The 128,445-nt window shown below is 49.5% G+C and overlaps 1 protein-coding gene across 1 annotated transcript; it reads left to right on the top strand.

Annotated features, from left to right (window-relative positions):
- Window positions 1-27,365: 27,365 nt before the first annotated feature.
- ELOVL4 (ELOVL fatty acid elongase 4) lies at window positions 27,366-80,941 on the top strand. Its single transcript, XM_054162549.1, has 6 exons — window positions 27,366-27,793; window positions 53,740-53,927; window positions 60,158-60,238; window positions 73,075-73,246; window positions 77,786-77,913; window positions 80,626-80,941. Exons 1-6 carry the CDS (start codon window positions 27,694-27,696, stop codon window positions 80,899-80,901), a joined length of 945 nt encoding a protein of 314 aa, XP_054018524.1. The 5' UTR covers window positions 27,366-27,693; the 3' UTR covers window positions 80,902-80,941.
- The last annotated feature ends 47,504 nt before the right edge of the window (window positions 80,942-128,445 follow it).

Raw genomic sequence — 128,445 nt, 5'->3', positions numbered from 1 at the left:
TGAGGATTTATTTGGCAGTCAATAGATGTACTCATCTTTGAGGATGTCAAATGGGAGCAATTGTTATTACGGTGTTTGCCTCTACAGTTTGGCACTGAGCGCAACAAACTTAGGTGGTTGCTCACCTGCAGACTGGATAATTAGTTATCTGCCATGGAGGGCTTTTGAACTGGAGCTCTCCTGTGTTTTGTGCTGTTATCTAGCCAGCACAATGCATGTGTGAGGCCATACAGGAAATCTGTGATGATAGGAGAGTTGTGGTACCTTCAGTAGGAGGATAATACCCTGCTGTACATCTGGATTTCATCAGAGCCAGCTGGTGCTGTTCAGCAGCTTGCTTCATAGATGGCCAAACTGAGTTCCAGATTGGTGTGGGCTGGAAATAACTAGAAAAGAACAAGAGTTGAGAAATTGTGTGAACAGTATGCTGTGCAGGTTCACATCTTCAGGTCATGCTGGAACCCTAGGTTGTGTTGCATGTCTGTGTAAAATGAATACAAGAAACTTACTTTGTGTGTGTGTGTATATATATAGTTTCATATGCAGCATCTATAAAGTGTTGGATGATAGGACTTGATGATCTTGAAGGTCTCTTCCAACCTGGTTTCTTCTATTCTATTCTATTCTATTCTATTCTATTCTATTCTATAAGCTTAGTAACAGAAAAGAAAAAAAACTCAATGAGTTGATTTTTCAGAATACAGAATTAACCAGGTTGGAAAAGATCTTCAAGATCATCAAGTCCAACCTATCACCCAACACCATCTCATCAACTAAACCATGGTACCAAGTGCCTCATCCACTCTCCTCTGAACACCTCCAGTTATGGTGACTCCACCACCTCCCTGGGCATCACATTCCAATGGCCAATCTTTCTGGGAAGAAACTTCTTCTCATCCAGCCTAAACTTCCTCTGGTACAGCTTGAGACTGTGTCCTCTTGTTCTGGTGCTGCTTGCCTGGGAGAAGAGACCAACCCCCACCAGGCTACAACCTCCCTTCAGGTAATCATAGTAGTCATAGATGGCTATAAGGTCTCCCTTGAGCCTCCTTTTCTCCAGGCTAAACACCCCCAGCTCCCTCAGCTGCTCCATGTGTTGCATCAATGATCTCAAAGGTCTTTTCCAACCTGGTTAACTATTCCATTCCATTCCATTCCATTCCATTCCATTCTATTCTATTCTATTCTATTCTATTCTATTCTATTCTATTCTATTCTATTCCATGCCATTCCATGCCATTTCCATATAAAATGAATAGAAGAAACTTATTTTGTGTGTATATCTGTATGTATTTTTTTCTTCATATGCAGCTTCTATAAGCTTAGCAACAGAAAAAAGGTTAAAAAAAATAATCACTGAGTTGATTTTTTCAGAAATCATCTGCTGAGAAAAGGAGTAGAGACAGAAAGGCTTGGAAGATGTTGGTATCCAAGAAGGCACAATCAAGGTCCAACAAGACTAAACAGGCTCAAGCCTTCAGACACGAAATGGAACAGATGGGAACACTTCAATACATTGAATTGCTTATGCACAGATCAGCTCCATTCTTGTTCTGGTTTACTGCAATGGTGTATTTAAAATAAACAGGAAATTCCTGAGCATTAGAAAATACTTAGTTGTTTGACTGTCAAAAATCAAGGCTGTTCTTCTGTCACATAAGCATAAGAAAGATAAAATTACAGAATACAGAATTAACCAGGTTGGAAAAGACCTTTGAGAGATCATCAAGTCCAACCTGTCCCCCAACACCATCTAATCAACTAAACCATGGTACTAAGTGCCCCTTCCAGTCTCTTTTTAAACACAGGGCCACGAGGATGAGCAGAGGGCTGGAGCACCTCTTCTATGAGGACAGACTGAAGGAGTTGGGGTTGTGCAGTCTGGAGAAGAGAAGGCTCTGAGGTGACCTAATTGTGGCCTTCCAGTATCTGAAGGGGGCCTACAAGAAGGCTGGGGAGGGACTTCTCAGGCTATCTGGCAGTGATAGGACTAGGGGGAATGGAATGAAGCTGGAGGTGGGGAGATTCAGGCTGGAGGTGAGGAGGAAGTTCTTCCCCATGAGAGTGGTGAAGCCCTGGAATGAGTTGTCCAGGGAGGTGGCTGGGGCCCTGTCCCTGGAGGTGTTTAAGCCCAGGCTGGATGAGGCTCTGGCCAGGCTGATGTAGTGTGGGGTGTCCCTGCCCATGGCAGGGGGGTTGGAACTAGATGATCCTTGTGGTCCCTTCCAACCCTGACTGATACTATGATACTTCCAGAGATGGTGACTCCACCACCTCCCTGGGCAGCACATTCCAATGGCCACTCTCTCTTCCTGGGAAGAATTTCTTCCTAACATCCAGCCTGAACCTCCACTAGTGAAAAGGAGTAGAGATAGAAAGGCCTGGAAGATGTTAACATCCAAGAAAGCACAATCAAGGTCCAACAAGTCTAGACAGGCTCAAGCTTTCAGACAACAGATGGGAACACTTCCCCTGCCCCTCAGGGGCAAGCAGGACCCCATACCTACACCACCTCTTACTTCCCAGCTACTTCTTTTCCCAGTATCCCTTTTCAACAGTTATATAAGCCCTGGGCTGATGACAAGCTCCCAGATCTGTGTTTCCATCACAAGACTTCCACTGTTTTCCTGACATTTAGCTAAAGCTTAGGGCTTTGTTGCCTTCTTCCTCACCTATGAAAAGTGATGATAATCATGGATTCATAATCACTGCAGTTCCTCAGTATGTACATGGAGTTCTTGTCATTATTGCATAAATAATAATACATTGGTACTGGAATGATGTGTCCCATTATGACTAGAAGAAGTAGGGTTCCCAATTTATTTAAGCAGCCAGTCATTAATACCCCACCCTCTGAATTGTCTGTACACCCCAGACAATGTATTATTATGCCACAGAGATTATTGGCACTTCTGACCCATCTTTATTAAGGACCTTGAGAAGGAAGTAAATAAATTGTTAGTGAAACTGATAAGTGAATGGGAGGAGTTGGCATAGAAGTGAGTAACATGGGACAGGCTTGGGAGAACACCCCAGAGAACCAGAGCACACACCAAAATTATAAAAAACCAACCCTGCAAGCATTCAGAAAAGACTGACTCAGTGGGCAGTCAGCAATGCTGCAAGGCAGCTGTGGAATCCTAGAATTGTTTCTGCTGGAAATTACCTCTAAGAAATTCGAGGTCTGTGGAGACAGGTTGGACTCAATGATCCTCGAGGTCTCTTCCAACCTTAGTTATACTGTGATACCCATTTCTAGTTTTGTTCCATTCATCCTAGGCCTGAATTGGCTGACTCTAATCACTTAGAATAGAATAGAATAAACCAGGTTGGAAGAGACCTTCAAGATCATCATGTCCAACCTATCAACCAATCCAGCACCACCTAAACAACTAACCCATGGCACCAAGCACCCCATCAAGTCTCCTCCTGAACACCTCCAATGATGGTGACTGAACCACCTCCCTGGGCAGCACATTCCAATGGGCAATCACTGTCTCTGTACAGAACTTCTTCCTAGCCTTCAGCCTAAACCTCCCCTGGCGCAGCCTGAGCCTGTGTCCTCTTGTTCTGGTGCTGGCTGCCTGGGAGAAGAGACCAACCTCTGCCTGTCTACAACCTCCCTTCAGGTAGTTGTAGAGAGCAATAAGGTCACCCCTGAGCCTCCTCTTCTCCAGGCTAAGCAACCCCAGCTCCCTCAGCCTCTCCTCACAGGGCTGTGTTCCAAACCCCTCACCAACTTCGTTGCCCTTCTCTGGACATGCTCCAGCAAGTCAACCTCCTTCCTAAACTGAGGGGCCCAGAACTGGACACAGTACTCGAGGTGTGGCCTAACCAGTGCAGTGTACAGGGGCAGAATGACCTCCCTGCTCCTGCTGGCCACACTGTTCCTGATGCAGGCCAGGATGCCATAATCCCATCAACACTCTCCACAGAATGCACAGGGTGTAGCAATGTTCTTCTTTCATTTGCTCTGCTATTAAAGTATTGCTCTCAATTTATTTTCTTCCAAACAGTCAGTAGTTGCCTTGAAGTTTGTGGTGTGATTTTTAATGTTTCAAGAAAATTAACACTTCTCCCCCCACCCCCTCTATTTTAAAAGTGTGATAGATATGAAATGAAAGCTTATTTTACAGCATCTTCACTTAACATAGCCAGCAGGCCAAGGGAGGTGATTATTCCCCTCTACTCCACTCTGCTGAGACTCCACCTGGAGCACTGTGTCCAGTTCTGGAGCCTTTATTACAGGAAGGATCCGGAGGCGCTGGAGAGTGTCCAGAGAAGGGCCACAAGGATGAGCAGAGGGCTGGAGCTGCTCTGATATGGAGACAGTCTGGGGGAGTTGAGGCTGATCAGTCTGGAGAAGAGAAGACTCTAAGGAGACCTTCTTGTGGCCTTCCAGTATCTGAAGGGGGCTACAAGAAAGCTGGGGTGGGACTTCTGAGGGTGTCAGGGAGTGATAGGACTGAGGGGAATGGAAACAAAATAGAAATGGGTAGATTCAGATTGGATGTTAGGAAGAAGTTCTTCCCCATGAGGGTGATGAGACACTGGCACAGGTTGCCCAGGGAGGTGGTGGAAGCCTCATCCCTGGAGGTTTTTGCAGCCAGGCTGGATGTGGCTGTGAGCAACCTGCTGTAGTGTGGTGTCCCTGGCCTTGGCAGGGGGGGTTGGAACTGTCTGATCCTTGAGGTCCCTTCCAACCCTAACAATTCTATGATACTTTGGTCAACTGAAGAATAAGCATTTAAAGGAACTGAATGCTTCTTTGGCTTTTTGTCTGCGATATCTCCCAGTAACTAGAAATAAAGAGGGGTTTCAGTTTGACCATGTAAACCAAGTGAAGCATGGTGTGAGGTGTCCCTGCCCATGGCAGGGGATTGGAACTAGATGATCCTTGAGGTCCCTTCCAACCTATGATTCTATGAAAGGCTGAGGGAGCTGGGGGTGTTCAGACTGGAGAAGAGGAGACACAGAGGGGACCTTACCACTCACTACAACTACCTAAAGGGAAGTTGTAGTCAGGTGGGGGTCAGGCTCTGCTCCCAGGCAACTTGTGACAAGACAAGAGGGCATGGCCTGAAGCTGCACCAGGGGAGGTTTAGGTTAGATATTAGGAAGCACTTCCTGACAGCAAGGCTGATTAGGCACTGGGATGGACTGCCAGGGAGGTGCTGGAGTCACCATCCCTGGAGGTGTTTAAGAAAAGCTTGGATGTGGCACTTGGTGGCCATGGTTTAGCTGATGTGATGGTGTTAGGTCATAGGCTGGACTTGATGATCTCAGAGGTCTTTTCCAGCCTCAATGACTCTGTGATCAGGGATTGTTACCACTGCTGGAATTAGAAAATGGCTTTTAAACTCCAGCAAAAGAGAAGCAAAGTGAAATAGATAGTCAGAAAATTGATTGAAAGGCTGTTTCTGTAAAGCATGAAGTTAGAACTGAAGCTGAAGGCAAAAAGTCTTGTCCCCAATGCTAAGTTATAAAAAGGGGCTCAAATAATGCTGCTGGATGATGTTTTCCCACAAACAGAGCTGACTTCTCCAACCAAAAAACCCCACTTTGATTCAAAATGACACAAAGAAGCAAAGCTAATGGAAGCTGTTTGTAGGCAGATTGCCCAGAACATAGCCTCAGGAGATATTCAGAAGAATAGATTGATCCAAGACTGCCAAACACGAGGTGCATTTGAAGATCTTATTACTAGGAATAAATATGTAACTGATTTTTATCACAGCTGTAAATAGCAGTAGGAGAACCAAAAGATCCACCTCAGGACATCCTCATTAGAGCTCTTAATTTTAGCTCATCTTCAGTCAGCTACCCTGGTTGTTGAGAGCAGTCCAAGGGCAGCACCAGAGAGAGCAATGTGAGCTTTCATGTGCATGTGCTGCTGAGAACTCTTGAGCTGAGAAGCTGTGCTCTGCCTTGCATTGTTCTCCCTCCTGTTACTATTACTTCTGGTACCAAAATGCATTTTTTAAGGAATTCTAATAAAATATGAGGGGATTGAGAGGACCCTCAGAAAGTTCTGATGATACAACACTGGGGGGTGGCTGACACCTCTCAGGCTGTGCTGGCATCCAACCAGAGCTGGACAGGCTGAGAACCGGGTGCTGGAAAACCTCATGGAGTTCAAAAAGGACAAGTGTAGGGTCCTGCATCCGGGGAGGAATAACAGCAGGCACCAGGAGAGGTTAGGGGCTGCCCTGCTGGAGAGCAGCTCCATGGAGAAAGACCTTGGAGTGGTGGTGTACAGCAAGCTCTGCATGGGACAGCAATGTGCCCTTGTGGCCAAGAGAGCCAAGGGGATCCTGGGGTGTGGCAAGAAAAGTGTGGCCAGCAGGGCTAGGGAGGTTCTGCTCCCCCTCTACTCTGCCCTAGGGAGACCACACCTGGAGTATTGAATCCAATTTGGGGCTCCCCAGTTCAAGAGAGACAGAGACCTGCTGGAGAGCATCTAAGGGAGAGCCAGGAGGATGCTTAGGGGACTTGAGCATCTCCCCTTTGAAGACAGACTGAGAGCCCTGGGGCTGTTCAGTCTGGAGAAGAGAAGGCTGAGAGGGGATCTGATCAATGTCTATCAATAGCTCAACGGTGGGTGAAGGGGGCCAAGCTCTTTTGGGTACTGCATAGCAATAAGACAAGGAACAACAGGTTCAAGCTTGGACATAGAATATGTCAGCTCAACATGAGGAGAAACTTCTTTCCAGTGAGGGTGCCAGAGCCTTGGAACAGGCTGCCCAGAGAGGTTGTGGAGTCTCCCTCTCTGGAGACTTTCCAACCCCACCTGGATGCATTCCTGTCCAGACTACCCTGGGTGATGCTGCTTTGGCAGGGGGGTTGGACTGGATGATCTCTGGAGGCCCCTTCCAGCCTCTAATGTGCTGTGCTACTGTGATAGCATGGTGCAGAATGCCACATGAATCTGACCCTAGCTTAAGAGACAACTGTGATTTTGTACAGAGCCAGTTCCTCTGTCCTGGCCTGGTGGGTTTGCAAGAAGGTTGATAATGGACAATCAGGATACTTCCTTGCATGCTGAGCTGCACACTTCTCCATGGGATATGAAAGCTGCACACTTCTTGATGGGATAAGAAAGCAACAGAAAATTAGGAAAGAGACCATGGCTTGGGCACCAAACTGTACTTGTGGCTCACCACAGCAACACCTCCTCCCAAGGTTTCTCAAGGAAGGAAGTTACTCAAAAAGGAACCCATAGATTAATGGCACAAAGGAACCAGTCACCAAGAGTGATTTAATCTGAAGCATGAGAGCTGAAATGAGCAATTAGCAAATGTCCAGACATATAATACTGATAAAAAAAGAGATTAGAAGACTTTGTCCACCCTGATTTCCAGTGGGTGTATGAGCAGCATGAATGTGTGCACAACTCAGCTTTCATCATAAAATCATGGAATTGTCAGGGTTGGAAGGGTCCTCAAGGATCAGCCAGTTCCAGCTCCCCTGCCATGGGCAGGGACATTTCACACTACAGCAGGTTGCTCACAGCCACATCCAGCCTGGCCTTCAAAACCTCCAGGGATGAGGCTTCCACCACCTCCCTGAGCAACCTGTCCCAGTGTTCCACTGTCCTCATAGTAAAGAACTTCTTCCTGATATCCAATCTCAATCTGCTCTTCTCTACTTTGAAGCCATTCCTCCTTGTCCTGTCCCTGCAGGCCTTTGCAAACAGTCTCTCTCCATCCCTCCTGTAGCCCCCTTCAGGTACTGGCAGGCTGCTATTAGATCTCCCCAGAGCCTCCCCTTCTCCAGGTTGAACACCCCCTGCTCCCTCAGCCTGTCCTCATAGCAGAGCTGCTCCAACCCCTGATCATTTTGGTGGCCCTTTTCTGGACCCTCTCCATCAGCTCCATGTCCTTCCTATATTGAGGGCTCCAGACCTGCACACAGTGCTCCAGGTGAGGTCTCAGCAGAGCAAAGTGGCAGAATCACCTCTCTGGCTCTAATGGCAATGCAAATTCAAGAACCTCTTCCTGTTCTGTTACAACTCATCCATGACAACAATAGAAAGGCTCAGTGGACCTTTTGCTGGCCATAGACCATTCTTTAGGACCTGTCCACAGCTTTTATTTAACCCTACACCTGTAGAATTCAGCAGAGCACCTTCCAGGCCAGAGGAGGGCAATGGAGCTGGGGAAGGGCTGGAGAACAAATCTCATGAAGCCTTCCAGTGCAGGCACTTCTAGAAGCTGGCCTTGAGGCCCATCATCATTGTGGTGTCTTCTTTTTCCTCTTTGCTATTAACCTGCAACCTCTCAGTCACTTTCACCACCATCCTCTAGGAAAAGGATGCCAACGCCTCTGTTCCAGGTTATGTCATAGCAGGTGATGGTGACTGAAGGAGCTGGTTGCTCACACCAGCAGTTAACCCAAACCATACCATAGCCCAGAGAGCAACATATAGGTGACTTTAGCATTTTATTGGCTGGCATAACTGCTGAAGTGGGTAGCAAATGGAGAGGGTCCCTCAATCCAAGAAAGATGATGAGTTGCTGGAATGTGTCCAGAGAAGGGCAATGAGGCTGGGGAGGGGTCTGGAGCACAGCCCTGTGAGGAGAGGCTGAGGGAGCTGGGGTTGATCAGCCTGGAGAAGAGGAGGCTCAGGGGAGACCTTCTGCCTCTCTACCTTCTGTCTCTTCTCCCAGGCAACCAGCACCAGGACAAGAGGACACAGTCTCAAGCTGTGCCAGGGGAAGTTTAGGCTGGAGGTGAGGAGAAAGTTCTTCCCAGCAAGAGAGATTGGCCATTGGAATGTGCTGCCCAGGGAGGTGGTGGAGTCACCATCCCTGGAAGTGTGTAAGAGGAGACTGGATGAGGCACTTAGTGCCATGGTCTAGTTGATTAGATAGGGTTGGGTGAACAGTTGGACTTGATGATCTCTGAGGTCTCTTCCAACCTGGCTGATTCTGTGATTCTGTGAAATGGAAAGTGAAGTACAGAATACATGCCAACACATACAGGAAGTCATCCAGGACATGGAGGAGTGACAAGAAAAAAGTAGGGAGAATAAAAACATGAAGGGAATTGTTTTAGTGTGTGTTGGATGAGTGGACAGTGAGGTGGATTGAGAACTGGCTGAATGGCACAACTCTGAGGGTTGTGGTCAGTGGCTCAGAGTTTAGCTGGAAGCCTGTTGCTGCCCAGAGGTCAGTAATAGGTCCAGCCCTGTTCAGCATGTTCATCCATGATCTGGATGAATGGATGGAGTGTACCCTCAGCAAATTTGCTGGTGACACAAAACTGGGAGGAGTGACTGACACACCAGAAGGCTGTGCTGCCATCCAGCATGTCCTGGACAGGATGGAGAGTTGGGCAGAAGGGTACCTCCTCAAGTTCAACAGGGGCAATTGTAGGGTTCTTATTTTGGCCTTCCAGTATCTGAAGGGGGCTACAAGAAAGCTGGGGAGGGACTTTAGGGTGTCAGGGAGTGATAGGACTGGGGAGGATGGAGCAAAACTAGAAATGGGTAGATTCAGATTGGATATTAGGAAGAAATTCTTCCCCATGAGGGTGGAATGGGTTGTCCAGGGAGGAGGTTGGGGCGCCGTCCCTGGAGGTGTTTAAGCCCAGGCTGGATGAGGCTCTAGCCAGGCTGATGTAGTGTGGGGTGTCCCTGCCCATGGCAGGGGGGTTGGAACTAGATGATCCCTGTGGTCCCTTCCAACCCTGACTGACACTATGATACTATGTATTTCTTGTGCTGAGGACTCCAGAACTGGACACAGTACTCCAGGTGGTCTCATCAGAGTGGAGTAGAGGAGCAGAATCACCTCCCTCGACCTGATGGCCATGCTGCTTTTGATGCAGGCCAGGATAGAGTTGGCTTTCTGGGCTGAAAGCACACAATGCTGGCTCATGTGCAACTTTTCATCCACCACTACCCTCAAAACCTTCTCCATGTGGCTGCTATGTGTTTGAGCTTCTTTGCTGAAAGGTTGGATTCAGCAGAATCCAAATATGTGAATCCTGCAGACACACAAATGTCTTCAGCGTCACAGAGATATTCATTCAGGTTGGAAGAGACCCTCAGGAGCACCAAGTCCAACCCAGAACCCTACTCTACAAGGCTCACCACTAAACCATAGCCCCAAGCACCACATCCAAACCACCTGGAAACACAGCCAGGCTTGGGGACTCAAGCACCTCCCTGGGCAGCACATTCCAAGCCCTGACCACTCCTGCTAGGAAAAAATTTCTCCTAATGTCCAGTCTAAACCTCCCCAGTGGCAGCTTGAGGCCATTCCCTCTTGTTTTATTAATAATCACCTGTGAGAAGAGACCAGCAGCAGCCTCTCCACAACCTCCTTTCAGGTAGTTGTAGACAGCAATGAGGTCTCCCCTCAGCCTCCTCTTCAAACTACCCATCCCCAGCTCCTTCAGTCTCTTTTCATCAGATTTATTCTCCAGGCCCTTCCCAGCTTCCTTGCCCTCTTCTGCACTGGCTCCAGCACCTCCACATCTCTCTTGTACTGAGGTGCCCAAAACTGAAGACTCAAGGTGTGGCCTCAGCAGAGCTGAGTCCCAGGGGGCAGTTCCCTCCCTGCTCCTGCTGGACACAGCATTTCAAATCCCAGCCAGGAAGCCTTGGGTTTAAATGCCAGCATGTGGGACAGGACAGGACCCTCCCCCCATCATTCTGCCCTCAGTCAGCCTGGCTGCATCTGTCCCAGGTTTAATGTATGACTGATGTGGCTCCAGCCCGGCGCACACCACACCTCAACCTATTTACTTTGAATAGGGTGGAAGAAAGCAGCATCTTACACTGTTTGTACTGATTTGGGAGCCACACCTTATGATTACCTTATCTTTGGGCTATGATTGTGAGGCATCCTCTGGCATTTACATTTCTGGCTCCAAGTTTTCTGTGCAAGCAGAGATTTCAGCAAGCTGCGGCTGCGTTTCTTCACCTCCGAATCGGGGGCAGTTCTTTCCCCAGGAGGCTGTTATCAAGCCACAGTAATTAATGTTTATAAACAGAGGATATCCTGTAATGAGACAGATACCTGAAAAGGATTCTTATTGTTCCTAATACAAGCACATTCTGCTTGTATGTACATAGAGAATGGACACACTCATGTGGAGGAGACACTGCAGAGGAGGGCAAGGAAGCTGAGGAAGGGCCTGGAGAATGAATCTGATGCAGAGCAACTGAAGGAGCTGGGGATGGTTAGTGTGAAAAAGGTGAGCCTGAGGGGACACCTCATTGCTGTCTACAGCTAACTGAAAGGATGCTGTGGAGAAGCTGGTGCTGGTCTGCTCTCACAGGTCATTAGTGATAGAACAAGAAGGAATGGCCTCAAGCTATGACTGGCTAGGTTTAGACTGGACAGCAGGACAATTTTTTTCCCAGCAAGAGTGGTCAGGCCTTGGAATGTGCTGCCCAGGGAGGTGGTGGAGTCCCCAAGCCTGGATGTGTTTCAGGGTGGTTTGGATGTGGTGCTTGGGGCTATGGTTTAGGGATGAGCCTTTGTAGAGTAGGGTTCTGGATTGGACTTGGTGATACTGGAAGTCTCCTCCAACCTGAATGTTTCTGTGATTCTGTGAATGTTAACAGTATGCAGCATTTCCAGGCAGAAAGGGACCTGGGGGTGCTGGTAGATGGTAGGCTGAACATGAGCCAGCAGTGTGCCAAGGCGGCCAGGAGAGCCAGTGGCATCCTGGCCTGTATCAGGAATAGTTTGGCCAGCAGGACAAGGGAGGTTATTCTTCACTGGTCAGGCCACACCTTGAGTACTGTGTCCAGTTCTGGGCTCCTCAATTCAAGAGAGATGTTGAGGTACCCCCAGCAAGAGTGGTCAGGCCTTGGAATGTGCTGCCCAGGGAGGTGGTTGAGCCCCCAAGCCTGGCTGTGTTTCAAGGTGGTTTAGATGTGGTGCTTGGGGCTATGGTTTAGGGGTGACCCTTGTAGAGTAGGGTTCTGGGTTGGACTTGGTGATCCTGAGGGTCTCCTCCAACCTGAATGTTTCTGTGATTCTGTGAATGTTAACAATTTGCAGCATTTCACATTCTCCTCACCCTTGGCATTAGTGTGAGACTCCAGTGACAGGAAGCATTCATCTGCTTATTTCAACAGGAGATTTTCATGTGCTAAGTGAACTGTGAGCATGCACCTACCACAGCCTGGTGATCCTGAGGGTGTCTGCCAACCTGAATCTTTCTGTCACTCTGTGTTACAGCACTCACACCCAGTGAGGTTTACCTAGACTGTATGAAAGGGGAGGCTCAGTTTCCTTTAGTCACCTGACACTTAGGTATCTCACATAGTTATTGTTCCAGGCTCCTTTTATTATTGATGCAGGCAGAACAGCAACCCCAGGCAGTGCTACAGGCTGGGGTCAGAGTGGCTGGAGAGCGGCCAGGCAGAGAGGGACCTAGGGGTGCTGGTTGATGGTAGGCTGAACATGAGCCTGCAGTGTGCCCAGGCAGCCAAGAGGGCCAATGGTATCCTGGCCTGCATCAGGAACAGTGAGGCCAGCAGGAGCAGGGAGGTCATTCTCCCCTTGTATGCTGCACTGGTTAGGCCACACCTCGAGTCCTGTGTCCAGTTCTGGGCCCCTCAGTTTAGGAAGGAGGTTGACTTGCTGGAGCGAGTCCAGAGAAGAGCAACAAAGTTGGTGAGGGGTTTGGAACACAGCCCTGTGAGGAGAGGCTGAGGGAGCTGGGGTTGCTTAGCCTGGAGAGGAGGAGACTCAGGGGTGACCTTATTGTTCTCTACAACTACCTGAAGGGAGGTTGTAGACAGGCAGAGGTTGGTCTCTTCTCCCAGGCAGCCAGCACCAGAACAAGAGGACACAGTCTCAGGCTGCACCAGGGGAGGCTGGATGTTAGGAAGAAGTTCTACACAGAGAGAGTGATTGCCCATTGGAATGGGCTGCCTGGGGAGGTGGTGGAGTCACCATCCCTGGAGGTGTTCAAGAGGAGATTGGATGTGGCACTTGGTGCCATGGTCTAGTCCTGAGGTCTGTGGTGACAAGTGGACTTGGTGATCCTCGAGGTCTCTTCCAACCTTAGTGATACTGTGAGACTGTGAACTCCGTCCAGCACAGACGCTCAGAGGGAGACTGAAAACAGGCTGAAAAAGCCAGACAGACAGACTGAACTGACTGAGATTCCAACTGAACTAAAACTTAAAGCTGCATTCTACCAATCTACCAATGAAATTCATTTGGCATATCTTGTTTTCATTATTTCACCAAAACATTCAGCCAGAGTGTTCCAGCAACTCTCCCTTTCTTAAAGGCACAGCCTAAAACGGTCTCCAGGCTGGTGACACATGGGTTTGATGGATGGACCACTAGATGGATACAGAACTGTCTTGATGGCTGCACCCAAAGAGTGGCTGTCCATGGGTCCATGTCCCAGTGGAGGCCAGGGACAAGCAGAGTCCCTCAGGGATCAGTCCTGGCACCAGGCTTGTTCAACATCTTTGTGGGTGCCATGGACAGTGGCATTGAGTGCACCCTCAGCAAGTTTGCTGATGACACCAAGCTGTGTGGTGCAGCAGACAGCTGGAGGGAAGGGATCCATCCAGAGGGACCTTGAGAGGCTGGAGAGGTGGGCACAAGCCAACTTCAGGAGGTTCAACAAGACCAAGGGCAGGGTCCTGCAGCTGGATCAAGGCAATCCCAGGCACAAATCCAGGCTGAGCAGTGACTGGCTGGAAAGCAGCCCTGAGGGGAGAGACTTGGGGGTGCTGGTGGAGGAGAAGCTCAGCAGGAGCTCTCAGTGTGCACTTGCAGCCCAGAGAGCCAAGCAGAGCCTGGGCTGTATCAGGAGAAGTGTGGCCAGCAGGTCAAGGGAGGTGATTCTCCCCCTCTGCTCAGCTCTGCTGAGACCCCACCTGGAGTACTGCCTCCAGTTCTGGAGCCCCTATTACAAGAGGGAGCTGGAGGTGCTGGAAGGTGTCCAGAGAAGGGCCATGAAGATGATCAGAGGGCTGGAGCTGCTCTGCTATGAGGACAGACTGAAGGGGTTGGGGCTGTTCAGTGTGGAGAAGAGAAGGCTCCGAGGTGACCTAATTGTGGCCTCCCAGTATCTGAAGGATGCTACAAGAAGGCTGGAGAGGGACTTCTCAGGCTATCAGGTAGTGATAGGACTAGGGGGAAGAGAATGAAGCTGGAGGTGGGGAGATTCAGGCTGGAGGTGGGGAGGAAGTTCTTCCCCTTGAGAGTGATGAAGCCCTGGAATAGGTTGTCCAGGGAGGTGGTTGGGGCCCCATCCCTGGAGGTGTTTAAGCCCAGGCTGGATGAGGCTCTGGCCAGGCTGATGTAGTGTGGGGTGTCCCTGCCCATGGCAGGGGGGTTGGAACTAGCTGATCCTTGTGGTCCCTTCCAACCCTGGCTGATATTATGATACTATGATACAACAAGGCACAATGACTTCCCTGCTCCTGCTGGCCACACTGTTCCTGATGCAGGCCAGGATGCCATTAGCCTTCTTGGCCACCTGGGCACACTGCTGTCTCATGTTCAACTGCTGTCACCCAGTACCCCCAGGTCCCTCTCTGCCTGGCTGCTCTGCAGCCACTCTGTCCCCAGGTTGTGGTGCTGCATAAGGTTGCTGTGGCCAATTCACCCAACTAGTCCCTAGAATGGAGATTAGGAAGAAATTCTTTCCAATGAGGGTGGTAAGATACTGGAACAGGTTGCCCAGAGTGCTTGTGGATGTCCCCCTGCCTGGAGGTGTTGAAGGCCAGGTTGGATGAGGCCTTGAGCAGCCTGGTCTAGTGCAAGGTGTCCCTGCCCATGGCAGGAGGGTTGGAAGTAGATGGTCCCTTCCAAGCCAAACCATTCAAGGAATGTGTGATTCTTTGATTCCTATGAATTTTGGGGAGCTAGTACAGTATTTGATTTGTCTTTGTCATCTGAAGGAACTTTAATTTGCCTCTAACAGATAGACCCTCATCCAGAGTCAGGCTTCCCAGCCTTTGGTTCTAAGCATCCTGCTCCATTATATAGGTAAGACCTCATCACAGAACCACAGAATGTTAGGAGCTGGAAGGGACCTGGAAAGCTCATCCAGTCCAAACCCCTGCCAGAGCAGGATCACCTACAGCAGATCACACAGGAACTCATCCAGGTGGGTTTTGAGTATCTCCAGAGAGAGAGACTTCACAACCCCCCTGGGCAGCCTCTTCCAGTGCTCTGCCACCCTCACAGGGAAAAATTCTTCCTCCTGTTTCCATGGAACTTCCTATGCCTCAGCTTCCACCATTGCCTCTTGTGCTGGCATTGGGCATATTTTGGGACAGGGCCTGAGGCAAAGCAAAGCTTTGTGGCTAGATGTGGCACTGATACAACGTGCACAGCAGCTAAAAGTGTGCATCTTTCCTGCACCTTCATTAGCTGCCTCTGAAAAAGCACAACAGTTTAGGGTGGCACCTTCCCTTCCATGTAGCTGCCATGTAGAGTTCTGACTCTTACCTTGGGCACAAGTGACTTCATTCCCACCAGAGCTTTGTAATCCTGGTAGAGTCTTCCTGAGTATTAACTGCCTCTTGCACTAAGAATGGATGGCTCACAGGCTAATACCAAGCCCAGCACCACAACACCCTACAAACCCCAGCAGGAAGCAGGGTGTGCCTGCACAGCAGCTCTGCCTGGAGATTTCCCTGCCTGTCCCCAGGCAGGAGAGATGGAAGTATGGCAACTTGGGCTCAGTGTGGACAGGACCTTGTAGAAAACACTTTTACTGGGGGGAGGGCTTTTTTCCTGGCTTCAACAGCTGAATATTCTTGTGGTATATTATCTTTTCCTGCTCTTGTTTCATTCTCTTAAAGAATGGAATGGAATGGAATGGGATGGGATGGGATGGGATGGGATGGGATGGGATGGGATGGGATGGGATGGGATGGGATGGGATGGGATAGAATAGAATAGAATAGAATAGAATAGAATAGAATAGAATAGAATAGAATAGAATAGAATAGAATAGAATAGAATTAACCAGGTTGGAAAAGACCTTCAAGATCATCAAGTCCAACCTATCACCCAACACCATCTAATCAACTAAACCATGGCACCAAGTGCCTCAGCCAGGCTCTTCTTAAACACTTCCAAGGATGGTGACTCCACCACCTCCCTGGGCAGCACATACCTGCTTATCTCCCTGTGGTGTTGTATGGCTAACCTGCTGTTTATGAAATGTGCAACCCTGTGGCAAATACTTCCACAAGACCTCCTGAGAATCACAGAATCACAGAACTGTCAGGGTTGGAAGGGACCTCAAGGATCCTCCAGTTCCAAACCCCCTGCCATGGGCAGGGACACCTCACACTGCAGCAGGTTGCTCACAGCCACATCCAGCCTGGCTGCAAAAACCTCCAGGGATGAGGCTTCCACCACCTCCCTGGGCAACCTGTGCCAGTCTCTCACCAGGATAAGAGAACCAGAACCTCTAATGAGGACTGGCACTGGGGCTGTCCATCAAGAGCAGGTCGATCTACAGCATATCCCCCTGGCAGGGCGAAAGGTGGAGCATGCACCGGGTCACACCAGTTCAGAAGCCCAGAGGCTGACACAGCCCTTTAAGAACCTCCTTTACCACAATTTTTGCCCTCCACACACCCCACAGAGGAAAGGGTATGCCCAGCCCCGTCGCTGCCACCCATGCCCACACAGTTACCAGCCGGAGCCAGCGTAAGAGCGCCTGGCCTTGCGTCACCCAGCCCCTTGCACCTAACTTGCATTGCCATGAGCAGCTTCTGCAGGGGACTGTGCCCTACATTTCAGGCCATTAGCTGTGCAGGAGCAAAGGTGCAAAATCACCCCTACAAAACAGCTCCACGCCTTGGGGAGGCCGCCACACCCAGCGGAGTGGGTGCAGCCGCAGTGACACACACCTCTGGAAGAGGCTGGCTTCGGCACTGAGCTGCAGATCTGACCATACATGTTGCTGTCGTTTCAACACAGGGCCCTCAAAACATCAGCTGATGGTTTGGCTTAGCCCTCCTCCCCAGCCTGTACACAATAGGGAGCCCTCGTTGCAAAAGCCTCCCCGCCACACCTCGCAAATGATAGATGCTGTGACAGATAGCACTGCAGATAAAAATCTCAGCTGAGCAGAAGCATGAGAAACCAGGGGAGAAAAGTCTCAGGGGAGCAGAACAAGAGAGTGTGTGTCCAAGGGGTTTATCGTGCTGGCACCTGTGGAACAGGGGAAGCTGCACACATGGACCGGCTGGGTGTGCAGCACGTCTCAGCCACAGCCTAGACACATTAGGATCATCACAGAACTGTCAGGGTTGGAAGGGACCTCAAGGACTACCCAGTTCCAACCCCCCTGCCGTGGACAGGGACACCTCACACTAGGTCATTGCTCAGAGCCCCACAGAGGAACTAATTATAAGTTAATCTCTCAGAACAGGGCTAGGAAACAGTGGGTTAATGGCTCCTCTTCTGGAGCAGCACAGAACAGCAGCTGGATGCAGCCCAGCACTGCAAGCCAGCACTTAGAATCATAGAATCACAGAAACGTCAGGGTTGGAAGGGACCTCAAGGATCAGCCAGTTCCAACCCCCCTGCCATGGGCAGGGACACCTCACACTACAGCAGGTTGCTCACAGCCACATCCAGCCTGGCTGCAAAAACCTCCAGGAATGAGGCTTCCACCACCTCCCTGGGCAACCTCACCACCCTCATGGGGAATAATTTCTTCCTAATATCCAATCTGAATCTACCCATTTCTAGTTTTATTCCATTCTCCCCAGTCCTTTTGCTCCCTGACACCCTAAGAAGTCCCTCCCCAGCATTCTTCCAGCCACTTGCCAGACTTGTAGTAAATGGGGTTAGTTCTGCAGTTTGAAAACTCCAGAGCTAATGTTCTGGAGTTAAACCAATGTTACATTTACTTGGGAATAAAACCTGATGTAGCATGGAGATGGCTTTCTACCACTTTTGAAAGTTTCCTTCATTCCTGTCTGGACTACCATAAGTGATGCTGCTTTGGCAGGGGGGTTGGGCTGGATGATCTCTGGAGGTCCCTTCCAACCTCTAATATACTGTGGTACTGTGATGCTTGCCTGGTTTTCATCTCTGAACCATGTTTAGAATAGAATAGAAGAATAGAGTAGAGTAGAGTAGAGTAGAGTAGAGTAGAGTAGAGTAGAGTAGAATAGAATAGAATAGAATAGAATAGAATAGAATAGAATAAAAAGGAATAGGAATAGGGATAGGAATAGGAATAGGAATAGGAATAGGAGTAGGAATAGGAGTAGGAATAGGAATAGGAATAGGAATAGGAATAGGAATAGGAATAGGAATAGGAATAGGAATAGGAATAGGAATAGAATAGAATAGAATTAACCAGGTTGGAAAAGACCTTTCAGATCATCAAGTCCAACCTATCCCCCAACACCACCTAATCAACTAAACCATGGCACCAAGCACCTCATCCAGTCTCTTCCTAAACACCTCCAGTGGTGGTGACTCCACCACCTCCCTGGGCAGCCCATTCCAATGTGGAATTTGGTAGAAAGATGGAGAAGAAACATCAATATGTCCTGTGGAGAAAAAAAGTTGTATCTCCTTGACTAGGAATTCTCTATGTTGGCTCTAGCCCTGGAGCATTTAGGCCAGGATATGAAACATGTTTTAATTCTGATGTTTCAGATAGAGCCACAACAACAACAACAATAAACAGGTTGTTGTTGTTCAAAACCCAAAGCTAGTACAGACCAGAAATCAAATTCAGTACTGGTGCTGGCAGATGCAGGTGAGGTCAAACCTAATGTGAGCTTACATCAAATGTGAGTTTTGGCCAAAGCCTGCACTGAGTATTAACATCTCTGGACACTTTCTGCTGCATTATTCCAATGTATCTGGTTTGGAGCAAGCCTGGTTTGATGCAGCTGAATGTATGCAAGGCTGGAAAAGAGGAGACTGAGAAGGGATTTAATATATGTTCATAAATATCTGAGGGCTGGGGGTCAGGAGGGAGGGGACAGGCTCTGCTCACTTGCTCCCTGGGATAGGACAAGGGGCAATGGATGTAAGCTGCAGCACAGGAGGTTCCACCTCAACATGGGGAGGAACTTCTTCACTGTGAGGGTGACAGAGCACTGGAACAGGCACCCCAGAGAGGTTGTGGAGTCTCCTTCTCCAGAGACTTTCAAGCCCTCTGTGGATGCATTCCTGTGTGACCTGTGCTGGATTCTATAGTCCTGCTCTGGCAGGGGGGGTTGGACTTGATGATCTCTTTGGGTCCCTTCCAACCACTGCCATCCTGTGAGCCTGTGATCCTGTGACAGATGGCATCTATCAGAAAACTGAGAAGACAAATGAACTGGATCTGGTTCACATCCTGTGGAAGGCTCCCTCTGCAAAAGCTGTGTAATCTCTGTGTGCCTTCAGTTACCTCACCTCAAATTATGGAGTTAAAAACATGTTATGTAATAAACAAACAACCCCCCCCAAAAAATTAATTAGTGCTGACAGACACAGTGTGGGCCTTAATGTCATTGGTTTAAAGAAATTATGGCTGGTTGGAAATGGCTGCTTTTAAGCATTTGCAATATAAAGCTGCCTCAAACCAGCCTCTGTGCTGAAGCAGCCAGGATTTGGACTATTGCACACGTGTGTACTTAAGCCTGCACTTGTTGATTCAAAGGCCAGGCACAGCTAGAGGTCTTAGTATCCTAGTATCATAGTATCAGTCGGGGTTGGAAGGGACCACAAGGATCATCCAGTTCCAACCCCCCTGCCATGGGCAGGAACACCCCACACTACATCAGCCTGGCCAGAGCCTCATCCAGCTTGGGCTTAAACACCTCCAGGGATGGGGCTGATACCACCTCCCTGGACAACCCATTCCAGGGCTTCACCACTCTCATGGGGAAGAACTTCCTCCTCACCTCCAGCCTGAATCTCCCCACCTCCAGCTTCATTCCATTCCCCCCTAGTCCTATCACTCCCTGAGAGCCTGAGAAGTCCCTCCCCAGCCTTCTTGTAGCCCCCTTCAGATACTGGAAGGCCACAATTACAGTCTCACAGTATCACCAAGGTTGGAAGAGACCTCGAGGATCATCGAGTCCAACCTGTCTCCACAGACCTCATGACTAGACCATGGCACCAAGTGCCACGTCCAATCCCCTCTTGAACCCCTCCAGGGACGGTGACTCCACCACCTCCCTGGGCAGCACATTCCAATGACGAATGACTCTCTCGGTGAAGAACTTTCTCCTCACCTCCAGCCTAAACCTCCCCTGGCACAGCTTGAGACTGTGTCATCTCAGAGCCTTCTCTTCTCCAGACTGAACAGCCCCAACTCCTTCAGTCTGTCCTCATAGCAGAGCAGCTCCAGCCCTGTGCTCATCCTTGTGGCCCTTCTCTGGACACGCTCCAGCACCTCCAGATCCCTCTAGTAATAGGGGCTCCAGAACTGGAGGCAGTACTCCAGGTGGGGTCTCAGCAGAGCTGAGCAGAAGGGGAGAATCACCTCCCTTGCCCTGCTCTTTGGAAGGCAAATCAGCTGAAAAGCTTCGATGCAAGGAGCAGGATGAATCTGACAGTCTGTGCAAGATTATCCCGTGCGTGGCAAGTGGAGGTGCTAATTTATTTCATCATTTTTCACCCCCTCAAAACCTTGATGGAACTGAATGAAAAATAATAAAAAAAACCCTCAAGTAAATGGAGATTTCTATAGTTAACCAAAACACATTTCTAAAGTTAAGGGGTTTCAAACTATTTTAATCTGGTCAGGCTTCATGCACATAATATTTCATGTGGCTTCATTTTAGCCTGTGAGGAGAGGCTGAGGGAGCTGGGGTTGCTTAGCCTGCAGAAGAGGAGGCTCAGGGGAGACCTTCTTGCTGTCTACAACTACCTGAAGGGAGGTTGTAGCCAGGTGGGGGTTGGTCTCTTCTCCCAGGCAACCAGTACCAGAACAAGGGGACACAGTCTCAGGCTGTGCCAGTGGATGTTCAGACTGGATGTTAGGAAGAAGTTCTACACAGAGAGAGTGATTGCCCATTGGAATGTGCTGCCCAGGGAGGTGGTGGAGTCACCATCATTGGGGGTGTTTAGGAGGAGACTGGATGGGGTGCTTGGTTGTGCAGTTTAGTTGATTAGGTGGTGTTGGATGATAGGTTGGATGCAATGATCTTGAAGGTCTCTTCCAACCTGGTTTATTCTACTCTATTCTATTCCTGGTAGGTGAATAGGTAGTCCCTTACTGCCTGGTGATAACATTCAGACCTTCTGTCAAATGCATCCATCAAGCACTTCCATGTTCTCTCACCGGGAAAGTTCCTGGGCTTGGTGGTTTTCTTTGTAGCAAGGCAAAGCTCTTTCAATGCTACTTTTGTCTCTTGGTGACCTGCCTGGAGGCGGGGGTGGCGGGGGGACCTATGGCAACATAAAAAACTCAGGCTCTTTTCATAGAATCATAGATCAATAAGGTTGGAAAAGACCTCAGATATCATCAAGTCCAACCTGTCACCCAACACCTCATGACTACTAAACCATGGCTCCAAGTGCCACATCCAATCCTTTCTTGAACACCTCCAGGGATGGTGACTCCACCACCTCCCTGGGCAGCACATTCCAATGGCTAACACCTCTCTCTGGGAAGAACTTTATCCTCACTTCCAGCCTAAACTTCCCCTGGAGCAGCTTGAGACTGTGTCCTCTTCTTCTAGAGGAAGGCTTTTCACCCTGTGAGTAAAGAAATACTTCTTAAAGTCCAGTCTGAAGGCCACGTCAGGCAGAAGGAAATGCTGCATTTACTAAGACAGAGCACTGCCAAAGTCATAGAATGGTCTGGGTTGGAAGACCTCTAAAGCTTATCTAGTCCAAACCCCATCTGCAGTCAGCAGGGACCCAAACCATCAAATTAAAAATCAAAATGCTGGACACCAAGAGGTTTTCTTCCTACTACACTTCATAAACATTATCCACCACGCCTGCATTTCATGTTCCCTGTGCAACAAACTCATTGCTAACCTGAAGTAAAATCTGAGTGGGAATAGAATACATAGAATACATAGAATAAACCAGGTTGGAAGAGACCTTCAAGATCATCGTGTCCAACCCATCAACCAATCCAACACCACCTAAACAACTAACCCATGGCACCAAGCACCCCATCAAGTCTCCTCCTGAAAACCTTCAATGATGGCAACTCCACCACCTCCCCAGGCAGCCCATTCCAATGGGCAATCACTCTCTCTGTGTAGAACTTCTGCCTAACATCCAGCCTAAACCTTCCCTGGCGCAGCCTGAGACTCACCCCTCACCAACTTCGTTGCTCTTCTCTGGACTCGTTCCAGCAAGTCAACCTCCTTCCTAAACTGAGGGGCCCAGAACTGGACACAGTACTCAAGGTGTGGCCTAACCAGTGCAGTGTACAGGGGCAGAATGACCTCCCTGCTCCTGCTGGCCACACTGTTCCTGATGCAGGCCAGGATGCCATTGGCCCTCCTGGCTGCCTGGGCACACTGCAGGCTCATGTTCAGCCTACTGTTGACCAGCACCCCCAGGTCCCTCTCAGCCTGACTGCTCTCCAGCCACTCTGACCCCAGCCTGTAGCTCTGCATGGGGTTGTTGTGGCCAATGTGCAGAACCCGGCACTTGGATGTGTTCAATCTCCTGCCCTTGGACTCTGCCCATCTGTCCAGCCTGTCGAGGTCCCTCTGCAGAGCCTCTCTACCCTCCAGCAGATCAACTCCTGCCCCCAGCTTGGTGTCGTCAGCAAATTTACTGATGATGGACTCGATGCCCTCGTCCAGATCATCAATAAAGATGTTAAAGAGCATGGGGCCCAGCACTGATCCCTGGGGCACACCACTGGTGACTGGCTGCCAGCTGGCTGTGGCACCATTCACCACCACTCTCTGGGCTCAGCCCTTCAGCCACTTCCTAACCCATCGCAGTGTGCTCCCATCCAAGCCACTACCAGCTAGTGCAGAAGCACCTGCTCACTCACCAAATATAACAGCAGAATGTGCTTGACTGAAATCAAGGAGTAAAGTGCTTCCCCCTCTGCATTGCTAAATGCATTGATCCTCTGGACTTTGTGTTGTTTCTGCTGATGTTTATTTACATCATTAAGGAGCAGGAAATGGCTTGAAATAGTTCTTAAATGAGATTTCCTATTGGGGCTTTGGTTTGGTTTGATTTGGATTGGTTTGGTTTGTTCTGTTTTGGTTTGGTTTGTTGTGGTTTGGTTTGTTGTGTTTTGGTTTGGTTTGTTGTGGTTTGGTTTGGTCTGGTCTTGGTTTGGTTTGGTTTGGTTTGTTGTGGTTTGGTTTGGTCTGGTCTTGGTTTGTTTTGGTTTGGTTTGGTTTGTTGTGGTTTGGTTTGGTCTGGTCTTGGTTTGGTTTGGTTTGGTTTGGTTTGGTTTGTTGTATTTTGGTTTGGTTTGTTGTGTTTTGGTTTGTTGTGTTTTGGTTTGGTCTGGTCTGGGTTTGTTTTGGTTCGGTTTGTTTTGGTCTGGTCTGGGTTTGTTTTGGTTTGTTCTGGGTTGGTTTGCTTTGGTTTGTGTTTTAGGAAAAGAGTCTGGAGGGAACACAAATGGTTTGCACCTCAAATGGGAACTGGGAGGAGACCTTCCTTGGGGCAGGCTGTCCCACAGCTTCCTGTCATCTTCTGCACCGTTCCTGGAGTACACAGACTTGCCTGCAGCCAGCACAAGCACCCTGGAGTACTGGACGAGGGGCTCGATCTCAGGTGGAAATCTATGTGTTCCTCTGAGGTCAAGTGCTACAGGCCTGCCTTTTCTGAGTGGAAATTTGCCTGCCTGAGATGTCCAGGTTTTAGGAACCTGTAGACTACCACAGAGAAGATGACAACACTGACTAATGAATGACATGTTAAAAATCATCATCTTCTTTTTCTCTTTTTGACTACCATGCTGCAGATTTCCTTGGAGGCTGCTTTGGGGCTATGCCTTTGGAAGCCTTTCCCCTTCTGCTCACCATAAGCAGAAGACCTGAGTCTCAGAACCACCAACAGGCTGCTGGATGCACCAACATCAGAAACTGGGATGTGCTTGGAAGCCCTCAGAGAAGCTAATTTTAAAAGCATGCCCATGTGCTTGCAGGCTTAAAGACAAACCAATGACAAGAGCTTGTCATATTTAGGAGGAGACTGGATGGGGTGCTTGGTGCCATGGTTTAGTTGATTAGGTGGTGTTGGGGGATAGGTTGGACTTGATGATCTCAAAGATCTTTTCCAACCTGGTTAATTCTATTCTATTCTATTCTATTCCTATTCCTATTCCTATTCTATTCTATTCTATTCTATTCTATTCTATTCTATTCTATTCTATTCTATTCTTCTAGTCTAGTCTAAACTTGGTTCTGAGATGAAAACCAGGGAAGCATCACAGTACATTAGAGGTTGGAAGGGACCTCCAGAGATCATCCAGCCCAACTCCCCTGCCAAAGCAGCATCACTTAGGGTAGTCCAGACAGGAAAGCATCCAGGTGGGTTTGGAAAGCCTCCAGTGAAGGAAACTTGCAACTTTCTTCCAACCTGGTCTATTCTATTCTATTCTATTCTATTCTATTCTATTCTATTCTATTCCATTCCATTCCATTCCATTCCATTCCATTCCATTCCATTCTATTCTATAAACATCATGGGTTTTGAAGCCAGTGTCAAGACACATAAGAAATTACTCTGGTTGGACTGTTCACCTTCTCCCTGCCTCTCCAAGCTCTGCAGCTCTGCTGTGGCTCTCCTCGAGGCTTAATTGCTCTGTAAAATTATCTGTGTACAATCATATTGCCAATATAGAGGAATTAATTGCAATCAAGAAAAGTTATCTCATCTGAAACAGATGAAAGAGAAAGCTAGCCCATGTAAATATTTTATAAACAGTGATTATTGGTGTTAATTGTGCAAAAAAAAGGAATAAACACTTCCACAGATCAAATAAATAAACATTTTAATAAGTAATCCTATCCAGGCTGTAACATAAATAATTCCTCTTATTAATATTTATTAACATTGCTAATATGTTGTGTGCCTTTTTGTTCTTTGGTAGACTGCAGATCTTTGCTCCTTGTGCTGGTGGAACTCTGCTTACTTGCCTTTGTTGCCTTCATTCATGCAGGAGCCCATTCCAAGTCGATCATGTGGCTGAGGCAAAGGGCCACACACAAGGATTACAACTCAGTTCTTCTGGTTTCCTTTTGGTTTACCTGACAGCACCAAAATAACTTCTGAAGCCATGCTTTACACCATGCTAACCACCTGGCAAGTTTATAAGCACCCAGCAACACACCACAGTGGTTTCACCTGAAGGAGGCACAGAAACCACAGCTAACGTTGCATTGTCTGCCTGCCGCTTGGGAAGCTGCAGGTTGGTGTCCAACCTGCCCTACCCAGTGACAGATCCATTTCAGAGCTCTCAGCAGCCCTTCTGCCGTGATCAGTGCCATCACAATTAAATGGTGTTTCAAGCCAGTGCAGTTCATGCAGAGTTTTGATTGCCTCTTCTCAGAGGGAAGGATCTGGAGGTGCTGCAACATGTCCAGAGAAGGTCCACAAGGATGAGCAGAGGGCTGGAGCTCCTCTCTTGTGAGGACCGACTGAGAGAGTTGGGGCTGTTCAGTCTGGAGAAGAGAAGGCTCCGAGGAGACCTCATTGTGGCCTTCCAGTATCTGAAGGGAGCTACAAGAAAGCTGGGGAGGGACTTTTTAGGGTATCAGGGAGTGATAGGAATGGGGGGGATGGAACAAAACTAGAAATGGGTAGATTCACATTGGATGTTGGGAAGAAATTCTTCCCCATGAGGGTGGTGAGACACTGGAACAGGTTGCTCAGGGAGGTGGTGGAAGCCTCATCCCTGGAGGTGTTTAAGGCTGGGCTGGATGTAGCTCTGAGCAACCTGCTGCAGTGTGAGGTGACCCTGCCCATGGCAGGGGGATTGGAACTGGATGATCCTTGAGGTCCCTTCCAACCCTAACAATTCTATGATTCCAAGCAGTAGCTGTCCATACATCAGCAGGTGGTAACCTTGCTTTGGCTCCGACATCCAGGCAGCATTGGGGTACGTTGTACTTCCCTGTCCATCCAGATCTCTAGGGGTTGACATAGCTCCTCTTCCTTTTCCCAGTGCAGGTGATCCCTATTCCTAAACACCAGCTGGTTTCTGAGCTCCAGGCACAGCAGCTCTGCTCGCAGTGATGGCAACCAGCGATGGCCAGCATGTCTCTCCCATCCATAAGATCCAGGGCAGTCCATGAGCTGAGCGGAGGTTAACTCTATCAGAAGGATGTATGAGCTGTGCTCACCCAAGCCAAGTGACAAGTGACACGGGTGCTGGTGCTGCGCTGGGGGAGGGAGAGGAAGATACCATCTGATCTGCTGTCTGCCAGGAGGAAAGCTCTCAACTTGGGTGGAGAAGCTCCCCTGCTGTCCCTCTGTGGGGAAACCATTCCTTAGAGTGTCATGCAGCCATGCACATAACATGGGGCATGGAAGAGGGAAGGCAAGACCCAAGCTGGCAGAAGGCAAGGGGCAAAGTGTGTGAGGAGCAGCTGGTGCAGCCACACAGGGCAGAGGGTTTGTTGGGGTTGAAGGTGTAGAATGGATGAACTGGGATTGCACCCACAGCCCTGCTTGCCTGTGCCATGGAGGCTCCTTCTGCAGCTTCTAGCCACAGCCCAGGCAGACAAACCTCTCTGTGCCATTAAGTGGCTGCATAAAGGCTTTGGTCCAGGAGCTGAAAGTGAAGACAGCGCGAGAGACATCTCGGTGGTGCCTTGAGGAGGCTGAGCAAGTTGTCGGTCAGGGAAATGGCACCAATCGGTGCCAGTGAGGCAGGGAGGTAGTGAGATCCCACTGCAGCTGCTGGTTTTATCAGTGCTGGGAGGGGATGGGCTTCTCTCAGAGGCTGAACAGCCAGCACCCTGCATAAGAGAACAGCCTGACGTGAAGTGACCACTGCTCATGTCGCTGACTTGGGCTGTCCATCAAGGGGAAGCGAGAGGGAAAGGAGAGAAGAAGAAAAATCCGAACGGCCTAAAAAAAAAAAAAAAAAAAAAGAGAGAGAGAGAGAGAGAGAGAGAAAATAAAAATAAAAAGAAGGGGAAAAAAAGGAGGCAAAGAAACAAAAGTCGAACGAAATACTTATTGCCCCTACCTATCTGAAAATAAAAGGCAAATCAAGACCTAAGCATCCCTTTTCCACCCCGCACCCCCACGGGGGGCGGAGGAGAAGGGGTCCCTAGAGCATGGCCACGGGCTGCCCGCACCTGTTCCCGCCGCAGTCCCCTCCGCCGGTAGCGGCAGGGCTGCGGCCGTGCGCCTGCGCGGCCGGAGCCAGGCCTCCGCGCACCCCGCGGGCAGCGGCCGGCGGCCACCGAGCGGGCGGCCACGTGACACCAGCGGAGCGGAGCGCCCCGCACCGCGCCGCGGACGGTGCTGCGGAGCCGCGGCCGCCGCGCCGGTTCCCGCTACCCAGCCCCCCCTTCCCCCGCTGCTTCTTCCCTCCTCGCTCCATCTCCGCCCGCCTCCGCCTCCTCGCCCTCCTCCTTGCCCGCGGGGTACGGGAGCCGGTGACGGGAGCGAGGCGGAGTCTGGAGGGAAGATACCGAGAGATAGAGATTTAAATCACATCCCCGGCTGTAGAAGGGCAGCAGCAGCAGCAGCCCCGGCGCAGAGGCACGGACGCGAGCGCCGAGATAAGGTCTTGCCGGCTCCGCCGCTGCTGCTGCTGCTCACCATGGGTGCCGCCGCCGCCGAGCCCCCCCGCGCCATGGGCCTGGTGTCCAGCGTGGTGAACGACACCCTCGAGTTCTACCGCTGGACCTGGAGCATCCGAGGTAAGGCGCCGCGGCGGCCCCGCCATCGCCGCTCGCCCGCTGTCACCGCGGCGGGTTCAAGATGGCTCCGTCTCCCGGGAGACGCCGCCGCGCTCCGCCGGGGGCTGGGGCGGCCGCCGGGCCCGGGCCTGCCATCGCGTCTCGGCGATGGGTGAGGGGCAAGACCCGTCCGCAGCCGCCTCTCCTCCTCGTCCTTCTGCGAGTTGCGTGGGTGCTCTGGTTGTTTATCTGTCCTAATCCCGTGTAACGGCCCGGGGTGCGCGGGGCATCCCTCCGGGGGAAGGTGAGGGTGTCCCCCGGGCGCCGGCGCTAGCAAGATCCGCTTCCCGGAGCCGTCGTTCCTCCGTTTCCTTCGCACACCGCAGCGTGCTTTGGGGGGTGGTCGTACGTACGGGAATCTGCTGCCGGAGGTAAGCGGAGGCTGCCGGTAAATCGGTGCCGGAGCTCAGGCCAGCCTTTGGCTTCTGCGGCAGGTGTGAGCCCTGAGTGACAGCATTGCGTGGAGTTCGGCAGGATCAATGAGGGGACGTTGTCCCTGCCAGTGCAGAAGCTTCTCATCTCCCGTTAAGCGCGTTTGGCTCAGTTCTGCCGTTTTCCGTTTCCAGAATGCTGCCCTCGTTTTTCTCTTGGGTTTTTTTTTTGAGTATGGGCATCCCATGACTGCAATTGTGGAAGATGCTGAAGGAAGAGAAAATATCTGGAACTATGGAGAAATGCGGGGGGCGGGGGGGGGGGGGAATAACTGAAAAATAAAGCAGCTTTCAGTGCTGGAGCAGCAGCAGATGGGATGGGAACTTGCTCCAATGACCTCTGGAAGCGTTGCTGAGCGTGAATGTCTCACTCTGGCTGATCAAACCAAGAGGAGCAGGGGGGGAGAAGAGTCGCAGCTTTCATAGTTGCTGTTGTGACTAGCCTTGGGCAGCCGGCAAGAAAATCGCTTCTCTGGATCTTCTTGTTGTTTATTTCTTTCCTCCCCCCGAGTTGGCCATGCAGTGATGAGGTCTAGGTTGGATTTATGTATTTTTCTTTAAACCTCCAAACGAATGGAGCCAAAAAAACCCCACCACACCCCCAAAGTCTGGAGTGAATGCAGCTAGGGATCTATTTTGTGGCAGTGTAAGTGAGAACTGTGAGGCCTTCATTACAGCCGGGAAGCTCACACTGCATCAGCAGTCTTCTCTTTTCCGCCCCCCTCCCTTCTGCCATCTGCCAGATAATAAATTAATCTTATGGTGTAGATGGAGAGAGTTCACTTTTTGTTGGTGTCCCCTTCCCTCCCCCTCCCTTCACTATTTGCTACCCTCAGGTTTTGCTGCCCTAGTTCATTAAGCCTGCGTGGATGTTGTTTTCTTCTGTGTTTAAAACCTGCCAGAATATAAGACCAAATAAAACTGCTTGCAGCAGCATTGCATTGTGATCTGCCAGTGTTTGCTCTCTGTCTCTGGTAACACACAATTGTTCCTAAACTGCCAGGTGATGCATGAAAGGAGATACTGGGCCAGTGGCCTTTACAGAGGGATATAAAGACAGATGTGGGGACAAAGGTTTTGGTCCTTATGGATTGCTTGATTCGTTTGGGAAAAAAGACATCCAAAGTTCTGATTGTATTTCCTGAACCTCAAGCATGTTATTGGAGTCTGTGTATGGACCATGCCTGTTGGAACCAAAAGTTCACAGGATCAGAGGATGCTGGAGGGGACCTGAAGAGATCATCGAGTCCAGCCCCCCTGCCAGAGCAGGACCATACAATCTAGCTCAGGTCACACAGGAACACATCCAGATGGGCCTTGAAAGCCTCCAGAGCAGGAGACTCCACAACCTCTCTGGGCAGCCTGTTCCAGTGCTCTGGGAACCTTAGAGTACAGAAGTTCCCCCTTGTGTTGAGGTGGAACCTCCTGTGCTGCAGCTTACATCCATTGCTCCCTGTCCTATCCCAGGGTGCAAGTGAGCAGAGCCTGTCCCCTCCCTCCTGACCCCCAGCCCTCAGATATTGTTAAACATTTATTAAATGCCTTCTAAGTCTTCTCTTTTCCAGACTAAAAAGCCCCAGGTCCCTCAGCCTCTGCTCATAAGGCAAGAGTTAAGGGTGGTGGTGGGGAAACCCCAGAGGGATGAAAAAGATGATATGTGAGCAATGTAAAGTTAAGTAGCATAAATTAATGCTAGGTGTAGAGCAAGCTTTATTTCTGGTTTTGAGGAGTGTTCAGCAGTAGTAGGATGATGCTGTGATGGCATTTAAAATATGCTGAAGTCATTCAGACTTTTGCAGTAGTGAGTTGGTAAATTTTTGCTCTAAGTTCAGCAGTGTTGCTGTTCACAGGCTCACAGGATGTCAGGGGTTGGAAAGGACCCAAAGAGATCATCGAGTCCAACCCCCCTGCCAGAGCAGGACCATACAATCCAGCACAGGTCACAGAGGAACACATCCAGATGGGCCTTGAAAATCTCCAGAGCAGGAGGCTCCACAACCTCTCTGGGCAGCCTGTTCCAGTGCTCTGGGACCCTTACAGGAAAGAAGTTCCCTCTTGTGTTGAGGTTCACACAGGAGTCCGCTGCAATGAAAAGTAATTGGTTGCATTTTGCCTAAGAGGTGGAGAGTGTCTTGTTCAGGTCGTGGGTTTCAGCAGATCCCTGTAAGGATAGCTTTGGGTAGAGCCAAAGTCACACCAGAAGTATGTTACTGTTCTTGTTTATTCCCAGTGTTATGTAAAACAAGGTCCACCTGCAGGATTTTAGAGTTGGGTATGGATATATGAAATACATAATATCATACAATCTAGTTACAAGGTAGCTCTGGGTAAGGAAGTATCATGTGCAAGGGGATGCTGCACTGCTCTTTCATGAAGTCATACCTGCTACAGCACAGGAGGTCCCACCTCAATGTGAGGAGGACCTTCTTCACTGCGAGGGTGACAGAACACTGGGCCAGGCTGCCCAGGGAGGTTGTGGAGCCTCCTTCTCTGGAGCCTTTCAAGCCCCATCTGGCTGTGTTCCTGTGTGACCTGTGCTGCATTCTACAGTCCAGCTCTGGCAGGGGGGGTTGGCCTCGATGATCTGCGGAGGTCCCTTCCAACCCCTAACATCTTAATGGCCTGAGTTCCACTTAACTAGCTACTCAGTTTGCTGCTTTTTGTGGGTGTGTGTTTCTTCACTCAGAAAAAACAAACCAACCCCAAACCCCAAGCAAGCACTTGTCTCCTTTTGCCATCTCTGAGCGGAGAGACGTTAAACCCGCGACTTCAGCGCCGGCGCGCGAGTCCGTGCAATCCGCCCTCGTGTCGAGAGCCGTGGCAGTGAGGTTGCACAAGAGAAAACACAAATTATGGTATGCCAGGCCGTTGCCTAATGTTCCAATATCATTAAATAAATAATAAAAAAAATCATAATAATGATATAAAAAAAAAAAAAAAGAGAGAGACACCAACCCTGTACCACGCAGCAAAGTTGCTCAACGAACCGTGCCACGCAATAGCGTTGCACAACGAATCGGGCTGGAACACTACTACACAGCACAATTACACAATGAAATGTGAAGAAACTGGATTCCCACTACTACTCCTACACACAAACCTCTCATTCATGTAAACCCAAATATACTTTTTTTCCCCCCTCCCTCCTCCCCACCTTTCCAGTTCTCACTTCCATTTTTGCTTTGCTTTGGTGTTTTTCCTAGTCTGCCTTTAGCCCCGTTCTCGGTCCTCAGCAGGATTGTCCTGCTGGCAGGTGTTTGCTAATGAGTCTCCTGTAGAACTGTGCCAGAACATCCCACAGAGTCTTTTCCTGCTGTATTTTTGTGCTGTGAAGATTGTGGCCTTTTTTCCTGATCCAGTGTGAGGTGTCCCTGGCCGTGGCAGGGGGGTTGGAACTCGATGATCCTTGAGGTCCCTTCCAACCCTGACAGTTCTGTGGTCCTTCCTAGCTACTCCACCAAGTATGATCTCTGTAATCAACCTTCTAATATTGAACTGCTCCTATGATTGCAAAACCCTCTTCAAAAGGTAGAGATCTAGTGTGAGGTGTCCCTGGCCATGGCAGGGGGGGTTGGAACTCAATGATCCTTGAGGTCCCTTCCAACCCTAACAATTCTATGATTCTGTGAACCTTCCTAGCTACTGCACCAAGTATGATCTCTGTAATCCACCTTATAGTATTGAACTGCTTCTAGGTTTGCAAAAACCTCTTCAAAAGGTAGAGATCTAGTGTGAGGTGTCCCTGGCCATGGCAGGGGGGTTGGAACTCAGTGATCCTTGAGGTCCCTTCCAACCCTAACAACTCTGTGGTTCCTCCCTTGCTTTATATTGTTTGAAAACACAGCCAACCTTTCCTGAGACCAGAAAGAACCCCAAAAGACTTAAGTATAGGATGAGCCTAACTGGGCTGTTGTTTGGGTTTTGTTAATGGTGTCACATTTTCATTTTCCTAGCATTCAGTGTGCTATCCCAAGCTAGGTTGGGGGTTTCTTTTGCTGGTGGTGTTTGGAAATAATAACAACCATATTCTGTGGCTTTTTCTTCTATATAATACCAGATACACGTTCAGACTTAGCTTGATGGTTTCGTTGGTTAATTTGTTGGAAAACTGCTTTTTCCCCCTTTTTTTAAAAGCATTTTCCTTTCCTTTCCTTTCTTTTTTTAAATTTTCCTTTATTTTAAAAAATATTCTTTTCCTTTCCCTTTTTCTTTCCCTTCCCCCTTCCCCTTTCCTTTCCTTCCCTTTCCTTTCCCTTTTTCTGTTCCTTCCCTTCCCCTTCCCCTTTTTCTGTTCTCTTCTGTCCCTTTCCCTTTTTCTCTTCTTTCCCTTCCCCCTTTTCTGTTCTCTTCTATCCCTTCCCCTTTTTCTTTCCCTTCCCCTTTCCCCTTTCCTTTCCTTTCCTTCCCTTTCCCCTTCCCTTTCCTTCCCTTTCCTTCCCTTTCCTTCCCTTTCCTTCCCTTTCCTTCCCTTTCCCTTTTTCTGTTCCTTCCCTTCCCCTTCCCCTTTTTCTGTTCTCTTCTGTCCCTTTCCCTTCTTCTCTTCTTTCCCTTCCCCCTTTTCTGTTCTCTTCTTTCCCTTCCCCTTTTTCTCTTCTTTCCCTTCCCCCTTTTCTCTTCTTTCCCTTCCCCTTTTTCTCTTCTTTCCCTTCCCCTTTTTCTCTTCTTGCCCTTCCCCCTTTTCTCTTCTTTCCCTTCCCCCTTTTCTCTTCTTTCCCTTCCCCTTTTTCTCTTCTTTCCCTTCCCCCTTTTCTCTTCTTTCCCTTCCCCCTTTTCTCTTCTTTCCCTTCCCCTTTTTCTCTTCTTTCCCTTCCCCCTTTTCTCTTCTTTCCCTTCCCCCTTTTCTCTTCTTTCCCTTCCCCTTTTTCTCTTCTTTCCCTTCCCCCTTTTCTCTTCTTTCCCTTCCCCCTTTTTCTACTCTCTTCTTTCCCTTCCCCTTTTTCTGTTCTCTCCTTTCCCTTTCCCTTCTTGTTTGTTTGTTTTTAATTTTCCTTCCTTGACTCTCCTTTCAGGCCTCTCTCATGAAAGCCTAAAATCCATATTCATGTAAAAAGGCTGAAGGAGATCATTTAGGAAGCCTTAAACATGAAGGAGGTAGAAAGGTGTTAGCAGTCATCAGGAGATGAAAAGAAAAGGTGGTCAGTGGAACAGTTACTATCAGGAAAGATGATCTAGGAATTGCATGCCATTATTTCTGTAAGGGCATGGAGCTGGTTCTGTGTAATAGGTAGGGCAGGGTTTCCTTCTTTCAGCTCAGGTAGCTGGTTGGGGTTAGATCTGTCAAGAGGGATTAAGGGTATGATTAGATGACTGAGCAAGTGACTTAAAGGGAGGTTCCAGCCTGAGTCCAGAGGAACTATTAAGATAAATAACTTGGGAAACAATCCAGGAGAGAAGAATGTGGAAATCTCAAAACATGGGTGAAGAGACCTTTGGCAGCTGGGGAGGGGGAACAGGAGATTTGTGGCTTGAAAAGCTTGCAAGGGAGATTTGTGATTTGTTTTGGAGGAGTGAGTTAATTTGAGTATCTTGAGCTAAAGAACAGAAGGCTTTGCTGACTGGGGGTGAGAATGATTTTCTTGGAGCTTGAAGTCAAAAGTGCTATCCCAGGCCACGTGGGACTGCTTTGGAACAGCAACTATTTACAGCTGTTGCAGTTAATAAGATTACAGACTTTTTCCATCAGGAGGAAAGGAGAGAGGAGAAAGATGCAAACTTTCACTTTAGTGGTAGGATAGGCTTCTAAGCAGCATCTTGTTCACAAGCAGTGTCAGTAGTACCTTGGGTCAATACAATCAACAATCATCTGGGTCAGAGGTATGAGGCAATGAGGATGGGAAACACAGGAAACTTGGAGCTGCTTGCATGCAAAGTGAACCAGTAGAGCAGCTTCCATGGGAACTCAAACCTTTGCCAGGAAGATCTTGGGATCAAGTCAAGAATGCTCAAGAATAGAATAGAATAGAATAGAATAGAATAGAATAGAATAGAATAGACCAGGGTGAAGCTCAGGTTCAGTTTCATTTTCAGCCCTGGGAAGAGAATTGGAATGAAATACTTTTCTCCATTCTTTTCCACATAAAGAAACCAAGCATGGCCAAAAAATCCTGAATGCTTTTGCTTGGGTAAAGTCCCTTGGGGTGGGTAGCAGAACAGTCTGAGCGCAAGCAGAGTGTTGTTGCCTTTGAGGATTTGTGCCAAGGCTAGAGGCAAGTAGATTCCTGATGGAAGCTCTTCAGAGGGTGATGATGGGGAGAGACAATGAAGTGTAAGATGAAGTTTCCTGAAGCTTGTCCAACAGACACTGCTGTTCACAGGCTCACAGGATGTCAGGGGTTGCAAGGGACCCAAAGACATCATTGAGTCCAACCCTCCTGCCAGAGCAGGATCATACAATCTAGCTCAGGTCACACAGGAACACATCCAGATGGGCCTTGAAAGTCTCCAGAGCAGGAGACTCCACAACCTCTCTGGGCAGCCTGCTCCAGTACCCTGGGACCCTTACAAGAAAGAAGTTCCCCCTTGTGTTGAGGTGGAACCTCCTGTGCTGCAGCTTACATCCATTGCCCCTTGTTCTGTCCTAGGGAGCAAGTGAGCAGAGCCTGTCCCCTCCCTCCTGACCCCCAGCCCTCAGATATTTGTAAACATTTATTAAATCCCCTCTAGTTCTTCTCCAGACTAAAAAGCCCCAGGTCCCTCAGTCTCCCCTCACAGGGCAGTGCTCCAGTCCCTTCAGCATCCTGCTGGACCATCTCCAGCAGATCCCTGTCCCTCTTAAACTGAATGCAGTACTCAAGGTGAGGTCTCAGCAGGGCAGAGTAGAGTGGGAGGAGAACCTCCCTGGATCTGCTGGACACACTCTTCTTAATGCACCCTAGGATCCCATTGGCCTTCTTGGCCACCAGAGCACATTGCTGTCTCTTGGATAACTTGTTATCCACCAGCACTCCCAGGTCCCTCTCCATGGGGCTGCTCTCCAGCAGATCACCTCCCTTAGGATGTGTTCCTAAGCTTTCAGAGGGCTGGCTGAGCATCACAGTTGGTGACTGGACACCACACTTGTTTGGCAGATACGATTTTCTTCTCCAGGGAACAGTTCTTTCAGTCTGTGTCTGGGTAAAACACAAGGACAGGGGAAATACCAACAGAAACTGCAGAAGCCAGCACAACTGAGTTTGGCTGTCCTGTGACAGGAACACAAAGGAAAAGCTGTGGCAGAAGCAACACTTGGAGAAACTGATGACAAAAGTAAAGAATGGTAAAGGCTAGGTTATGCAAATCTGCTGTCAGCCAAAGTGAACAATAGGAGTATCCCAGATGACTTGAAGCATTTCATTAAGCACCACATTTAACTGCCTGTCAGTGGAGGGAGGGACTTTTATTAGTGAAGAAGATAACAGCTCTTGGTATTGAAGACAATTTGCTGGGTGTTTGAGGGAAATTCCACCCACATTTCATTACCAGAAGATGCAATCGGGTTGCAGAACTCAAAAGAGAGATAAGCAGAACAAAACAGACACCAAGCACCTTTGGAAATCCAGAACAGGATAGTACTGAAATCATAGAATCACAGAATTGTCAGGGTTGGAAGGGCCCTCAAGGATCAGCCAGTTCCAACCCCCCTGCCATGGGCAGGGACACCTCACACTGAAGCAGGTTGCTCACAGCCACATCCAGCCTGGCTGCAAACACCTCCAGGGATGAGGCTTCCACCACCTCCCTGGGCAACCTGTGTCAGTGTTTTACCACCAAGCTTCAAGAACTTGATCCTGAGGGAGTCACTTGAAGCAAAGCTAATACTGTGGATGGGAGGCTGAGTTCTGAGGAGGAAGACTTCCCTTTCCTAAAGTAAAGGAGGAAGAGTTGTAGGTGAGCCACTGCAACTCTCAGCTCCAGTAAAGAGAAGAAATCTTTCCAAGAGCACCATCAGCACTGGTCAGGCCACACCTTGAGTCCTGTGTCCAGTTCTGGGCCCCTCAGCTAAAGAAAGATTTTGAGATGCTGGAAGGTGTCCAGAGAAAAGCAACAAAGCTGGGGAGGGGTCTGGAGCACAGCCCTGTGAGGAGAGGCTGAGGGAGCTGGGGTTGCTTAGCCTGGAGAAGAGGAGGCTCAGGGGAGACCTTCTTGCTCTCTCCAACTCCCTGAAGGGAGGTTGTAGCCAGGTGGGGGTTGGTCTCTTCTGCCAGGCACCCAGCACCAGAACAAGAGGACACAGTCTCAAGCTGCACCAAAGGAAGTTTAGGCTTGACATGAGAAGAAAGTTCTTCCCAGCAAGAGAGATTGGCCATTGGAATGTGCTGCCCAGGGAGGTGGTGGAGTCACCATCCCTGGAAGTGTTGAAGAAGAGCCTGGATGAGGCACTTGGTGCCATGGTTTAGTTGATCAGATGGTGTTGGGTGACAGGTTGGACTTGATGATCTCGAAGGTCTTTTCCAGCCTGGTTAACTCTGTATTCTGTATCAAACTTCTGCTTAAACACTCCTCAGCAGGCTGCAGGAACAAAACTAAATGTCTGGACAAATCAACCAAGAACATAACTGGCCTGCTGAAAATTCCCTTGAAAGCTCTGCAGCTGGCATATCTAAACCCTTGTAGGAAAGAAGAGATCTGTTAAAGCAGATCTGATGGAAAGTGTTTGGGAAACAGCTTTGCAGAGCTGGCTGCGTGGGCTCAGTACCTACTCCAGGTGCCTGGATGTTTAAAATTGCAGCACATCCTAAATTACTCCTGTGGAGCTGTTGGTAGATCGTGTTTCCCCAGCTGAGGCTGCGTGCCATTAGTGAGGTGCAAATCAGCACGTGGTCCTGGAGCCACAGACTGAAAGACAGAGTGAAGGATTCTTGAGCAGCTGTGAGGTATCAGTGGCATGAAGCAGATGCAGTCATCTTTGGTACTACTCTGGGTACCACAGTACATTAGAGGTTGAAGGGACCTCCAGGGATCATCCAGTCCAACCCCCCTGCCAGAGCAGCATCACCCAGGGGAGTCTGCACAGGAATGCATCCAGGTGGGGTTGGAAAGTCTCCAGAGAAGGAGACTCCACAACCTCTCTGGGCAGCCTGCTCCAGGGCTCTGGCACCCTCACTATAAAGAAGTTTCTCCTCATGTTGAGCTGAAATCTTCTGTGTTCAGGTTTGTACCTGTTGTTCCTTGTCTTACTACTGAGGACCACCCAAAAGAGCTTGGCCCCCTCCACTTGACACCCAGCCCTCAGATATTGATAGACATTGATCAGATCCCTTCTCGGTCTTCTCTTCTCCAGACTGTGTCAATTGGTGGAGCACAGTGGAAAGCTGGGTGCAGGCAAACCTCATGGAGTTCAAAAAGGACAAGAGCAGGGTCCTGCATCTGGGGAGGAATAACAGCAGGCAGCAGGACAGGCTAGGGGCTGCCCTGCTGGAGAGCAGCTCCATGGAGAAAGACCTTGGAGTGCTGGTGGACAGCAAGTTCTGCAGGGGACAGTAATGTGCCCCTGTGGCCAAGAGAGACAATGGCATCCTGGGGTGCAGCAAGAAAAGTGTGGCCAGCAGGGCTAAGGAGGTTCTGCTCCCCCTCTGCTCTGCCCTGCTCAGACCACAGCTGCAATCCTGTATCCAGTTTGGGGCTCCCCAGCTGAAGAGAGACAGAGACCTGCTGGAGAGAGTCCAAGGGAGAGCCAGGAGGATGCTTAGGGGACTTGAGCATCTCCTCTGTGAAGAGAGACTGAGAGCCCTGGGGCTGTTGAGTCTGGAGAAGAGAAGGCTGAGAGGGGATCTGATCAATGTCTCTCAATAGCTGAGGGCTGGGGGGTCAAGGGGAGGTGTCCAAGCTCTTTTGGGTGGTGCACAGCAATAAGCCAAGGAACAATGGAGACAAACTTGAACATAGAAGGTTTCAGCTCAACATGAGGAGAAACTTCTTTGCAGTGAGGGTGCCAGAGCCCTGGAGCAGGCTGCCCAGAGAGGTTGTGGAGTCTCCTTCTCTGGAGACTTTCAAGACCCCTCTGGATGCATTCCTGTGCAGACTCCCCTGGGTGATGCTGCTCTGGCAGGGGGTTTGACCTGATGATCTCTGGAGGTCCCTTCCAGCCTCTAATACTCTGTGATTCTGTGTGCTAGTGGTTTAACTGTTGTTCATAGGTAGCTGTGTCTAATTGGAGCAACTCGATTAGAAGTCAGTCGTGGTAGCTGTTCTGTATCAATGCAGTGCTCAGGGTGCAGAGGCATCTGTCAGGGCTACAGTTACAGCTATGGAAGACCAGAAGAAGTTGTATTCAAGGCACCTACACCTTACTGTCCTGTGCAAGCAGGAAATACTGTCAAAGGCTGCATAAGGACAATTAGTAGAGGGAGGTGTAGGAAGCATGGGATGTAGTTCCTTTTAAGGTGGTGTAGATCAGGAGCCATGAGGCAAGACTCCACTTTGTCCTCTGCTAATCCAGACAGGTTATTGGAGTTACTCCATTCACATGGAGAAGATTAAGGGAGCACTTAGATCCAAGGTGAGTGAACGAAAAGGCTTCAAGCAAAGGTGGAGAGGACTTTGGAAGGAAGAAACTGCTAGGGTGCAAGACTGAGGGCAGTGGGGAAAAGGCTATGGTGTGTACTGAAAGAGTTTTTAAGGTAAATAGGGCCAAAGATGAATGACCTAAAAATCTTGAGCTAAATGAGAGTTCATTCAGTTAAAAAAGAATTAGACTTAAAAAGAAAGAGATCTTTGGCTTTTAAAGTGTTGGTCTGAGGAGAAACTTCTCTACAGAGAAGTTGTGGAGAAGTCTCCTTCTCTGCAGACATTCCAACCCCACCTGGGTGCATTCCTGTGTGGACTGCCTTAGGTGATCCTAGGTTGGACTTGATGATCTCTGGAGGCTCAACCTCTAATGTTCTGTGATTCTATGAGTGGAGTGTGTCAGGAGCACAGAAGGTGGAAGTGGAATCTATTACAGGCAGGTCTGATCTGTGAGGTAGGACCGCTGTGAGTAATACACTGTTAGGTGGCAGGGCTTTGCTTGCTCAGGCTGTGTTTGAAACCAAAACTGAGTTCCTAAGGACTCTTATGTGTGTGACTCTGTGACATCTCCTTTAGCAAGATGTAGGTGGGGGATATGTGCTTCCTGGACCTTGCATGGCTGGCAAGTGGGTACAACCAGTAGAATAGAATAGAATAGAACAGAATAGAATAGAATAGAATAGAATAGAATAGAATAGAATAGAATAGAATAGAATAGAATAGACCAGATTGGAAGAGACCTTCAAGATCATCAAGTCCAACCCATCATCCAACACCATCTAATCAACTAAACCATGGCACCATGCTCAAGTTTGCCAAGCTTCAAGTGCTTCTGAGCATATGGACTTCTAGGTCTTGTGGCATTTTAAGGACATGGATGAAGGCAGCTCTGAAATTCAAGTCTGCTGAGACATAGGTGTCAACTCTGTGGCAATTTTCAGGACTGCACTCTGGTCTGTAGGTAAAGCAATAAGCAGCTCCAAGGCAAGCCTAGAGACAAATTGAGTGCAAGGGGTTTAGGACAAGGGGCAGTGGATGTAAACTACAGCACAGGAGGTTCCACCTCAACATGAGGAGGAACTTCTTCACTGGGAGGCTCACAGAGCACTGGAACAGGCTGCCCAGAGAGGTTGTGGAGTCTCCTTCTCTGGAGACTTTCAAGGCCTGTCTGGATGTGTTCCTGTGTGACCTGTGCTGGATTCTCTGGTCCTGCTCTGGCAGGGGGGTTGGTCTCAATGATCTCCAGAGGTCCCTTCCAACCTCTGACATCTTGTGATCCTCTGAACTCTCTTTGTGTGTGCTTGGGAGTCACCATCACTGGAGGTGTTTAGGAAGAGACTGGATGGGGCTCTTGGTGCCATGGTTTAGTTGATTAGATGGTGCTGGGTGATAGGTTGGACTGGATGAACTTAAAGGTCTTTCCAACCTGGTTACTTCTATTCTATTCTATTCTATTCTATTCTATTCTATTCTATGCTATGCTATGCTATGCTATTCTATGCTATTCTATTCTATTCTATTCTATTCTATTCTATTCTAATCTATTCTATTCTATTCTATTCTATTCTATTCTATTCTATTCTATTCTGTTCCATTCCATTCCATTCCATTCCATTCCATTCTATTCCATTCCATTCCATTCCATCCCATCCCATCCCACTCTATCCTATCCTATCCTATCCTATCCTATCCTATCCTATCCTATCCTATCCTATCCTATCCTATCCTATCCTATCCTATCCTATCCTTAGCTAGTTTACCTTCCTCTCATGAAGGATGAAGGATTTGGGGGCCAGGTGTTACCAGCTGTAGAAGTTAAGAGCCTTAGTTGTAGCAGTCATTTGGGTATGACATGAGCTAGCTGCCAAACTGATGGGTTTGCTGCTGTATACTTAGGTGAGTGAAAGGTTCAGACCCTGATACTTCTCCTGGGCACCTTTTAGATCTAGGAACCTTTTCTCATTCAGTTCATGCTTTGAAAACCAACATTTCAAAATGAGTCCCTTTGGGTTTGTTGTGTTTGTGTAGATTTTCCTCTCCTCCTCCCCCCTGACTGGTGAGTGTTTCTGATGTCAGCTAAGCAACTAAGGTTGTAATGTTTTGCAGTGTGATTTTTCTTTGGAGGCTTTGCCTCATGCCTGTGTTAGGCAGGCAGAGGACATCATGCACCTTACAACTGTAAATTTTACTTCTGCCTCTGAACTTTGAAGATAAGAGCTAACATATATCAGTATCCCTTTGTAGTTTTTACTTACAACAGCATTCCCACCTCTGCAAAACCAAATGGAACACAGAATCCCAGAAACATTCAGGCTGGGAAAGACCCTCAGGAGCACCAAGTCCAACCCAGAACCCTACTCTACAAGGGTCACCCCTAAACCATAGCCCCAAGTACCACAGCCAAACCACCGGGAAGCACAGCCAGGCTTGGGGACTCAACCACCTCCCTGGGCAGCACATTCCAACCCCTGACCACTCCTGCCATGAAAAAATGTTTCCTAATGTCCAGTCTAAACCTACTCAGGGCCAGCTTGAGGCCATTCCCTCTTGTTCTGTCACTAATTACCTGTGAGAAGAGACCAGCAGCAGCCTCTCCACAACCTGCTTTCAGGTAGTTGTAGACAGCAATGAGATCTTCTCTCAGCCTCCTCTGTTTCACACTAACCATCCCCAGCTTCTTCAGTTGCTCTTCATCAGATTTCTTCTCCAGGCCCTTCCCAGCTTCCTTGCCCTCCTCTGCCCTGGCTCCAGCATCTCCACAGCTCTCTTGGATTGAGCTGCCCAAAACTGGACACAGTCCTCAAGGTGTGGCCTCCCCAGAGCTGAGTCCCAGGGGACAATCCCCTCCTTGCTCCTGCTGGACACAGCATTTCTAATCCCAGCCAGGATGCCTTTGGCTTTCTTGGCCCTCTGGGCACACTGCTGGCTCCTCTTCAGCTGCTTGTCTATGAGCACCCCCAGGACCCTTTCTGCCAGACAGCTTTCCAGCCACACTGCCCCAAGCCTGTGGTGTTGCTTGGGGTTGTTGTGCCCCAAGTGCAGGACCTGGCACTTGGCCTTGTTGAAGCTCATCCTGGTAACATTGGCCACGGATCCAATCTCTCCAAGTCCCTCTGTAGAGCCTCCCTACCCTGGTGCAGATCACCACTGACACCTAACTTGGTGCCATCTGCAACCTGATGATCTGATGCAAGCAGGAAAAGCTGTGCAGCTTCTTGCAAGTGTTCTGTGGTAGCTTTCTGGTATTTAGTTAGATTTCCCTTGCCATTGCTTACGTGTTCATTGTATCTAAGAGTCTCCAAACATCCATCTGCAACCCCAGACCATTCTGTGCTGCAAGAGCAGCAGTAGAAGTTGTTTATATTTGCTGTGTAGTTAAGCATCAGGATCCATCCTCTCTCTGAGCATACTGGCAAGGCACTTATAAGTGCTGGATATACTGTCCCCTGTAACATATCACTCTGCAGTTGATAAGGCCTTGCAGGGTTGTTATTAACTTGTTATTGATGACCCTTCATGGTTTTCAAGGGTGCTTAGCTTTCAAGTGAAGGAATCTAGGCTCAGGGGAGAACTTACTGCTGTCTAGAATGGAATGGAATGGAATGGAATGGAATGGAATGGAATAGAATAGAATAGAATAGGAGTAGAATAGAATAGAATAGAATAGAATAGAACTAAGCAGATCACCAAGTCCAACCTATCACCCAACACCATCTAATCAACTAAACCATGGCACCAAGTGCCTCATCCAGTCTCTTCTTGAACACTGCCAGGGACAGTGACTCCACCACCTCCCTGGGCAGCACATTCCAATGGCAAATTACTCTTTCTGGGAAGAACTTTCTCCTCACCTCCAGCCTAAACCTCCCCTGGGGCAGCTTGAGACTGTGTCCTCTTGTTCTAGTGCTGGTTTCCTGGGAGAAGAGACCAAAACAACTACCTGAAGGCAGGATGTAACCAGAACAGTCTCAAGCTGCACCAAGGGAGGTTTAGGCTGGATGTTAGGAAGAAATTCTTCCCAGAAAGAGAGATTGGCCATTGGAATGTGCTGCCCAGGGAGGTGGTGGAGTCACCATCCCTGCAGGTGTTTAGGAAGAGCCTGGATGAGGCACTTGGTGCCTTGGTTTAGTTGATTAGATGGTGTTGGGTGATAGGTTGGACTTGCTGATCTCTGAGGTCTTTTCCAACCTGGTTAACTCTGTATTCTGTATTTCTAATTTAAGAGGAAATGATCTCTGTGGAGAGAGTTTGTTCTCTGATTATCCTCTCTGGCATCACAAACCCCTGAATCCTCCTAGATGGGGCCAACTGTCTGTTCTGTTATTGCAACATTAGATATGCAGGAACCCTGTGTTTGTATTGCTGCTTACTAGGAGCATATCCTGGGAGTGCTAGTGGATAACAAGTTATCCATGGGACAGCAATGTGCCCTGGTAGCCAAGAAGGCCAATGGGGTCCTGGGGTGTATTAAGAAGAGTGTGTCCAGCAGATCCAGGGAGGTTCTCCTCCCACTCTACTCTGCCCTGCTGAGACCTCATCTTGAGTACTGTGTTCAGTTGTGGGCTCCCCAGTACAAGAGGGACAGGGATCTGCTAGAGAGGGTCCAATAGAGAACTACCAGGATGCTGAAGGGACTGGAGCACTGCCCTGTGAGGAGAGGCTGAGGGACCTGGGGCTTTTTAATCTGGAAAAGAGAAGACTTAGAGGGGATTTAATAAATATTTGTAAATATCTGAGGGCTGGGGGTCAGGAGGGAGGGGACAGGCTCTGCTCACTTGCTCCCTGGGATAGGACAAGGGGCAATGAATGCAAGCTGCAGCACAGGAGGTTCCACCTCAACACAAGGGGGAACTTCTTTACTGTGAGGGTCACAGAGCAGGCTACCCAGAGAGGTTGTGGAGTCTCCTTCTCTGGAGACTTTCAAGGCCCATCTGGATGTGTTCCTGTGTGACCTGAGCTAGAAAGTATGGTCCTGCTCTGGCAGGGGGCTTGGACTCGATGATGTCTCTGGGTCCCTTCCAACCCCTGATGTCCTGTGAGCCTGTGATGCTGGAGTAAAGCATGCTGGTATCACTGCACTGGGGAAAGTGTCTTGCTTTTGTGATGTTTGGAAAAGTAAGATTTGACAAATGGCAGAATGCTTCCATGCCTCCAGGCCTTACTATCTTGCAAACCTGATGTAAGCTGCTGTGAGGATTAGGTTTTTATTACTCCTTGAAGCATGCTCTTGGCACTGTCCTCAGAACTAATCACCATCAGCAGGGAGGGAAATCAAAACTGGTTTAACCAAGGTGATCTTTTAGACCTGAGAATCGTGAAACTTGGTGGTGAATTGGTGTGGCTCCTGAACTGCCCAATAATTCCATTGTTATCCTTGTCATGAAAGAAGTGTACAGGCACAAGGCAATGTGATTCTAGTGGGTGGATGATCAAAGCCCCAAGAAGACCTTTGTGCATTAAGGGGAGTTTAATGACCTTTGTTTTGTAGCTCACAGGAGACCTTACTGTGGCCTTCTAAGCCTACTGTGGCTCCAAGAAAGCTGGGGAGGGAATTGTTGTCAGGTAGTGATAGGACTTGGGGGAATGGAACAAAACTAGAAATGGGTGAATTCAGATTGGATGTTAGGAAGAAGTTCTTCCCCATGAGGGTGGTGAGAGACTGGCACAGGTTGCCCAGGGAGGTGGTGGAAGCCTCATCCCTGGAGGTGTTTGCAGCCAGGCTGGATGTGGCTGTGAGCAACCTGCTGTAGTGTGAGGTGTCCCTGCCCATGGCAGGGGGGTTGGAACTGGATGCTCCTTGAGGTCCCTTCCAACCCTGACAATTCTGTGATTCTGTGAATAAAGAGCATGATCTTCTTCAGAGAGTTCTCACTGTTTAGAACCACTTTTAACCACAGAATCACAGAAACATCCAGGTTGGAAAAGACCTCCTGGGATCATCAAGTCCAACTATTGACCCTCCTCTACAACGTTCACCCCTAAACCGTATCCCCAAGCACCGCAGCCAAATGACCTCTGAACACATCCAGGGCTTGAAACTCAGCCCCCTCCCTGGGCAGCCCAGCTGGCCACAGGCTACTGAATGGGCTGCCCAGCAAGAGCTGCCCTGCTGAGGTGCAGTTTGCACTTCCTTGTGTGTAGCTGAGGTGTGTGTGAGCCAGGTCTCCTGATTAGAAAGCTGAAGGATTTATACAGGTGGGGCTGATAGATTTTGTTCCAGTCTTCTCCAACAGTAGAAAGTGAGACAGGGCTCCCAGACTCTTCTGCAGTGCCTTGAGTTCTCTCTCCCACCATGTGCAGCTGAGGAGCACTTCCCAAGCCTGCCAGCTCTGCAGGCACACTGTTGCTGCTCTGGCAGGTGACAGAAATGCTCTGTTCTGTGCATGTGCCAGGACTAGTTTGCCAGTGCACAACATCCAGGAGGCCTCAGTTTAAGGCAGCCTCATCCACTACTCTCTAATAGCTCCAACAGGGCTGTTGGAGAGCAGCACCCAAACCCATGACAGTGGCTCCTTGTGGAAGGAGTCACAGTGAGAGAAATCCTGGCTGGTGGTCTTGTGCTCACAGTCCAGAAAGTGAGGAGCTCCAGCTGCCATACTCTGGGGACTCTGCTATCCTCCTCAGGGCAGTGAATCTGCATTCTCTCTACAACTCCCTGAAAGGAGGTTGTGGAGAGGCTGCTGCTGGTCTCTTCTCACAGGGAATTAGTGATAGAACAAGAGGGAATGGCCTCAAGCTGCCCCTGGGTAGGTTTAGACTGGACATTAGGAAACATTTTTTCCCTGCAAGAGTGGTCAGGGCTTGGAATGTGCTGCCCAGGGAGGTGCTTGAGTCCCCAAGCCTGGCTGTGTTTCCAGGTGGTTTGGCTGTGGTGCTTGGGGCTGTGGCTTAGGGGTGACCCTTGCAGAGTAGGGTTCTGGGTTGGACTTGGTGATCTTGAAGGTCTTTTCCAGCCTGAATGTTTCTGTGTGATTCTGTGCTTTAAGGAGGATTAAACTCTGTCCCAGGCAGTTCTTCTTCCACACTGTGTATTTAAAGCACTGTAACTATTGCATTTCACATCCTTCTGCTTTGCATTCAGCTGGCAGAGCCTTGCCCAGTTTACAGTAACGTCTCTCACCACAAAATCTGCAGTGGCAGAGCTAAAAGCAGAACATCAGGAGCAGTCACCAGCCTTCCTGCAGTGCCTTTAGAAAGGTAATTGGACAGATGGATGTGCTGGATTGGCACTGTAAGTGTCTTTGCTCTGAGAATAGTATCAATAGCTATTAATAACTTGGAAAGGCTCTCCAGATAAATTAGTGAGCAGCGACCTTATAGCTAAGGGATCCGTAAGTGGTTGAGGTGCAGATACATCAGGAATGATTTGGAATCCAGCTTGAAGGCCTGGAGTTTAATGAGTCATGGATTTCAGCTGTGTACTGTTCTCCTCTAAAAGTGATATTAAAAAGTAGAGGTAGTCAGCACTGTGCTGCTTGGGGATTTCTCCTGCCAAGCTCGGGAGCAGCTGGGCATTTGCTTGTTTGGAAAGGGTGTGTTTCGCGGGGAAGGGGGAGAAAAGAGAGATCATAGGCTCAGCAATGTGCAGGGAATTTAGCAACCTAAGAATCCCCTTTACTTTAAAGGACATGCTGAACCACATTTTACAGCAGCTTTTGCATGTTGAAGTACTTCTGTGGAACATACTCTTAAGTTTCCTGTGGCTTTTGACTGCTGGATCACCACCAGTGCAGCCTCACTCAGCCGTTTATCTTCCCTCCTTCAATAGAGAATCATAGAATTGTTAGGCTTGGAAGGGACCTCAGGGATCATCTAGTTCCTCTTTGGACATTACCTGGGTAGGATATTCAGCCCTTGTTCTTGCTTTGGAAGAAGGAATCAGAGGGGTTTATGGTTTTCCTGTTAACTGCTCCAGATGAAGAATTACATCTTGCAAGTGTAGATTCTCCAGGTCAATCTAAATATAATCTGTATCTCTCTCTCTCTCTATTTACCTTTATCTACCTCTCTCTACCTCTCTCTCTCACTCCCTCTATCTCTACCTCTCTCTACGTCAACCTCTCTCACTCTATCTCTCCCTCCCTCTCCCTCTCCCTCTCCCTCTCCCTCTCCCTCTCCCTCTCCCTCTCCCTCTCCCTCTCCCTCTCCCTCTCCCTCTCCCTCTCCCTCTCCCTCTCCCTCTCCCTCTCCCTCTCCCTCTCCCTCTCCCTCTCCCTCTCCCTCTCCCTCTCCCTCTCCTTCTCCCTACCTCAACCTCCCTCTATTTCTACCTGTACCTTTTTCTGTCTCAACCTCTACCTGTCTACCTCTGCCTCTCTCTACCTCTCTCTCTACCTCTCTCTCTACCTCTCTCTCTATCTCTATCTCTACCTCTATCTCTACCTCTATCTCTATCTCTATCTCTATCTCTATCTCTATCTCTATCTCTATCTCTATCTCTATCTCTATCTCTATCTCTCTCTATCTCCTTCTCTACCTCTTCCACTCTCTCTCTCTTATCTCTATCTCTATCTCTACCTCTCCCTCTCTCTACCTCTCCTTCTCTCTATACATCTCTCTATCTCTATCTCTACCTTATCTATCAATCCACACATACATGTATGTACATATTTCTTGTCTATACATGAAACACATGAACTATGTCTGTGAAATACATGTCTATGTTTCTAGTCTCTGCAGTGTGAATCTGCCAAACTCCCCCCCACAAAATGACAGGAAAACCTGGCTGCATAAGTAAATATTTCCTATTTTCCCCTTACATAACAGTCTTTTCCCCTTGGCAACAGGTTAGCAGCTGCCTGATCCTGCTGGGGATTTGCCTGTGCAACAGGGTGCAACTTCAAATGTTTGTTCTACAACTTCTTCCACCATACATATATGCACCTATACATATATAAAAGCACTGTACTCAAGGGCTGTGCCATCACAACAGACATTTTCTTTGTGATCAAATTAGAATCTGGGTCTTAGGATTTGAAAGACAAACACATTAATCCCCTTGAAAGATTCAGGCAGTCTCTGTCAATTCTAATCAGGCATTGGTCCTTTTGCTTCAAAGCAGTTGGAGGGATTTTGTTTGGGGTTTGGTTGTGGTTGGTTTTTTTTTCATTCAGGGAGCTGGCCTTTTCATTTCAGGCTTGTTTCAGGTAATGATGTACCCACTGCATGGGAATTGCTGCAGGGCTGAATGCATTGATACTGTCCTTTAAGCTAACACAGCTCTCTGTAATGTGCAGAAATCATTTGTGGTCATAGAATCATAGAATTGTTAGGGTTGGAAGGGACCTCAAGGATCAGCCAGTTCCAGGCCCCCTGCCATGGGCAGGGACACCTCACACTACAGCAGGTTGCTCACAGCCACATCCAGCCTGGCTGCAAAAACCTCCAGGGCTGAGGCTTCCACCACCTCCCTGGGCAACCTGTGCCAGGCTCTCACCACCCTCATGGGGAACAACTTCTTCCTGACATCCAGTCTGAATCTACCCATTTCTATGTTGTTCCATTCCCCCCAGTCCTATCACTCCCTGACAGCCTGAGAAGTCCCTCCCCAGCCTTCTTGTAGCCCCCTTCAGATACTGGAAAGCTACAATAAGGTCTCCTCAGAGCCTTCTCCTCTCTAGGCTGAACAACCCCAACTGTCTCAGTCTGTCTCCATAGGAGAGGAGCTCCAATATGGAATAGAATAGAATAGAATAGAATAGAATAGAATAGAATAGAATAGAATATGATGCAAGTTGCCCTCACTCAGACACATGGGAATGCTTCTCTATGTGTAGAACAATTCCACCTTTACAGTTTTATTCCTGTAGTAAAACTTGTATTGGCTTGAGCTCATGGGCCCCTCTAGGTGGGATGTGGGACAGGGGATGGGGGGCTCCAGCTATTCCCTCACCAAGTGGCACATTCCTAGGTCATAGAAGTTCTTCCCCATGAGGGTGGTGAGAGCCTGGCACAGGTTGCCCAGGGAGGTGGTGGAAGCCTCATCCCTGGAGGTGTTTGCAGCCAGGCTGGATGTGGCTGTGAGCAACCTGCTGTAGTGTGAGGTGTCCCTGCCCATGGCAGGGGGCTTGGAACTGGCTGCTCCTTGAGGTCCCTTCCAACCCTACCAGTTCTATGATTCTATGATTCAAGTCTTCCTTTTCCATGTTTATATTTTTTGTTGTTGTTTTTGTTAGGATGGATTTGGTGTCTTTATTTTGTTGTGGGGGGTTTTTTTGGTTGGTTGGTTGTTGTGTTGTGTTTTGGTTTTTTTTCTCTGGTATTTTCACTTCAGTGTTCAGGAGCTCTAAAAACAGAACAGGTGCTCTCATATGCTCTAGCCTCTTTTTATTGCTGAGTGCAAGAAGGCTGAGAAACCAACCTGTCTCTTGCCTCATCTGCTCTTAACTCTTTGTGTGCACTACAGTGTCCAAAGTGGGATGGGAATTTGATTAAAGCATTGCACACACATTGACTATCCCCAGAGCTGGGTCTTAATTATGAGGTGAGACTTTTCTTCTTGCTTGGTGGAGATGAGTCTCTGCCCATTAGTTTGTATCACTTAGATTGTCCCTTCCCATGGCAGGGGGGTTGGAGCTAGATGATCCTTGAGGTCCCTTCCAACCCTGACAATTCTGTGATTCTGTCCTGTGGAGGATGTGGTTCTCTCTCTTGTATTTACATCCAGAGTGATGGCTGAAAGCAAACAGGAACTCAAGTGTAAGGGGGGCAGCAGTGCAATAATTGCAGAGCAGTGGTGTGATTTCAGCTTCTTCAGTAGGTAGCCTTCTGTAAGGGCTGAGAAATGTGTCTGCTCCTCAGAATCACAGAAATGACAGGGTTGGAAGGGACCCCAAGGCTTGAGACACTGGCACAGGTTGCCCAGGGAGGTGGTGGAAGCCTCATCCCTGGAGGTGTTTGCAGCCAGGCTGGATGTGGCTGTGAGCAACCTGCTGTAGTGTGAGGTGTCCCTGCCCATGGCAGGGGGGTTGGAACTGGCTGATCCTTGAGGTTCTTTCCAACCCTAACAATTCTATGATTCTATGATCAAGTTCCAATCCCCCTGTCATGGGCAAGGGACACTTTCCACTAGATCAGGTTGCCCAGAGCCACATCCAGCCTGGCCTTCAAAACCTCCAGGCATGAGGCTTCCACCACCTCCCTGGGCAACCTGTGCCAGGCTCTCACCGCCCTCATGGTGAGGAACTTCTTCCTAATGTCCAATCTATATCTCCCCTCCTCTAGCTTGGATCCATTCCCCCCAGTCCTATCACTCCCTGACACCCTCAAAAGTCCCTCCCCAGCTTTCTTGGAGCCCGTTTAAGATACTGCAAGGCCACAATTAGGTCTCTTCGAAGCCTTCTCTTCTCCAGACTGAACAGCCCCAACTCAGTCTCTCTCCATAGCAGAGCAGCTCCAGCCCTCTGCTCATCCTTGTGGCCCTTCTCTGGACACCTTCCAGCACATCCAGATCTTTTTTGTACTACATCTCAAGACACTCTACAGTGCTATAAAGAAATCTTCTCATGTTCAGTAGCAAATACCTTGGATTGTAATAGAAGTCTTCAGTCCAGGGACACACTGAAAAGTCTCTCAAGTGCTGTCTTCTTTCACTTTCTTCAGTTCTGTTTCACTGCCTGTGTTTCTAGAGCCATTCTGAGTGGACTTTTTGCCAATCCTTCATGGAATACTCCTTGCTCTCTTTTTCCCTTGGCTTCTGTTGGTGGCTGTGGTGAAAAGGCTGACTCCTGTCATTCTGGAAGCCTTGCTGGAGACATCCATGCACTGGAGTAACTTCTCTCTCCTGATGTTAAAAGCCATAATGGAAGCAGCTAGGCTGGTTTCTCTTTCTTCTTTTCCACTTCCTTTTAGGTCTCCTGGCATCTCACTTGCAGTGTTCAGGTCATATATTATTAAATCAGCTGGAAGCAAGAAGAGTCAGGGCCATGCACACACTCTTTTAGTAGATCATCATTTCTGTTGCTAATTAGAAAGTCTCTTGAAATTTACTCCTAAAATGAGGTTTGCAGTATCACAGGGTCACAGTACATTAGAGGTTGAAAGGGACCTCAGAGATCATCCAGTCCAACCCCCCTGCCAGAGCAGCATCACCCAGGGGAGTCCACACAGGAATGCATCCAGGTGGGGTTGGAAAGTCTCCAGAGAAGGAGACTCCACAACCTCTCTGGGCAGCCTGCTCCAGGGCTCTGGCACCCTCACTGCAAAGAAGTTTCTCCTCATGTTGAGGTGATATCCTCGGTGCTCAAGCTTGTACCTGTTGCTCCTTGTCTTATTCCTGTGCAGCACCCAAAAGAGCTTGGCCCCCTCCACTTGACAGCCACCCCTCAGCTATTGAGAGACATTGATCAGATCCCCTCTCAGCCTTCTCCTCTCCAGACTAAGCAGCCCCAGGGCTCTCAGTCTCTCTTCACAGGGGAGATGCTCAAGTCCCCTAAGCATCCTTGTATCTGTCTGTTGGACTCTCTCCAGCAGGTCTCTGTCTCTTCAACTGGGGAGCCCCAAACTGGACACAAGATTGCAGCTGTGGTCTCAGCAGAGCAGAGTAGAGGGGGAGCAGAACCTCCTTAGCCCTGCTGGCCACGCTTTCCTTGCTGGACCCCAGGATCCCATTGGCTTTCTTGGCCACAAGGACACATTGCTGTGCCATGCACAGCTTGCTGCCCACCAGCACTCCAAGCTGCTTTCCAGCAGGGCAGCTCCTGACCTATACTGGTGCCTGTTGTTATTCCTTCTCTGCACTTGTCCTTATTGAACTTCATGAGGTTTACCTTTTGAGGTTCATAATGCTCCTAAAATGAGGTTTAAAATTTATGATCTTAGGGGCAACCAAGGAAATGAGGAAAAAATTGGAGGAGTAATGGCAATGCTGTTCTGTGCTTTCCTCGTTGCATCCAAGTGCCTCGTTTTGCAGCTAAGAAAGGCTTTCTGATTGACCTGATAGTATCCCTGGGATCTGGAATTCATTGATGGTACAGGTTGTTGTGGTGTTTGTGTGATCTTTGGGTCATCATAAAGAAGAACAGTCCTCAAAAAGAAACTTGTCCTGGAGGTGCATCTGTGGGCAGCTGCATTGCTGCTGTGAATTTGCCCCCAGATGGCTGAAGGCAGTTGTCTGAGCTTCCCAAGAAGCTCTGTGCTGTGATTTCCATCTCAGCTACCTGCAAAGCATACTAGTCAGTATCTTAGAGCTGTGCAGTATCTGAAGTACAAGAAAGGTGGTGAGAGACTTTTGAGGGTGTCAGGTAATGATAGCATTGGGGGGAATGGGAACAAATAGAACTGGGTAGATTCAGATTGGATGTCAGGAGGAAGTTCTTCCCCATGAGGGTGGTGAGAGCCTGGCACAGGTTGCCCAGGGACGTGGTGGAAGCCTCATCCCTGGAGGTTTTGAAGGCCAGGCTGGATGTGGCTGTGAGCAACCTGCTGTGGTGTGAGGTGTCCCTGCCCATGGCAGGGGGGGTGGAACTGGCTGAGACTTGAGGTCCCTTCCAACCCTAATAATTCTATGATTCTATGATTCTAAGTATTGATGGTTATGAAATGGTTACCTTTTATCTCTTGCTATAACTAGAGATTAGCCCTTGTATGGGGGAGGGGGGAAACCCTGAGTAAGGAAGGGTCACTGTCATCTCTCCTCTCCCTCCTCTGTTGCAAAGCCATCTTCTAATCCTAGATGTCACTGGTTCATCAGGCTAAGAGTGCTTTTTTGATACAGATCCAGAACTTAATATAGCAGATTCTGGGCCCTAGGGCATGTGGAGCTCTGGATCCCATGAGAGACTGAAGGAGACTGTAAATAAAACCCTTGTCTCCCATATAGCAGCACAGATTGCTCCATCTAGAACCAACCCTTCTAAACTCTTTTATTTAGTTGTTTTCTAGTAACATTGTTAGTATTCTGTTTGAATTCAGTCTGAGACTGACCTGCATCAAATAACAAAACTACTTGGTTAGAATAATACAACCTCCTCCCTTTACTCCCCCTCTACTCTGCTCTGGTGAGGCTGCATCTGGAGGATTGTGTCCAGTTCTGGGCCCCTCAGTTCAAGAAGGACCTCAGGGAACTGCTTGAAAGAGTCCAGCACAGAGCCACAAAAGTGATTAGGGGAGTGGAACATCTTCCTTAGGAGGAGAGCCTGAGGGAGCTGAGGGCTCTGGAGCTTGGGGAGAAGACTGAGAGATGACCTCACTGCTGTTGAGAAAGATGTGCAGGGTGAGTGCCCAGAGGCTGGAGCCAGGCTCTGCTGGGGGATGCCCAATGCCAGCACAAGGGGCAGTGGTGGAAGCTGAGACAGAGGAAGTTCCATGGAAACAGGAGGAAGAATTATTTCCCTGTGAGGGTGACAGAACACTGGAAGAGGCTGCCCAGGGGGTTTGTGGAGTCTCCCTCTCTGGAGGTATTCAAAACCCACCTGGATGCATTCCTGTGTGATCTGCTCTAGGTGATGCTGCTCTAGCAGAGGCGGGTTGGACTGGATGAGCTTTGGAGGTCCCTTCCAGCCCTTAACAATCTGTGGTTCTGTGAACCTGCATAAAATGAATAGGAGGCTTTCAATCACCTAGAAGCTATTGCTTTTATTAGTAGTTTGGCAAATTTGTGCAGCTTCCATCTGCAGTGGTATTGAATGTCTGGTTACATTGCCACTGCAGTCACTGCTCAGCATAAACTAAGTTGTGGTTTTTATTCCCCCAGGGATTAGTGGCTTGGGTTTGGGTTTGGGCTCACGTGCTGCTGGTTTTGCTTTATTGTTTTGGGTTGCAGAGCTGGACAATAGAACTTGCAGGGCACCATGAATCTCTGTGAGCTGATGTGATACAGTGTGGGGCTTTATAAAACCATTTGACCTTCCTGGAAAGAACGAGCTCGCTGTGCTTCTGCTCTCCGGTGCAGCTGTTTCAGGAGGGAATAAATACTTTGAACAAGTGCAATGCTTAACCTGTGTGTTTTGTTCAGACCCTGTTGACTCCTTCTGTTTGCTTCACCCCTCCCAGACAAACGTGTTGATGACTGGCCCTTGATGCAGTCTCCATTTCCAACCCTGACTATAAGCACTATTTATCTCCTCACTGTATGGCTGGGCCCCAAATGGATGAAGACAAGAGAGCCCTTCCAGTTACGTTTCCTGTTGGTTGTTTACAACTTTGGAATGGTTCTACTCAACTTCTTCATTTTCAAAGAGGTGTGTATGCCCTCTTGCAAGAGGGAATTCCTTGTTTTAAGCCTGAGGGGGCCTGCAGGTTGTGGAATGAACGTTGCTCTGACTTACCCGTGGTGTCTCTTGAGGGTGAATGTTTTGCACAGGCTTTTAAAGCTGAGTTTGCCTTTGAAGGGAGAATTTCTGTTTCCACTCAATGAGTCTGTAGGAGAATTTATGTGCTAGCTGCTCCAGTTTCTCCTTAGATTTAGAATCATAGAATCAATAAGGTTGGAACAGACCTCAGAGATCATCAAGGCCAACCTGTCACCCAACACCTCATGACTAACTAAACCATGGCTCCAAGTGCCACATCCAATCCCCTCTTGAACACCTCCAGGGATACTGACTCCACCACCTCCCTGGGCAGCACATTCTAATGGCCAACAACTCTTTCTGTGAAGCCTAAACTTCCCCTGGCACAGCTTGAGACTGTGTCCTCTTGTTCTGCTGCTGGTTGCCTGGGAGAAGAGACCAACCCCCACCTGGCTACAACCTCCCCTCAGGGAGTTGTAGAGAGCAATGAGGTCTCCCCTGAGCCTCCTCTTCTCTAGGCTAAGCAACCCCAGCTCCCTCAGCCTCTCCTCACAGGGCTGTGCTCCAGACCTCTCCCCAGCCTCACTGCCCTGAACTGGACACCTTCAAGTGTCTCAGTGTCCTTCTTAAATTGAGGGGCCCAGAACTGGACACAGGACTCAAGGTGTGGTCTAACCAGTGCAGAGTACAGGGGCACAATGACCTCCCTGCTCCTGCTGGCCACACTATTCCTGATGCAGGCCAGGATGCCATTGGCCTTCTTGGCCACCTGGGCACACTGCTGGCTCATGTTCAGCTGCTGTCAACCAGTCCCCCCAGGTCCCTTTCTGCCTGGCTGCTCTCCAGCCACTCTGACCCCAGCCTGTAGCTGAGGGGATACACTAAATGAGCCTGTAGGAGAATTTGTGTGCTAGCTGTTCCAGTTTCTCCTTAGATTGAGGGTGGTTTAAAGCCTGGGCAGATTAACTAAAACCCCCAGAGATTCAACACTTGTAGCTGGGTTTTTTTGTTTGTTTGCTTGTCATTTTTTGTGTTATTTTCTTTTCAGTCATCCTCAAGGGTGTCAGAATGTATCTTGGTTTAGAAATTGAGCTGTTTGCTGCCTTCAGTGTGTTCATCACTGGTAGAAATTCCCATATCCCATGGATGTAGTGAGGGGAAGTCATTTGTCTGTCAGTTATCCTTTAGAATCAGAATACAAATGAACTATATCTTAAGTGGTCCTGCTTTGGCAGAGGGGTTGGACTCAATGATCTCTGGAGGTCCCTTCCAGCTGCTAATGCCCTATGATTCTGTGAATATTTGGCTTGCAACGTTCTGGGTGTGCTAATTTGCACAGCTTTTGGTGCTGTTACATTTCTCCTTCGTTAGAGTTTTCTGGTTACAGAAGAAATTGCCTGCAGCAATGCAGTGGATCAGCTGTGCAGCAGTAGCTAAGTGGGGATTATTTAGCAGTTTGCTAATCATTATTCAGGAATAGCTGTCCAGAATATAGCTGCTGCTAAGGAGTAGCTTGTGCTGTGAGGCTTTGCTCATGTGGATCGAAAGTCTTCTTCCTGGGAGACCTCAGATCACAGAGCTGCAAAATCCATTTCCAGAAGTAAGCAGAACAGCAGCAGTTAGAGCACCACAGAACTCTCCTTCTGACTGGTCTGTGGTTTTGCCAGTAAACCCAAGCCTGTCTAATGATGATCTGCATACTGTCCCTTCCCTAGAGCTTAGGTAATAAAATCATTTAACTGATTTCAGCCTTTGATGAACGCAGGGCTCAGTAAAATTGTAGCCATCACACCTCAGGGGTCAGTTTGGGTCTAAATTGTTTCCTTGCACTATCCAACCAAGTCATGAAATGGTACAGGTACAAGAGAATTCAATGCTGACACCCAAGGAGAGGTGTGGGAATGGATGAATGAAACCAAATCATCTTAGCAGGTTAAAACTGAGACTCCTCTGAAATGAATTCTGCAGTGCCATGCCTGTCTTTTTTCTCTTACTCTTTTAAAAGTGGCTTCTTTTCCCTGTGAGATGACTTGGACTGGACCTGTGGTCAATAAATTTGCAAGCCTGGGTTGCCTGTAGGCTAACACAATTGTATGCATTGTGTGGCATTTCCAAACCACCATCAAAATGAATGGGGCTGGAAATAGGCAGCTGCTGCTGACAGGCTGAAAGCTCATCATTTTAAACACAAATAGAGGTTGCAGTTTCCTGCTGTTTCAGTTGGGAGGTTGGTATTTAATCATAGAATTGCTAGGGTTGGAAGGGACCTCAAGGAGCATCCAGTTCCAACCCCCCTGCCATGGGCAGGGACACCTCACACTACAGCAGGTTGCTCACAGCCACCTCCAGCCTGGCTGCAAACACCTCCAGGCATGAGGCTTCCACCACCTCCCTGGGCAACCTGTGCCAGTCTCTCACCACCCTCATGGGGAACAACTTCTTCCTGACATCCAACCTGAATCTACCCATTTCTTTTTCTTTTTCCCATTCCCCCCAGCCCTATCACTCCCTGACACCCTCAAAAGTCCCTCCCCAGCTTTCTTGTAGCCCCCTTCAGATACTGAAAAGCCACAATTAGGTCTCCTCAGAGCCTTCTCTTCTCCAGACTGAACAACCCCAACTCCCTCAGTCTCTCTCCATAGCAGAGCAGCTCCAGCCCTCTGCTCATCCTCTTGGCCCTTCTCTGGGCAACTTCCAGCACCTCCATATCCTTTCTGTAATAGAGGCTCCAGTGAAGCAGAGAGGGAGAATCACCTCCCTTGCCCTGCTGGCTCTGCTTCTCTTGCTGCAGCCCAGGCTCTGCTTGGCTCTCTGGGCAGCAAGTGCTCACTGCTGGCTCCTGTTGAGCTTCTCATCCCCCAGCACCCCCAAGTCCTTTTCTTCAGGGCTGCTCTCAAGCCAGTCCCTGCCCAGCCTGTATTAGTGCCTGGGATTGCCCTGACCCAGATGCAGGATCTTGCCCTTGGTCTTGTTGAACCTCATGGATGTTAATGCTGTGGATACCTCATTTACAGAAAGTGTCTTTTCTTGATCTTAGAGACTGATAGGAGGAAAGTCTTCAAGTTTCAACTGCTGCCCTTTAGCCAGGCAACTTCCCCTTCAATCTGCATCAGGTTTACAATAGCAGTGTGCCACTCTAGTACCTCACAGCAGTAATGTAACTGTTAGGAGTAAAATGATGCACAGTTTGTGCATGGCTGTAAAGCTTCCAGGTATTGCTGGGAACAGAAATGGAATCTGAAATCCCTTTGAATAGAATAGAGTTAACCAGGTTGGAAAAGACCTTCAAGATCATCAAGTCCAACCTATCAATGCATGCTATTTAAACAATCATCCTGATGGCAAGCTCTATTCTTCTTCTGTATTCACTTGCAGGAAGTCCAAAAAGCCCTGGTAAGTTGTCCAGTCCAGGACTCCCATACATAGGGCTCAAATTCAGATTCAAGTTAGGAGTACATTTTGCTTAGAACAGGCAGAAGTCCCAGATGCAAAGCCCCTGTTTAGCCACAAAAATCTTGAATGTCATGCTCTAATGTGAGACAGTCTGGTGAGGTCACTTGCTGCCTTCACCCAAACAGCCTGTGGTCAAATTACCCAGCAGGTCACAGCAGAGGTGGTTTAGTTTCTCCAAGTGTGGATTAAACTTCCCTTCTCTGCTGCTGCCCATCTGGGACCACACTGGAGAGCTTTAGTGTTGCAGCAATTTGTAGATGGACTTAGAAATTGAGCTACTTCTGCATCTTCTTTATTCAGATCATTTCTGTGGACAGTTTTCCTCTCCTTACTTTAACAGACAAGTGCAGCAAGCAAGGCCAGAGTTAGAGAAGGTTTTGTATGTTGATTTCATTTGGATAACAGCTTCTCTGCATCTCACTGCACTCCTTGTGCCCTCTGCAAGTGAGATACCAAAGTAAACTGGAGTCCAGGCTAAGTAAGATGGAAATCAGGCTAGCAGTAATAATAGTCAGTGCCTACCCATATTTGTTTTGGAGCCTTCTGTATCACTCTCCTTCATTTTCACAGCTCACAGTTTACAGATCATCTACTCCACTGCTATCTTCTTTCCCAGACTGGGTCAGGTTGGAAGGGACCATATAGATCATCTAGTTCCAAACCACAAAGCATGAGCAGGGACACCTCCTACTACAGCAGGTTGCTAAAGGCCACATCCAGCCTGTCTTTGAGCACTTCAAGGGCTGGAGCCTCCACAGCTTCTCTGGGCAACCTCTTCCAGTGCCTTCCCAGTGCCTTCCTAATATCTAATCTAAACCTACCCTACTCTAGTTTTAAAACCATTGTCCCTTGTTGTATCATCACATGCCCTTAGAAAAAGTCCCTCTCCAGCTTTCCTGTAAGGCCTCTTCAGGTACTGAAGGGCTGCTATAAGATCTTCCCAGAGCCTTCTTGTGTCCAGGTTGAACCACCCCAACTCTCAGTCTATCTTTGTAGGAGACATCATCTTTGTGGCCCTCCTCTGGACCACTCTAACAGTTACTCATTCTTGTGTTGGGAGCCCCAGAGCTGGACACTGCACTCCAGGAGGGATGTTGCAGAACAGAGGGGCAGAATCACCTCCTTTGACCTGCTGGCCACACTACTTTAGATGCAACTGAGGGTACAGTTGGCCTCCTGGGCTGCAAGTTCATATTGCCAGATCATGTTGATCTTCTCATCAGCTAGCACTCCCAAGTCCTCCTTCTCAGGACTGCTTTCAATCCACTCATCACCCAGCCTGTGTTTGTGCTAGGGATTGCCTCAGCCCAGATTCAAATATTGTGTGTGGCTGCTTTGAACTTTATGAGGTTGATGCTGGCCCAGCTCTCAAGCCTGTCAGGGTCCCTCTGAATGGCATCCCTTCCCTCCAGTGTGTCCCCCACACCACCCAGCTGAGTGTCACCAGCAAACTTGTTGAGGGTGCACTCAATGTCACTGTCCACGTTGCCAACAAAGATGTTAAACAGCACCAGTCCCTGCACAGACCCCTGAGGAACACAACACATCACTTGTCTCCACTTAAATGTTGAGCCAGTGACTCTTACTCTTTGATCATCAAGCCAAATCCTTACCTACTGAGAGGTTCACCTGTCAAACCCATGTCTTTCCAATTTAGAGACCAGTGGGGGACAGACAGACACTTTACACAAGTCCAGGTAGATGGCATCAGTTGGTCTTCCCTTGTCCATCAGCACTGTTATCCCATCATAGAAGGCCACTAAATTTGTCAGGCACAATTTCACAGAATCAGAGAAACATTCAGCCTGGAAAAGACCCTCAGGAGCACCAAGTCCAACCCAGAACCCTGCTCTACAAGCTGCACCCCTAAGCCACAGCCCCAAGCACCACAGCCAAACCACCTTCAAACACAGCCAGGCTTGGGGACTCAACCACCTCCCTGGGCAGCACATTCCATGGCCTGACCACTCTTGCTGGGAAACATGTTTCCTAATGTCCAGTCTAAACCTGCCCAGTGGCAGCTTGAGGCCATTCCCTTTTGTTCTATCACTAATTACCTGTGAGAAGAGACCAGCAGCAGCCTCTCCATGATGTCCTTTCAGGGAGTTGTAGACAGCAATGAGGTCTCCCCTCAGCCTCCTCTTTTCCAAACTAACCATCCCCAGCTCCTTCAGTCTCTCTTCATCAGATTTATTCTCCAGGCCCTTCCCAGCTTCCTTGCCCTCCTCTGCCCTGGCTCCAGCACCTCCACATCTCTCCTCTATTGAGGTGCCCAAAACTGGACACAGTCCTTAAGGTGTGGCCTCCCCAGAGCTGAGTACAAGGGGACAATCAGCTCCAGGATGGATTGCATCCTGTCCCATGGACTTGTCTCAAACTACAGCTATCAGGCTTGACTATCTCAAGGTCCTGCTTAAATTCTTCCCAATTCATACAGGGCTGTAACTGTCTGGGCAGGTACTCAAAGGTGAAAATGAATACTTCAATTTACCAGCACAAATGGGTAGTGTGTAACAACAGGTCTTGAGAACCAGGCAGTAGCCTTCTTCAGTAGCATTCTCAGGACTGAGAAGGAAATCTAGAATTGGAAATTTGAACTTGAAATCAACCCTATTTGAAATGTTTCCCTCTGCTCAGGTCAGTTTGAGGTAGACATTTGCTGAGAATTGCTATGCATGCATTCAATGTGGCATCCTTCCCCTCATGTATCACTTTGCTCTTTTCAGCTGTTTTTGTCATCAAGAGCTCGAGGGTACAGCTATGTCTGCCAGACTGTGGATTATTCAGATAATGTTTATGAAGTTAGGGTGAGTATCTCTTTCCTTTTTTTCTGTTTAATTGATATATTACTGTGTGCCATACACAGCACTGCATGAGGGTTTGTCTTGTCTGCAAAGGATGTTTCCAAAGTTCCGCTGCCAGCTGTGATGTGGCCAGGCAGAGGTTGGGCTCTTCTCCCAGGCAACCAGCACCTGAACAAGAGGACACAGTCTCAAGCTGTGCCAGGACTACTGTGCCCAATTCTGGGCTCCTCAGTGTAAGAAAGATGTTGAGTTGCTGGAAGGTGTCCAGAGAAGGGCAATGAGGCTGGGGGGGGGTCTGGAGCACAGCCCTGTGAGGAGAGGCTGAGGGAGCTGGGGTTGCTTAGCCTGGAGAAGAGGAGGCTCAGGGGAGACCTTCTTGCTGTCTACAACTCCCTGAAGGGAGGTTGTAGGCAGGTGGGGGTTGGTCTCTTCTCCCAGGCAACCAGCACCAGAACAAGAGGACACAGTCTCAAGCTGCACCAAGGGAAGTTTAGGCTTGACATGAGAAGAAAGTTCATCCCAGCAAGAGAGATTGGCCATTGGAATGTGCTGCCCAGGGAGGTGGTGGAGTCACCATCCCTGGAAGTGTTTAAGAAGAGCCTGGATGAGGCACTCAATGCCATGGTTTAGTTGATTAGATGGTGTTGGGTGATAGGTTGGACTTGATGATCTTTGAGGTCTTTTCCAACCTGGTTAATTCTGTATTCTCTCACATCCCCACAGACCACTTCAGGTCTGACTGCATTGCACACAGCAGGTTTTAATCAAAGTGCATCAGTGTGTTGCATGAACTTCATCTGACTGCTGCCAGGCAGAGCAGCCTTAAAGATACTCATCCTGGGCTTCATCTGTGGTTGTGTAATCCAGGTTAAACTTTGTAGGCATATGTGGTGGGTTGTAATTACCCCCCAACTAATTTGAGAGTATTACACCACCACCACCCCAAAATAAAATTGCCAGACCAGCTCAGATGGAAGCAAATGAAGCTGTGTTTACAAGTCCACTGAAGTCCAGACATGTGAAGTGCAGTGAATATGTACAAAATACACAATATTTACATGTATTTACAATTTAGGGGCAACACAAGAACCTCCCTGGACACAACCAGGGGGTTACCAACAGCTTGCCCCTCTTCACTCCCTTCTTCCTCTCTGTGCAAGGGAAAAGAGAGAGAGAAGAGCAGAGAGGAGCTTGTTAGTGCTTGGCCACAAGAAGAATGCAGCCAAGGCCAGCAGCAGCCAAGCAAAAGCCACCAGCTAGTATCAGCTCGAGCAAGGAAGCTGAAAACTGCTGGCTAAGCTGTCAGCTCGTGGCTTGGACAGCAGCACTCTGTGCTGGGTTAGGAACTGGCTGGAGGCTGAGCCCAGAGAGTGGTGGTGAATGGTGCCACATCCAGCTGGCAGCCAGGCACCAGTGGTGTGCCCCAGGGATCAGTGCTGGGCCCTGTGCTCTTTAACATCTTCATTGATGATCTGGATGAGGGGGTTGGGTCAGTCATCAGCAAGTTTGCAGATGACACCAAGTTAGGAGCAGATATTGGTCAGTTAGAGGGCAGAAAGGCTCTGCAGAGGGACCTTGACCGACTGGACAGATGGGCAGAGTCCAATGGGATGGCATTCAACAAGTCCAAGTGCCAGGGGCTGCACTTTGGCCACAGCAACCCCATGCAGAGCTACAGGCTGGGGTCAGAGTGGCTGAGAGCTGCCAAACAGAGAGGGACCTGGGGGTGCTGATTGACAGCTGCCTAAACATGAGCCAGCAGTGTGCCCAGGTGGCCAAGAAGGCCAATGGCATCCTGGCCTGCATTAGGAACAGTATGGCCAGCTGGAGCAGGGAAGTCATTGTGCCCCTGTACTCTGCACTGGTTAGGCCACACATTGAGTCCTGTGTCCAGTTCTGGGCCCCTCAGATTAGGAAGGACATTGAGACACTTGAATGTGTCCAGAGAAGGGCAACAAGGCTGGGGAGAGGCCTTGAGCACAGCCCTGTGAGGAGAGGCTGAGGGAGCTGGAGTTGCTTAGCCTGGAGAAGAGGAGGCTCAGGGGTGACCTCATTGCTCTCTACAACTGCCTGAAGGGAGGTTGTAGCCAGGTGGGGGTTGGTCTCTTCTCTCAGGCAACCAGCACCAGAACAAGAGGACACAGTCTCAAGCTGCACCAGGGGAAATTTAGGCTGGAGGTGAGAAGAAAGTTCCTCACTGAGTCATTTGTCATTGGAATGTGCTGCCCAGGGAGGTGGTGGAGTCACCATCCCTGGAGGTGTTCAAGAGGGGATTGGATGTGGCACTTGGTGCCATGGTTGAGTCAGGAGGTCTGTGGTGACAGGTTGGACTCGATGATCTTTGAGGTCTCTTCCAACCTTGGTGATTCTGTGATTCTGTGGAAAGAGAAAGAGTTGGTTTATACAACTAACTTTATGTTAGATATCAGACCAATGGACCTTATTAGACCTTACCATTATTATTCTTTTACATCCAATGGTAATTTATTTACATTCTGCCACTTTCTACTCAGGAGCTGTGGAAAATTTCCTGGGCATCAGCCTGAAACTGCCACAGCATCCTTTGGTGTCTAGACCTTGCTGGAGTTTGTGATACCAGGCCAAGTGTGGTTAGCAAAGGTGGAGTGTTCAAGCTAGATCAAAGCAAGTAAGGTTTGATCAAAGCAAGTTAAGGGTTTGCCAGCCTGTGCTGTGGCTGCACTTGACTCCTCCTGGTGAGGCAAGGTTTTGTCTCCTTTACCCATGTTTGGTTTCCTGAGGTCTTGCTGGCCTCTGGCAGACGTGTTATCAGTGCACTTCATTGTGCTGGTTCTTTCTTTCTGGATAGCATTCAAATGAAAATCAAAGTGCTGATGCTTGTTGGTTTCCACAGTGCTGCTGCTTAGCTCAGGTCTTCTGGCAGAGCTGACACTTAAGAATGTCTCAGCTGGCCTTGCAACTTCCACCTGCAGATTAGAACACGTCCCTGAAAGTGCAGTGAGAGTGTCTCATGGTCTCAAAACATTTGTTGTGTAGAACACAGGCTGCAAAATGCCTGTTCAAGGGCAGAACTCAAAAGCATGGGGTGCACATGGCAGGGGGTGTGTGGTAGTGCCATGGTTGAGTCAGGAGGTCTGTGGTGACAGGGTGGACTTGATGATCTTTGAGGTCTCTTCCAACCTTGGTGATTCTGTGAGTGGTACACCTTAGGTATGATATTGCAGAGCAAAGCTGTGAGCAGGTTCTCATTTGCCTCATGGAGATTCCCCCAGCTTTCACCACTGCCAATGCTGTGCACTCACTGCTTCAATCTCTAGAATACTTCCATGAGTAATAGTGTATAAAAAAACACCCCTAACATCCAGCCAAGTATAAAACTGCTTGACAGGGGTTTGTTTTCAATAGACAGGCAAAACAGAATGGCATCCAGCTGGGTACAAGGACAGTGAGGATTAGTATGGCATATATTGAAGGAATTTTTATCTTGGCTAAGTGCTGGAGCATGTCCAAAGAAAGGCTACAAGGATGATGAGAGGGCTGGAGCAGCTCTCCCATGGAGACAGAGACAGTTGGGGCTGTTCAGTCTGGAGGAGAGAAGGCTCCAAGGAGACCTAATTGTGGCCTTCCAGTATCTGAAGGGGGCTACAAGAAAGCTGGGGAGGGACTTTTGAGGGTGTCAGGGAGGGATAGGACTAGGGGGCAATGAAGCAAAGCTAGAAATGGGTGGATTCAGATTGGATGTTAGGAAAACATTCTTCCCCATGAGGGCGGTGAGAGACTGGCACAGGTTGCCCAGGGAGGTGGTGGAAGCCTCATCCCTGAAGGTTTTTAAGGGCAGGCTGAGTGACTTCACTCTGGGGCTCAGAAAGATGGAAATTTGCTCTGGTGAGACCTCACCTGGACTGCTGCATCCAGGTCTGGAGCCCTCAATATAGGAAGGATATGGATCTGATGGAAAAGGTCCAGAGGAGGGCCACCAAAATGATCAGGGGGTTGATGCAGCTCTGCTACAAGGACAGGCTGAGGGAGCTGGGGGTGTTCAGCCTGGAGAAGAGGAGGCTCAGGGGAGACCTAATAGCAGCCTGCCAGTAGCTGGAGGGAGCTACAGAAAGTATGGGGAGAGAGGTTGCAGAGGCCTGGAGTGGTAGGACAAGAGGCAATGGGTTCAAACTAGAGAAGAGCAGATTGAGATTGGATGTTCTGAACAAGTTCTTTGCTATGAGGGTGGTGGAACACTGGAACAGGTTGCCCAGGCAGGTGGTTGAGGCCCCATCCCTGGGGGTGTTCAAGGTGAGGCTTGACGAGGCCCTGGGCAGCCTGATCTAGTTGGGGATGTCCCTGCTGACTGCAGAGGGGGTTGGACTGGATGAGCTCTGGAGGTCCTTTCCAGCCCAGAGAATTCTGTGATTCTATGGAACAAATATTGAGAAATGTGAAAGTAATTGCAGGTGGTGGTCTAAATGGCAACACAGAAGCCCTGCTATGACCTCTGTTTCTCTCTCTTCAGGAATATTGCTCTGTGATGTTGCCATAGAATCTTAGAATTGTCAGGGTTGGAAGGGACCTCAAGGATCATCTAGTTCCAACTCCCCTGCAGGGACACCTCACACTGCAGCAGGTTGCTCACAGCCACATCCAGCCTGGCTGCAAACACCTCCAGGGATGAGGCTTCCACCACCTCCCTGGGCAACCTGTGCCAGGCTCTCACCAGCCTCATGGGGAACAACTTCTTCCTAACATCCAATCTGAATCTACACCTTCCATCTAGTGTCCCCCTTTTGAACAAAGCTTTTGCTTGAAGTGAGAGGTCAAGAAGCTATTCTTTGTTCCTCAGGGGAGCACAGAGAGCAGTTTCAAACAGAGGTTTTTCCTGGGTGCTCAAAAATGTTTTTCTTCTCCAACCCTCGTGTGTCAAGACAGTAAGCCAACTGCAATTTCAGGTGAAGGGGTTGTGGTGGCACTTCCCCTGTATTAGTCTAGCAACATCTGTAGCTCACAGACTTCTGCAGCCAAGCATACAGCCTCTTTGCTTTCCCACTTCTTAAGGGAATATTCCATCTGGGGGAATTCTTCCCTGAATTTGTTGGTATCATAGAATTGTTAGGGTTGGAAGGGACCTCAAGGATCCTCCAGTTCCAACCCCACCTGCCAAGGCCAGGGACACCTCACACTACAGCAGGTTGCTCACAGCCACAGCCAGCCTGGATGCAAAAACCTCCAGGGATGAGGCTTCCACCACCTCCCTGGGCAACCTGTGCCAGGCTCTCACCACCCTCATGGGGAACAACTTCTTCCTAACATCCAATCTGAATCTACCCATTTCTAGTTTTGTTCCATCCCCCCCAGTCCTATCCCTCCCTGACAGCCTCAAAAGTCCCTCCCCAGCTTTCTTGTAGCCCCCTTCAGATACTGGAAGGCCACAATGAGGTCTCCTCTGAGTCTTCTCCTTTCCAGACTGAATAACCCAAACTCCCACAGTTTGTCCTCACAGCAGAGCAGCTCCAGCCCTCTGCTCATCCTCGTGGCCCTTCTCTGGACACCTTCCAGCACATCCATGTTTTTTTCAACCTTACCAAGCTTCTGACTTTCACTAGCAATTACTTCTGCAGGTAGTTGGCACCCAGTATGAAGGAGCTGGCACTCCTCTCTACCTACAGCTGTTAGTCTTATCCAGGCTCCCCTGGCTCTTTTTCTCCAGGTGGCAATGAAGGCTGGGGCAGGCAGGGGTGGAAAGCAGAATTCACAGCTTCAGATAGTTTTACAGAAGTCAGCTCCTTTCTAAAGAATTTATCTGCTGGATATAGTAGGTAGCCACCATGCTGAGTGCTGGCAGGAAGTGTTGAGGAGTGGAATTGGTTATATACAAAAAATATTGGTTATATTAAATGTTTTAGCCCAGAAAGCCAATCACATCCTGAGCTGCAGCAAGAGAAGCACAGCCAGCAGGTCAAGGGAAGGGATTCTCCCTCTCTACTCCACTCTGCTGAGACCCCACCTGGAGCTCTGTGTCCAGTTCTGGAGCCTCTATTACAGGAAGGATCTGGAGGTGCTGGAAGGTGTCCAGAGAAGGCCCATGAGGATGAGCAGGGGGCTGGAGCTGCTCTGCTATGAGGACAGACTGAAGGAGTTGGGGCTGTTCTGTCTGGAGAAGAGAAGGCTCCCAGGAGACCTAATTGTGGCCTTCCAGTATGTGAAGGGGGCTACAGGAAAGCTGGGGAGGGACTTTTGAGGCTGTCAGGGAGTGATAGGACTGGGGGGAATGGAGTAAAACTAGAAATGGGTAGATTCAGATTGGATGTTAGGAAGAAGTTCTTCCCCATGAGACACTGGCACAGGTTGCCCAGGGAGGTGGTGGAAGCCTCACCCCTGGAGGTTTTCAGGCCAGGCTGGATGTGGCTGTGAGCAACCTGCTGTAGTGTGAGGTGTCCCTGCCCTTGGCAGGGGAGCTGGAACTGGATGATCCCTGAGGACCCTTCCAGCCCTAGCAATTCTATGATTCTATGTTCATAGTAGACAAGAAAGGAAAATGGAAAGAAACCCCCAAGAAGGGATTTTGGAGGGCTACTGAATACTCCTGTATGTGGAGTGACCAATTTGCTAACCCTGTCTGAATCAAGGCATCTTCATGTCTGTGGGTAGTCACTTTTTACCCCTGCTTACACTTGTGTCTCCTTGTCTCCCAGGTCAAGTGCATTTATTTGATTAACATATCTGAAGAGCTGAGAGTTAGAAATCTGTGTGAATTAGTTCCTCCTTTTAAGTGTGCTGATTGCAATCACAAAGCTGAGCTATGGTTGCCCTCTGTGCTGCAATTGTAATCTGCATTTATTGTATCTGCAGCAAGAGCTTGAAGAGCTTCCTCTTATGAAATAGTAATGATTTGAACTTCTGTGAGAAGGGAATTTGTGTCTTAACAAAATGGACCTCATGCTCCTGTAAGCAAAGTTCTGTAACTGAAGCAGAGAAAAGAGTTTTCTTTAAAAGGCTCTCTGATTTTTCATGTTGCTGTTACCTTCTAACCCCTCCCTTTGAGCCTCTTGATGGGGAGCTGCCTCCAACCTTAGCTGAGGAAGGCAGGTGCCAGGAAGGGAGTCCTGTGTTCAACCAGCCCCCTGTTCAAAACCCCTGCAGCAGGCAGAGGTCATGGCCTTGGACCTCTTGTTGACCCCCTTAATCCTAGGCTGCAGTGTAATCTTTGTGTGCCATCTGGTATTTGAACAGCCTCAGACTGGCACACAGAAAAATGGCCAGAAAAGGGATGGTTGTGACTGGGGTTATTCACTTCAGGGAACTGCCTCCTGAGTGCAGGTTTTCTTTCCTGCAGTGCCCAAAGAAAAGCTGCAGCTTAGGGCCCATCTTCTGATGCTTTGCAGAAGAAGTTTATTAGTAGCCATCTGCTCCTGACACAGCTTGCATGTTGGTGTCTTCTTCTGCTTGATTTCTCTGTCACTGATTGCATGCATGGCCTCAGGCAAATGCCTTGGTATCTGCTTCAGGGGTTTTTTTCTGCAGCTATAAGCCAATGATCAAAACATCTCCTTGAGAGCACTGAAAATAGATGATTAGTACATGAAACTTACCAGGCCTGAGAATAAATGGTAGTAAAATTTGATAGGGAGAGAGGCAAAGAGCTGTCAGGCCATAAAATCTACAGGAGCACAAACCCCAGGGGCTATAATCCTGCAAAGACATGGAGGCTGGTTTTGTTCTGAAGTGATGGGAAGCACTTTGATCAAAAGTTCAGCTGAGTCTTTTTGGTCCACAGGCTGCAGCTGCATTCTGTGGAATTCCAAAGTATAGGAGAGAGGTGCATTTAATGTGTCCAGGAGCTTCTGGTGAAGCCTGTGGCATCTTGGGCACCAAACGTGAGGCTTATTTCTTCCTGCACTGCCATTTTGCTCTGTGTCATCCAATAAAGTGGCTGCTTGTTTATCAGCTGTTTGGCTTCTGTTGCTCCACTGTTTTCTTCAACACAATGCACAACAGCTTTTTAAGAGGTTTTATGGGCAGTTTACCTGCAGAATCACAGAACTAACCAGGTTGGAAAAGACCTGAGAGATCATCAAGTCCAACCCATCACCCAACACCATCTGATCAACTCAACCATGGCACCAAGTGCCTCATCCAGGCTCTTCTTAAACACTTCCAGTGATGGTGACTCCACCACCTCCCTGGGCAGCACATTCCAAAGGCCAATCTCTCTTGCTGGGAAGAATTTCTTCCTAACATCCAGCCCAAACCTCCCCTGGTGCAGCTTGAGACTGTGTCCTCTCATTCTATCGCTGCTTGCCTGGGAGAAGAGACCAACCTGCACCTGGCTACAACCTCTCTTCAGGGAGTTGTAGAGAGCAAGAAGGTCTCCCCTGAGCCTCCTCTTCTCCAGGCTAAGCAACCCCAGCTCCCTCAGCCTCTCCTCACAGGGCTGTGCTCCAGACCCCTCCCCAGCTTTGTTGCCCTTCTCTGGACACCTTCCAGCATCTCAACATCTTTCCTAAACTGAGAGTCCCAGAACTGGACACAGGACTCCATGTGTGGCCTAACCAGTGCTGAGCACAGGGCAGAATGACCTCCCTGCTCCTGCTGGCCACACCATTCCTGATGCAGGCCAGGAGGCCATTGGCCTTCTTGCAACAGACCTATTGATTCTTTAAAAAGTTCCTCAGAAGTGAGGCCCTCCAGAGAGCTTGAGTCCTGTCATTTTTATGGATACAGTCTAAAGTGTTTACTGTTAACTCAGGAGATGAAGAGATGCTTATCTTAATTTATTTAGGAGTTGCTGCTTTAGCAAAGGTCTTTAAAAGGTGCTGGGCTGTTATGGTAATCCATGGATGTGAGACAGAGCCTTGATATGGGTGTTAGGAAACACCTGGCTACCTACCTGTCCCAGAGGCAGAACTGTACTGGCTGTTGAGCAACATGTATGCATGCATATTTATATATTGATGGGCCTTGCAGCCTGCCTGTGTGCCTGGGAACTCCCTGTATTGGAGGGAGTCTCTTTTATCATAGAATCATAGAATCAATAGGGTTAGAAAAGACCTCAAAGATCATCAAGTCCAACCTGTCACCCAAGACCTCATGACTACTAAACCACGGCACCAAGTGCCACGTCCAATCCCCTCTTGAACACCTCCAGGGATGGTGACTCCACCACCTCCCTGGGCAGCACATCCCAATGGCTAAGAACCCTCTCTGGGAAGAACGTTCTCCTCACCTCGAGCCTAGACTTCCCTTGGCACAGCTTGAGAGTGTGTCCTCTTGTTCTGGTGCTGGTTGCCTTTCTCCGTCTTTGAGAGACCATAGAATAGAATCATAGAATTGTCAGAGTTGGAAGGAACCTCAAGGCTCAGCCAGGTCCAACCCCCCTGCCATGGGCAGGGACACCTCACACTACAGCAGGTTGCTCACAGCCACATCCAGCCTGGCCTTAAAACCCCCCAGGGATGAGGCTTCCACCACCTCCCTGGGCAACCTGTGCCAGGCTCTCACCACCCTCATGGGGAAGAACTTCTTCCTCACATCCAATCTGAACCTACCCATTTCTAGTTTTGCTCCAGATACTAACTTCTTTTTCACATGTAAAATTGGCAAAGTCTACCTCCCTTTCTTGAGACCTGCAGTAAGCTGCAGCACATCCAGGGAGCGAGCAGGCTGTTTGGTAATGGATGTATATAGCAGTCTGCAGTTTGGCAGCAGTGAAGCTGTGCAGTCCCCTTTGGGAAGGTGCAGAGCCTGCAATGCAGCTCTGCAGTGCTCTTCTGCTCCTCTGCTGGCTTGGTGGGTTTTTTTTTTTGCTTCTGCTGTAATCTCTCCTAAAATGTTCACCAGTCCATTTATGGCTGTGACAAACTGAGGAGAGGTGCATTCCTTTCCTGCCAGCTGGAAGAGGTGGAAGAGGGGAAGTTTAGGCTGGAGGGGAGGAGAAAGTTCTTCACCGAGCGAGTCGTTCGTCATTGGAATGTGCTGCCCAGGGAGGTGGTGGAGTCACCGTCCCTGGAGGGGTTCAAGAGGGGATTGGATGTGGCACTTGGTGCCATGGTCTGGTCATGAGGTCTGTGGTGACAGGTTGGACTCAATGATCTTGGAGGTCTCTTCCAACCTTGGTGATACTGGGGTACTGGAAACACCATGCAGGGCTGTAGTGCTCATGCTGCTGGTTCCCCTTTCTCTCACTTCCCTGCTCCCTGTGTGTGAGGGTTTGGGAAGGGAAGCTTCTGCTGTCGTAACTTTTTTTCCCCTCTTCTGTCTCTCCTGGGGAATGAGTGGGTGGTGAGACTATTTCACACCATGTTAAGGTAAGAAAGTCTGATCTGCCATCAGACAAGTCCTGAAAGACCAGGTGAACTTCTTACAAACAGGTGTGTTGTGACATTGTCAGCTCTCCTTGCTGCTGGTGCTGCCATTTCCAACTCACTACTTCTTTTTTTCTTTTCCCATTCTCTCTGTGAGTCACCAGCTGGGAGATGTGCTGGTCCCACCCTTGCATAACAAGCTGGATGACTTACCATGCCAGACTTGTTGCTGTGCTTTGGAATCTGGAAAGGAGTCCCCACCACCACCACTGCCGTACCCCCATATCATAGTATTAGCAAATTGCTACACAGAGCTTTGGGGCTTTACCTGGTACAACAATATCCTGATTTCAGCAGGGAGCCTTGTTTATATTGCAGCTTGGGCAAGATTCTCTGGGATGGGTGGATTAGAAAAAGAATGTTGGGGGTGTGGCACTGCCCTGTTGGGTATCTCTGCAGCTTGTGTGGCTCCCATGGTCTCATCTCTTCTGTTCCTGGAATGGCACAGAGCCACCGGGGGAATGCTGCTGCGTTCCAGAGGGGCTTACTGAGCAGGCCAGGAGAAGCTGAGGGGAATATTTCCCCAAGGGATGTGAAATCTTGTGCCACAGCTAGCTTGTAAGAGCAATTTGGTGTCTTCCCACCCATATATGCCTGTGCTACTGAGAGAATTTCATGTCAGGTTTCAACCTTCGCTACTTCGTTTGATCGTGATGATCCTGCCTCCTTGTTCTGACCACATCAAAGGGTTGCCTCATTAGTAAGGGAAGCCCTGTGGTAGTCTTGTCCTGCAAAGAATGAGGGCACCAGCTCCCTCTGTTCACCTGGTGAGCAGTTCAGAGGTGGCAAAGCTTTTGATCACGTTGGCTGCATTTATTTGTTTACAGCTGTGAACAGGAGGCTCAGAATGATGCCTCCACGTGCAGAGCAGATGAGTGGAGCCTGGGTTTTAGTTTAGCTTTATTTATTTGTTTGTTTGCTTATTTATTTACAGCTGTGAGCTGTGAACAGGAGGCTCAGAATGATACCTCCACGTGCAGAGCAGATGAGTGGAGCCTGGGTTTTATTTGAGCCTTCTTTCTTTCTTCCTTTCTCTCTTTCTTTCTTCCTTTCTTTCTTTCTTTCTTTTCTTTTTCTTTCTTTCTTTCTTTCTCTTTTTCTTTCTTTCTTTTTTCTTTCTTTTTCTTTCTTTCTTTTTTCTTTCTTTTTCTTTCTTTCTTTTTCTTTCTTCTTTCTTCTTCTTTCTTTCTTTTTCTTTCTTCTTTCTTTTTCTTTTTTCTTTCTTTCTTTCTTTCTTTCTTTTTCTTTCTTCTCTTTCTTTCTTTCTTCTTCTTTCTTTCTTTCTTTTTCTTTCTTCTTTCTTTTTCTTTCTGTTTCTTCTTTCTTTTTCTTTCTTTCTTTCTTTCTTTCTTTCTTTCTTTCTTTCCTTCTTTCTTTCTTTCTTTCTTTCTTTCTTTCTTTATCTATTTATTTGTTTACAGCTGTGAGCTGTGAACAGGAGGCTCAGAATGATACTTCCATGTGCAGAACAGATGAGTGGAGCCTTGGTTTTAGTTTAGCCTGCCTTTCTTTCTTCCTTTCTCTCTTTCTTTCTTCCTTTCTTTCTTTCTTTCTTTTCTTTTTCTTTCTTTCTTTCTTTTCTTTTTCTTTCTTTCTTTCTCTTTCTTTTTCTTTCTTTCTTTCTTTCTTTCTTTCCTTCTTTCTTTCTTTCTTTCTTTCTTTCTTTCTTTCTTTCTTTCTTTCTTTTTTCTTTCTTTTTCTTTCTTTTTCTTTCTTTTTCTTTCTTCTTTCTTCTTTCTTTCTTTTTCTTTCTTCTTTCTTTTTCTTTTTTCTTTCTTTCTTTCTTTCTTTTTCTTTCTTTCTTCTCTTTCTTTCTTCTCTTTCTTTCTTTCTTTCTTCTTCTCTTTCTTTCTTTTTCTTTCTTCTTTCTTTTTCTTTCTTTCTTTCTTTCTTTCTTTCTTTCTTTCTTTCTTTCTTTCTTTCTTTCTTTCTTTCTTTCTTTCCTTCTTTCCTTCTTTCTTTCTTTACCTATTTATTTGTTTACAGCTGTGAGCTGTGAACAGGAGGCTCAGAATGATACTTCCATGTGCAGAACAGATGAGTGGAGCCTTGGTTTTAGTTTAACTTTATTTCTTTGTTTGCTTGCTTCTTTGTTTACTTATTTATCTATTTATTTGTTTACAGCTGTGAGTTGTAAACAGTAGGCTCAGAATGATACCTCCATGTACAGAACAGATGAGTGGAGCCTTGGTTTTAGTTTAGCTTTATTTCTTTGTTTGCTTGCTTCTTTGTTTATTTATTTATCTATTTATTTATTTACAGCTGTGATTTGTGAACAGTAGGCTCAGAATGATATCTCCATGTGCAGAACAGATGAGTGGAGCCTTGGGTTTTTTTGCTGTCCTCATCCCATCATGGCTTCACCTGAACATTAACCAGGATTTGGGGAAGGCAGAGTTATCCTTTTCTTGCAGGAGGCAGGTGGAGAGAGCTTTATTCTGTTCAGCTTGCAATCACTGAAAGTTCTGTCTTGTCCTTTTTTTGTCTCTGTGTGTGTCTCCATTGCAGATAGCTGCTGCTTTATGGTGGTATTATGTCTCTAAAGGAATTGAATATTTGGATACTGTATTCTTCATCCTGAGGAAGAAATTCAACCAAATCAGTTTCCTTCATGTCTATCACCATTTCACCATGTTCACCTTGTGGTGGATTGGTATTAAGTGGGTTGCAGGTGGACAAGGTGAGTTCTCTCTCTGGTTTTTCCCCCCCTATAGCCTTTTGAGTGGACACACAGTGGAGAATTATTATGGTTTGGCAGCAATGAAGCCCAGTTTTTTAACATTCTAACACACAAGAGTGTTTAAATAGCACTGAAGGACTACAGTAGCTTAAATGGGTAGAGACTTCCTCTGTGGGAAACGTGGGGGAGGAAGAGATAACAGAGCAGCAATCAAATGCATTGCAAAACCTTTTTTTTTCCTGTTTGTTCTGTTGTTTTGGTTTTCTTCTTTTCTTTTCATGGCTATCAGTTGCAAGGCTGAAATTCTGTCTTCAACATTATCCTTCTTCTGCATGAGGTGGAAGGAATGAACACATGTCTTGCTTAGCTTTAGTTTTCTGCAGGAACAGGTTGCCCAGGGAGGTGGTGGAAGCCTCATCTCAGGCTGGATGTGGCTGTGAGCAGCCTGCTGTAGTGTGAGGTGTCCCTGGCCATGCATGGCAGGGGGGTTGGAACTGGCTGATCCTTGAGGTCCCTTCCAACCCTGACAATGCTATGATTCTATGAGCTGCAGAATTCACAGGCCACAGTCTGTGTGCAGGTGTAATGGAGTTAATTGAGATGCTGTTTTGCCCTTGTATCTGAGGCTGGGGTTTCCTTTCTTTCTTTTTTTTTTACATATATATCTCTCTAAAGAGGCAGATAGAAAATTCTGAAACCTTCCCATGAAGGTTGAGCCAATAAATCTGTCCATTAACTTTTAAAACCTATTCATAATGGTACAAGTCTGTAATTCATTATAAGCCTTTACTTTTTTGTTTTCCTTTCCCCACATTCTACTTTTAGAAAGCCCACATCAAAGAATTTTACTCCATTGCAACTTGCCACATCTCCTCCCTTGCCTGCCACTGGACTCTTGTTGTTTTGTCTTGTCTCTCTCCAATTATAAGCTCCACAGAGCTGAGGTTTCAGGGAGAGCACTCTGTTTGCAATGTGCTTTGTAGGCTTAAGACACTGAGGATGAGATGCAATAAACAGCACAGCAGAACAAGATTTCAGGGTGTGTGTGTCAAACCAGACAAATACTCAGTGCATGAGAGGTTTATGCTCTCATTTTACTATAGATATTTTCTACTGAGTGGTTACTTCTGTTGAGAAGACCAAATGTTTCAAATGAGAGTCTGTAGCTAGATGGGGGAAATTCAAGGATGATCTGCAGGATGCAGATGCTTAACCAGACAATTTAAAGTCTTTATTGGCTACTACAGCCATAAAATAAGTTGATTGGATGCTTACTTATAGCCTTGCTTAGAAATCCACAGGGCTGGAGCTGCTCTCCTATAGAGACAGACTGAGTTGGGGCTGTTCAGTCTGGAGAAGAGAAGGCTCTGAGGAGACCTAATTGTGGCCTTCCAGTATCTGAAGGAGGCTACAAGAAAGCTGGGGAGGGACTTTTGAGGGTGTCAGGGAGTGATAGGACTGGGGGGAATAGAGCAAAGCTGGAAATGGGTAGATTCAGATTGGATGTTAGGAAGAAATTCTTCCCCTTGAGGGTGGTGAGAGCCTGGCACAGGTTGCCCAGGGAGGTGGTGGAAGCCTCAGCCCTGGAGGTTTTTGCAGCCAGGCTGGATGTGGCTCTGGGCAACCTGCTGCAGTGTGAGGTGTCCCTGACCTTGGCAGGGGGGTTGGAACTGGCTGAGCCTTGAGGTCCCTTCCAACCCTGACAATTCTATGATTCTATCTCAAGATGTCAGACGTTTCATGCTGAATATCAGCAGTTTTCAATACAGCAGAGAGGCTGAGAGCCCTGGGGATTTTTAGGAGAGGCTGAGAGCCCTGGGGATTTTTAGGAGGGGCTGAGAGCCCTGGGGCTTTTTGATCTGGAGAAGAGAAGACTGAGAGAGGATTTAATAAATGTTTCTAAATATCTGAGGGCTGGGGGTCAAGGGGGAGGGCACAGGCTCTGCTCACATGCTCCCTGTGATAGGACAAGGGGCAATGGATATAAATTACAGCACAAGAGGTTCCTTCTCAACTGTAAAGGTCACAGAGCACTAGAACAGGCTGCCCAGAGAGGTTGTGGTGTCTCATTCTCTGGAGACTTTCCAGCCCCATCTGGATGTGTTCCAGCATGACCTGTGCTAGATTGTATGATCCTGCTCTGGCAGGAGGGTTGGACTCAATGATGCCTGGTGGTCCCTCCCAACCCCTGACATCCTGTGGTCATCCAGTTGCAACCATTTCCAAACAATTCCAGTTTTTGTGTCCTTGCACTGCCCCTTAGTTTCCAGCCCCTGCAAAAGGAAAAGCAGCAGTGGCTCTTTTGCATTTACACAGTGCTACTGCAGCAGTGTGGATGATTTGTGTCCTGATTTCTAGTTGGTAGCACATTGCTTACAGAGATAAACCTATTCTAAACTAGACCCTGTTATAACTGAGTGTAGAGCACATGGGCATCTGAGCTGCTTGATGTCAGCAGCTATTGTCTTTATTGCCCTAGTCTTAAACATCAGAGAATTTTTGAGCCTCTCTGACACTGTAAGAATCCCTTAACAGGACATCATTTGTGTCCTGCTTTTGGCCAGGGCAGACTACTGCTGCTTGGGAGCTAGCAAGGAGCAATTGAATTGTGCATCATTTGTTCTGTCTATTCTAATTTTTTCATTATTATTAACAATAATAATAAATTTCCTTTCTTTTCTGCCCTCTCAAACTGCCTTCACCTCAAGCCACAAGTCTTACCTTTTTGTTTTGGATTCTCTCCCCCCCATCTCACTGGGAGGGTGGAAAGAGAAGCTGTGTGGTCACCAGTGGGGTTAAACCACGACAGTTGGCTTCTGTTAAGTGGTTGCTAATCTGGACAGGAGCAAAGAGATCTCAGTGTCAATGAAAACTGCTGTCTGTGTTTCCAGCATGGATCATTCTGGGAGAAAGTTAGGCTGAACATTTGATATATTTAAGAAGTCTGGATATTTTAGGTCATAGATAAGGAAACTAGAAATGAGCCATACAGGCAAACTCACTTGGCAGTGCCCTTAAACATCTCATAGTCACAACTGATGCTTTGCTTTTGTAGGACTTGGTGATCTTTGAGGTCTTTTCCAACCTTATTGATTCTATGATTCTAGGACTTCTTTTTTTTCTGACCTATTTCATCACATGAGTTTCTTGCCTGCCTGCTGAGAAGTGAACCTTGTGCATTTAAATGCAGTTGAAAAGACTGAAGTTCAGAAGCCAATGCTTCATCCCTTGCATTGTCAAATACAGCTCTTAGTAATCCTCTAGCAAAACAACTCTACTAGCACAGAATCTTAGAGGCTGGAAGGGACCTTGGATGATCACCCAATCCAATCCCTGGTCCTGCCAGAGCAGGATCACCTAGAGCAGATCACACAGGAAGGCATCCAGGTGGGTTTTGAATATCTCCAGAGAGGGATACTCCACAATACCCCCCCGGGCAGCCTGTTCCTGTACTACTTGTACTGTACAACTATGCAGTCATACCACAATAACTGATGTGTTTGTATTCATATAACCAAGTGATTGCCACAAATCACAGGCTCACAGCATGTCAGGGGTTGGAAGGGACCCAAAGAGATCATCCAGTCCAACCCCCCTGCCAGAGCAGGACCATCCAATCTAGCTCAGGTCACACAGGAACACATCCAGATGGGCCTTGAAAGGCTCCAGAGAAGGAGACTCCACAACCTCTCTGGGCAGCCTGTTCCAGTGCTCTGGGACCCTTACAGTAATGAAGTTCCCTCTTGTGTTGAGGTGGAACCTCCTGTGCTGCAGCTTCCATCCATTGCTCCTTGTCCTATGCCAGGGAGCAAGTGAGCAGAGCCTGCCCCCTCCCTCCTGACCCCCAGCCCTCAGATATTGATAAACATTTATTAAATCCTTCTAAGCCTTCTCTTTTCCAGACTAAAAAGTCCCAGGAAATCTTAGGAAAAGCTTTTGCATGAGTGGTTCCATGCAAGGTGTGATACATTCCTTGTGTCAGCACATCCACAGTCAGGTCTGTACTATATTGCTGAATACTTCCTGGTGATTTAGGGAGTGGAATATCTCCCTTATGAGGAAAGGCTGAGGGAGCTTGGTTTCTTTATCTTTGAGGAGGCTGAGGGGTGACCTCATTCATGCTCATAAAGATGTAAAGAGCAGTGTCAGGAGGATGGAGCCAGGCTCTGCTCAGTGATGGCCAGTGACAGGACAAGGGGCAATGGGTGCAAGCTGGAGAATAGGAGGTTCCAGGTGAACATAAAGAAAAACTTGTGACAGAGCTCTGGGGCAGGCTGCCCAAGGAGGTTGGGGAGACTCCTTCTCTGAAGGCACTTCAGAACCCACCTGGATGTGTTCCTGTGTGACCTGCCCTAGGTGATCCTGCTCTGGCAGGGGGGTTGGACTGGACGATCTTTCGAGGCCCCTTCCCAACCCCAACACTCTGTGGTTCTGTGATGCCCTGTGCTTTGTAATGTTTACTCTCAGATGGCTAGCACTAGGAAAAGGATTCTTTCTGGTTCCAAAGTTGTGACAACTTTCCCTTCTGTTCCTGGACAGCTTTCTTCGGCGCTCAGATGAACTCGTTTATTCATGTCATCATGTACATGTATTATGGATTAGCTGCCTGTGGCCCTAAATTTCAGAAGTACCTGTGGTGGAAACGATACTTGACCATATTGCAGTTGGTAAGTAAGATTGCCCCCTTGATGTCAGAAGGAATTGCATTGGCAGAGCTTTGGAACGCATTGTCCAATGGCATGGCATTCAACAAGTCCAAGTGCCAGGGGCTGCACTTCGGCCACGGCAACCCCATGCAGAGCTACAGGCTGGGGTCAGAGTGGCTGAGAGCTGCCAAACAGAGAGGGACCTGGGGGTGCTGATTGACAGCCACCTAAACATGAGCCAGCAGTGTGCCCAGGTGGCCAAGAGGGCCAATGGCATCCTGGGCTGCATTAGGAATAGTGTGGCCAGCAGGAGCAGGGAGGTCATTGTGCCCTGTACTCTGCACTGGTTGGGCCACACCTTGAGTCCTGTGTCCAGTTCTGGGCCCCTCAGTTTAAGAAGGACAATGAGACACTTGAATGTGTCCAGAGAAGGGCAACGAGGCTGGGGAGAGGCCTTGAGCACAGCCCTGTGAGGAGAGGCTGAGGGAGCTGGGGTTGCTTAGCCTGGAGAAGAGAAGGATCAGGGGTGACCTCATTGCCCTCTACAACTACCTGAAAGGTGGTTGTAGCCAGGAAGGGGTTGGTCTCTTCTCCCAGGCAACCAGCACCAGAACAAGGGGACACAGTCTCAAGCTGTGCCAGGGGAGGTTTAGACTCGAAGTGAGGAGAAAGTTCTTCACCGAGCGAGTCGTTCGTCATTGGGATGTGCTGCCCAGGGAGGTGGTGGAGTCACCGTCCCTGGAGGTGTTCAAGAGGGGATTGGATGTGGCACTTGGTGCCATGGTCTAGTTGTGAGGTCTGTTGGGACAGGTTGGACTCGATGATCCTTGGGGTCTCTTCCAACCTTAGTTATACTGTGATGCTGTGATACTATACTGCATTCTGCACCTTCCATGAGTTCTTCACTGTCCCATTCGACTCACAGCTCAAGTCAGAACATTTCCTGGAGGACAGAAGCATTTATTTCATGTCTCACGTGGCAGGAATAAAAGTGATGTCAGGAAAGCCTAATATTACTTTACTGGTTGTTTCAAATGGATTGAAACCTCCATCCCATGAGGTTTTTAAGGCCAGGCTGGATGTGGCTGTGAGCAACCTGATCTAGTGTGAGGTGTCCCTGCCCATGGCAGGGGGCTTGGAACTAGATGATCCTTGAGAAGGGCCATGAGGATGAGCAGAGGGCTGGAGCTTCTCTCCTATGGAGACAGACTGAGAGGGTTGGGGCTGTTCAGCCTGGAGAAGAGAAGGCTGTGAGGAGACCTTATTGTGGCCTTCTTGTATGGAAGTGGGCTACAAGTAAGCTGGGGAGGAACTTTTGAGGGTGTCAGGGAGTGATAGGACTGGGGGGAAAGGAACAAAACTAGAAATGGGTAGATTCAGATTGGATGTTAGGAAGAAGTTCTTCCCCATGAAGGTGGTAAGAGACTGACACAGGTTGCCCAGGGAGGTGGTGGAAGCCTCATCCCTGGAGGTTTTGAAGGCCAGGCTGGATGTGGCTGTGAGCACCCTGCTATAGTGTGAGGTGTCCCTGTCCATGGCAGGGCAGTTGGAGCTGGATGATTCTTGAGGTCCCTTCCAACCCTAATAATTCTATGATTCTGTGAACCTTCATAGCTACTCCACCAAGTATGATCTCTGTAATCAACCTTATAGTTTTGAACTGCTTCTATGATTGCAAAAACCTCTTCAAAAGGATCTAGTGTGAGGTGTCCCTGGCCATGGCAGGGGGGGTAGAATTAGATGGTCCTTGAGGTCCCTTCCAACCCTAACAATTCTATGATTGCAAAAACCTCCTCAAAAAGGTAGAGAAAATCCAGATCCCTCAGTGTCTTCACATTTTCCTGGTTCTGAAAGCAGGTGCCAGGTACTGCAAATAAATGTGGTGTCCCTGGTCAATCATATGTGTGCATGCATGATGTGACAGCCAAATGCCAAATCCAGCCTCCCTACCTCCTCCCCACTTCAGCACTTTTTACAACTTGATGCACTGGTCTATACTGGTGCAGTCAGACCTACAGGATGTCATTCAGACCTTTTAGACCCACAGGATACCCTCCAGACCTTTTAGACCCACAGAATACCATCCAGACCTTTTAGACATACAGAGTATCATTCCTACCTTTTAGACCCACAGGATACCCTCCAGACCTTTTAGACCCACAGAATACCATCCAGACCTTTTAGACCTACAGCATACAATCCAGACCTTCCAGAGCTACAGAACATCACAGAATCAACCAGGTTGGAAAAGACCTCAGAGATCATCAAGTCCAACCTATGACCTAATCCCTAACACCTCCTGGCAACTAAACCATGGCTCCAAGTGCCACATCCAAGCCTTTTCTGAACACCTCCAGGGATGGTGACTCCACCACCTCCCTGGGCAGCACTTTCCAATGGCAAATTACTCTTTCTGGGAAGAACTTTCTCCTCACCTGGAACCTAAACCTCCCCTGGTGTAGCTTGAGACTGTGTGCTCTTGTTCTGGTGCTGGTTGCCCGGGAGAAGAGACCAACCCCCACCTGGCTACAGCCTCCTTTCAGGTAGTGGTAGACAGCAGTAAGGTCTCCCCTGAGCCTCCCCTTCTCCAGGCTAAACACCCCCAGCTCCCTCAGCCTCTCCTCACAGGGCTGTGCTCCAGACCCCTCCCCAGCCTCGTTGCCCTTCCCTGGACACGTTCAGGAGTCTCGACGTGCAGCCCTGTTTTGATTCTCCATTTTCTGTGTCTTTCAGGTGCAGTTCCATGTGACTATTGGCCACACAGCCTTGTCTATTTATATTGATTGTCCTTTCCCTAAATGGATGCACTGGGGTGTCATTTTCTACGCTGTCACCTTCATCTTCCTGTTTGGGAACTTCTACTATCGGACATATAAGCTGCCCAAGGAGCCCATCAAGAACGGCAAGATAGCAAACGGTGCTGTGGCAAACGGAGTGAGCAGGCCAGAAAATACTGCAGCAGTGGAAAATGGAAAGAAGCAGAAAAAGGGAAAAGCAAAAGGAGAGTAACTTGATCCAGGCCTTAACCATTGTGGGCAGTGAGGAACCTCCGGTTGGGTTTATAAAAGGAAGGAAAAAACAAAGCGAAACAAAAGAAAAAACCACTCTCTGTACCAATTAACCTTAGGTTACCGAAGAGCTTAGAGCACAGATTGTTTGCATTTATTTATGAAGATTGTTCTCAGAGCAACACTAAAAGCTGAATTTCTTACTGTTATGGTGTAATCACCATGCATAAGGGTCTCTGTGTAAACCTGTAGACTGCTGGTGTTGGTGAATGTGAGGAAGAGTTGCAGCCGAGCCCCATGTTTAGCAGTCCGGGAAGTTTAATGCTACCATTGAGCAAAGGCAGTTTGATGGCACCCACATTTCTCTGGGGGGGGGGAAGGGGAGGGGAAGGAGGGGGTTAAAGGGAAGGGGGGAGGGAGGGAAAGGGTGGGGGAAGGAAGTAGCATTTGGAGCCTTGTGTTTTCTTTCCAGAAAATTATTAAAATTTCAACCTCTGACGAATTATCGAAGCAGAGTCTGCAACGTTTCTTGTTCTGCCCTGGAGAGTGCCTGCGGGCACAGCTCCTGCTCAGGGGCTCTTGTTCTGCCCTGGAGAGTGCCTGCGGGCACAGCTCCTGCTCAGGGGCTCTTGTTCTGCCCTGGAGAGTGCCTGCGGGCACAGCTCCTGCTCAGGGGCTCTTGTTCTGCCCTGGGGAGTGCCTGCGGGCACAGCTCCTGCTCAGGGGCTCTTGTTCTGCCCTGGAGAGCACTGCAGGCACAGCTCCTGCTCAGGGGCTCTTGTTCTGCCCTGGAGAGCACTGCAGGCACAGCTCCTGCTCAGGGGCTCTTGGCCTGCCCTGGAGAGCACTGCAGGCACAGCTCCTGCTCAGGGGCTCTTGTTCTGCCCTGGGGAGTGCCTGTGGGCACAGCTCCTGCTCAGGGGCTCTTGTTCTGCCCTGGAGAGCACTGCAGGCACAGCTCCTGCTCAGGGGCTCTTGTTCTGCCCTGGGGAGTGCCTGTGGGCACAGCTCCTGCTCAGGGGCTCTTGTTCTGCCCTGGAGAGCACTGCAGGCACAGCTCCTGCTCAGGGGCTCTTGTTCTGCCCTGGAAAGTGCCTGCGGGCACAGCTCCTGCTCAGGGGCTCTTGTTCTGCCCTGGAGAGTGCCTGCGGGCACAGCTCCTGCTCAGGGGCTCTTGTTCTGCCCTGGAGAGCACTGCAGGCACAGCTCCTGCTCAGGGGCTCTTGTTCTGCCCTGGAGAGCACTGCAGGCACAGCTCCTGCTCAGGGGCTCTTGTTCTGCCCTGGAGAGCACTGCAGGCACAGCTCCTGCTCAGGGGCTCTTGTTCTGCCCTGGAGAGCACTGCAGGCACAGCTCCTGCTCAGGGGCTCTTGTTCTGCCCTGGAGAGTGCCTGCAGGCACAGCTCCTGCTCAGGGGCTCTTGTTCTGCCCTGGAGAGCACTGCAGGCACAGCTCCTGCTCAGAGGCTCATGGCCTGCCCTGGAGAGTGCCTGCAGGCACAGCTCCTGCTCAGGGGCTCTTGTTCTGCCCTGGAGAGCACTGCAGGCACAGCTCCTGCTCAGGGGCTCTTGTTCTGCCCTGGAGAGCACTGCAGGCACAGCTCCTGCTCAGGGGCTCTTGTTCTGCCCTGGAGAGCACTGCAGGCACAGCTCCTGCTCAGGGGCTCTTGTTCTGCCCTGGAGAGCACTGCAGGCACAGCTCCTGCTCAGGGGCTCTTGTTCTGCCCTGGAGAGCACTGCAGGCACAGCTCCTGCTCAGGGGCTCTTGTTCTGCCCTGGAGAGCACTGCAGGCACAGCTCCTGCTCAGGGGCTCTTGTTCTGCCCTGGAGAGCACTGCGGGCACAGCTCCTGCTCAGGGGCTCTTGTTCTGCCCTGGAGAGCACTGCGGGCACAGCTCCTGCTCAGGGGCTCTTGTTCTGCCCTGGAGAGCACTGCAGGCACAGCTCCTGCTCAGGGGCTCTTGGCCTGCCCTGGAGAGCACTGCAGGCACAGCTCCTGCTCAGGGGCTCTTGTTCTGCCCTGGAGAGCACTGCAGGCACAGCTCCTGCTCAGGGGCTCTTGTTCTGCCCTGGAGAGCACTGCAGGCACAGCTCCTGCTCAGGGGCTCTTGTTCTGCCCTGGAGAGCACTGCAGGCACAGCTCCTGCTCAGGGGCTGGCACCCACAGCAGCCTGACCGCTGCGGGCATCGCTGGGTGGCACGTGGGGTTGAGGGGTTTGGGATGGGTTTGTGGTTTGGGGTTTTTTTTGGTGGGTTTTGCTTGGTTGGTTTGGGTTTCAGGTTCTTTTTTTGGGGTAGTTTGTTTTGGTGGTTGGTTTGGTTTGAGGTTTTCTTTGGGTTCTTTTGGTTGGTTTGTTTGGGGTTCTTCTTGTTTGTGTGGAGGCAGTGATAGGACTAGGGGGAAGGAATGAAGCTGGAGGTGGGGAGATTCAGGCTGGAGGTGAGGAGGAAGTTCTTCCCCATGAGAGTGGTGAAGCCCTGGAATGGGTTGTCCAGGGAGGTGGTTGGGGCACCGTCCCTGGAGGTGTTTAAGCCCAGGCTGGATGAGGCTCTGGCCAGGCTGATCTAGTGTGGGGTGTCCCTGCCCATGGCAGGGGGGTTGGATCTAGATGATCCTTATCATTCTAGTGACCTTATCACTCTCTACAACTCCCTGAAGGGAGGTTGTAGACAGACGGATGATGGTCTCTTCTCCCAGGCAAGCAGTACCAGGACAAGAGGACACAGTCTCAGGCTGTGCCAGGGGAGGTTTAGGTTGGATGTTAGGAACAAGTTCTACACAGAGAGAGTGATTGCCCATTGGAATGGGCTGCCTGGGGAGGTGGTGGAGTCACCCATCACTGGAGGTTTTCAGGAGGAGACTTGATGGGGTGCTTGGTGCCATGGGTTAGTTGCTTGGGTGGTGTTGGATTGGTTGATGGGTTGGACACAATCATCTTGAAGGTCTCTTCCAACCTGGTTTATTCTATGTATTCTATGTATTCTATGTATTTTGGTTTGGTTTGGGGTTTTGTCGTTGGGTTGGTTTGGTTTGGTTTGAGGCTTTTTAGTTTGGGGGGGTTGGGTTGATTTTTTTGTTAGTTTTGAGGTCTTTTATTTGTTGGGGGGGGGGATATTTGTTTTGGGGTTTCTTTTGAAGTCTGGTTTGGGGTTTTTTGTTTGTTTTGGGGGGGGTTTGTTTGGGGTTTTTGGTTTTGGGGGTTGTTGGTTTGGGGGTTTTGTTTGATTTGGGTTCTTTTTTGTTTGGGCTGGGTTGTGGGGTTTTGTCAGCTTTGGGGTTTTTGTGTTGGGGGGGCTGTTAGTTTTGGGGGGGGGTTGTTAGTTTTGGAGGGGGGTTGAGGAGGTTTTTTGTTTGCTTGGGGGTTCTTTGGGTTGGGATTTATGTTAGTTTGGGGGGGGTGTTTGGGGGCTTTGTTTGGTTTAGGTTGTTTTTTTGTTTGGGTTGGGTTGTGGGGTTTTGTTTGGGGGTTGTTTGGTTGGTTTGGGTTGGGTTTTTTGTTTGGGGGTTTTTTATTTGTTTGGGGGGGTTTGGTAGTTTTGGAGGGGGTTGTTAGTTTTTATTGGGGGTTTATTGTTAGTTTGGTTTGGGGTTTTTTTGGTTGGTTGATGTGGGGGGGTTTTGTTGGGTTGGTTTGGGGGTTTCTTTTTGGTTGGTTTGGGGCTTTTTTCTTTGGCTTTTTTTTTTTGTTTGGGATCTTTGGGGTTGTTTTTGTTTGGTTGGTTTGGGTTTTTGTTTGTTGGTTTGGCTTTTTTTGTTTGGTTGGTTTGTTGGGTTTTTGGGTCAAGTCATCAATAATCTTTTTTTCAATGCAAACTTGAATTTCTGGAGTGCTGCTTTCGGTGTGGCTAAGGGAACAGCAATAATAAAACCCCACGTTTGAGGAAGGCATAAATACAGAACACTGCATTGTTTGGAGCAAGCAGGCAAGCCAGGCCTGCTGCTGGTCTGTGACTGACACCTGTGGCTGATGCTTTAAATGGTAAGATGATGTTGTGGTGGGGAGGAAACAAGGATGTGTACTTCCATTTAGAAGTGCTGTGTGTGTGCTGACTACAAGAGAGAGAATTCAGCTTAGAAGTACTGAATACAAGAAACAACAACAAAAAAACCCAAACCAAAACACTGGGTGGATGTACTCTACTCAGCTCTGCTGAGACCCCACCTGGAGTACTGCCTCCAGTTCTGGAGCCCCTATTACAAGAGGCATATGGAGGTGCTGGAAGGTGTCCAGAGAAGGGCCACAAGGATGAGCAGAGGGCTGGAGCACCTCTCCTGTGAGGACAGACTGAAGGAGTTGGGGCTGCTCAGTCTGGAGAAGAGAAGGCTCCGAGGTGACCTCATTGTGGCCTTCCAGTATCTGAAGGGGGCCTACAAGAAGGCTGGGGAGGGACTTCTCAGGATCTCAGGCAGTGATAGGACTAGGGGGAATGGAATGAAGCTGGAGGTGAGGAGATTCAGGCTGGAGGTGAGGAGGAAGTTCTTCCCCATGAGAGTGGTGAAGCCCTGGAATGGGTTGTCCAGGGAGGTGGTTGGGGCCCCGTCCCTGGAGGTGTTTAAGCCCAGGCTGGATGAGGCTCTGGCCAGGCTGATGTAGTGTGGGGTGTCCCTGCCCATGGCAGGGGGGTTGGAACTAGATGATCCTTGTGGTCCCTTCCAACCCTGACTGATACTATGATACTATGATATAGCCTGTTGAATTCAGAAATCATTCTGGAGTTGCTGAGAAGTGGAGAGATCAGTTCCCACAGCTCCAGAAGTTGTCATTGATCCATAGATCCAACAGCAGTCTTGCAGACACAGGATTTGTCAGTCATAGGATGGCAGGCAAGGCAGAGCTGTTTCTGTCCTCTGCTCTGCCCTGGTGAGGCTGCATCTGGAATATTGTGGCCAGTTCTGGGCCCCTCAGGTCAAGAAGGAGCCCAGGGAACTGCTTGAAAGAATCCAGCACAGAGCCACAAAGGTGAGGAAGGGACTGGAACATCTTCCATGTGAGGACTGAGGGAGCTGAGAGCTCTGTAGCTTGGAGAGGAGGAGCCTGAGAGGTGACCTCAGTGCTGTTCATAAAGATGTGCAGGGTGAGTGCCCAGAGGCTGGAGCCAGGCTCTGCTGGGGGATGCCCAATGCCAGCACAAGGGGCAGTGGTGGAAGCTGAGGCAGAGGAAGTTCCATGGAAACAGGAGGAAGAATTATTTCCCTGTGAGGGTGACAGAGCACTGGAAGAGGCTGCCCAGGGGGGTTGTGGAGTCTCCCTCTCTGGAGATACTCAAACCCCACCTGGATGTGTTCCTGTGTGACCTGCTCTAGGTGCTCCTGCTCTGGCAGGGGGGTTGGACTGGATGAGCTTTGCAGGTCCCTTCCAGCCATTAACACTCTGTGATTCTTTGAATAAATGTATAAATGTGTTTGCCAAACACAGAACTGAAACTGAAGTTCTAAAACTTGCTTTGCATGGTTGGCTTGGGGTTTTAGTTTGGTTTTTTAGTTTTGGAGGGGGGGTTGGTTTTGAGGTGGGGGTTGTCTTTGAGTTTGGGGTTTGTCTTTGGGTTTGGGTTTTGGGGTTTGGGTTTTGGTTTGGGGGTTTGGGGTTTGGTTTAGGTTTGGGTGGGTTTGGTTTGGTTTTGGTTTCTTCCCCCCTAAATGTTTCCAATTTACTTAAATGTGAAATTCAAACCATTTGGAACTTCCCTCTTTTGGGTTTTCTTGCCAGTGGAGGATTTTATTATGATTATTATTAATATTATTATTAGCTAACAGTTCTTAAGCTCTTGGACCAGAGTCTCATATAATTATTTGATGCCATGTAAGTGCCACCGTTTCATTCAGCCTCATCTCTAGCAGTGACAGTTGCTGAGTCCTTTTGGCACTTTGTCAGTGTAAAATAACTACAAATTCCCTGTGTCTGTGTGCATTGCTACTTCTGCTCTAGTCAGCAGGGACACCCTCCACTAGATCAGGCTGCTCAGAGCACATAAATCAGTCTGCTCTGCTCAGTGCTCCCACTTTTACTCCTAGTCTAAGTGACTCGGTGTAAGTTTAGAGGTTCATTTGTTGACATTGTGGAGAGGCTGCTGCTGGTTGCTTCTCCCAGGTAATTAGTGATAGAACAAAAGGGAACAGCCTCAAGCTGCCACTGGGTAGCTTTAGACTGGACAGTAGGAAGAATTTTTTTCATGGGCAGAGTGGTCAAGAGCTGAAATAAGCTGCCCAGGGAGATGGTTGAATAGCCAACCCTGGATGTGTTTGAGGGTCGTTTGGATGTGGTCCTTGGGGATATGGCTTAGGGGTGAACCTTGTAGGGTAGGGTTAAAGGTTGGACCTGATGATCTCAAGGGTCTTCTTCAACCTGAATGTTTCTGTGTTTATTTCTGATTATGTGTACATATACATTGGTTCTCAGTAGGTTCTTTCAATATGTGAAGTCTGTTTCTTTAATGTGAAGCTGGCAGGAGCTGATAGATCAGTTCCTTCAGCTCCAGAAGTTGTCATTGATCCATAGATCCAATTGCAGTCGTGCAGACATAGGTAGTATTTGTCAGTCGTAGGATGGCAGACAAAGGCAGAGCTGTTTCTGTCCTCTACTCTGCCCCGGTGAGGCTGCATCTGGAATATTGTGTCCAGTCCTCAGTTCAAGAAAGACCTCAGGGAACTGCTTTAGAGAACCCAGCACAGAGCCACAAAGATGATTAGGGGAGTGGAACATCTTGGATGTGGCACTTGGTGGCGTGGTTTAGCTGATGTGGTGGTGTTAAGTCATAGGCTGGACTGGATGGTCTCAGAGGTCTTTCCCAGCCTCAATGATTGTGATTTCTGTGACTCTGTGAAATTAGATCTCTTTCAGCTACAAGTGGAGAGAGTGAGTAGCTCATGAAGTATCTGGATAGTGTCTTTACCTTGGTTAGAAGCACAGGCTAATCCAATTTGGCACCCACAGCAAGTCACCCCCATGACGTATCCTTGCGGCGCCATTGATGAGTCGGCCTCTTTGCTCACCTCAGCAGCTGAAGCTCCATGGAAATGGGTGGGGTGTTTCCCATTTACCTCAGCAGAGGAGATTTAACCCTAAAGAGGAGAGAAAAGGCTTGCTTTCTGCCAGTGCCCCAGGAGGATGAGAGAAATGCACGGTTCAGGATGCTGCTTTTGCTTAAGGTGTTCGTGACTTTGTAAGAGCCGATCGTATCCAGGGCTGCAGCAAGAGAAGCACAGCCAGCAGGTTGAGGGAGGGGATTCTCCCCCTCTGCTCCACTCTGGTGAGACCCCACCTGGAGCACTGTGTCCAGTTATGGAGCCCATGTTACAGGAAAGACCTGGAGGTGCTGGAAGGTGTCCACAATGATGAGCAGAGGGCTGGAGCTGCTCTGCTATGAGGACAGATTGAAGGAGTTGGAGTTGTTCAGTCTGGAGAAGAGAAGGCTCTGAGGAGACCTAATTGTGGCTTTTCAGTATCTGAAGGGGGCTACAAGAAAGCTGGGGAGGGATTTTTACAGTGTCAGGGAGTGATAGGACTGGGGGCATGGAACAAAAGTAGAAGTGGGTAGATTCAGATTGGATGTTAGGAAGAAGTTCTTCCCCATGAGGGTGGTGAGAGCCTGGCACAGGTTGCCCAGGGAGGTGGTGGAAGCCTCATCCCTGGAGGTTTTGAAGGCCAAGCTGGATGTGGCTCTGAGCAGCCTGCTGTAGTGTGAGGTGTCCCTGCCCATGGCAGGGGGGTTGGAACTGGCTGATCCTTCCCTACAAACCCTGACATTTCTATCATTCTAAGAACATAAAAATGTCTTAAACTACAATAAGAAGAGCAATTTACCTAACCCCTTGTGCTTGGAGTGGAAGTAATGACCAACATCATGCTTGGTGAGGCACTTGGTGCCATGGTTTAGTTGATTAGATGGTGTTGGGTGATAGGTTGGACTTGATGATCTCAAAGGTCTTTTCCAACCTGGTTAATTCCATTCCATTCCATTCCATTCCATTCCATTCCATTCCATTCCATTCCATTCCATTCCATTCCATTCCACTCCCAGTCCTGCATTGGCAGAGCTCACCCCTGCTTAATATTTACTCTGCTTTCTGATTGAATAACCTTCAGAGCTCCTGAGGTGTTTCTTGCAAGTAGCACAATGCTCTGTGAAGGTGGAAACTGCTCTCTGACTTGCTAAAAAGCTGCTTTGCAGAGCTTCTGTTGCTGCTTTGTTTCTTTTGTGTCAATGTGTCTTTAGGTCAGGTGCTTGCTTACTTAACTTATTCCAGAAGGAGATGCACTTCATAAGCAGTTCTTGTAGCTGCAAGTGAGTAAAATGTTCAAATGGGCTCTGGGGTGTTGCACAATCACGGGGTTCAAGTTCATGGCGTTGCTTGGGACACTGCCTCTGCCTCAAACGCTGCCCCTGGGCACTGGGGACATCAATCTGGGCTATTCTCTTCTGTGAGCAGAGTTTAATAAGAGCAGCTGGATTTTTATAAAACACTGACTTTTGGCTTTAAATTTCAGTGTCAGGTAACTGGGGGTCAGGAGGGAGGGGACAGGCTCTGCTCACTTGCTCCCTGGCACAGGACAAGGACAAGGAGGTTCCACCTCAACACAAGGGGGAACTTCTCTCCTGTAAAGGGTCACAGAGCACTGGAACAGGCTGCACAGAGAGGTTGTGGAGTCTCCTTCTCTGGAGGCTTTCAAGCCCTGTCTGGATGTGTTCCTGTGTGACCTGAGCTAGATTGTATGGTCCTGCTCTGGCAGGGGGGTTTGACTGGATGATCTCTTTGGGTCCTTTCCAACCCCTAACATCCTGTGAGCTGGTGCAGGTATGTTCTTGCACAGGTAAAAATGCCTATCCTTCTTTTCTTTGGTGCTCTCTAAATGAAGTTTCACTTCTCTCAGTGAGAGCTTTCAGTAGCTAAGGAGACTCTGTGATGCTTAACAGGATTTGTTCTTCTCATCTGTCTTTGTTCTTTGTTATTATCCATGTATCATCTATGTTTGCTCCTATCATCTAGACCTCACATTGCACACTAAGATATTCAGAGAAGGATAAAAGGACAGTACCAGAACATTTGTTTTTTCCTGTGTGAGGACATTCCAATGGAGGTATAATTGCCTTAGCAGAACACTAGGAGAAGTGGCAATGTGTTTTTGAACTGAAATGGTGCTGGCTGGGGCAGATTCCTTACTGAGTAAAACCTTCTTTGTGCTGCAACCCAGTGCATGGGCAGAACTTTTTTTCTTCTTGCTTTCTGACCCTTTGTTAAATCTGCTTTTGATAAAGGTTCAGATATGAGATTGTGTGTGCAATGCATTCCAGTATCTGAAGATGGACAGTGGTACCAGGATGAGCTTTAACAAGGCCAAGTGCCAGGTCCTGCACTTGGGGCACAACAACCCCAAGCAGTGCTACAGGCTTGGGGCAGTGTGGCTGGAAAGCTGTCTGGCAGAAAGGGACCTGGGGGTGCTCATGGACAAGCAGCTGAAGAGGAGCCAGCAGTGTGCCCAGGGGGCCAAGAAAGCCAAAGGCTTCCTGGCTGGGATCAGCAATGCTGTGTCCAGCAGCAGCAGGGAGGGGATTGACCCCTGGGACTCAGCTCTGGGGAGGCCACACCTTGAGTATTGTGTTTAGTTCTGGACACCTCAATCCAAGAGAGCTGTGGAGGTGCTGGAGCCAGGGCAGAGGAGGGCAAGGAAGCTGTGAAGGGACTGGAGAATAAATCTGATGAAGAGAGACTGAAGGAGCTGGGGATGGTTAGTGTGAAACAGAGGAGGCTGAGGAGAGACCTCATTGCTGTCTACAGCTACCTGAAAGGAGGTTGTGGAGAGGCTGCTGCTGGTCTCTTCTCACAGGTAATGAGTGACAGAACAAGAGGGAATGGCCTCAAGCTGCCCCTGGGTAGGTTTAGACTGGACACTAGGAAACATTTTTTGATGGCAAGAGTGGTCAGGGATTGGAATGTGCTGCCCAGGGAGGTGGTGGAGTCCCCAAGCCTGGCTGTGTTTACTTGGGGCTATAGTTTAGGGGTGACCCTTGCAGAGTAGGGTTCTGGGTTGGACTTGGTGATCCTGAGGGTCTTTTCCAACCTGAATGATCTTGTGATTCTGTGAGTAGGCAACTCCAAACCATAATACTCCCTCAAATACTCCTGGCAGTTGTTTAGCTTTGGGGTATTTTTCACCCTAACAGAGAGCAGGAGAGCAAAGGAGGAAGCCAGTAGCTCAGCTGGCATGGCTGCCACGCTGTGTGTAACTGCTGGAGGTGTGATGTATGTTTTCCAATGGCTACAGGCAAGGGTGAGAGAGGACTGAACAAGTTTTGAGCAGGCACCCTCCCTGCAGTGTGGGCTCATGCCTTAAGAATAGTGTTATCCCTCCTGGCAGCACTATAAAGTAAGGAGGTTATTCATGGAGCAATAAAAAGCAGGGTAGGTAATTTGTATTAGTGCTGCCTCTTTGTTACTATCTTCTGCCAATAAAAAAGGGAGGAAAAAAAAAAGAAGGCATTTACAGAGTGGTTGGAACACTTGCTAAACAACCAGAAGCAAGGCTTGCAAGAACTTGGGTGAGGATTACTCCCTCCTTCGATCCTGCTCCTTCTGTCGCCGTGGCAGGCGAACACAAGGCTGCTGCTGTGTCTGCAAGCTCTGTACAATACATCTTGTGCCAAGAGGATGAAAATGAGGTCCCCAGTCACTGCTGCCTCCCTGGGCACAGTGGTGTGGAGAAACAACTGGAAGTGGCAGAGCTTTTGCTTTCCTGCCCATTCCCCAGAGCAGCCTGAATCTTCTCACAGAGTCATAGAATGGTCCAGCCCAAAAGGGACCTCCAAAGGGCATGCAGTCCAACCTCCCTGCAGTCAGCAGGGACTTCCCCAACTAGATCAGGTTGCCCAGAGCCTCATTGAGCCATAAACTGAATATCTCCAGGGAAGGGACCTCAAGAACCTACCTGGGCAACCTGTTCCAGTGTTCCACCACCCCCATAGTGAAGAAGTTCTTCCTGAAATCCAATCTAGAGAGATATTGTTGCCATCTACAACTCCCTGAAGGGAGGTTGTAGCCAGGTGGGGGTTGGTCTCTTCTCCCAGGCAACCACCAACAGAACAAGAAGACACAGTCTCCCCTGTGCCAGGGGAGGTTTAAGCTGGATGGTAGGCATAAATTCTTCCCAGAAAGAGAGACTGGCCATTGGAATATGCTGCCCAGGGAGGTTGTGGGGTGACCATTACTGGAAGTGTTTAAAAGGAGACTGAATGAGGCACTTGGTGCCATGGTTTAGTTGATTAGATGGTGTTGGGTGATAGGCTGGACTCAATGATCTCAAAAGTCTCTTCCAACCTGCTTAATTCTGTGTTCTGCATTATTTGTCTGAACTGTAGTCTCTCTTCTCTACACACTTCCAGTGTTACAGCAATGTCACTAAGATCAAACACCAGATTGTGAAGTCATAAAAATACACAAATTGCCATAGAGTCAGTGCCATGACATAGCACCAGCTTATCAGTGAAGTGCTTTAGTTGATGAGGTGGTGTTGGGTGATAGGTTGGACTCGATGATCTCTGAGGTCTTTTCCAACCTGGTTAATTCTGTATTCTAAATCTGCTCTTCTCTAGTTTGAAGCCATTGCTCCTCATCCTGTCCCTGCAGGCCTTTGCAAACAGACTCTCTCCATCCTTCCTGTAGCCCCCTTCAGCTACTGGCAGGCTGCTATTAGGTCTCCCTGGAGCCTCCTCTTCAGGCTGAACACCCCTCAGCCTGTCCTTGTAGCAGAGCTGCTCCAACCCCCTGATCCATTCCATGGCCCTCTTCTGGACACTCTCCACCAGGTCCATGTCCTTCCTGTATGGAGGGCTCCAGAGCTGCACACAGCACTCCAGCACTCGCACACTGAATATCCTGCGACGTGCGATTTGTGCCGCCACGAGCTCTGCAGTTTCTGATCTGGGATGAGAGAGCAAATGCAGTTTGCTCAGCATTAAAGAGGTATTTTGCTGAACACTGAAAGCAAATGCCAAATCTCACTTATCTTATGCATTCATTAAAAAAGAGGGGGAGAAAAAAAAAACAAGGCCTTTTAATTTGGGAGGCAATTAGTTTACATCATAGAAGGGGTGGAGATAAGCGGGCTCTAACAGACAGCTGCAAAGCAGCCCTGTGGAAATAGCCACTGTGGCTTACAATAGAGCTGGAGTTCTGCTTGGAAAGCTTCTGCCACAACTACTGTGTTCAGTTTTGGGACCCCCCTAGTTTCAGAGGGACAGGGATCTGCTGGAGAGGGCTACAAGGATGGTTAGGGGGCTGCAGCACTGCCCTGTGAGGAGAGCCTGAGGGACCTGGGGGTTTTTAGTCTGGAGAAGAGAAGACTTAGAGGGGATTTAATAAATGTTTATAAGTATCTGAGGGCTGGGGGTCAGGAGGGGACAGGGGACAGGCTCTGCTCACTTGCACCCTGGGATAGGACAAGGAGCAATGGATGGAAGCTGCAGCACAGGAGGTTCCACCTCAACACAAGGGGGAACTTCTTTCCTGTAAGGGTCACAGAGCACTGGAACAGGCTGCCCAGAGAGGTTGTGGAGTCTCCTTTCAAGGCCTGTCTGGATGTGTTCCTGTGTGACCTGAGCTAGATTGTATGGTCCTGCTCTGGCAGGGGGGTTGGACTTGATGATGTCTTTGGGTCCCTTCCAACCCCTGACATCCTGTGAGCCTGTGATTTGTGGAAATCACTTGGTTATATGAATACAAACACATCAGTTACTGTTATCCTGTGAGCCTGTGAACAGCAGTGGTGTTAACCAGACAACCAGTGTTTGCTTGTTTTCCTGTGTGTCTAAATACTTATCCCCTTGTGACTGAAATGTGGATGTGCTTATAACTTTTGTTACCCTGTGAGGGTGACAGAGCACTGGAACAGGCTGCCCAGGGGGGTTGTGGAGTCTCCTTCTCTGGAGAGATTCAAACCCCACCTGGATGCACTGCTGTGTGATCTGCTCTAGGTGATGCTGCTCTGGCAGGGAGGTTGGACTGGATGAGCTTCCAGCCCCTAACATTCTGTGGCTCTGCAAACCTATTCCAAGGCCTGACCATAATATCAGTAAATATTTTTCCCCCTAATATCCAATCTAAACCTGCTCTGCTGCAACTCGAGGCCATTTCTTCTCATTCTCTCACTTGATACTAGGGAAAACAGACCAACCCCCACCTCCCCCCCTCAGCAGACTAAACAATCCCAGTTCCCTTACTCACTCCTCATAAGACTTGTTCTCCAGACCCATAGAATAGAATGGAATGGAATGGAATAGAATTAACCAGGTTGGAAAAGGCCTTTGAGGTCTTCAAGTCCAACCTACCACCCAACACCATCTCATCAACTAAACCATGGCACCAAGCGCCTCATCCAGGCTCTTCTTGCACACCTCCAGGGATGGTGACTCCACCACCTCCCTGGGCAGCACATTCCAATGGCCAATCTCTCTTGCTGGGAAGAACTTTCTCCTCACCTCCAGGCTAAACCTCCCCTGCCACAGCTTGAGACTATGTCCTCTTGTTCTGTTGGTGGTTGCCTTCACCAACTTCATTGCCCTTATCTGGGCATGTTCCAGCAGCTGCTCAGACTGCTGGGTTTGTAACAAAAATGCTACATTAGAAATTCCCCCTGTGTTTGAAATGAAAGCAACAGCTTGAGGATGAGACTGGTGGCTCCCCTTAAACAGCTCATCCTCCCAGGGGAAACCAAACCCTTCCCCACATCTCAAAGGTGAGCCCAAGCCAGCCTCATAAGGTTCACCAAGACCAAATGCAAAGTCCTGCATTTGGATTGGGGCAATCCCAGGCACTGATATTGGCTGGGCAGCAACTAGCTTGAAAGCAGCCCTGAAGAAAAGGAACTGGGGGTGAAGCTTAACAGGAGCCAGCAGTGAGCACTTGCAGCCCAGAAAGCCAACCAGAGCCTGGGCTGCAGCAAGAGAAGTGTGGCCAGCAGGGCCAGGGAGGTGATTCTCCCCCTCTGCTCCACTCTGGTGAGACCACACCTGGAGCACTGTGTCCAGTTCTGGAGCCTCTATTGCAGGAAGGATCTGGAAGTGCTGGAAGGTGTCCAGAGAAGGACCACAAGGATGAGCAGAGGGCTGGAGCTCCTTTCTCATGGAGACAGACTGAGGGAGCTGGGGTTGTTGTCTGGAGAAGAGAACAGCAGGTTCCAGGGAGATCTTCCAGTATCTGAAGGGTGCTACAAGAAAGCTGGGGAGGGACTTTTGATGGTGTCAGGGAGTGATAGGACTGGGGGGGATGGAGCAAAACTATAAATGGGTAGATTCAGATTGGATGTTAGGAAGAAGTTCCTCCCCATGAGGGTGGTGAGAGCCTGGCACAGGTTGCCCAGGGAGGTGGTGGCAGCCTCATCCCTGGAGGTGTTTGCAGCCAGGCTGGATGTGGCTGTGAGCAACCTGCTGTAGTGTGAGGTGTCCCTGCCCATGGCAGGGGGGTTGGACACGATGATCTTGAAGGTCTCTTCCAACCTGGTTTATTCTATTCTGTTCTATTTTCTATTGCACCTGGCTGATCCTTGAGGTCCCTTCCAACCCTGACAATTCTATGACCCCTGCAGGGTGCCCTCTCAGCTGCACCCACTCTGTTTTCCCAGCTCCCAGCCTAACCCTCCGCTCCTGCCCATCGCTCGGGGAAAGGATTGACCAACTTAACTCCCACTGCAGAAGCGCTGGGTAAGGCAGGGCAAGGTGCCAAGGAAACCTCACCAAGCAACAAGGAAACCTGAGCAGGTTGGGTCTTGGTGGCACTTGGGCTGCCGCTGCCAGGCGGCTTGGCTGCGCAAGGCAGGCCTGGCCCTCGCCCGCTGCCAGCCCTGCGTTATCTCCTCTGCCATCCTTCCCATCAGCTCCTCCTGCTCGGCTCTCCTGGTGATTCAGGCTATTAAATGGGCGTCATATTTGATGACAAACCTGAGCTGATTAATTACATGCTGTTAGGCAGGAAAAAAATACTAACACAAAACTGCAGGCCAGCTGTAAAGGTGAGGGGGGGGGCGGGGGTGGAGGTGGTGGTGGTGATGCAATGGAGGTGCAAAGAGAAAAGCTGTCACTTCTGCAAAGGGAGAGAGAAGGCTTAAGGAGCTCACTGTAAGCAGAAGTGCTGCTTTGCCAGGCAGATCACAGAGTCACAGAAGGTTAGGGGCTGGAAGGGACCTGCAAAGCTCATCCAGTCCAACCCCCCTGCCAGAGCAGGAGCACCTAGAGCAGCTCACACAGAAACACATCCAGGTGGGGTTTAGAATATCTCCAGAGAGGGAGACTCCACAACCCTCCTGGGCAGCCTCTTCCAGTGTTCTGTCACCCTCACAGGGAAATAATTCTTCCTGTTTCCATGGAGCTTCCTCTGCCTCAGCTTCCACCACTGCCCCTTGTGCTGGCATTGGGCATCCCCCAGCAGAGCCTGGCTCCAGCCTCTGGGCACTCACCCTGCACATCTTTCTCAACAGCAATGAGGTCACCTCTCAGGCTCCTCCTCTCCAAGCTCCAGAGCCCTCAGCTCCCTCAGGCTCTCCTCATAAGGAAGATCTTCCACTCCCTTCATCATTTTTGTGCCTCTGTGCTGGACTCCTTCAAGTGGTTTCCAGTTCATTAACTGGAGGCACTGGGGAAGTGTGGCCACACAGAAGTGCTGCCCACCCACCACACCAGTGCTCTGCAGCTCATGTTGCAGGGCTGGAGAGATGCAAAGCTTCTTAGAATAGAATCATCCAAGCACAGTACATTAGAAGTTGGAAGGGACCTCCAGAGATCATCCAGTCCAAGCCCCCTGCAAAGCAGCATCACCCAGGGGAGTCTGCACAGGAATGCATCCAGGTGGGGTTGGAAAGGCTCCAGAGAAGCAGACTCCACAACCTCTCTGGGCAGCCTGCTCCAGGGCTCTCTCACCCTCACTGCAAAGAAGTTTCTCCTCATGTTGAGGTGAAATCCTCTGTGCTCAAGCTTGTACCTGTTGTTCCTTGGCTTATTACTGTGCACCACCCAAAAGAGCTTGGCCCCCTCCACTTGACACCCACCCCTCAGCTATTGATAGACATTGATCAGATCCCCTCTCAGCCTTCTCTTCTCTAGACTAAGCAGCCCCAGGGCTCTCAGTCTCTCTTCCCAGGGGAGATGCTCAAGTCCCCTAAGCATCCCCATGGCTCTCCCTTGGACTCTCTCCAGCAGGTCTCTGTCTCTCTTGAGCTGGGGAGCCCCAAACTGGACACATTGTTTTAGCTGGAAAAGTCTTTGAAGGTTGTCAAGTCCAACCATCAACCTAAGAGCACTGTGGTTGGTAAACCACATCCCAAAGCACCATGTCCACAGGTTTCTTTCAGCCACCTGCCTGGGCAATCTATTCCAATGCCTGAGCAGATGTTCTTAAAAAGCAGCCAGTGCCATCCATGCTCATTAAGAAAACAAACCTGGTAGTGCTCCTTTGGGAAAGATGTGGAAGGTTGTTTGAAATGGTGAGCAGCTGGGCTTGGGCAGAGGGATATGGCATGAAGAAGAGGAGGGAAGGTATGGAAGCATGAAGAGGCTGAGGGAGCTGGGGTTGCTTAGCCTGGAGAAGAGGAGGCTCAGGGGAGACCTTACTGCTGTCCACAACTACCTGAAGGGAGGTTGTAGCCAGGTGGGGATTGGTCTCTTCTCCCAGGCAACCAGCACCAGAACAAGAGGACACAGTCTCAGGGTGTGCCAGGGGAAGTTTAGGCTCAAGGTGAGGAGTTCTCCCTGGAAAGAGTAATTTGCTATCGAATGTGCTGCCCAGGAAGGTGGTGGAGTCCCCATCACTGGAGGTGGTCAAAAAAGGCTTGGATGTGGCACTTGGAGCCATGGTTTAGTTGTCAGGAGGTGTTGGGTGATAGGTTGGACTCAATGATCTCTGAGGTCTTTTCCAACCTTATTGATTCTATGATTCTATGAAGAGGAGGGGAAGGTATGGAAGCATGAAGAAGAGGAGGGGAAGGTATGGAAGCATGAAGAAGAGGAGGGGAAGGTATGGAAGCATGAAGAAGAGGAGGGGAAGGTATGGAAGCATGAAGAAGAGGAGGGAAGGTATGGAAGCATGAAGAAGAGGAGGGAAGGTATGGAAGCATGAAGAAGAGGAGGGGAAGGTATGGAAGCATGAAGAAGAGGAGGGAAGGTATGGAAGCATGAAGAAGAGGAGGGGAAGGTATGGAAGCATGAAGAAGAGGAGGGGAAGGTATGGAAGCATGAAGAAGAGGAGGGAAGGTATGGAAGCATGAAGAAGAGGAGGGGAAGGTACAGAAGCATGAAGAAGAGGAGGGGAAGGTATGGAAGCATGAAGAAGAGGAGGGAAGGTATGGAAGCATGAAGAAGAGGAGGGAAGGTATGGAAGCATGGTGCTTCCTCTCTCCACCCAGTAGTAAAGCAAGGGGAGGAGGTGCCCACATGTCCTGGCTTTCTGTCCAGGTCAGCATCCTAACTCTGCAGCCTAATCAGGACAGGGCAAGGCAGCCCTTGCTGTGGAGAGTTCCCAGCAGCTCAGTGTCTCAACTCTTCCCTGTGGGGAAGGAGGACACAGTTTCATCCCTTCGCAGGGAGCAGTCGCAGGGAAATGCAGGCATGAGCAAGGTGAGGAAGGCAGGGAAGGAGGGTGACTTCCCCCTGCCAGCACTGGCTGTCAGGGGGCAGGCTGGGAACACCTCTCTTTCAAAAGAAATCCATTTGAAAACGTCAAGTCCATAACAAAGAGCAAATGGTGTGGTGTAAGAAGCCAGGAGCGTGGATAGCTGAGTGCATGAGTCACTGGCAAGGCCTTTTGCAAAGGGGAAGGCAGCAGGGCTCACCCTTACATTGCCATGGGTGATAGCTCACAGCCTTTGAAGCACTGAGCCAATTCATTTTTTGCTCTCTGATTTCTTTTGCTTGAAATCAGGCAGAAACAAATCATAGAATTGTTAGGGCTGGAAGGGACCTCAAGCATCATCCAGTTCCAATGCCCCTGCCCTGGGCAGGGACTCCTCACACTGCAGCAGGTTGCTCAGAGCCACATCCACTCTCCTTGGTGGGAGAACATGTCTGGGAAGCCAAGGTTGTTGTGCAGTGTAGGGGGAATTTTGTCCAAAAGCCACTTTCAGCATCTGCTGCTGGTGGTGGTGAACCTATGGTGGTCCAACCTATCACCCAACACCAGCTAACCAACTAACCCATGGCACCAGGTGCCTCATCCAGGCTCTTCTTAAACACCTCCAGTGATGGCAACTCCACCACCTCCCTGGGCAGCACATTCCAATGGCCAATCTCTCTGGCTGGGAAAACTTTCTTCCTAACATCCAGCCTGAACCTCCCCTGGCACAGCTTGAGACTGTGTCCTCTTGTTCTGGTGCTGGTTGCCTGGGAGAAGAGACCAACCCCCACCTGGCTACAACCTCCTTTCAGGGAGTTGGAGAGAGCAAGAAGGCATGAGCCTCCTCTTCTGCAGGCTAAGCAACCCCAGCTCCCTCAGCCTCTCCTCACAGGGCTGTGCTCCAGACCCCTCCCCAACTTTGTTGCCCTTCTCTGGACACCTTCCAGCAGCTCAACATCTTTCTTAAACTGAGGAGCCCAGAACTGGACACAGGACTCAAGGTGTGGCCTAACCAGTGCTGAGTACAGGGCAGAATGACCTCCCTGCTCCTGCTGGCCACACTGTTCCTGATGCAGGCCAGGAGGCCATTGGCCTTCTTGGCCACCTGGGCACACTGCTGGATTATATTTAGCCTACTATCAACCAGCACCCCCAGGTCCCTCTCTTTTTGGGAGCTCTCCAGCCACTCTGACCCCAGCCTGTAGCACTGCATGGGGTTGTTGTGGCCAATGTGTAGAACCTGGCACTCAGATGTGTTCAATCTCCTGCCCTTGCACTCTGCCCATCTGTCCAGCCTGGCAAGGTTCCTCTGCAGAGCCCTCCTGTGGACCTGTGCCGCCTGCTAAACGTCTCAGAGCCCTGGCTGAAACACCACCAGAAATGATGCAGGGTTTGAATGTATTATTAGCCAGCTGAGGTGACTCATCACTTTCCAAAGAGCTGCCACATTCACCAGGGAGCTCAGGTTCTTGGTAGCAGAGCAGCCACCAAGGCAGAGGGACCTCCTGGGGGTGTGGGTTGCATGCCTGGGCGGCAGCACCGCAGCCTGGCATGGATGGGAAAGCTTCACAGCAGAGGAAATAATTGGATTAAGGACTATAAAACAACAACAACAACAAAGTTTACACAATTCCTGGTGAGTTTTTTACTTCAGGAAATAAAGTGGTTTGGTTTGGGGCTTGTTGGTTTGGTTTTTGGAGTTACACCTTGTAACCCACCCTGCCCTCTGGTTAATCCTTTCACCTCTCTTGGCTTATTGATTTTACATATCAATATTCTATTACATAGAATTACAGAACCTGGGATGTCTCTTTAGGCACTTTCTGGTCTGTATTCCTGCTCAGGTCAGAGCCAGTTTCCAGCAACTGAACATCACAGAATCATGGAATGAAAGGGGATGCAAGGGGCCTCTGGAGATCATCTAGTCCAGCCCCACTGCTAATGCAGGTTAACCTAGATCAGGTTGCACAGAAACACACCCAGGTGATTTCTGAAGGTACCCAGAGGAGGAGACTCCACATCCTTTCTGGACAGCCTGTTCCAGTGCTCAAAGTTTACCTTTATGTTCAAGTGAAACCTACTCTGTTCTAGTTTTCCATTACCCTTTGTCACTGAGCACCACTGAAAAGACCCCAGCCTCATTTTCATGACCCTCATCCTTCTGAAATTGATAAGATCCCCCCTCAGCCTTCTCTTTTCCAGGCTAAAGAGCCCCAGGCCTTTCAGAGAAGCTCCTCAGGTACCTCTCCTATGAGGACAGACTGAGGGAGTTGGGGCTGTTCAGTCTGGAGAAGAGAAGGCTCCAAGGAGACCTAATTGTGGCCTTGCAGTATCTGAAGGGGGCTACAAGAAAGCTGGGGAGGGACTTTTGAGGGTGTCAGGGAGTGATAGGACTGGGGGGGATGGAAAAAAGCTAGAAATGGGTAGATTGAGACTGGATGTTAGGAAGAAGTTCTTCCCCATGAGGGTGGTGAGAGCCTGGCACAGGCTGCCCAGGGAGGTGGTGGAAGCCTCCTGCCTGGAGGTGTTTGCAGCCAGGCTGGATGTGGCTGTGAGCAACCTGCTGTAGTGTGAGGAGTCCCTGCCCATGGCAGGGGGGTTGGAACTGGCTGCTCCTTGAGGTTCCTTCCAACCCTGACAGTTCTATGATTACTGAAACTGCATCCTCATCAAATGCTCACCTTCTGGATACCTTGACAAAGCCAGGGACCAGGCTGAAGAAGGCTGGGGGTATCCCAGCTGTTAGTGGAGAGGGTAGAGTATGGAGGATATGATCCAAGAGGTTGGAGAGGGGCTCCAAGGTTCAGCTTGTCCATCTTTTGCCTGTGTGTATGTAGAGAGAGTCTGGTTGCTGGGAACAAGAGTTATTCCCAGCAAAAAGCAAAACTCCACCCATCAGGGTGGTTCAGAAGCTGAACCTTCCACAGTGACCAACATTTGGCACATGAAGAGTACGTGAGGTCCAGCTTCAGGCACCACAGGCAAAGCCTCCACAAGGAAAGAAAATGTTCAAAGGAAAGTGAGCTCACAGCAGACCAGCAGGAGAGATCCAGAAGCCTTTTAAGCTGGCAGAGGCACTGTGTTTTTTATGAAGTATCCAGCAGACCAGCGTGGAGCTTGTGTGCCTGCAGAGAAATGAGACATGCACAGGGCAAAGCCTGGCAGATGTCCCTGGAAAAGCATCAGACAGCAGCTGCAGCAGCTCCCTGCTAAGGAGGCTGGGGGGGAAGAGGGAAGGACAGGTAAGTATTGCTGGTGTACATTTAGAAAGGAGCAGGAAGGTGCATTCAAATGATATTGTTTAGCTGCTGAGGTGCAAGTGGGGACCTTCAAAAGATCTCTTTTAGACATGAATAGGTTTCATTTCTGCTACATACTCGGGAGGCCTGGAAGATCTCCCTAGGAAATCATTGCCCACTCCTCTTCATTTGGCATAGATTCTGGTGTAGCAGGGAAATTCCTGGAGACAGGCACCAAGATGAGTGGAAGTGTTTAAAACAAGCCTGGATGAGGCACTTGGTGCCATGGTTGAGTTGATTAGATGCTGTTGGGTGAGAGGTTGGACTTGATGGTCTCAAAGGTCTTTTCCAACCTGGTTACTTCTGTGTTTTGTAAGATAAGCCTGGTGACTGCATGGCATTTAGAGTGGCATCACCCCAAGGTGGACCAGTGAGGCTGCTGACAGAGGGACTGGACTGGCAGAGGACAGGGACAGAAATTCATGCTGCCAGTTGTGATGAAGAGGAGAAAAGCCTGGACTGGGGTTTGGGGTTTTTTCTGCATGGAGACTATTTGTCTGCACACTGTGTAGGCAGATGTTTGGTTCTCTGTGAGCCTTTTGCTTCAGTGCCATACAAGACTCCAGTGAAAACTTCATCAGTGAGGTGTATCAGAAAGGGCACATAACACTGGATGGGCAAAGGAGGAGAAACAGCAGAAGGGGCATCAAGGTTGGGGCAGAAGAAGGAAGGGGGCAAGGGAGGAGCTACTCCAGGAACTGGAACAGATATCCACTGCACTGTTGAGGTCCCACATTGGTCCAGATTTACCCTGAAGGACTGCAGCCCATGGAGAACCTCACACTGGAGCAGGGGGAAAAGCATGAGGAGGAAGGAGGAGATGTTCTAGACTGACTCCAGCTCCCATTCCTCATCCTTCTGTGCAGCCAGGAGGGAGAGTAGGTAGAGGAGCTGGGAATCAGAGGAGGCAGAGGAGCTGGGAATCATAAAATTGCCAAGGTTAGACAGGACCTCAGGGATCATCCAGCTCCAAGCCCCCTGCCATGGGCAGGGACACCTCACACTACAGCAGGTTGCTCACAGCCACATCCAGCCTGGCTGCAAACACCTCCAGGCATGAGGCTGCCACCACCTCCCTGGGCAACCTGTGCCAGGCTCTCACCACCCTCATGGGGAAGAACTTCCTCCTGACATCCAGCCTGCATCTCCCCATTTCTGACTGAAGCTGAGCTTGGGAAAAGGCAGGGCAGTCAAGTACCATTTTAATGCTTGCCTTTATTTCTCAGTACCTGAATCTATTTTAATTAGCAACAAATTATTTCCCTGGCAGTTGAGTCTGGTTTGCTTGTAATGGTGACTGGCAAGTGAGTTCCCTCTCCATACCTTGATGCAAGACCTTTCTCACACCATTTTCTGAGGAGGATGAGCAAGTGAGGGGAATTTGGGGGGGGTTGGCTGTTTGTGAGGGGTAACCTGGCACAGAGAGTTCATGGGAAACAAAAATCAAATGCATTAGCTAATTAAAACAAAACAGACACAGAGATTATTAATAAAGCTCATAATAAGGGCTAAGGAAGCCACTCATAGGGGTGTGGACTTGCAGCCCAGAAAGCCAACCAGAGCCTGGGCTGCATCGAGAGCAGGGCGAGGGAGGTGATTCTCCCCCTCTGCTCAGCTCTGGTGAGACCCCACCTGGAGTACTGCCTCCAGTTCTGGAGCTTCTATTACAGGAAGGATCTGGAGGTGCTGGAAGGTGTCCAGAGAAGGGCCAGGAGGATGATCAGAGGGCTGGAGCTGCTCTGCTGTGAGGACAGACTGAGGGAGTTGGGGCTGTTCAGTCTGGAGAAGAGAAGGCTCTGAGGAGACCTCATTGTGGCCTTCCAGTATGTGAAGGGGGCTACAGGAAAGCTGGGGAGGGACTTCTGAGGGTGTCAGGGAGTGATAGGAATGGGGGGGATGGAGCAAAACTAGAAATGGGTAGACTGAGATTGGCTGTTAGGAAGAAGTTCTCCCCCATGAGGGTGGTGAGAGCCTGGCACAGGTTGCCCAGGGAGGTGGTGGAAGCCTCATCCCTGGAGGTGTTTGCAGCCAGGCTGGATGTGGCTGTGAGCAACCTGCTGTAGTGTGAGGTGTCCCTGCCCATGGCAGGGGGGTTGGAACTGGAGGATCCTTGAGGTGCCTTCCATCCCTTCCAACCCTAGTAATTCTCTGCTATATCCTTGCTCCAGCCAGGAGCTCCCTGCCATGATTTCCAGCCTGTCCTTGGATGCCCTAGGTTGGAAGCTGAGGCTGTTCCAAAGCCTGAAGGCTATTGACAGATTTGTTTTCCTTGCAGCTATTTTTTGCCCTTGCACATACATCTACTAGCTCAAAAAACCAACCCCCAAGCCCAACCTCAAGCAGCTTCTCTCTGAAGTATTGATTCTTAATCTTGTTTGCCTTTCATGTTTGATTTAACTAAAGGGAAGGAGCTCTTGTAAGAGTTTGCAACTGTTAGCATCTGCTGTGCTTACCGTAATCCATCCCCTGTGTATCTTAACGATAAACACGAAGCTTTCCAGAGAGCTGCCGGCGGAATCCTCCGGAGAGCAGTAAAGAGCTGAGCTAAGTGTTCAGCAAAGCTCCACTAGAGGGTACTCAACGACCTTGCAGTGCAGGCAGCTTTGCGACTGGCAGAGGAGAGCCCGAACAAAATGTCACTTGCATTAAGGGCAGCAGAGCACAATACGGGACCAGAAAGCGCAGAAAGGAGGATCTGTAGGGGTGGAGGGGAATGAATCAATAGATGTTGGACTAGCTTGAATGCAGCAGGAACATCTCTGTGCCACAGCTTCAGTGACTCCAAACTGCCAGATGGAAATCTCCTCAACACAGGAGGTTTCACCTCAACATGAGGAGGAACTTCTTCACTGTGAGGGTCACAGAGCACTGCAACAGGTTGCTCAGAGAGGTTGTGGAGTCTCTTTCTCTGGAGACTTCCAAGACCTGCCTGGGTGCATTCCTGTGTGGACTGTCCTGGGTGATCCTGCTGTGGCAGGGGGCATTGGACTTGATCTTCAGAGGTCCCTTCCAACCCCTAACATGCTGTGAGTGCTGGGAGGTGGGAGAGGGCCTTGAGCAACCTGCTGCAGTGGAAGGTCCCTACCCATGGCAGGGGAGTTGAGACTAGAGGATCTTTAAGGTCTGTTCCAACTTAAAGCTATGATTCTATGAGATGGAGGTTTGCTGGACCTTCCCTGGAGAGCTGAGGGGCAGTGTGAGCCCAGAGCCCACCTTCCTCCCACCATGGCAGCACACCACTGGGGTTTCTTACTTTTTTTCCTGCTTTTGTTGTCTGACATGCGAGGAGAGAAGCTTTAGGGGTGATCTCTGCACCAAGTGATGACTCTGCTGAGGTTTACTGTCAAAATGTTCTCATAAAACAGGAGTGATTGCTGTTCCACAACAATCTCTTTTTATTGTGCTGCTCACTCATAGAATTGTCAGGGTTGGTAGGGAAGGATCATCCAGTTCCAACCCTCCCTGCCATGGGCAGGGACACCACACACTACAGCAGGTTGCTCACAGCCACATCCAGCCTGCCCTGAAAAACCTCCAGGGATGAGGCTTCCATGATCATTTTAAATGGGCAGCTGAAGACTCTCCCTTGTAGGCAGGCTAGAAAATGAGAGGATTTTACTGTGCAGGTAGCTGACAAACATCCACAGATGCTTTATAAACCCAGCAAGTCCCCTGGACACACACTTCCAGGGAGGTGGTGGAAGCCTCATCCCTGGAGGTGTTTGCAGCCAGGCTGGATGTGGCTGTGAGCAACCTGCTGTAGTGTGAGGTGTCCCTGCCCATGGCAGGGGGGTTGGGACTGGCTGATCCTTGAGGTCCCCTCCAACCCTAACAATTCTGTGATTCTATGATGCTGTTTCTATTATTATCCCCTGCTCACACATTTCTGATTGTATTATTATTGTTGGGGTTGTTATTGTTGTCAATATTATTACTATTATTATTATCATAGACTTGTCAGGGTTGGAAGGGACCTCAAGGATCAGCTAGTTCCAAGCCCCATGCCATGGCCAGGGACACCTCACACTGCAGCAGGTTGCTCACAGCCACATTATTATTATTAGCATGATTAGCATCATTGTCACCACTGTTATTACTGTTATTACTCCTCCTCCTCAGGCTTTTATTTCCTCATTGAATGCTACAAAGAGCATACAAGACACTCAGCATGCTCTCAGAAAGGCTGGCCCTGCAAGGATGTGCTGTTCAGCTCCTTGCCTTCTACTTCAAAACTAAAGAAATCAATCCTAGGCATCTGATTTCAGTGTTGAAAGAGAGGGGGGTTGTTTGGCTTTTTACTATCCAGCAAGGCATCTGAGTTATTGACCTTGAGCACTACTCAGTCTGTCTGGATGTTCTCAGCAGCTATAGAGCTGAGGCTAAAGAAAAAAACCACAAACCCAAACCCAACCCCAACCAAACCATAAAAATCAATCTCATGAAAGCAGCAGGGGGCATGGTTGCTTCAAAATATCACAGGACTCACCCAGCCATGGACCACGTTTTCCTTCTGTTATCCAGCACAGGGCTGCCCACTGCTACTGGTTTGAAAAGAGCTAATGTGTGGGTTTTTTTCCTCAGTTAACCTGTTCAGGCCATGTTGAGACCACCTCAGATGTAGGAAAGGACTTGGGGGTGCTGGTGGATGAGAAGCTGGACAGGAGCAGGCAGGGTGAGCTTGCAGCACAAGAGGCAGATCACATCCTGGGCTGCATCAAAAGATGCATTGCCTGCAGATCCAGAGAGGGGATTCTGCCACTTTGCTCTGTGCTGCTGAGACCTCACCTGGAGCACTGTGTGCAGCTCTGGAGCCCTCAGTATAAGAAGGACATGGAGCTGATGGAGAGGGTCCAATGGAGGAACACAAAAATGATCAGGGGGTAAGAGCAGCTCTGCTACAAGGACAGGCTGAGGGAGCTGGGGGTGTTCAGCCTGGAGAAGAGGATACTCTGGGGAGACCAAATAGCAGCCTGCCAGTACCTGAAGGGGACTACAAGAAGGATGGAAAGAGACTGCTTGCAAGGGCTTGGAGTGATAGGACAAGGGGCAATGGCTTCAAACTGGAAAAGAGCAAATTTAGATTGGATGTTCTGAACAAGTTCTTTGTTATGAGGGCAGTGGAATACTGAAACAGGTTGCCCAGGGAGGTGGTTGAGGCCCCATCCCTGGGGGTGTTCAGAGTCAGGTTGGATGAGGCTTTGAGCAGCCTAGTGTAGAGAAAGGTGTCCCTGCCCATGGAACCAGATGATCTTCAAGGTCCCTTCCAACCCAAACCATTCTGTGATTCCCTTTACCCCTCCAATTCTCTACGCCATTCCCTGGGGCAAGGGAAGGTGAGCAAGCAGCTGTTGGTGTTTGGCTGACGCTGGGCTGCAGCCACCACAGGTGACAGCAGCCCAGCTCCTCTGCCATCCTGCTTCATAGATTCCATTCTTTTCCCCCTTTTTCCTGGAGTTTCCTTAGTTCAGGGAAGACAAATTGACCTTAAAAAAAATACTGCTGTCCTCTGCAAATTGTTACCCTCTGTGGTCTCTAACCTGCAGGCCTCTAAATATGTTCTTAAAAGGTTGCCAAGTTTGCCTTTATTTCCTCCTCCCCCAGGCTTTTAATTCAGTTTCTGCTTTTTCCAAGGGCTTTATACTATTTTTGTTTTATTTAGGGTTGGTTTTCCCCTTGAAGGAATGTCTTCTGAGGAGCTCCTGCTGCTCCTTAGCCAAAATCATAGCTGCTGTGTGGGTGGCTATACATCCTCCTGAAACTCACTGTGATGTCATGGGAACCACTCTATTATCTTTTATTTAGCACAGCCCAGGGCCATGAGTTGTTTTTCAACGTGTCAATATGTTTCCAGGTAAAAATCATGTGAAAATAAGAAGTTGTTCCCCATGAGGGTGGTGAGAGCCTGGCACAGGTTGCCCAGGGAGGTGGTGGCAGCCTCCTGCCTGGAGGTGTTTGCAGCCAGGCTGGATGTGGCTGTGAGCAACCTGCTGTAGTGTGAGGTGTCCCTGGCCATGGCAGGGGGTTGGGTCTGGCTGATCCTTGAGGTCCCTTCCAACCCTGACAATTCTGTGATTCTGTGATCAGTTCATAAAATATTGATGAACATAAGAAGTGGGAGAGAAAGTCTGCATAAGCAGGCATCCCCAAAAAGAATCATAGGTACAATTATTTCCTTTGGAAAAGGCATTTAAGACCATCAAGTCCAATGGTTCTCTAACTCTACCAAGTCTGTGTCCAGTTCTGGGTTCTCCAGTTCAAGACAGACAGAGACCTGCTGGAGAGAGCCCAAGGGAGAGCCAGGAGGATGCTTAGGGGACTTGAGCATCTCCCGTGGGAAGAGAGACTGAGAGCCCTGGGGCTGTTCAGTCTGGCGAAGAGAAGGCTGAGAGGGATCTGATCAATGTCTATCAATAGCTGAGGGCTGGGGGTCGAGTGGAGGGGGCCAAGCTCTTTTGGGTGCTGCACAGGAATAAGCCAAGGAACAACAGGTTCAAGCTTGAACATAGAACATTTCAGCTCAACATGAGGAGAAACTTCTTTGCAGTGAGGGTGACAGAGCCCTGGAGCAGGCTGCCCAGAGAGGTTGTGGAGTCTCCTTCTCTGGAGCCTTTCCAACCCCACCTGGATGCATTCCTGTGCAGACTCCCCTGGGTGCTGCTGCTTTGCAGGGGGTTGGACTGGATGATCTCTGGAGGTTCCTTCCAACTTCTAATGTACTGTGATGATAAACCATGTCCCTCAGCACCACATCTCCACCTGTTTGAAACACCTCCAAGGATGGGGATTCACCACCTCCCTGGGGAGCCTCTTCCAGTGTTTGGGAACCCTTTCAGTGAAAAGTGGGATGATACAACCTGGATGTCCTTGTAGGCTTAGTCAGGATACTTTCCAGCAGTGTTCCTGCTTGCTGGGGTGAGCACATACAAGCCCAGGCTCCTACAAACTTTATATCCCAGGGCTCACACCTTTCTCACACTGCAGTAGCTGTGTTCAAGCCACCAATTTGACAGCTCCAAATTGAGCTTCTCCAAAAGGAGAAGCAAGGTAGTGGGAAGTAGAGTTCAGCAGATTGAGGGAAGCCTGGGGCAGTGTGGCTGGAAAGCTGTCTGGCAGAAAGGGACCCGGGGGTGCTAACAGACAAGCAGCTGAAGAGGAGCCAGCAGTGTGCCCAGGTGCCAAGAAAGCCAAAGGCATCCTGGCTGGGATTAGAATTGCTGTGCCCAGCAGAGGCAGGGAGGGGATTGTCCCCTGGCACTCAGCTCTGGGGAGGCCACACCTTGAGGATTGTGTCCAGTTTTGGGCACCTCAATACAAGAGAGAAGTGGAGGTGCTGGAGCCAGGGCAGAGGAGGGCAACAAAGGGCCTGGAGAATAAATCTGATGAAGAGAGACTGAAGGAGCTGGGGATGGTTAGTGTGAAACAGAGGAGGCTGAGGAGAGACCTCATTGCTGTCTACAACTCCCTGAAAGGAGGTTGTGGAGAGGCTGCTGCTGGTCTCTTCTCACAGGGAATTAGTGACCGAACAAGAGGGAATGGCCTCAAGCTGCCACTGGGGAGGTTTAGACTGGACATTAGGAAACATTTTTTGATGGCAAGAGTGGTCAGGGATTGGAATGTGCTGCCCAGGGAGGTGGTGGAGTCCCCAAGCCTGGATGTGTTTAATGGTGGTTTGGATGAACATTGTAGAGTGGGGTTGTGGGTTGGACTTGGTGACCCTGAGGCTCAATGCTTCTGTGAATTCTGAATCTCCTGGAGGGTCCTTTTGGTTTCAGAGCCCTGTGGGAGAACCACATCCCATTAGGCATGGTTTTGTCCCATTTTTACATACAGACATGAGGCAGTTCAGCTGGCACTCATGTGCAGCCATTGGGCTAAGTCTCTGAAGCAAGACCAAGTGATGCTGGAGCAGGGATGGGTTTCCTGCTCTGCAGATTACGTCGTCATATTGATGTATGGGCACCCAGCAAGGCATCTGTCTTGATTTACTCAGTGCAAGTGGGCAATGCTCTCTCACTGTTTTCCCAACTCCTCAGCTGTGCTGGCCCCTAATTAAAATGTATGGCTCTCTCAAGTGCTCTTATTAAAAGAGCAATTCCAACTTAAAGGGCCAGCAAAGACTAAAGCTTTGAAATGCTGTGTGATTGGGGGGGGGGGGAATGAATAGACAACTCCTGCAATCAATTTGCTCTCCTGCCCTGCTCAGCTCCTCAGAGTGCCATTTGTGTGATTAATGGATGTTGTTGATTGTTGTTACTGGGTTTTTTTTCCCTGTAAAAACAACAATTTTAATGTTGTTTTCCATCAGAAACTATTTGTGCCTCGCCTGTGGATGAAGGAGAAAGTTCTTCAGCATCTCTCTCCCACGTGCCAGTGGAATCATTCATCAGAGCAGCCTCCCCTGAACCTGGAAGGATGGGAGCTGTACTGGGATATGCTGCATGTGCATGGCTCAGTTGCTCCACCTGCTCATTTGTGTCTGTATTACTCTGCTGCCTGCCCTGCACCTCCTTTCAACAAGCCCCCCCTGGCCTCTTCTTCTCACGTCACTTTTCCTCCTCCCACCCATTTCAGTGGGTGGGCTGTATGGAAAGCTCATGCACTGATCCAGGGCAGCCTGCAGCACTGTAGGGTGGCACAGCCAGCCAGCAGATCACAGAGTCACAGAAATATTCAGGTTGGAAAAGACCCTCAGGAGCACCAAGTCCAACCTACTCCACAAGGTTCACCCCTAAACCATAGCCCCAAGCACCACATCCAGACCACCTTTAAACACAGCACCCCAAGCACCACATCCAAACCACCTGGAAACACAGCCAGGCTTGGGGACTCAATCACCTCCCTGGGCAGCACATTCCAAGGCCTGACCACTATTGACATGAAAAATGTTTCCTAATGTCCAGTCTAAACCTACCCAGTGGCAGCTTGAGGCCATTCCCTCTTGTTCTGTCACTGATTACCCATGAGAAGAGACCAGCAGCAGCCTCTCCACAACCTCCTTTCAGGTAGCTGTAGACAGCAATGAGGGAATGGCCTCAAGCTGCCACTGGGTAGGCTTAGCCTGGACATTAGGAAACATTTTTTCATAGCAAGAGTGGTCAGGCCTTGGAATGTGCTGCCCAGGGAGGTGGTTGAGTCCCCAAGCCTGGCTGTGTTCCCAGGTGGTTTGGCTGTGGTGCTTGGGGGTGACCCTTGCAGAGCAGGGTTGTGGGGTGGAGTTGGTGCTCCTGAGGCTCTTTTCCAGCCTGAACATTTCTGTGATTTGTAATTTCCCATTTGAACCACAGACCTTTGAACTCTTTTGGCAGACCCAGGTATTCATTTTGCTGAATTGCAAGCCCACTTGAAACAGATCCTTCCTTACCTTAGGTGGTGCAACAGCTCTGCTGCCTTCTGCATCACCTCTTTCCTAATACTTGGTCCAACCTGACACCTGTCTGTTCCATCTTAAATCTTGTCCCCCCTGCCATCACTGAAGGAGAGCATCCCTGACTTAATAGCAGACTCCTGATTCATTGAGATTGCCTCTCCCTCTTTGATCAGGAAGAGCAAGTCAGCTGATGGAGGGGAGAGCTTGCCTGGTGCTCAGCAGGCAATCTGAATTTGTCCAATACTCCTTTAAATATTTTAATCAGGCGAGTGGGAGGAAGAAGCTCGGTCTCATTAATGGGTACACTGGAAACGTTCATGGCTAAGCTCCTGAGGGAAGAGCTGCAGGATGTGGGTTATTTTAAGCAGCATTTGCCTGTCTGTGCAGAACTGCAAATGCCTGTGATCCACAACAGTTGGCAAATAACAGTTTGAGCAATTGCAGGAGGCTAAGGCAACCTGTTCTGTGCTGGATGGCAAACCAGCCTAGGTGGACAGGTCTGAGGTTGCACTTGGCTGATGAAAGGCCAAGCAAGTCAAATCACACAACTCAAATCCCACCTTCTGTCTCCTTCCCCTCAGACCCACATCAGCATGAGGAGGAGAAAAACAATCTTGGCATGTTTAAGTCATCATCAAGCATTTATAATGTATTGAACACCCAGGGGGCCTTAAGAGCATAAAGCCTCTGCTGTTGTGAACAAATTAAAGCTGTCCCTGCATAAATGTTAATTTCCCTTGCACACCTTGCCTCTTAACTCAGTCTTGTGGCAGCCCAAATCCTTTCCCTGTGCTGTGTGCCTGGGCAGGTTTGATTACACCAGTCAGGTGCTGATGTGGCATACATTATACTCATGTAATTGTTAGGGTTGGAAGGGACCTCAAGGCTCAGCCAGTCCCAACCCCCTGCCATGGGCAGGGACACCTCACACTGCAGCAGGTTGCTCACAGCCTCATCCAGCCTGGCCTTCAAACCCTCCAGGGATGAGGCTTCCACCACCTCCCTGGGCAACCTGTGCCAGGCTCTCACCATCCTCATGGGGAAGAATTCCTCCTAACATCCAATCTGAATCTACCCATTTCTGGGTTTTTTTCCACTTCCCCCAGTGCTATCACTCCCTGACACCCTAAAAAATCCCTCACCACATTGCTTGAACCTGCACTGGATGGCTGTATAGATTGACTGAAAGCATATTTTAGGTCAATGATTACAGATAATTTAGGAGCTGATGACTTACTGAAGACTGCCAGGCTGCCTGCCAGGCTGCCATGTCACCAAGATTCCTTTTGATGGTTCCCATCCCTGCTCTTCTCTCAGGGCTTCCAGCCCCAGGTCACCTCCTCAAGTTTTGCCATCAGAGCTTTAGTAGACCCTGATCTGGGTCCTAAATTAACCTTCTTTTATGAATTACTGTTGTGGTTTAAGCTTTCCTGGAGCCCAAAAGCCCAAAGGGAACAGATTTAGACTGCCTTCCTCCTCCCTTTTTGTTCCTGGTAGGGTAAAGGCAAATTAGGCAGGAGAAGAGAGAGGTAAAATCACCAAAGAAACAGGCTGGAATCGATTTGGAAATAGAAAGGTAAGTTTAACAAAATATAGATGGTGAATAGAATAGAATAGAACAGAACAGACCAGGTTGGAAGAGACCTTCAAGATCGTGTCCATCCTATCATCCAACACCACCTCATCAACTAACCCATGGCACCAAGCACCCCATCAAGTCTCCTCCTGAACACCTCCAGTGATGGTGACTCCACCACCTCCTCATTTGAGTAAAAGGGAAGTTACAAAGGTGTAAGGAAAAAGGGTAAATGAAAACATACGTACAAACCCAGGCCCAGCTGGCATAGGAGTCTCTGGATGCAAATGGGGATTCTCCCTAGAGGCAGTCCTTAGGAGTGTGGACACAGCATGAGGCAAGCCTCATCACCTGGTAACAACAGGAGAAACAGCAGGCAAGGAGCAAGAGAGAAGGCAGGAAAATGGCTCCCCTTACACAGGCTGGGTGGGCAGGAAGGGGGAGTGGAAGAGACCTTGACCCAGGGACCCAAAGAGAAAGGGACCTGGGGGTACTGATTGACAGCTGCCTAAACATGAGCCAGCAGTGTGCCCAGGTGGCCAAGAAGGCCAATGGCATCCTGGATTGCATTAGGAATAGTGTGGCCAGCAGGAGCAGGGAGGTCATTGTGCCCCTGGACTCTGCAGTGGTTAGGCCACACCTTGAGTCCTGTGTCCAGTTCTGGGCCCCTCAGTTTAGGAAGGACATTGAGACACTTGAAGGTGTCCAGAGAAGGGCAGCGAGGCTGGGGAGAGGCCTTGAGCACAGCCCTGTGAGGAGAGGCTGAGGGAGCTGGGGTTGTTTAGCCTGGAGATGAGGATGCTCAGGGGTGACCTCATTGCCCTCTACAATTACCTGAAAGGTGGTTGTAGCCAGGAAGGGGTTGGTCTCTTCTCCCAGGCAACCAGCACCAGAACAAGAGGTCACAGTCTCAAGCTGTGCCAGGGGAGGTTTAGACTCGAGGTGAGGAGAAAGTTCTTCACCGAGCGAGTCGTTCGTCATTGGGATGTGCTGCCCAGGGAGGTGGTGGAGTCACCGTCCCTGGAGGTGTTCAAGAGGGGATTGGATGTGGCACTTGGTGCCATGGTTTAGTCATGAGGTCTGTGGTGACAGGTTGGACTTGATGATCCTTGGGGTCTCTTCCAACCTTAGTGATACTGTGATACTGTGACCCCTCCCCCTGGGAGAGGGAACCAAGTCTCTCTAGGGGCCAGGCTCTTTTCAGCCCCCTCCAGGGATGGGTGTAACCTGACACAACTACTCATAGCCAGACCCTTTCCTCAGCCTGGTTCACTCTGTGGCCCCAGACACAGCAGTATTGGGTGGTTTTATGTGCTGGTTTGGCTGTGGTGCTTGGGGCTATGGTTTAGGGGTGACCCCTGCAGAGTAGGGTTCTGGGTTGGACTTGCTGATCCTGAGGGTCTCTTCCAACCTGAGTGTTTCTGTGATTTTTAGGCTCACTGACCATATCTTTGTTAGTCAAGGAGACCAAGGCTCACTTTTTTACCTTATGCTCAGTTGGTCTAATAGAGGTGACAGAGGACAGTCCCTAAAGTCCCTCTCCCCACTTAAATGTGGTAAATAACCACGTGCCAGAACTGGATCCTGTACCTTGGCTCCATTCTATCTACACTCACAGCTGTGTCCTTTGAAAATCTGAGAGAAATAATTAATGAACTCATTAAAGTGATGGAAAGGAAGATTGAAAGTACAATTAAGGTTCATGACACAAGGCAGAAATAATGAAATCACCTTGATCCATGCAGAACTCCATGGTCCTTGAGGTCCCTTCCAAATCTAACTCTATGATTCTATGAACAGTTATGAAGGATGGGTGTTCACTTCAAGCACAGCCCTGTGAGGAGAGGCTGAGGCAGCTGGGGTTGCTTAGCCTGGAGAAGAGGAGGCTCCAACTAGTCTACAACTACCTGAAGGGAGGTTGTAGCCAGGTGGGGGTTGGTCTCTTCTCCCAAGCAACCAGCACCAGAACAAGAGGACACAGTCTCAAGCTGCACCAGGGGAAGTTTAGGCTGGAGGTGAGGAGAAAGTTCTTCCCAGAAAGCAAAGCTGACCATTGGGATGTGCTGCCCAGGGAGGTGGTGGAGTCCCCATCCCTGGAGGTGTTCAAAAAGGGATTGGATGTGGTACTTGTATCACAGTATCACTTGAGGCCATGGTTTAGTTAGTCAGGAGGTGTTGGGTGATAGGTTGGATTTGATGATCTCTGAGGTCTTTTCCAACCTTATTGATTCTATGGTTCTCACCATGTCCCATTCTCAGTGATTCCTTCTGTAGAGAAGTGTGACTGAGAGTTCCAAGCCAGCTTGAACTCTTCTTTTCCAACCCCCTCTGCATTTATGAAACATACCCACAATGGAGAGGATGCAGTCTTCTGCTGTCTGATCCTTGGGAAGTTTGCCTTGTGATCCCTAAGAAGTGATTCTCACTTCCCCCCCTGCCCCTCTTCCTGAAGGCTTCCTGTTCAGAGCTGATTGATAAGGGAATGTATTTTCCAGATATGCTTTATTGCCTTTTTTCCCTTCTTTCCTTCCTTATTTCTGAAAAGCAGCAGTGAGGGGGGGAGAAATGGTCTGTAAATGAGGCACAACAGCAGAGATATTGAATGAGAGCAGACTCAGGGGGCCTCCAGGTAAGAATAGTGTAAGTAGCATAATCTCCTATGGCTAAACAGCTCCTGCTCCACCACCACCATTGCTGCACCCATCCCAGAGCTGGAGGCAAGACCCTCACCAGCCAAGACACCACCCAGAGGAGCTCAGCCCCAATGAGGAAGCCCAGCCAGCACCCAGGGATGGTATTGGAGTGGTCATCAGTCATAGCCCTAACAACCGGGGGGCCACCAGGCCCCCCGGCCTTTGTTGTCACCACCACCAGCACCCAGTGATGTGCACCAGGGGCACTCACCAGGGATGAGAGGAGGATCCTCAGCCCAGATGGGCTCAGCTTAGGGCTGCTGCCCTTCCTGGGGGGGATTAAATAGGGGAGTGGGAGGGGAGGGCCAAGTGGTCACACCTGGGGTGGGAGGAGACTCCACCAGAGCCCAGGTGCCCTGGGTTTGAGGGGAAAAAGGGGGGAAATGGAGCAGGTGAGGGACTTTTGAGGGTGTCAGGGAGTGATAGGACTGGGGGGCAATGGAAAAAAAAAAAACTAGAAATGGGTAGATTGGATGTTAGGAAGAAATTCTTTGCCATGAGGGTGGCCCCTCAGTTCTGGGCCCCTCAGTTTAAGAAGGACATTGAGACACTTGAAGGTGTCCAGAGAAGGGCAACAAGGCTGGGGAGAGGCCTTGAGCACAGCCCTGTGAGGAGAGGCTGAGGGAGCTGGGGTTGTTTAGCCTGCAGAAGAGAAGGATCAGAGGTGACCTCATTGCCCTCTACAACTACCTGAAAGGTGGTTGTAGACAGGAGGGGGTTGGTCTCTTCTCCCAGGCTACCAGCACCAGAACAAGAGGTCACAGTCTCAAGCTGTGCCAGGGGAGGTTCAGGCTGGAGGTGAGGAAAAAGTTCTTCACCGAGCGAGTCATTCATCATTGGAATGTGCTGCCCAGGGAGGTGGTGGAGTCACCATCCCTGGAGGTGTTCAAGGGGAGATTGGACGTGGCACTTGGTGCCATGGTCTAGTTGTGGGGTCTGTTGGGACAGGTTGGACTTGATGATCCTTGGAGTCTCTTCCAACCTTAGTTATACTGTGATACTGTGATGCTGTGAGAGACTGGCACAGGTTGCCCAGGGAGGTGGTGGAAGCCTCATCCCTGGAGGTGTTTGCAGCCAGGCTGGATGTGGCTGTGAGCAACCTGCTGTAGTGTGAGGTGTCCCTGCCCATGGCAGGGGGGTTGGAATAGGATGATCCCTGAGGTCCTCTGAAATCCCAGTGATTCTATGATTCTAAAACAATTTGGCAGTTTAGGATGGATGGGAGGAAGAAATTCTTCCCAGCAAGAGAGATTGGCCATTGGGATGTGCTGCTCAGGGAGGTGGTGGAGTCATCATCCCTGGAAGTGGTTAAAAAGAGACTGGATGAGGCACTTGGTTTAGTGCCATGGTTTAGTTGATTAGATGGTGTTGGCTAATAGCTTGGACTTGACGATCTTGAAGGTCTTTTCCAACCTGTTTCATCCTGTGATTCTGTGAAAAACACAAAGCATTTTGTTGGTGTAACAAACCCAGCCTCTAGAAAGAGTACAGCCCCTTTATAACAGTACCTGGGCTGTTGCCTGGGGTCTCAGACTTCTCCAGACTAAGCAGCCCCAGGTTCCTCAGCCTCTCCTCGTAAGACAGTGCCCCAGTCCCTCAATCATCCTTGTCGCCCTCTGTTGCACTCTCTCCAGCAGATCCCTGCCCCTCTGGAACTGGGGAGCCCCAAACTGGATGCAATATTCCAGGTGAGGTCTCACTAGGGTAGAGTAGAGGTGGAGGAAAACCTCCCTGGACCTGCTGGACACACTCCACTTAATGCACCTCAGGATCCCATTGTCCTTCTTGGCCACAATGGCACATTGCTGTCCCATGGGAAGCTTGTATACAATTGATAGACATAAATAAACATAGATCATAGAATCACAGAATTGTCAGGGTTGGAAGGGACCTCAAGGATCAGCCAGTTCCAACCCCCCTGCCATGGGCAGGGACACCTCACACCACAGCAGGTTGCTCACAGCCACATCCAGCCTGGCTGCAAAAACCTCCAGGGATGAGGCTTCCACCACCTCCCTGGGCAACCTGTGCCAGGCTCTCACCACCCTCATGGGGAACAACTTCTTCCTAACAGCCAATCTCAATCTACCCATTTCTAGGTTTTGTTCCATTCCCCCCAGTCCTATCACTCCCTGACACCCTTAAAGTCCCTCCCCAGCTTTCTTGTAGCCCCCTTCAGATACTGGAAGGCCACAATTAGGTCTCCTCAGAGCCTTCTCTTCTCCAGACTGAACAACCCCAACTCCCTCAGTCTGTCCTCACAGGAGGGGAGCTCCAGCCCTCTGCTCACCCTTGTGGCCCTCCTCTGGACACACTCCAGCAGAGAGATATAGATACACACACATATATATGTGATATCATTCTCCATGTTCCTTTCAGTAGCTGCAAAAATCAGGTTAGTAATGGAAGTGCAAAAGGCAGCAAGTTTGCCTCAGTGCTAAAACAACAGCAGCAGTTACTCAGAGAAAGAACCATCAGCCACATTTTGTCAAGGTATTGATTATGAACTGCATCTTGGTTGCATATAAACTACATCAAGGGAGACAGTCTGAAGCACCCTGGAATGGATGGAGCTGTGATTATCTCCAGTGGGAGCTAATCTAAGGGAAGGCAGGAGAAGTGAAATGAGACACCTTGTGCTGTTGTGTGCCTCTCTTTCTCAGCCTAACAACCCAATAAATAAAAATCAGCAGCTGCTCTCCTTCCTGCCCACCCAAACAGAAAGCAAACAGCTTTGGGGGTTGGTTTTTTTCACCCCCAACTGGTAGGAAAATGCTGTGAAATAATTATGTCTGCAATCTAGGAGTGAGCAAAGCCACCAATTACCATAGCAAGACACTGCAAATGCCATCTTTGGGGACATTTTACACTTTGAATTAATGCTCTCTAATTAGAACCTGATGCTACCCAGAGTATAGAAGGCATTTTCTCTCCCCAGCTCTCTGTGCAGAGCTGAGCATTCCTGTGCAGACTATCCTGGGTGATGCTGCTTTGGCAGGGGGGCTGGACTCGATGCTCTCTGGAGGTCCCTTCCAACCTCTAATGTACTGTGACACTGTGGTACTCTGACAACTGCATATTGAAGAGATGACATCCAGAGGGACCTTGACAGGATGGAGAAGTGAGCCTATGACAACCTCATGAGGTTCAACAAGACCAAGGGCAAGGTCCTGCATCTGGGTCGGAGCAATCCCAAGCACCAATACAGGCTGGGCAGGGACTGGCTTGAGAGCAGCCCTGAAGAAAAGGACTTGGGGGTGCTGGGGGATGAGAAGCTCAGCAGGAGCCAGCAGTGAGCACTTGCAGCCCAGAAAGCCACCCAGAGACTGGGCTGCAGCAAGAGAAGTGTGGCCAGCAGGGCCAGGGAGGTGATTCTCCCCCTCTACTCCACTCTGGTGAGACCACATCTGGAGCACTGTGTCCAGTTCTGGAGCCTCTATTACAGGAAGGATCTGGAGGTGCTGGAAGGTGTCCAGAGAAGGGCCACGAGGATGAGCAGAGGGCTGGAGCTGCTCTCCTATGAGGACAGACTGAGGGAGTTGGGGCTGTTCTGTCTGGAGAGGAAAAAGGCTCCAAGGAGACCTAATTGTGGCCTTCCAGTATCTGAAGGGGACCTACACAAAAGCTGGGGAGGGAATGGCACAAAACTAGAAATGGGGAGATTGAGATTGGATGTTAGGAAGAAGTTCTTCCCATGAGGGTGGTGAGAGCCTGGCACAGGCTGCCCAGGGAGGTGGTGGAAGCCTCATTCCTGGAGGTGTTTGCAGCCAGGCTGGATGTGGCTGTGAGCAACCTGCTGTAGTGTGAGGTGTCCCTGCCCATGGCAGGGGGGTTGGAACTGGCTGATCCTTGAGGTCCCTTCCAACCCTGACAATTCCCTGATTCTATGTCCCCTCCTTGGTTTCACTATGGTGCTGGTTCCAGGGTACCAGAAGCTGTGGTCCTAGCTCAGTTCCTTGGCATATCAGAAAGAACAGAGAGCACCCAGCTAAAGCATCTCCTTCTGACTCCAGGCAGGGCAGGATTTTGCCAAACCTACATTACCTGGGGGGTTCAGGGGGGGGCTCTTAAGTACCTACACACTTGAGCCAAATTCCCTGCAGCTTCCTCCTGGCTCCTCCTGCCCCCACAGTGAGCTCACCTCGGGCCAGCCCTCGTTAGATAGCCCCTTGTGTTCATCACACTCTGCTCCAGAAGAGCTGGAAGCAAGGCCAGCAGTGCTGCTGCAGGCATGTGGTGAAGATAAGTTAATTAATGCTTGTGGAGCAGTCACATTAAGAGGTAATGAATGCCATGGGGGGGACAAAAAATAAGAAGTGTTAGGAAATTTGTATTTGAGAACAAAGTTTGGCTAGCATGAGGTAAACAAGGCCTGAGGCCACACATGCTACAGGGAAGTAAACTAATACTGAGCAGCTTGCTCCCAAAGTAGGGCTGCTGCTTTCCTAGCCTCAAATAGGAACCCCAGGGAAAAAGCCAAGCAGGGGCCAGTGATGACCACACAGCAAGAGTTGGACAGCCTGAGAGCTGGGCAGAGAGGAACCTAATGAGGTTCCACAAGGACAAGTGCAGAGTCCTGCACCTGGGAAGGAAGAATAAACTGCAGCAGCACAGGCTGGGAGGGGATCTGCTGGAGAGCAGCCCCAAGGAGAAGGACCTGGGAGTGCTGGTGGACAAGTTCTGCATGGGACAGCAATGTGCCCTGGGGGCCAAGAAGCCAATGAGATCCAGGGTGCATTAAGAGGAGTGTGTCCAGCAGAGCCAGGGAGGTTCTCCTCCCCCTCTACTCTGCCTTGGTGAGACCTCACCTAGAGTATTGTATCCAGTCCTGGGCTCCCCAGTTCCAGAGGGACAGGGATCTGCTGGAGAGAGTCCAGCGGAGAGATACAAGGATGACTAGAGGACTGGTGCACTGCCCTGTGAGGAGAGGCTGAGAGACCTGGGGCTGCTTAGTCTGGATGGTGTTTTGTTGTCACAGGTAAGCACTGTGTGTGCTGGAGCCCTGCTTTCCTGGAGATGATCATAGAATTGTTGGGGTTGGAAGGGACCTCAAGGACCAGCCAGTTCCAACACCCCTGCCAAGGGCAGGGACACCTCACACTACAGCAGGTTGCTCACAGCCACATCCAGCCTGGCCTTAAACACCTCCAGGGATGAGGCTTCCACCACCTCCCTGGGCAACCTGAGCCAGTGTCTCGCCACCCTGATGGGGAAGAACTTCCTCCTAACATCCAATCTATGCTCCTGCTCTGGCAGGGGGTTGGGATCTCTGTAGGTCCCTTTCAAACCCTAACATCCTGTGATCCTCTGGTGCTGGAACCACCTGTCTGGGGCACTCTTGCATGAGAGCCATGGCTCTGGGGGCTTTTTTTGCACCACCTGGGAGAAGGCAGTGTGGAAGAGGTGCCTGTGTGCCCAGGGGAAGATGGAATGAGATGGCTCCAAGGGGGTTCAGCTCAGTGCCACGCAGGGATGCCCCAGAGCTTAAAGCAGTTGCTAAAGGAAATCAGATTTAAAAGCAGATGGTTTAATTAGAGCACCAGGCTCCCTCATCACAATTCTCTGTCTCCAGATGTTCTTACTGCTTCATTAACAAGTCTCTTGTACTTATTTCTTTCCCTTTCCTTGACAGAGGCTTTCATCAGGGTTATGTAAAACCCTATTTTCATCCCTACTTTGCCCAGAAATAGACTGCAGACAAGCTGAAAATACAGATTAATTTTGATAGTCAGAGCCAAATATTTACCACATCCATTTTTAAAAGGCAAAAATAATTCAATTTGCAGCCAGCTTTCACAGGAGCTGCTGCTGCTCTGCTGTGGTATCTCCCTACCTAGGAGTGGTGTCTCCAGGGGAGCCACCGAGGCTGACAGGATCTGTGCGCTGCCAGGAGAGAGCTGGAGCGATGTGATTCTCCTTGCATAGAAATGGGGGGGGAAAGCCTCTCAGGGGATCTCAGTGCTGCTGTTGTCAGTCAGCAAATTAGGCTGAGCTTAGACAGGGCCCTGTTTAAAAGTGCTGCTTCTGCTAGAGAGGTTTCTGGGCAGTCAAACCAAAATTCTACAGTGACAGAAGATCACCCAAATGAATGGGGTCAGATTAGAATAGAATAGAATAGAATAGAATAGACCAGGTTGGAAGAGACCTTCAAGATCATCGTGTCCAATCTGTCATCCAACACCACCTAATCAACTAAACCATGCAGCCAAGCATCCTGTCAAGCCTCGCCCTGAACACCCCCAGTGACGGCGACCTCCTCATTGCCAGGTTCCTCACAGAGGATGAGCAGAGGGCTGGAGCTGCTCTGCTATGAGGGAGTTGGGGTTGTTCGGTGTGGGGAAGAGAAGGCCCTGAGGAGACCTAGTTGTGGCCTTCCAGTATCTGAAGGGGACTACAAGGAAGCTGGGGAGGGACTTTTGAGGGTGTCAGGGAGTGAAAGGACTGGGGGGAATGCAGCAAAACTAGAAATGGGTAGATTCAGGTTGGATGTGAGGAAGAAGTTGTTCCCCATGAGGGTGGTGAGAGCCTGGCACAGGTTGCCCAGGGAGGTGGTGGAAGCCTCCTGCCTGGAGGTGTTTGCAGCCAGGCTGGATGTGGCTGTGAGCAACCTGCTGCGGTGTGAGGTGTCCCTACCCATGGCAGAGGGGTTGGAACTGGCTGATCCCTGAGGTCCCTTCCAACCCTGACAATTCTATGACTCTACCTGCCCTGTTGCCCTACCCCTGCTGTGGTGCCCAGGCTGATTCTGTGTTCAGACCAGATGTCTCTCCAAGACCAGGAAAGCATCACCATAGGGCACAGGATTGCAGAGAATCTGGATGGAGTCTCTGGGAAGTGGGACAGAGTTCCAAGAACATGTCCAGGCTTATGATTTGTGACTCTCCATCAGGCCTATTTCCACAAGACTTGTGTGGGAGGGTAGCACAAAGAGGGGTGGAACTGCCCTGCAGGAACATGGTGTGGGAGGGCACAGGGAGGAGTGGCAGAGCTGGGATCCTTTGGAAACGACCAAGATGTCATCTTCCAGACTGCAGCAGGTTCCCAATTCCTGCTTTCAGTCTCATAAAGAGATAGAGAAAACTGCAGTCAGTCACTGGGAAAATCCCAGTGCTCACATCCATTCATAAAATAAATATAATCAAAATAACATCAACCATTGCCAGCAGTGAGCACTTGCAGCCCAGAAAAACAATCACATCCTGGGCTGCAGCAAGAGAAGTATGGCCTGGAGGTCGAGGGAGGTGATTCTCCCCCTCTGCTCCACTCTGCTGAGACCCCACCTGGAGTACTGCCTCCAGTTCTGGAGCCCCTGTTACAGGAAGGATCTGGAGGTGCTGGAAGGTGGCCAGAGAAGGGCCATGAAGATGATCAGAGGCCTGGAGCTCCTCTCCTGTGAGGACAGACTGAAGGAGTTGGGGCTGTTCAGTCTGCAGAAGAGAAGGCTCTGAGGAGACCTAATTGTGGCCTTCCAGGATCTGAATGGGACTACAAGAAAGCTGGGGAGGGACTTCTGAGGGTGTCAGGGAGTGATAGGACTGGGGGGGATGGAGCAAAACTAGAAGTGGGTAGATTCAGATTGGATGCTAGGAAGAAGTTGTTCCCCATGAGGGTGGTGAGAGCCTGGCACAGGCTGCCCAGGGAGGTGGTGGAAGCCTCCTGCCTGGAGGTGTTTGCAGCCAGGCTGGATGTGGCTGTGAGCAACCTGCTGCGGCGTGAGGTGTCCCTGCCCATGGCAGGGGGGTTGGGACTGGCTGATCCTTGAGGTCCCTTCCAACCCTGACAATTCTATGAGCCTGTTCTAACACTGGAGAAAAGATATTTCACATGAGCCTTTGAAAACCCTTTTTGGTGCTGGAAACAACATCTCTGCACTCAACAGGCATTTTCTTAGTACCTCCACAGTTAAGGTGAAATATTTGTTGACAGATAGATGCTTAACTTGGCTTTTCCCCTTCATGATGAACGATGATGATGAGGAAAGAAGAATACATTTAGGAAGTGACAGAGCAGCATTCATCATTCATGAGCTGGCTGCCAAACTAATAATGTGGGACTGCTCCCTGGGAAGCATCTCTCCTGGCAGGTAATGGTTCAGGGCTGAGCACCATCTTGTCAAGCCTAGGATGGACTTTGTAGTCTCACACATCAGCATGGGCCAAGGAATGCAAAATAAGGAGAGGCTCTCATTGGGTTAAGCAATCAGGAGCTCTCCAAGCGTGCTCGTAATCTGCTTGCTGGTTAAGCTGGATGGGAAGAAAGCAGCTGAGATCCTGCTGACCTTGCCCACTGGGTCACCTCAGTCCACACAGACTTTGCAGGGTCTCAGATGGTGCTGGCCCTGCTCAAATTGATTGCTACTGCATCAGTCAGAGATGTGCTGTTGTCTTGCCTGCACTGAGAAAAAATCTGAGTCCAACAGAGGGCTACAAGGATGATGAAGGGACTGCAGCACTGCCTGATGAGGAGAAGCTGAGAGCTCTGGGGCTGTGACTGAGATGGGATCTAATCAATGTCCATAAATATCTGAGGGCTGGGGGTCAGGAGGGAGGGGACAGGCTCTGCTCACTTGCTCCCTGGCATAGGACAAGGAGCAATGGATGTAAACTACAGGACAGGAGGTTCCACCTCAACAGGAGGAGGAACTTCTTCACTGTGAGGGTCACAGAGCACTGGAACAGGCTGCCCAGAGAGCCTCCTTCTCTGGAGAATTTTCAGGCCCACCTGGATGTGTTCCTGTGTGACCTGTGCTGGATTCTATGGTCCTGCTCTGGGGGCAGGGGTTGGACTTGAAGATCTCCAGAGGTCCCTTCCAAGCCCTAACATCCTGTGAGCCTGTGATTTGGAGAGCACAGCACACAAGAACATGTTAGCTCAAGCAGTGGGGAGAGAGTTTGCTTTACAGAGCAAGCAGAAGCAAGGCCAGGCTGGATGTGGCTCTGAGCAACCTGACCCAGTGTGAGGTGTCTCTGCCCATGGCAGGGGGGTTGGAACTAGGTGATCCTTGAGGTCTCCTCCAACCCTGACAATTCTGTGATTGTGTGATACCAAAGAGGCCTCTGCTTGCAGACAGCTCACAGTTCTGACTTGCTTGGTGGTGGTGTTCCTAATATCTGCTGGGGAGGAAGCATCACACAGCTGTCAGTCTGGTTCATCTGAATGCTAATAGTTTCATTTCAATAATTGATTATTTCTGATTTCTAACTTAGGCTGCACACTGGTGTCTATTTTCCATGTACTTCACATCAGTGATGACCTTATTTGTGTGATGAAATAGAGCTGCATCTGTGCTGTTCTTTCTATACTGCCATTTGCACTTCTCCTCTAGCTTTTATCAGAGTCTTCATCAGACTTGTGTTTCCTGCTTGATTTTCCTGATCTTTGCATTCCTCTGCTTCACTTGCCTGGCATCAAGAGAAGGTTTCTCCATTTTCCAGTTCAGAATTAAAAACATCTTAAATCCAATGTGTCATTTAACAAGTCCAAGTGGCAGGTTCTACACATTGGCCACAGCAACCCCATGCAGCACTACAGGCTGGGGTCAGAGTGGCTGGAGAGCAGCCAGGCAGAAAGGGACTTGGGGGCACTGGTTGATGGTAGGCTGAACATGAGCCAGCAGTGTGCCCAGGTGACCAAGAAGCCCAATGGCATCCTGGCCTGCATCAGGAACAGTGTGGCCAGCAGGAGCAGGGAAGTCATTCTGCCCTGTGTTCAGCACTGGTTAGGCCACACCTGGAGTCCTGTGTCCAGTTCTGGGCCCCTCAGTTTAAGTAGGACATTGAGATAATTGAAGGTGTCCAGAGAAGGGCAACAAGGCTGGGGAGAGGTCTGGGGCACAGCCCTATGAGGAGAGGCTGAGGGAGCTGGGGTTGCTTAGCCTGGAGAAGAGGAGGCTCAGGGGAGACCTTCTTGGTCTCTACAACTCCCTGAAGGGAGGTTGTAGACAGGCAGAGGTTGGTCTCTTCTCCCAGGCAACCAGCACCAGAACATGAGGACACAGTCTCAAACTGTGCCAGGGGAAGTTTAGGTTCGAGGTGAAGAGAAGTTCTTCCCAGAGAGATTTGCCATTGGAATGTGCTGCCCAGGGAGGTGGTGGAGTCACCATCCCTGGAGGTGTTCAAAACAAGATTGAATGTGGCACTTAGAGCCATGGTTTAGCTGTCATGAGGTGTTAGGTATTAGGTCATAGAATCACTGAATTCTTAGGGTTGGAAGGGACCTCAGGGATCATCCAGCTCCAACCCCCCTGCCATGGGCAGGGACACCTCACACTACAGCAGGTTGCTCACAGCCACATCCAGCCTGGCTGCAAACACCTCCAGGCATGAGGCCTCTACCACCTCCCTGGGCAACCTGTGCCAGACTCTCACTACCCTCATGGGGAGCAACTTCTTCCTAACATCCAAGCTGAATCTACCCATTTCTAGTTTTGCTGCATTCCCCCCAGCCCTATCCCTCCCTGACACCCTCAAAAGTCCCTCCCCAGCTTTCTTGTAGCCCCCTTCAGATACTGGAAGGCCACAATTAGGTCTCCTCAGAGCCTTCTCTTCTCCAGACTGAACAACCCCAACTCCCTCAGTCTGTCCTCATAGGAGAGCAGCTCCAGCCCTCTGCTCATCCTTGTGGCCTTTCTCTGGACACCTCCCAGCACCTCCAGATCTTTCTTGTAGCAGGGGCTCCAGAACTGGACACAGTGCTCCAGGTGGGGTCTCAGCAGTGGACCTGGTGATCCCTGAGGTCTTTTCCTACCTGGTTGATTCTGTGATTCTGGTTGTACGAATTCTGCTCAGCCACTGTGCAAGTAGCAAGGGCTACACCTAGCACATTTTCTGTCCTTCCTGACCTCAACCCTGTAAATCAAAACCCAGGAAGCAAAGCTGAAGGCATGGGAAAAGCTAATTAAATGCAGTGCTCAATTAAAGTGTGCTTTTAAAATTGTCTATCAGCTTTATGCAAAGCAGTTTGCTCATCCTCTTACTAGTCTGCTCGTGCTCTCTTTATGAGGACAGCCTGTTCAGTAGTGCTGCAAACCACAGGGTGAGGTAAGACACTGATTCTGGGAAGCTGCCTCATTGGCATGATCTAAGCAGGGCCATGAGCTGCTGTGGGCATGCTCAGCCACCTTGTGAGGCACAAGCAGGTCCTTGGCTTGAAGTGATGCTTGATCACCTCCTGGGGTGAAAGAAACCCTCTCAGCCCAAAGAGCTGCAAAGGGTAGCAAGGCTGGTGAGGGGTCTGGAGCACAGCCCTGTGAGGAGAGGCTGAGGGAGTTGGAGCTGTTTAGCCTGGGGAAGAGGAGGCTCAGGGGACACCTTCTTTCTCTCTACAACTGCCTGAAGGGAGGTTGCAGCCAGGTGGGGGTTGGTCTCTTCTCCCAGACAGGCAGCACCAGAACAAGAGGACACAGTCTCAAGCTGTGCCAGAGGAGGTTGAGGCTGGATGTTAGGAAGAAATTCTTCACAGACAGAGTGATTTGCCCTTGGAATGTGCTGCCCAGGGAGGTGGTGGAGTCACCATCCCTGGAAGTGTTTAAAAAGAGCCTGGATGAGGCACTTAGTGCCATGGTTTAGTTGATGAGATGATGTTGGGTGATAGGTTGGACTTGCTGATCTTGGAGGTCTCTTCCAACCTGGTTGAATCTGATTCTGTGAAAAAAGTAACCCCACTAGAGCTTTCTGGCAATGGTGTGAGATGCTGTTTCAGTATCTTCAGCTGTTTCTTATATCTGAAACAGATTGGTGCTGGCATAAAGACACAGAGAAGGTAGCCTGACTGTAATAGCTTCCATCTTCACTCTCTTCAGCTGTGCCAGGAAGAGAAACCTGCTGTTCAAATACATCTCTAAAGTTAAAGCTAATTTCCCAGGAGCCTCCCTAATTAGTTCTTTCATTTAAAAAGCTGGCTTGCCTTGCATTAACAGAGGCTTGACCAACATGGTCTGCATAGACAGGCACCAAATACCTCTGATAAAAATGGATGGCAGCTGGATCTCATAATGCTTCCAGCTGCAAAGCTGGAACCAACCAGAGGGACACCATCTGGAGGTGGATTGGAAACTGGTTTGACAACGGAGTTCAGAGGGCTGTCATCAGTGGCACAGAGTCAACCTGGAGTCACTGTGGCCAGGGGTGTTCCCCAGGGATCAGTACTGGGCTCAGTTTTGTTCAATATCTTTATCAACCACCTGGCTGAGGGGATTGAGAGGACCCTCAGCAAGTTCCTGATGATACAGCACTGGGGGGTGGCTGACACCTGCCAGGCTCTGCTGGCATCCAACCAGAGCTGCACAGGCTGGGAGCTGGCTGCAGGCAAACCTCATGGAGTTCAGGGTCCTGCATCTGGGGAGGAATAACAGCAGGCACCAGGACAGGTTAGGAGCTGCCCTGCTGGAGTGCAGATCCATGGAGACAGACCTTGGAGTGCTGGTGGATAGCAAGTTGTACATGGGACAGCAATGTGCCCTTGTGGCCAAGAGAGCCAATGGGAGCCTGGGGTGCAGCAAGAAAAGTGTGGCCAGCAGGGCTGGGGAGGTTCTGCTCCCCCTCTGCTCTGCCCTGCTGAGATACAAGAGGAAATGGCCTCAGGTTGCACCAGAGGAGGGTTAGATTGGGTATTACACAGATCACAGAATCACACAGATTGTCAGGGGCTGGAAGGGACCTTGAAAGCTCACCCAGTCCAAGCCCCCTGCCAGAGCAGGATCACCGGTGCCTGATCACACAGGTATGCATCCAGCTGGGTTTTGAATGTCTCCAGAGAAGGAGCCTCCATAACTCCCCTGGGCAGCCTGCTGCAAGTGAAAAGACAACGAGGATGATGGAGGTCAGCTGGTCATGAATAAACTTCAGCTGGAATTTGGAAGGCTTGGAGGGGGTTTGGTGCAAGAAAGATGGGATTTTGAAACAGCCATCCAACTGGCAGAGTGGAACCAACTGAAAAAAACAGAGGGGGGAGGGGAAAAAAGCAGGAAGAAAAATACTGACCCAGACCCAAAGTGTTGCCTTTGCCTTTACCTGGAGTTTGG

Source organism: Dryobates pubescens, chromosome 6, assembly GCF_014839835.1.
Source record: "Dryobates pubescens isolate bDryPub1 chromosome 6, bDryPub1.pri, whole genome shotgun sequence".
NCBI lineage: Eukaryota > Metazoa > Chordata > Aves > Piciformes > Picidae > Dryobates > Dryobates pubescens.
The sequence above is the reverse complement of the archived record's forward strand: the minus strand, read 5'-3'. Positions and strand labels throughout refer to the sequence as shown.

Bases quoted from the DNA above. Each gene is read 5' to 3' on its own strand.
- ELOVL4 (XM_054162549.1), top strand. From the start codon at position 27,694: ATGGGTGCCGCCGCCGCCGAGCCCCCCCGCGCCATGGGCCTGGTGTCC. The intron at 53,928-60,157 runs GTGTGTATGCCC...TGCTCTTTTCAG, and splicing joins ACTTCTTCATTTTCAAAGAG to CTGTTTTTGTCATCAAGAGC. The intron at 60,239-73,074 runs GTGAGTATCTCT...TCTCCATTGCAG, and splicing joins ATAATGTTTATGAAGTTAGG to ATAGCTGCTGCTTTATGGTG.